Genomic DNA, 122,372 nt, shown 5'->3' with positions numbered 1-122,372 from the left:
AGTTTTAAAATCATGCTATAATCTTATAATAATGGAGTGGAGGATATTTAGCAGGGTCTAGACAGGTTCTATTCTGAGATACCAGAAAAGGTAAAAGTTTAATTTAAGCTGATCCGAGTAAATCCAATTGAATCAAAAATAAAGTTGTTAAGTTGAAAAATTCTTTCGAGTGGTTTCAACTCTCAAACTACGAAATTTAAGATTTTCCATAAAAGTAACTTTTCTTATCTCCAGGAAACAGAAGTGGTAGAAGTTGACAATAGTGACAGTGAAATTGCTAAAACAGCAAAGATTCTCACAGAGACAGCACTCTCAAATGCCTCCTCGCCAGTCTAGAAGTTACTTTTCATTTACGGAGAGCAGCCTTTTATTGATGACTAAATCTGAACTGTTGTGAACAGAAGACGATTAAAATCATAATCCAAGCTATAGTTTAGCTTCAGTGAATTATGGTGAATTAAACACCACCCATTAGCGTAGCAGCAACGTAGCTTGAGCAACCCAAGCAATTAAAAACATGTCAGCTTATACACCTAAAATATCTAGAGGATTGTTTTTTTGTGGATATCTTGTTTAAAAGTGTTGAACTGATATCTAATGGAAAAGGTGTTTCTCCTTTTAAGAATAATAAAAGTTTGATATTTCTGTTATTCGTGCTGATTGTATGGGACCAGAACCCTTCTCGTAATTATAAGATTGCACAGTGACACCAATGAGAAGTATTTAATTCCGAGACGATATCGAGATTGGATATATTTGGTATAATATGATGATTTTCTTGGCTTTGAAAATCACTACTGTGTGATTGTTAATTTTGGCAATATGTTTATTTGCCAGCAAAACATATTTGATCTGAAACACATATTTGATCAGAAAACAATTAATTACAAATACATACATATTTGTGAATAATGAAACTGTAAAATAAATGATATATCATCGCCCATTTTAACTTATGCAAAACTAACGAGTTTGAAAAAAAAAATGTATTATTTTATGAACTGACGAAGACTTCACTCTTTAAGCGATGTAAGGGGCTAAGCCCTAAGGCTCTTACTGTAAGGCTCTTAAACTTCACTCACTCAAATTAAGTGTCATATCACTCATATTTGAGAAATCAAAACGTCCTCATTTCATATCTTGGTAAAATTCTGTTAATATGCCTTGTGGTGCTTTGGTGAGAACTCTTCCCAATAAAACCACAATCTCTCCAATAGAAAGCGTCACCCGTGCGTCAATCTAAAGCAGACAAACTTGTGACGTCACAAACATTCCAGACAATAAGAGTCACCACTTGAGCTACACGTTAGTGAGCTTACAAAACCGCCTAACCATCCCTCTCTTGGTAAATAATTATGAAATAAGGCAGAGTTATCTGTTTCAAAATGACGCACGCGATATAACCCCTCGGCAGGATAGAGTATTTGAGCGAGGAAGAAGCTGAAGTGTCACTTAAGACCAGTGACGAAGGTGCAATAAGTTAAATATGCATTCATTTTGATTTAGATTGCAGTATAATTATGGAGAGTGAGACTTTGGGATGAGTATCGTTTAATATATCCTTTAAAAGATTTACAGTTTACTTTCCCAAAATATGTCAGCGGAAGATTTAAAAAGATCACTATACTTAAGGGGGGGGGGGGGTTCACCCTGATTTTTTTGTGAAACTTGGTTTCGAGATAGCAGTTGACCAACAAACTAGGACCAGTGACCAAACTTTTGAGGGGGTCCCGGACCCTAACCGCCAAACGGTGCCCGCGGGGCAGCCACGCCCATATTTGGTCCAAATTAGGCCCAATTTAGCCAAATACCCTGAACATGCCCAAAATCCAGATTTTAGGTGCTCTACTTGTAGCTAGTGGTTTCCTGAACTCGTATATGAATTTTCATCAAGATTGGACAAAAAATGAATGAGTTATGAGCAAAAAACCATATGACCATATTTGGGCATACGCACCAAATTTGATCGATTTTGGCCCATAAATTGGTCAAATATCAATATTTTTGAATAAAACCAACTTTATATGAAAGGTAAGCCTATACTACACATTATCTATGATTATCAGCTCTGTATCTACCTAACTGTGGATTCTGTGTTCAAATAATCGCAAAAAATGAACAAAATTGCCCATATCTCAGTTCGCGATATTTGCAAAACTGACTTCGCTCAAAACAATAGAACTCAATAGGGTTTCAATATTTTTTCATGAAATTTTCAGTATCAACGTAGAATTGTCTCATGACCTTAAGTTTTGGGACAGAATTTTGAGTTAGGCCTTTAAAAAAATTTGGCGGCCAAATTCTAAATTTAGCAGTGCAAATTTTGGAATTTGGCCGCCAAATTTTTTTAAAGGCCTAACTCAAAATTCTGTCCCAAAACTTAAGGTCATGAGACAATTCTACGTTGATTCTGAAAATTTCATGAAAAAATATTGAAACCCTATTGAGTTCTATTGTTTTGAGCGAAGTCAGTTTTGCAAATATCGCGAACTGAGATATGGGCAATTTTGTTCATTTTTTGCGATTATTTGAATACAGAATCCACTGTTAGGTAGATACAGAGCTGATAATCATAGATAATGTGTAGTATAGGCTTACCTTCCATATAAAGTTGGTTTTATTCAAAAATATTGATATTTGACCAATTTATGGGCCAAAATCGATCAAATTTGGTGCGTATGCCCAAATATGGTCATATGGTTTTTTGCTCATAACTCATTCATTTTTTGTCCAATCAAAAAATGAATGAGTCGCCGCTTATATCACCACCCTTCCACTTGACTGCTCCAGAAGTCATGGCTAACTTCATACTGGCACTGACATCCGACAGGCTGCAAGTAAGGGTTGCAGCAATGCCGTCGCTTGCTATAGTCGGTCCAGATGCAGTGACACCTGAAAAGAATTAAAGTTAGACTGGCGGTCATTACAGCGGTCATTACAACGGTCATTATATTTATACGGGTCCGGGACTTTACGGCGTAAGACTCTACGGCGTGACCCCCCAGTTCCATAGCGGATATTATGCCAAATTATTAGACGGAGATCGTCTACTGATTTTTCTCCGGATATTTCCCCGGTTTGCAGTTCCATAACCTTATCCGGAGACCATCTACCTTACAAGACTTTTTTGTGGCGGACCAATTTGCGACGACCGAAATTTTGGCGGTCCGAAAATATGGCGAAATTGAACAAAAACCGTCAAATTTCGGACGTCACAGAAAATAAGGGTATTTTTTATCATTTTTGTGACAGTAAGCAGTAAGGAAATTTCTGAAATTCGGTAAAATCATGTTCAAACTTAGTCTGTATTAAGACTGTAAGACTTTCATGTTAGCACATACATGTATTTTAATGCAAATTTAAACTGTATTGCTTGACATTCAATTCGTCATTGGTGTGGTAATAATTTGTCCCAAGATGCCAGAATTTATTTATTTATTTTACTTGATATTACTTTTTAGAAACAAAATAAAGCAGTGAAGGCACAGTCATTGAAATAAGCTAAAAGATAATGCGACGGATTCTATTACGACGACCGAAATTTTGGCGGTCCGAAAATATGGCGAAATTTTCGGAAAACCGCCACATTTCGTACGTTATAAATATGTCTTGTAAGGTACTAGGGGGTGCACGATATAAATAAACTTGCTCGGATTTTAAAATTTTTTGTACCATTGTTTTCTAGAGACTGTGAGAATTTTCACAGTACTAAATTTGTTATACCTTTTCGGAAAGACAGCTAATTTGGCCCAATTTATGGGCCAAAATCGATCAAATTTGGTGCGTATGCCCAAATATGGTCATATGGTTTTTTGCTCATAACTCATTCATTTTTTGTCCAATCTTGATGAAAATTCATATACGAGTTCAGGGAACCACTAGCTACAAGTAGAGCACCTAAAATCTGGATTTTGGGCATGTTCAGGGTATTTGGCTAAATTGGGCCTAATTTGGACCAAATATGGGCGTGGCTGCCCCGCGGGCACCGTTTCGCGGTTAGGGTCCGGGACCCCCTCAAAAGTTCGGTCACTGGTCCTAGTTTGTTGGTCAACTGCTATCTCGAAACCAAGTTTCACAAAAAAATCAGGGTGAACCCCCCCCCCCCCCCCTTAATGGTTCAAGTTCTAATTTCAAAGCTTTAGGCATCAGACGAATTAAGACCAGGAACTAAATTTAATAATAATCATTCTAATCTGGAATTTTAGCTCGAAATTCATTGAGAGTCAAGTACGACTGCAGTTTTTAATAATTATAATAGTTTAATATCCAGCTATAATAATCAAAAATATGTATAGTTTCGAAATTACCTTAAAAGTGTATCATGATTTACCCGAAAAACCACAAAAAACATAATATGATCATTTAACACAACTGAAACAAAACACTCATTAAAATCCTAGTTTGGTTGTATATTATAGTTGCAAACTAGACAGTATGCGGTGGCATCGGACTTGTTTTGTTGTCCGGCTGCAAAACTTTGCACAATTTCTCAGACAGTTTCCGCCCGGAGTTGGTCTTTAGTTCGAGGTCTGTGGTTGAAGTGGGAGCGGTTGACACCTCTGTTACCGAGAATTCTACTCTACCATCTCGTTCCGCCTGAGTTGAGTGGTAGTGATTAGGGGTGATCACTGCACTGTGACTGTGCACATTCTGCTTTTTTTTCTACGAGCCAGTGCTATTTTTAGAAATTCTGAGCGGTTTCGGTTTAGAGAGAACGGAGCTATTCAGTAAGGGACGTTTGTTTGAAAAATATTGATGTGTCGACTGCAGTCCAATTTTATATATTTAACTTACCTCGTATTTCCAATAGGAATGCTGTTCCCGCTCAGCTTTGGGTCTAACATAATAATCCCACGTTGTCCAGCCGTGCCAAATAAGATAAAGATGAAGTCTGCAGAGATTTGAGACCAGATGAAGGCAATAACAGCTAGCACTAAAAAGATGACTAGAAGCGATATTATTGTAGCACTGGAGACTTTGTAACCAAATATCGTAGGATGGTCACGACCTGAGAATTTCTGAGTTTATTGTAGATCTTAGCTGATCATTATTTCTACGTTGTCAGATAATATTATGTCGGATCTGAACTAAAGACAAAGTTTTAGTTTTACAAATTTTAGTTTGCACATGTGTTACACAGTATGTGACCGGCTAACCATTAAATTCATAAATTGTAGGTTCGCGCGCGCGCGTCTTGTTACACTGCGAAGCGATAGTGAAAACTTTAATATTAATAATTATTTTCGCGTGTTCCAAAAAGTATCCAATTCTTGTTGCTACGGTTCGTTGCCACTCAAAACATTACTATAATGATCTCTGCAGCTGCAGCAGTGTAAGGGTTCTTCAAAGGTTTCGTTTTATTTGTTAATTTCGTTACTTGATTTAACCTGGTAATACGATAATGAAGATGCCTTCATGAGGATTTTTGGCTGTGTGAACAAGTTAGGCAATGGTCTACATACTCAATATATCGTGTGCAGGAGATCGAATTAGAATTGTATTTGTAAATGACTTTTAATTCTTTTTTAATGAATTTGATCCATTTGTGCATAGTTTATATCATTTTTAATAAATATTAAAATATTCATTGTTTACAGTCTATATCATGATCGCTATTAGCTTCTTTGACATTAGTTTCAATATCAACTGTAATCGAAAATCGATTAAATTCAAATTTTAAATTGAATTGCTTTGGCATCAGCAATTTTAATTTGTAATATATATTTTCGACATAAACGGAAGATAAATACCCCTATTTAATTCTTGAGTCCTAAAATAGTTGAAGCAAAATGCTTCAGAGGGCGAAAAAGAAATCTGATTTTTATGTCAAAGGTGACTAACGAGTCGGTGGGAATCTCAAATTTGATGATTGAACGCAATATTCATACATATTAATAACTTTATAGCTTAATAACTTTATAGCTTTAATGTGACTATAACTTCAAAATCAACCATTGCACTGACATTAAAGAATTAGACATCTTGTCAAGTTGTTTGAGAAAACCCTAAATCAATTTGTCACAATCAGCTCCCTGAACGTTAAAATATTCAATATTTATTTTACCTAGAATTTTGAAGAACTGCGTCTCCATGAAGCAGAAGTGGTAAATGATGTAGAGAATATTGGTGAAAACTATGAGACTGTAGATTGAGGCAGACATCAGTAAGGTTATGTAGTACCTGAGAGAAGTGTTTGTTACGGTTGGGAAACTTTTGCCTGATCCAGCAACAGATGCTCCGACTGTAATTCTTAATATTATAATATCATAATGGTTAGTTGGCATCCTGTACCGGTTGCAATCAATTATCAAATCAGACGAGGTCGTATTACACCAAACTAATCTTATAGGCGGAAGAATGTCTAGGCTGGTAGGTTAAACCCTCTAACAATGATCACTGTCTGGTTTGACACCCATTCTATTGAAGAGCTAACACCTATGAGGTTGCTATAATGCAAGGATTGAGCACAGAACAATACCACGTCTTGCGCTACTTTGAGAAAAAGTACTCTTTATCAACACCCCTCCATGGCGACCCTAAAACTAAAACAGATGCTCGGATTGGACTCGCGCCAGGATATACTCCCGGTCTGGCTAAGTTACAGCGGTAACGGCTGGCACAGCAAATCAGAAAATTACAGTACAGTAATAATCATGGCACCCAGAGGAGGCGTATCGTGTTGGTGCTATCATTTATTTGAGAATTTCTAGCCAAGTAAGCGTCCCACGCAGACATTCATCACAGCATATTGCTCATCACGTGTACCAGATGGAGATGTTAAAAATAATGAAATGAATGAAACACGTGCCGCGCAGGATATACCGGAGAGCACCAGGTAGTGAGCACCAGTTAAGGTTATTGAGCTGGTCTATTTGATTTATAAGAGACCCTCTGGAGGGAGCATCTGTATTCTTTACCCAGTCTCTAATCAAAAAGTAAGATCTCGCTTGTAACAGACAAGAACCAACACAAATTGAGGTACAGTTCTAGTTGGCTAGGACATTTATTATTACATGGTGCATTATTGAACACTAATAAATCTGGGCATATATTTAAAACTCTATTTTTTCCGTTGAAACATCAGGTAATTTATAAAAAGTATATCCGGGACTGATTTCAACTGATCACCCTTAATCGTTAATCTAATAAATCTAACACGGACGAGATGATGAAGTTTACCGGAAGATAACCTTTCCTAGCAACGCAGGCAACGATTTTCTAAATCAAATTATCTTCTTATCTCTTTATGAAATCATCAAAAAATTAACTCGGTTTGAGTTTAGGAATTTAACCAGCTTCAATTCCTTTGGTTGGGTTAACATTCCTCTGTTGCTTCTTCAAGTTTCCTTTGATACATCTAAATTGTTTATCATTTTCTAAAACTTTTATATTTACCACGTTTTAAACTCCTACTTTTACCATCATTGTATATTGTATATTCTATTTTTAATGTGTAAATTATGCTATGCTATGATAACATCACGGTTTATACAGATTTTTTATCTAGTCAAATTAAACACTACATAATATATTCTATGTTTGTACAGATTTGAAGTTGTCAGTTTACCACTAACAATTTATCACTACTAGGATGAAGCTAGTGATACTGTTAGCGTGTTTACTCCAGTTAGGAGCTACCTGCTCCTGCTACATGGGAAGTAACCCGTATGACCGTGATCCAAAAGAGAGCATCATCGAAGTGCGGATACAAAAAGTCTTGCACTCAAAACCCGCTAAGAAGAAACCTCTGGGACGAAATAGAGTATGGGAAAACCCAGGAGCTCTGTACTCACAAAAAGCGGCAGCTGTTGCTGTAGTTACGAAAGTACACCGGGACGCTGGAAGGGACTACGTCATTGGTGACGAGGTGAATGTGAAAAGTAGTATGAGTGATGCTATGTGTGGGGTCGGAGGCTGGCTGACACCAGGCAGAGTCATCGTCTTTGGAACCCACAACAAGAAGACGAAGAAACTGATGCTTTGTGAATTTCTGGATTTCAATTATGAGCGTATGTCTGCTGGTGAATAAGGTGATATCAAAAAGGGGAAAAGAGATGGAGACAACTGAAGGAACAAAGTCAGCGACAATTAAACACTAAAACAGAAGCTATGATCAGAGGCTTATTCAATGGGAAGAATAGTTTGCTATCTTAATCTACATATCCATCATATTGATATAAACGTTATTGGTTTTACTTATTTACAAGCTCGTAAAGATATGAGACTTTTTTAATTATTTGAAATATTATAGAGGCAAGTGGTCAAGTAAGAGCCATATGATGGTAATATTGTAACTATAAACTTATAACCTTTAGTTTCTCTTGTCGCTAATATGTCCATCGTGTTGGTTCAGGGATAACATATCGTAGTTATCAGTATTGCTATTTTCATTAATAATGTAGATGTTTCATTCCAGAGGTACTCGATCGGTATAGGAAGGCTCTTCAACAATTCATTTCTATCACCGCAAAATAATAGATCGCATGCAACTGATGATATAGTCATACATAATTCCACATTACTCTCAACGCTCTACCCTAACATACTATTATTAATTAATTAATTAATCACGTTGACATGTTGGCTAACTTACTTGTAGTTCCGACGACCCACACAGTTGTTAATGTAATCACAGTGGTGGTCAAACCTCAGAATACACTTCTGGCACTGTGAACAGTGTCTGCTGGACACGTCTCTGAAAGATGAGTTAGTGGTCACCTCTCATATCCTCATATCTTACTTGAATTACTGTGAAGTACAATCTTCTTCAATTTTCAACAATCTTCTACAATTTTTCAGAATATACTGACAAAATATGTTGCTCTCAATCAACACTTATATCAACACTCATATCATGAATATTATATTATATAATAATATAATAATACGGTCGATAACGATAAAGGTTACATCATAATTTTCAATTCTCATATTCAGTATTCGTGCGTATATTAAATAAAATTATATTGTTATGTATCATATGATTTTGTGAACATTGGCCGGTGTACCAAAAACCGGTCCCCAAACAAACGGTCGTCACACAATTAAATGTTGACTAACACTGTTGTGGTACAAATCTGACAGTAGTTGTCCGTGTTAATCACGTGACCTTGCTTTGCTCTGTCAAACAGCGGCTTCTCTTTACCTGCACAATAATTGTTAAATAATTCAAAAATCATGATTTTACTCCCTTTCCACTTAAAAATGAACACTTCACTTAATATGATCTTGACACATGTAAAGTGTGACCAACATTGTCAGAATATTGAAATGTTATTTTGTAATAATATGTTGGTACGAGCTGTGACAGCAATTGTTTTTGATGCTGTTACCAGTATCACAGGTTGAAGAACAAAGTACATATGACATCCATGTACATCGTAGCTGTGTGCATGCTGTTCATAGATTGATACAGCGCAGCTTGTGCCCATTAATATCGAACTTTATGATTCGGACGCTAAAAATGTGGCCAGATCACGTACAAGCTTATGGGAAAAAAGGTCTATTTTATGAAAAAATCACTCAGAACATCACTTATATTTAACAAAATATCATTCGTTACTGCACTTTTAATTATTGTAATCTCCGACCTACCGTAAGTTGATTTGGGATCTTTAATGAGACTTCTGTCAGCTGGATTGGACAGAGTGCAGACCGTTTTACTGATGACAGTGGCTGCACAGAATATTGTCGATGTCTGATTTTGTTGGTTAAGGAAAGTAATAATAATCAAGTTAAGTGATATCCTAACTAAAAGTTCTCGATTAATCTGGTATGTCGCCGCCCGCGTGCATTGTGCAAGCATTAAACTTGCATTAAAACTGGTTTATAATATAAAACTCTCAGATGCCTGGTGAATGAAGGGATATTGCATACAAGTAACAGGTATAATACAGAGTCATGTCCACATGACGGCCATGTGCATAATGTAATATACACCATATTAATAATATGTAATATATCTCAAGATTGAGAGCGTCCATCTCTAGAAAGTTGTATATCGAAAATAAAGTGGTACCACACTAAGGTGGAGAGTTCCAGCTGTGAGCTGATAGATTGGTTGAAGGTAGCTGGAGTATGATGGCACGTTCCAGCTGTGAGCTGATAGATTGGTTGAAGGTAGCTGGAGTATGATGGCACGTTCCAGCTGTGAGCTGATAGATTGGTTGAAGGTAGCTGGAGTATGATGGCACGTTCCAGCTGTGAGCTGATAGATTGGTTGAAGGTAGCTGTAGTATAGTATGATGGCACGTTCCAGCTGTGAGCTGATAGATTGGTTGAAGGTAGCTGGAGTACGATGGCACGTTCCAGCTGTGAGCTGATAGATTGGTTGAAGGTAGCTGGAGTATGATGGCACGTTCCAGCTGTGAGCTGATATATTGGTTGAAGGTAGCTGAAGTATGATGGCACGTTCCAGCTGTGAGCTGATAGATTGGTTGAAGGTAGCTGAAGTATGATGGCACGTTCCAGCTGTGAGCTGATAGATTGGTTGAAGGTAGCTGGAGTATGATGGCACGTTCCAGCGGTGAGCTGATAGATTGGTCGAAGGTAGCTGGCGTATGATGGCACGTTCCAGCTGTGAGCTGATAGATTGGTTGAAGGTAGCTGGAGTACGATGGCACGTTCCAGCTGTGAGCTGATAGATTGGTTGAAGGTAGCTGGAGTATGATGGCACGTTCCAGCTGTGAGCTGATAGATTGGTTGAAGGTAGCTGAAGTATGATGGCACGTTCCAGCTGTGAGCTGATAGATTGGTTGAAGGTAGCTGGAGTACGATGGCACGTTCCAGCTGTGAGCTGATAGATTGGTTGAAGGTAGCTGGAGTATGATGGCACGTTCCAGCTGTGAGCTGATAGATTGGTTGAAGGTAGCTGGAGTATTTAATGGCACGTTCCAGCTGTGAGCTGATATATTGGTTGAAGGTAGCTGAAGTATGATGGCACGTTCCAGCTGTGAGCTGATAGATTGGTTGAAGGTAGCTGGAGTATGATGGCATGTTCCAGCTGTGAGCTGATAGATTGGTTGAAGGTAGCTGGAGTATGATGGCACGTTCCAGCTGTGAGCTGATAGATTGGTTGAAGGTAGCTGTCATTCTGACCGCGAATATTAACTTGACCTGGTGGTTTGGGATTGGTGGCTCTCGAGCTGCTTGACATGTCATTTAACAGGTCAAAAAGGTGAAAATATTAAATTAAGTTGTGATTTATTGAATATTGCATATTGCATAATTGAATTCTAGACAACTGAAAGATTTGACCTTTCATTCTGTGGACAAAACAGAAATCAAATCAATTCTCATTCGAGAAGCTCTGATATTTGAGGAGTATATTCGAACTGCATCGCAGGGTAAGTTTACATTCTCCTTTGGCAGGGAAATCAGGAGGTTTAAGCGTTGATTAAGGTTGGGCGTATACTAATTATGATCTTTATATCGACCACGATGCCCTACGCTACAACATAACTCCTTGAGGACTTGTAGCCAACAGCTTAATTCACCAAAGACAGATTAATTTTAGAAAAACGGTCGCTGGTAGGTATCAGACCCCCCGGAAATTTAAGAGAACTTTATAAAAACTTTCTTGCAGTTCACTGATTTGTTCTTGGTGTAGGTTAATAAAATATATCAGAATGGAGGACTAAGGTACATATATATAATACTAATAATTCAGGAATTTGATCATCTTTGACTTTTAAGCCAAGGTTATGCAAGACATAACATATCCTTCAGGTCCTGTCAGTTCCTGTCAGTTCTTGTCAGTTCCTGTCAGGTCCTGTCAGTTCCTGTCAGTTCCTGTCAGCTCATCTCTTCCTTTAGCAAGAAAAGTATCCCGGGGAGGTTTATTACATTTTATTCGGACATAATAAATCAATTATGATCTTAATACGAAACATAATGTTCTGCCATAATATACCAACAGTTTATATTCCGATTGTCGGCATGAAGGTCCTCCGACATAATCCGACATGATCCGACATAATCCGACATAATCCGACATAATCCTTACAGAGTTATGGCAGATACCGGTATAACTACAAATTAGAAAGAGTTATAATGTCACATTTGTCACATTTGTCACATTTGTCAAATTTGCCTTCTAGTTCTGGCAGACTAACTATTATAACAAATTGCAAGTTTTAAATTTAAATAGTTCCCACAAAGAATATTTTAACAGAACCTTGCCGAGACGGTTAGAAAAAAACGGTTTAGTGATTTTGTAATAAAAGTGTCGATTCACTCGATAGATACTGCTTTATCAACGTAAAGGAATGTTTATAAGTCTGGCGGAAATAACCTAAAATGTAACGCGACAAACAGTTTGACTTAAGCTAAACTCTACAAAATATTATTCTTATTTTTAACCCCTTTTTAAATTTCCAGCTTTTAGGTACGTTCGGGTTGGAATATTGAACAGCGTAGTACATAATGTTGCCTTACACGAGTGTTTAGTTTAACATAACAAATAACTTACAACGTTAATACTTAATATCTTGCATCGAGTTTCTTGACAATTCAAGATGTTTTAAACTATACACCTAGAACTGGGGCTAGATAAGCTGGTTGTGGGCATAATTGAGGTATAGTATTGAATATTGCAACTTTACAACATTAGATTCCAACATTAACACATTGTGTGTATAAGCTTAAATTCCTGCAAACTGTAATATTATATAACTTTAACTATAATATATAATTACATTATCTAATCGTGACCAAACTGAAGTGACTAAATTTCAATCTGTTGAGGGCCATGGATTTCGTTCCAGCTTGACGGGTTATTCATTTGCCAATATTCGCCCACTTTTATTAAAAAAAATCAAATATCGATAATATTGAACGTCGCTGCATTATCAAGTATCAACGTGTCATCTGATAATAAGAATAATAAACTTTCTGGGAATATTTTTGGGAAGAAAATTGGTCTCTATTATGTAATGTGTTTTTCCTTCCTGATTTTAATTCTTCTTTCCGATGTTACGTCATGAAAAACATTTGATCCTAACTATTGTTGTGGGCGTGTCGATCCTATCTCATTGTCTCATTGTACACCAAGTACACAAATCTTATAGAACGAATAGCGGCCGATGGTGCGAGAAAGTGCGGTATTAGGTCAATAGTGCGATTCCGCACCCACCGCACTTATGCTGATATAAGAATGCGTGGAGGACTAGTACACGGAGGGGAGTGCGGTGTATGTATATTGTATATTGTATAATGTATATTGTATAATGTATTTAATCTATGGTACACTTCAGTCTTAAATGGACAATGGTCACACTCATCACCTGATGAATTAACATGATTCACAGTCAACTCGTGCTCATCATCATCTTTACATTAATCGATGAAATTCACAGTCGCATTTCTGATTTCGCAACACGCTTGCTTAAAATTCCAAGGACCATCACGCAAAGCCATCTTATCATTCGCAAGTACTCATTACATTTAGCGATAAGCATTACAATCAATATTAGTCTAGAGCACAATTAAATCACGTGGTACCCGGAGTTAGCTAGAATATTATGATAATCTATCGAGTTTATCATATATAAATTTGCTCATGCATGCGAGATTAGGAGCGTGTGATTTGTATGGAGAGCGTGTAGCATTATATCGATCCAACACTGCTCACTAGTTTTATAACACTTTAAAACTTTAATACATCAAATTTCGTGCCAATTATCGATCAAATTTTTGTCTCAGCATGTTATTTCTTGAAGGATGGATATGATTTATGATAGACGAAGTAAGCAACGTAAATGACTGATGAGTTAGTAGGTACGTTGTATGAGTATAAACTAAAATCCCAGCGTTTATGTGGTTTGAAACTTTGTCAAAAATAATCAGGAATGTATCTGATCAAGAGGATAATAATCTCCTAATAATATGGAGAACCTAGTTGCCATTTCCAGAACCTACGGTTGCTACGGTTTCTACGGTTACTACGGTTACTACGGTTACTACGGTTGGGTAACGGATAAGCTTGACGGTTGAATGGTATGAAAAGGTCTTAAAGCCAGATAATTTACATGATGCAACTTGATACTTTTATCAGCTATCCCGGCTCAATTACAGGATACCAGGAAATAGAAATGCCACATATTTTAGCGGATCAATTTATCATATTTTATGATATCCACATAAGGTTTAAAGATATGCAGACAAACTATGTCTGATATTATCATATTATTCAAAGGATACTATCATCATAAGATAGAAGAATACTCCGTAGGTGTATTGTAGTACCAAGACAAAGTGAACCACAGTGAACGTAACCAGGATAAACACTGCCAACACCTGTAATGGACCGTGTCAAAGGGCTCGTAATACCCAAAAATCGATAGAAAGAAATCGAAGGATGATATTTGCGAGTCATTACTTTTTAAGTATTTGAAAAATGTGCAAAGTCAACAAATTATCAAGATTTAAGATATCAAAGATAGTTAACTTTGAAGCTGGCTCTACACATAGCCCTAACTAACCTGCCCTAACCTGCTAACTAACCTGCAAGATGTTGGTGGGCCAGGTTAACCCGTTCTCTCGATCAGGCCTGGTGATGCACATCTCCTTGCTAACAAATATAACGAGGAGTTAGAACTAATAAAATAACATATAGAACTGGAAGTTATATATAGACTGTACTACAATTGCATAATTTTATTTACAAGGCAAAGGTTAGTTGACAAAATATGTCAAATAAAACGCTTGAAACTACAAGCGGGATGATGGGAGTCTCTTTAGACGCAAATCTGCTTTGACTGGATTTAGCGTCAAGATCGAGTTAACAACCGCCGCGTCCACGAAGTCAGAAATTATAGTGAAATTGTCGTGATTTGCCGTGAACCGTGTTCTGTTATTGGAGTTGTTCAAACTAGACTGGAAAACCCTGACGGTCTTTGGGGTTAAAAGTTATGAATTTCCCTACAAAGTTTAACTGGATTCGTAGAATCAACTGTGACGTCGATGTTAAAGTATGGTGTGGAACTGTGGAAGTTTAACTTTTAGGAAGACCAGCTATAATTAGTAGCAACATCTTCAGTTTATCACAAATCACGACAATTTGAGGTCAATTGGTAACCATTTTCGATACCATACTCTCCATACGATATTCATATTATATTGCTTTTAAATATTAAAACTATGTTCGATGATCATAGTATATTTACATGGTTCTACATAAAATTTGTCAGAAAAATCCCCCAAACGTTTAAATCGGGAGCGTTCTCAACTGACGTTAGAATCAAATTAAGAGCTGTCAATACTGCTGGTTTAATTTATAGCATGCAGTTCAGGTTCTGTGTGTGGAATATATCGAATGGTCAGAGATGTGTGGTCGTGTTTCGAGAAATTTGACATTGATTTAAGGATTACCCGATAATGACGCAGATACCCAGGAAAATATCGAGTAGTCAGAAATGTGTGGGGTACAGTAAAACCCACCGATTTACCGCAGAATTTGAAGGAAAGGAAACAGCCGCGTTAAATTGGGATTTCCGGTAATTCGGGGTTTTGGTTGTTCGCATTAAATATATAATGTTAAGCTCCATTCAGGTCTTCGGGAGAAAGAAATGGCCGCGGTTAATCGGGGTTTGCGATACTGGGGCGCGGTAAATCGGGGTTTTAATGTATGACAATAAGCTGTATACAGTTCATATTATACAGGTATACATACCTGGATACTAACTTCACTTCCGAGCAACCTTTCAAATAAATGTCAACGGAAGTGACGCAAATAAAACATTTGACTTCGTCTATTCTAATCTGTCCAGCCTGCCCAGTTTGACGGGTCTGCCTTCAGTTTGCCCAGTCTGGCTGCTCTCTGAGTCTGCTAAGTCTGCCAGGTCTGACTCAAGTAACCAAGTCAATACACTTGTCTACACAGGCAAATAACAAGCACTAGTATTCGCGCTTTGTCCGGTAACTCTCGCAAGCAAGTCCAGCACATTTATTGTGTGATGAGTTTAGTTAAGTGGGAGTTTAATTTTAGATTTCGTGAGATTTTGAACGTAAACTATAAACTGTGATACTTGTGAAATTTGAGTCACAATGAAAAGGCTTTAATGTTTGGAAATTAATATGATTATAAAACTAAAAGAAATTTAAGGCTTTACAAAATACTTTTATACATCTGTACATGATAAAATTTATTTTGGGAAAAATTCACAATATTTTTTACACGATTTAAATTCATTAGGTAAATTATTATAGCGGAATCGTCATAAGAAGATAAATTGTATTATATGTAATTGATAATAAACATATTATTTGAAATTATTAGGCAAATTTCCCCCTTCAAAAAGCACAGAGGTATTAGTATTCTCAGGAGGTATAAGTATTATCAGGACACTTCTAGTAAACAGAAGAGAGGGGGAGATGACTTTACAGCTGCAGGGTGATCGAACTGCCATAAAATACACCAACCAATCAATGGGCTCAAGTATTAAATGAGAGGAACCACCACAAAGTCTAATAAAAACCACCATTTACCCTAGTGACCTTACCGAACAGCGACGCTAGTTAAGCAATCATAACAGCGGACGTTACCTCATTAAACTTAAAGAGCGCGAGCGGGCGCACTAAAACCAATCAACCAAAAAACCAACCATGTAACAGTGATTAAATACAAAACATGCATAACAAAACACTGACATATTGGGTCAATTTGCACTGAAAAGCGGCACCATATGTGCAGGACGCAGGTATGTACCACGTGTTCAAAACATCTGAAACAGCTATGAGGTGACGATCATCAGTCAGTGATTGTTATTACGCTTCGCCTAAACGAGGACAATTAAAACCAAACAGACTTCTTTCAAAAATTCGAACGTAAGCACAGCAAAATGTGTATTTGAACGTATATAATAACGAAATTATTATATACGACTAGCAACTAAGTAAAATAACTAATAAAAGTTGGCGGTGGCGGACAAGGTACTGGGTAACCCGGTGGCGGACAAGGTACTGGGTAACCCGGTGGCGTACCACGGATAAGAGCCTTGAAAGGACGGAGTAGGTTAAACAACAAGAACGGGATACACGAATAATGACAGATCAAACAGCAGGACGTAAGCTGGCCTCAGCATCATGTGGTCACCATAACAACGGACTACGACCCAGGTGCCAGCTACACAATAGCCAGCTCATTTAGCTTGAAATTCTATATCGGTAATGTTACAATGAGTTGGTTCGGAGTCAGGATGTTGTGAGGTATTATAATAGCACTGCCTCCTCTCTCTTTCTCCTCACAACGACCTGTCAATCTTATTCGGTTCCTAATTATCGTCCATTATAATATGTTGTGAGACTGAAAAAATGAGATGAATAGTCCGTTAGTCTGAAGCATTTGTTCCTCAGAATTACTTTGACGCATGATAAGACACGCGAGATAGAAGAAATCTCCAGTTATAGAGAGAGAGAGAGATAATGGAGCTGTAATCAAAGAAATAAGAGAAAGTAATGGCGATACCACCTGTGGAGCAGTGACTGACGACAAAAGGGGGGGGGGGGGGGGGCAAAATAGGGCATTAGGTTACATCACAAAATACACAGCCCCCCCCCCCCCCCCCCCCCCATGCTAACACACTCAGAATACCATGAAAATCAATGACGAGACCTTACTCAATTTTCAGACCTGTTCTCAAATTTCTTTCGTCAGAGGTTAAATCATCACATTGATAGGTTGAATTTTTACGTCTTCACCAGACGGCACGGGCATAATTTACCGTATATTTTTAAGTGTAATTTTAAAATTCAGAAACGTGCGGGATCGCATAAATTACGACAATTTATCTCACAGACGGCATAATAGCAACGTAAATAATAAATATGGTGAGTGCAGTATGTTTCCCACTGTAAGACTATTATAGTTTAACCTACCTTACTCGGGATTATTATGACCGGGATAAAGTGGCGGGTTTAGGGTAATTTCGCCATATTTTTCCCGAACCACATTTTCACCGGTCGTTAATAAACCCGCCGACTCAGCTTTTAGGGTTCCCAAGGGGTATGGGTGCTCATATTTTAATCGTTGTCTTATATTCACTAAAGAAGACTATTGGGACACTTGTTGTAGGTTTTTCGACTTCTTTTGGCTAAAATTACAAAAAATTCACCTTTTTGCCCAATTCTTGTCATATAACCTTATTGTCAAAGTTGATTTAAATAGCCAATTTTTAATTTCTTAGGTATTGACTATCTCTACATAAAAATAGGACTCAAAGTAAAAGTAACAGTTAAATTAAAACTTGAATTAATTAAAACTATCAATAACATGAATCAGTATCATCAGTCATTTATTCATAATTCTAAACAATGTGAACGATGCATTCTTTCGAAGAAAATTATTTTCCGTATAGTTTGATTAACCACTGCACGAGTCATTATTTCTGTCTACTTTCAACAATTATTGATAATTCGACTTGTTTCACAAGTTTTAGCAATGCGAAAATTTCTAAACTTGCTTATCTCTAATAAGGAAATTTACATCTGAGACAAAATTTTTGAATCTAAAATTGAAAGGTTGGACACCGGTAAAATGGCGACCGGGAAAATGTAGTGGGTTTTGAGCAATTTCGCCATATTTTTCCCGAACCATATTTTAACCGGTCGTTAATAAACCCGTCGTAATAATCCCGAGTAAGGTATATATAGGGACTGCATTATGTGCTAAATGTTTATCTCTTTATCTCAACTCAGTCACTTATCTGGGGCACACCCTCTGGCAGGCAGATAAGTAGTTATCATTATGCATTGTTAAGGGGGCCGGGGGGGGGGGGGGTCTTCATCAAAATTCTCTCGAAATCGAGTTTATAGTTGTTTCTGATAGAGGGGAGTGATATCTATCAGCTGCTTTTAATCCCATGGAAAAATATTGTTCCTAGCCGAAATTATCACCGGTCAAAGGTCAGCGCTTATGTGTAATTGTATTGCGCGAGCGATTTTCAATCGCGCATTCTGAAAATTGAGTCTAAAAATCTATCTTCTCCTATATTTTTTGAGCGATCACCCTAAAACTTTCAGGATATGTTCTTAGGATCAGTTTGAAGAGAACTCTAGAGCCAGAATTTTGAGATAGGCCTTTAAATATTTTTAATTCGATTTTGAAAATCTTGGACCTTGATTTTTAGAGGTCCAAGATTTTCAAAATCGAATTAAAAATCTTTAAAGGCCTATCTCCAAATTCTGGCTCTAGAGTTCTCTTCTAACTGATCCTAAGAACATATCCTGAAAGTTTGAGGGTGATTGCTCAAAAAATGTAGGAGAAGATAGATTTTTAGACTCGATTTTCAGAACGCGCGATTGAAAATTGCTCGCGCAATACAATTACTGAATTACACATTTATAAGCGCTGACCTTTGACCGGCGATAATTTCGGCTAGGAACAATACTTTTCCATGGGACCAAAAGCAGCTGATAGATATCACTCCCCTCTATCAGAAACAACTATAAACTCAATTTCGAGAGAATTTTGATGAAGACCCCCCCCCCCCGGCCCCCTTAACAATTAGGCTATTAGGGATGATAAAGTCCCTCACAACTGCTGGTTTTGCGCCGGGGCAACCATCGTAAACTATAGCGTGTGTAAGTGACATGCCAAACTATAGCGTGTACTTAATTTGTGACAAACAATCTATAAACGATATCATATGTTTGTGACAAATAATTTATAAACGGTAGCGTATATTAGTGACCAACAATCTCAACTTGATCGCTACTTCAATTACAACTGCACACTCTCAACTCTCGAGATCCACCCGGCCCGTTTAATCATTAATAGCTGTCAAGATGTCATGCCGCTCCGTTAGCGCCTACATGTACTGACATATTGCTGCCGGCTGCGGTACACAAACCTGACATATTGCTGCCGGCTGCGGTACACAAACCTTACATATTGCTGCCGGCTGCGGTACACAAACCTGACATATTGCTGCCGGCTGCGGTACACAAACCTTACATATTGCTGCCGGCTGCGGTACACAAACCTGACATATTGCTGCCGGCTGCGGTACACAAACCTGACATATTGCTGCCGGCTGCGGTACACAAACCTTACATATTGCTGCCGGCTGCGGTACACAAACCTTACATATTGCTGCCGGCTGCGGTACACAAACCTGACATATTGCTGCCGGCTGCGGTACACAAACCTTACATATTGCTGCCGGCTGCGGTACACAAACCTTACATATTGCTGCCGGCTGCGGTACACAAACCTGACATATTGCTGCCGGCTGTACACAAACCTGACATATTGCTGCCGGCTGCGGTACACAAACCTGACATATTGCTGCCGGCTGAGGTACACAAACCTGACATGTCAAGACACGCTCATACTTCATAGCATATATAAATATTGGTACTTGGACACTGTAACTTGGACACTGTAACTTGGACACTGTAACTTGGACACTGTAACTTGGATTCTGTAAAGTGTAACTAGGACACTGTAACTAGGACACTGTAACTTGGACACTGTAACTATGACACTGTAACTAGGATACTGTAACTTGGACACTGTAACTTGGACACTGTAACTATGACACTGTAACTAGGATACTGTTACAAGGACACTGTAACTTGAACACTGTAACTATGACACTGTAACTAGGACCCTGTAACTTGGACACTGTAAATTGGACACTGTAACTTGGACACTGTAACTATGACACTGTAACTAGGATACTGTAACTATGACACTGTAACTTGAACACTGTAACTATGACACTGTAACTAGGACCCTGTAACTTGGACACTGTAACTTGGACACTGTAACTAGGACACTGTAACTAGGACACTGTAACTAGGACACTGTAACTAGGATACTGTAACTTGGACACTGTAACTATGACACTGTAACTAGGATACTGTTACAAGGACACTGTAACTTGAACACTGTAACTTGGATACTGTAACTTGGAAACTGTAACTTGGACACTGTAACTAGGACACTGTAACTAGGACACTGTAACTAGGACACTGTAACTAGGACACTGTAACTAGGACACTGTAACTAGGATACTGTTACTAGGACACTGTAACTAGGACACTGTAACTCGGACACTATAACTTGATTCGGAGACACAAATTTGAAAGGTCTTCTCAAATAGAAAAATGAAATTTTTGAAATATATTTCATTATGCAACAAGCCATAGAAAATGACAATTTATTCGATCCGCAACCGCCACAACTAAATGGTTTCCATATAAAACAAGCACTGGAATCGGGCTTAACAATCTGTTTTAGCAAAACTACTAAACTAGGAAAACCTTTAAACTACATAATATCAAACAGGTCGGAACATGTTAACTTTTAACTTTAGCTCAAATAAACCTTCTAGCCAACTATCTTATTGGGAACTGAGCAGTTCAACGTAGAATATTAATCATTGCTCATTCAGACTACTTAAGAAACTTCAACAAAGCTACGGAAAATAATTATAAATATCTTAACAAATGAAAGTTGAAACGTCGTTAGGTCTTAGGATAATTAATAATTTTATTGTATATATGATACTCCTATTCGTTGTCGAGTGCTTTGCACTGTATGGTACTCTAAACGAATATTTAATCATTTTAACAACATATTCTCTGTAACAAATCAATGAATGTGATAAAATATTTTCAGTTCCACAACATAGAAGTGTAATAGCCAAGTTACTGTCGGTTGACAATGCCAAATAGCAGCGATGGAGAGAGTGGTGGAGAATGACACTTACCGAACTTGTATCATTGTTTTCCTCGCAACCCTTATACATTCCTAGCATATCACTATCCAGTTGAAGTTAACAAACTTAACACCAATGTTTGAGTTGATGGGCAATTGCCACCAGGAGGATTGTGGCGGTTTTGACGATCGTGGGATACTTAAGTTAAGTTAATATAATAATATAAGGCCAGAGAGGTGGCAGGGAGTCAGGGAGTGTTTTCTTGGTATTTGCACTGTAGTTGTATGGTTATTTCTAGTCGCCTATCACTAGATTGCGTTGACCTGAGAATCAAGATAATGATGTCTTAACTAGGGACAGTTTACCGTTAACCAAATCGAGAGCAATGATAGTTGGAACTGTTACCGACATTACAAGAACTACAGACTATTTAGAGGCTCAGATGTATTTTTGAAATAAAGATTTAAGAGGCCATTTAGTGATTGCCGACAACATATCATTATAATAGTGGCTTGTGGTTTGTGCAAGAGCTAAGAGAAGTAGCTCACACAAAAAACAACAAGAGACAAGCAAGGGAGCGTCCGCTGGGTTTATTAATATATTCTGCGTCAGCAGCAGCAAATTATGTCTGATCCTTGGGGAAACAATAAATCAGGGAGACGCATTATAAATCGTTTATAATTCCTTTGAGCTGAGCGAACTCCCAGTGCAAATATCCTAGCCCCTGGGGCCATTTTAATGAGAATGGCATCAAATCATTCCTTTTGCCTGTCCTAATAAAGGGATAGAATAATGGGATCGTTTCGAGTTATCCTATGAAGACGGACTAACGTCACAGCCTCGGCTATAATATTAAAAATAAATCAAATTTTGACTTTCCTTGACCACTTAGGCATCGCTTTTGCATTACAACAAAGCGATAAGATTTGAATTATAAATCATATTTCAGAAGTGGGTGACAACTACATTGGGTACATGCGGAAATCCAGGTCAATTGCTTTAATTATTGCAAGAAACACCGGTGACTGTGCTAAAGAATTACATACTTTGAAGATATAACAGAATCTACAGATACACTGATTAGCCGAGCCAGACGAACAACAAACTCGGCATCAACTTAATAAATACCACAACCTGTAGTAAAGTAAAGTAAGTATACAGTGTTAATACCTCAGGAATTAACCAAATATATGTAAATTCAGATGCTTTGTTGTGCTGGTACTATTGTACTAAGGTACTGTGAGGAATGATTCGGGACGATTCAAATCTTCAAAGGCACAGTGTATCTTTTAAACCTATTGACATAGTCTAAATACTAAATTTAAACTATGTAAATAGACTGTATACATTATCTATACTAAATAGTCTGATACTTTTGAACAATGCTTGATCAAAAATTACAATTCGCGTTAGTAAAAGAAAAACTGTTGTAAATGTCAGAAAAACTGTTTGAGTCACAGGACGGTTATCAAAGGGTCGCGTAGGTCCTCGCGGAATTTCTTTAATTCTCTCTTCACCAGAGAATAAGCATTCCGCGAAAATTTTCGGGCCTACACACATCCTATCTGAAGAATTCATTCGGAGCTCTAGTGATTAAACCCATGCAGTAAATGCGTCTAACACGAAGCATTTACGTGAGATACCGCTTCTCATTATAACTCACTTTCATGCTGCCTCTCTAGTGCAGTCTTCAAAAACTCATTAGTCTTTCTCAACTCTTCTATCTTCTTCTCGGTCGCTAACATCCAGGCTTGGTACTTCTCTCCCCAACTTTTCTGGATCTGTATCTTCAGTTTTTCCTCAAGTTCGCACCATGCTGCTTCCTTTTCTGAGAGTTCCGTTAGAGATTCCTTGACCCTCATCTCCAGGTTTACCATCTGAACTCCCTGCATTTGATTATCTTCTCTCAGGGCTGTGTTTTCTTCCCGTAGTTTTGCTATGATGTCTTTAAACTGATCCATGCTCGCATTAGAGTCTGATATAACGCTTTGCTTAAAACTTTGGATGACATTCTGTTTTTTGTCCAAATCCATGTTGTATTCCTCCGCTAGTTTCTGTAGCTCAGCTATGTGTTCGTCTCTGAGCGTCCGTAGGTCGTTTAGCATGGAAGCTTTAGCACCAGACATTTCATTTTTGTGCTGTTCTTTCAGCTCCTCTATCTTCCTTTCAAGATCGGATACCTTCAGCTTGGACTTTTCAAGCTCCTCCTCCAACTTCGGATCTGCAAAAATTAAAACTATATCCCGATAGAACTGTTAAGGTCGAGGAACGAAATATAATAAAGCCACTCTCTGTGAATTTAATCATCAACCACAGCTATTATCTAAAAGGATCTAGTGGTCGCTCTGTTTAAAAGGTCGACTGCTCGTTCGCGTTCAACACACGTGAAAGCCAACTTATAAAGGTTCAACTCTCTGGACAAGCTGTCACACACAAAACAGAACAGTGAACTTGACAAAATAATAATTAGGGGCATGCGAAAAAGTCAAATTTTATCGGAAATCTGAGTGCTCTTCTGATTAAACACCTTTTCTATGACAAGGCAGCTGATTAATTATGTGTCGTCATTATTTCAAACGATACCACTGATTCTGTTGAACATATCCTACTAAGAGTAAAATTTAAAAGTCTAGACCCTAGCAAACAGTCACACTAAAAGCGCTGACCGTTAAAATTCTGACACAAATCACAAGATCACCTGTTCTGTAAACCACATCTCCGGTATCCTCAGGAGAGGGACTATCCTCAGACTCGATGATAGGACCACTGGTGCTAGCTTTACGGCCAAGGTTAGGACCTTTTGCAACTGTCTTCCCTTCTTTCTTGATGATCATCTGCAGCTTGGCTCTTCTCAGCTCATCAAGCCTGGGGAAGGTGGATTCGTGAGCCGGGGGGGGGGGGGGGGGGGGGGGGTCAATAAATCATCACACCATAATATAATTCAGAGGAGTGAATGATAATAATACATTTATATGAATGATTTGTGAGCGATCTTATCAGTCCATAATTAATTTCTGATTATTAGCACTCGCTAAATTGTCATGGTGATACCGGTATACAGTTGGAACAGTGTGATATACAGGGACTGTATAAACTTCATTTACACTAACAAAGAGGAATGCGGTAAAATCTTCTAGAAGCTTCTTAGAAATTATACTATTTAAAAAGCTATCGTGCTAATCTTTTTTAACGTACCTGCTTTTCAAGACATTATTTTCCTTCTCTAGCTCTTTTACGCGTAATTTAGCGCTCAACTCCTCACTTTTAGATCCACACTTCTTGGACATCGTCACGGATCTTTTTAAATCACGTCATAGCATCTAAGAAATTTTCTAGACAATAAATTAATGATGTTTGGAGATGTTGCTGAATTGTTTATTATGATAATTCGGACATAACAATTGGAAAATTATTGAAGTGTATAGTTTACCGATGGCTGGATAATAATTGGAATTTTTGATATCGTTGAAGCAATGAGAAACATATCATTGAATATATGATTTATAAAATTTTTAATAAAAATCGAAATACAATTAATAAGAGTACAGTTTTCACTTGAATTATACAAATAGCTTTTTAAAGCAATATTTACAAATTGACAAATTATATGATCATGATCACTTAGATACTCTGATAAATTGCATCCGTTGAATGAATGAATAAATAAACACTATTGAACCTAAAAATTATCTTGAATCCTCAATAAAATGAAATTGGGATGATAAGATAGAAATAAAAAATAAATTCATCTTCGAATGCAAAATACTACAAGAAAACTGCAGCTCGATAATGACCACTATTAGGCTTACACTTAGAGATCACACTTCTCAAATACATCAACAGCTTCAAAATCTTAACTCTGTGACTCTCATTCGTAACATTCTTGGGAAGATTCTCATTAAGAGATTTAACAATATCGTAGGCAGATCCAAAGAATCTTCTTCTAACCAGAGCAAGCAAGTAATTGTACACATCCTGAAAATAAGTTATCTCGGAGAGGTTTGAAAATTTAATCTCCTTTCCGATAATAGTTCTATAGAGCTCCAGAGCTTTAGCTGCGTCATCTACTTGAAGATATGCTAAAGCCAGCATTCTCAGTGTTTTTGTACGATAAGGTTCTACAAGAATTCGGGGGGCGTTCTTGAGATACTCCAGCAGAGGGATTGCGCAGCTGAGTTTCCCTTGTGAGACGTGAAAGGAAGCGTAGGACATCAGAACCATACACACAATGTGGTAGGACGTCTGGTTACCAAGCTTGGAGACCAGGTTTTGGAAGACAGAGTCAATAATTTTAGACTTTTTGAGGATGTTCAGCAAAGTACAATAACCAAATACTTGCTCAATTTCGGACAGTTCAGTTTTGTGCTGGAAGATGCCGCAAGCTCGATCAAAACACTTTTTAGACGCTTTGGTGCTGTCCAAACTTTTGAGAACCCCAGAATGTAGGAGAAGGATCTGAACTGCTTCGTTCATCTGCTTACTTCGTAAAGAATAGCAGTAGGTTTCGTGGAGAAGTAACTCAGCTTTACACAATTTAAGATTCTCTGCACAAAGCTTTGCCTGGACGCTGTAGCTTGCAAAGCACCGATCAATGTCCAAGTAAACTTCAAGATCCTCCGCCATCTTCGCAAACAAACGACACTCAAAGTGGGCTCTCTCAGAGTAGAACAACTGTGAAACGATCCGATAGATCAGGACCTGTTCAGAGGACGGGAAGTTGCCGTACAAGCAGATAAATTCTTCTGTCAAGTAAGCATTATCAAGCTGAGCGCTATTCTTCAAACTTTGCATCAAAATTGCGGGACTGTTGTGATAAAGATGAAATGCGAGGGCCTCCGGATTACTGGTGATAGCATGAGCAACTTCAAGACTTTGAGATATCTCCAACAGGTTTGGTAAGTCTCTGAGATGAAGATGACTACAAGGACACTGTGTTATGTGTTGTAAACTTTGTGTTACAAGTTTCTTGAGGGTTAGGTTACCCTCTTGAGATGTCATCTCCGGCGTCAACTTTATCAGTCCAATATCTTCACAAATGATGTTCAGACTCAAAAGTGTCCTCTTCAATGTGAAGTATGTTGTTACTGAATGTTGAGGAGGTTAAGCAAGCAGCTGTCACTGACTCCTGATCTGAAAATTGTTAGCAAGCGAGAAAAAGTGTTAGCAAAACCTGCCAATTCTGAGTCAACAAGGCTGACAAGTGATCTCAGAGTTCGCATTTTTGACTTCAATTTGAGAGCTGGTATGTGACTTTCTGACAAATAAACAGATTCACACAGCTTGATGACTTGACCAAATACCGCAGTCCCAAAGACAACACAAACAGACTGAGATCTCTTTTGTGGCAGTAGAAACCTCTCCAAGCACCGAGTTACAACATTTGATCTGATCGACACGGCAATAATGACTTTAAAATACAGGGACAGGTAGTCAATCACATCAAAAAGTGATTCAATGCTGACAGTAACAAACTTGTGATCTAACCCGACTTGGTAAAACAAGGAGGCCAGTATTGCTTGGGTCAGGTCCTCAAACGTGGTGTCGGCAAACACCTCACAAGTTACAATCAGCTCCCCTCTAAACAGTTTCATCAAGTGTGCCATAAAAACATACGAGTCTGTCTTAGAACATGACACATAAAGGGATTTCTTGATATGCTTTACATAGAAATCAAATTCGCTGAATGACCGATTTCCTGTTTGGGAGGACACTGCCGACAGTTTTTTGGCGATAAATCCTTGATTACAGTATAAAAAGAATGACGCGTAATCGAATACGAGGGGAGCAAAGCTGTTAACATCACACTCCCAGAAAGTTAGAACAAAAAGCTGGACGTCGACCGAGAGAGTTCGTTCATTAATGTTGTATTTTGTGAGCAATGGGCCTATCTCTTCGATTGGCGGGCACATTCTTTTCGTTCTTGAGAATTGGAGATGGTGAACAGGTATTCCTGTGACAACCTCTGTTCCAAGTGAACAGATACAGTTCAACTCGTCGACAATGATAATGGCATCACAGTTGACACAGCATTCTTTTAGTTCCGTGAGAGAGTTTGTGACAAGGTAAATATTGCTGAGCATGAAATGTGATATCAGCGAAGAAAATAGTCTGAGGATTTCGCTGACAATACTAGTTGCAACAGTTTCGTTCAGTGTTTCACACACATATATTATGATCTTCCGTTTAAAAATAGAAACAGACGAAAAGGAGTTCAGTTTATAGTTTTGTTGCTGAGAGAAGGATATCATAAACTCAAGAAATGTTGAAACTATCTGACTGCTGATGACAACTGAGTATGGGGAATAACTTGACGATGATGCAGGTCTCTTCAGATCTTTACCCCGAACAGAAATAACATTTTTGAGTACACTTACTTTGTGCTGATAGAGTTGGACATTTTCCTTCATAGCAAGTTGATCGTCCAATGCGCACACAAGCTCTTTATGAATCTTTTTTCGAGAAGATTTTATGTTATTGATTTCAGATTTAAGCTTGACATTTTGATCTTTAAGAGCCACATTTGATGAAAGTAATGTCTGAATTTGTGAACTCATTTTGCTTTTCATGTCGTTCAGTTCATGTTTCAGTTTCTCATTCTGTTTCTTGTATTCTGATTTATTGATAGAAACAAAGGAAACAAAGCTCCCATTTGCATTCTTGTTGGAGCTCACATTAGAGAAGAATGAGGACGATTTGTTCACAGAGTCCCCACGCAATGATACTCGTCGCTGGCCGCCATTAAGCCTCCTCTTAGGCTTGATTTCTATTGGAACTGCAGTATTTGGTAGCTGATTGTTTATTTTACCGAAAACGTCTTCATCTAAGCAAACAGACACTTCCCTTGAGTGGAAACTTGATGAACCTGTTCCCATTCACCTACTATTCCTAAAAATTGTTGATTGTTAGTGTGAAGAATATGGGTAGAATAATAAAATATTTACTTAAGTTTGATAATGTACTCACTTAAATATGTTTTTATACAGTGGATATGTTTAAAATTGGTTTAAAGACATACTTATTCAATTTGTCACAATATGATTTGGAGAAGCTCTATTCTTATATTATATTAATTACTAAACTAGATTATGTTTTATTTCAGTTTTGAGAGCTAAAGCTGGTAGTTTGTTTTTCTCAGTGTTAAATTTTAATATTTTCTCTTCTAAATGATCCCTAGAACATATCCTTCATTTCCATGAAGACCCCCCCTGCCCCCTTAAAAGGGAATTGTTCAATTGAAGTACTGTTTTCTGGACATGAATAGTTCCTGCTATGAAGCAGCATTCCGGAAGCTCCGGAATCCTTAGCTATTAATATCACATTAATTCTGAATTCTAACGAGGATTGAATAACGAATAAATAAATAAAGTCAAATTTTATGCAGCAATATACTGATCCACACCATAATTATATGATGAACATTTTAAAGGTGCTGTAAACGAGAGACAAATCTAATCTGGGCACTATCTGTAGTATATTCTATGGAATATGGATGGATAATCACAGGGTGTCCAAAAAAGGTAACCAAGTTTATATCAGCCTCCAACTCAATCCCACAGTGAAGATCATGTGAAAATTTGTTTCTCTAAGCTTGAATTAATACCTTATTTTATTGAATATCTCGTGAATAGTGTAATGAGTAATTCATTGGTGATTGGGGTGATATGACAGAGTGATTGAGCACTCGACTCTGTCAGTGCACTCGCTTAGTCTGTTATTTAATCAAATCCAGCAGAGGTGCAGGCATGAAAAACATGATCCCAAATTAAACTCATGATTCAGTCAAGGTTTCAACAATAAGAGTTATATCGGAGTTACTGATCAACTTTCAAGATTTAAAGAAAAGCTTAGTGATAATTATTATATTCAATATTGAATGAACAAAATCATGCATTTCGCAAAGATCAACTTCGAAAAAAATTAAAAATATGAACTTTAGTTCATATTTTAAATTTTTTTCGATTATAATCCAATATTATATTTATATTATATTTCAAAATGACCACAACCCACTTCACACTTCGTTAATTTTGTTTCTCTTACTCCATCCAATCTAAAATATCTATGTTAGATAAAAACCAAAAAAATTCAGTATCAATTGTGAAAATGTGGCAGTATTTGATTCAGCGCTCGATTTTCATACAACGGTGTAAATTGGCGAAAATATGCGCGGCGCTCCGAAATTTTAGTTTTAATTTTTAAATGACAGTTGTATAAACACATTTAATTTGGACTTTGTTGCAAAGAAATTGCTCATGAAAAGTCATCCAAAATAGAGTGCGCGCAAAATTCCAAATTTGAAAACTTTTTTGATTTTGACCCGAAGAAATATTGTATCACGTCGTGACCCCCACGCGCGGTCGTTTCACTATGGTGTGGAGTTTCTACGATACGGGGGAGCCGCGCACTCGTGCGCGGCGGGTCATACAACGTATGAAAAAAGACATATAAAATAATTTGCTTAATTTTAAACCATATTATGCGGCCGCTTTTTAAGCCGACTGTTTTTTGTTTATCATATAACTATTATATAACTATCTTTACGCAAAAAATTTCCTGCTAACATGAAATTTTATTATAAAATATTCAAAAAAATTAAAATCATGTTTTTTTGAATTTTGGCATAATTCAATTTGTGGACCAACATCAGGCCTGCCTAATGTTGTTTTATTTTCAAACTGTCAAATTTTAACCGGGGTATCTCAGTTCAATCATTTCATGACCACTTTTAACCATGCAAATTCTTCATTTGTAGCGCGCGATACAATGCATTACTGGGCTGCGCCGCGCATTTAATAATACTTTTCGCAACCACAGCATGATTGATGATCGGCGAAATGCGAAAGATTGACATCCCAGAAACCCTGACCGGATGGGGCTTAACTTTGAAAGTAAAAGAGTTAGAGACTTCCGGTTTTTTGTAACATGTTCCCCTTTTAAAAGTAACGTTACCTCTCCAGGAGGAAAATTCAAGACAACGTAATTGCTGAGTTATCTCAAAATCTCAAGAAAAGTCCCATTTCGGGCCACTCAAAAGTTTGCAACTTTAACTTTGCGGATTCCTGTACTCTGGTTGGCTGAATTGTGTCACGTGGTAGCTACTTGAACATTGGAATGCGCCACGCGTGCAAATCATGCTTGTTGTTGCGCGCGAGGTCGAGCCGTCTGTTTAAATTAAACCAACTCTAGTACCACCACCAACCGGTAACTTTTCCTGGGTGCGAAGTAACCAATTAGGGCTAATAAATGCCGAACACAAGGATATTTCGTATTCGGATCATATGCCTGCAGGCTGTCTGTGTGACGTTAAGTGAGACCGTGAGCACCACTTCTTGCCAAATTTGCTTTTGAATTACGGCCCCAATCATGAAGTAAAACAGTACAAGTTGTGTTTTAACTTTTTAACGGCAAAATACAGCGGATTCTAGCCCTTGAAAGTTGTAGGTTTGGAAGATCAATACGGCTGCTTTAATTCTTAAAAGTCTTAAGTTAGAACGGCCAAAACACCCTAATCGGCGTCAGTCAACTGCACCCAGAAACCCTGACCGGATGGGGCTTAACTTTGAAAGTAAAAGAGTTAGAGACTTTCGGTTTTTTGTAACATGTTCCCCTTTTAAAAGTAACGTTACCTCTCCAGGAGGAAAATTCAAGACAACGTAATTGCTGAGTTATCTCAAAATCTCAAGAAAAGTCCCATTTCGGGCCACTCAAAAGTTTGCAACTTTAACTTTGCGGATTCCTGTACTCTGGTTGGCTGAATTGTGTCACGTGGTAGCTACTTGAACATTGGAATGCGCCACGCGTGCAAATCATGCTTGTTGTTGCGCGCGAGGTCGAGCCGTCTGTTTAAATTAAACCAACTCTAGTACCACCACCAACCGGTAACTTTTCCTGGGATCCGCATCTTGAATCAAATTCTTCATGTACAGTCAAAATTAAAATACATTTGCACTTACCTGGGGATCTCAGGCTATTATATTGACCATTGTTAATGATCTGGCCCGGCGCGCGCTACTTCGTAGCACTTGCTGCATCGGGCCACATTTCGAGAAAAAAGCGGCGCTACTTCGAAGAAATTTAGACGAGTAACCTGTAACATCCGTCAAGCTATTATATTTATGCTATGTTCATAATCATAATAGAGATTCGGCGCAATGACCGGCTGAGCGCGGCCCAGTAAGTTTGCACGCGCACGTAAATTATACCGTTGCGCACTTAGATTTAGAAAAGTGCAGTGTTATATTTACAATTCATAAAGCAAAGGCCAAATTCCGGCCCAGCGTATTGAGTAAAAAATTCTTGTAAGGCCCTTTATTATATATTAGTTTTTATTTATAATTATATTTAGTTTTACATGCAACATGGTGTATTGATGAGCTAGGATGTAATGTCAATGATAGTGGGTACGCGTACGTACTATATTCGTTATTTAAATTTCATGATCGCGTTTTCGAAATTTTACTTTTCAAACAATTTCGACTTCGTTGTGTTTAATTGAGTCAGTGCAGCTAGTAAATTGCCTTTCCCTGAGAAAAGGCAGTAAGTCACATCATGCATACATGCATACATCAATATTGAATATGTTGGATAGTCATTTTGAGAAAATGGGACAAACGTGTTCGTAGTTTTTTATTAGGTAATTTTACTTGCATTTAAACCGAAACGGGGTTAATTTTGACATTTATGCGTAAATAAGTTTTTTGTCATATGTGCCAAACATGTTTATAAAATGCTATATAACATATAAAAGCATAAATCTAACACTGATCTATAAAAACCACTTGTTTCAGCTCCATAGCTCCAGAATAATTTTTGAACCAGGGCCGGGGCGGCGGTGTTGTAGGTTTATATTTATAACCTACCAGGACGCGCGCCGAGTTGGACTCGTCGCTCGACGGTCCTGATATATGGAACAAATATTTTACGGATATCACCATTTAAGGGCGGTGGTAACAAATAAGAACTTCAAGACTCTCGGAGTCTGTTGTCGATATCTATGTATGATATTGATATAATTATGGTATATAACTTGGGAGTCTCTCTCTCTAGCAGCAGGAGTTGGAGAATGGCCATGGGGATTGGGTTTTTTTTTAAATTTTTTTAAGAGAGGCTGGGCCAAGATAGCCCACGAGAGGATAGCATTGAGATGCTCTGCCTACCTCTGGGGTGTGGCAACCTTGGGGAAGGTTGCCGGTGAAATCTTGACATACGTTGCATGCCACTTTTCGCGCGCGAAGCGCGCGCCGCCGATATTGGGATACGAAACATGTATCAAGTGAAATCAGAGGGATTGGTGGAGGATGGTGTAAGATGATATATGAGTCAAAATGATACGCTTAAATGCCAGCTGGGTTTGGAAAAGTAAAACGAGACGAGACAGCATATGAAATAATACTTTAAGTCACCCCGGTCTGATCCAGCTCTTCCGGCACAATTAAGCGTTTGGTGCGGTTTGCGAAATTGACAATTGTGGTGATGTGTTGGTTGTCGAATATGTCATTGACAGAGAGGTAGTAGTCCTGGAAATATTAACCTCTAATTTGGGCAATAGCTGGACACTGTCCAAGGAAGTGTGAGACAGTTTCCTCTCCGTCGCCGCACATAGGACAAGCACTGGTGTTTGATTTGCAAATGGTGTGAAGGTGTTTGTTTAAGCCGCAGTGACCCGTGATGAGGTGAACTGCAGTTCTGTAATCTTGTCTGTTTTTGCTGAGTGTAGTGTTGAGGTTTTTGATGATTTTGACATGCTTGTGGCCGAGTGTCAGTTTGGTGTGTCTGGGACCGTCAGTTAACCAAGTTTCCTGATTCAGTCTGTTGACTTTGTTGTCGATTTGACGCTTGATGTAGGATTGTGGAATTGGACACTTTAAAGTGGATTCACTGGTTGTACCAAGCTTGGCCAGCTCATCTGCTTTTTCGTTCCCCCACAATCCGATGTGTGCTGCAATCCATCGTATCTCTAGCGTGTTGTTGGATCCGAGTGCATTAAGAGAGTCGTAACAGTCTCTTGTAGTTCTACTCCGCGTTGAAAGCGCAGAGATAGCTTGTATAGATGAGAGACTGTCAGACCATATGATGATATGTGTGTTGGTATAGGTAGAGAGATATTTGCAAGCTTCAATGATGGCGGTGAGCTCTGTTTGGTAAACAGTGCAATAATCAGGGAGCTTGAATGATCTTTCTTCAAGGGTGGTGTTATTGTTGTCAGTTGTGATGATATAGCCAGCCCCGCATCCTGAGTCTGTGAGTGACCCGTCAGTGTAGCAGGTGATTGTTTCACTGGTAATGTTGTCAATGGTGTTTTGAAGTGAATTTCTATATTCAGTGGTATCGGCTCCAGGAGTTGTGACGGTGAAGTGCCGTCCTAGCATCATGGTTGGTGTTGTCAGGTCTCTTGTTGCTCTAGGTGGGATAATGAGGTCTGCCATGAATTGTTTGTTGAAAGTGGTATGATTTTTGATAGTTCCCTTCCTGAAGGCGATAGTTTCAAGAGTGAGGCTGCCATAAGCTTGTAGCCTGGCCGCACCCTTTGCTGCTTCACCTTGCAGGAACAGTATGATGTCAGAAGTGTCGGTGAGGTGATTCAATGCGATAAAAGGTGTGCTTGGCATGGCACCAGACATCATTCTGAGTGCCAATGCCTGAACACGTTTGAGTTTCTTCGCGTTATAGTCCGTTTGAGTGGCCCTGATCCATATACTACAGCAGTAGGATAGGATTGGACGGATGACAGCCGTGTACATCCATTTGCATGTTTTGGGGCTCATACCCCATGTGGGGCCGACAGCTCTTCGACATTGCATGAGGGATGCCGTGGCTTTTTTGGTGGTGTTGATGATATGTTCATTGAAGTTGAGTTTGCTGTCCAAGGTCACTCCTAGAAATTTAGCAGACTTGGAAAGACCTATAATGTTGTTGCCAACTGTTATAGGTCTTAGAGTCCACTTACTATTCCAGGTAAACATGACTATCTGAGTTTTAAGGGCGCTAATAGATAGCTCTTTGGTTCTGCACCAATTTTCTATCGTTTTAATAGTTTTGCATGTTCGGTCCCAGATGATGTCTAAATCATCCCCTTCCGCTAGAGACAACAGATCATCTGCAAAGGCTTGCAGGTAACCCGGGATGTCTTTTGCGGTAAAGGAAAGGAGATCGTCGACTACCAGGTTCCAGAGAAAAGGAGAGAGAATGCCTCCTTAGGGGCAACCTCGCCTGATCCGTACCCTTCTCGACTTATCCTTATGATTTAGTGTGATGAATCGATTGGTTACCATGTTGATGATCCACTGTGCTGTAGCCAAGTCCACTTTCGTAGCCTTGACTGCTTCAGAGATAGCCTTGAACGAGACATTGTCGAAGGCGCCCTCTATATCTAGAAAGACACCTAGGACATATCCTTTCTTGGCTATTCTGCGCTCAATGGTGTGAGTAACTTTATGAAGTGCCGCTTCTGTGGAGCAGCCCTTCTTAAAGCCGAATTGTCGTTTGTTGATATCATTAGCTATGTTGAGGTCATGTTGCATATGCCATAAGATCACTTTCTCCTGCAACTTTAACATCACAGGCGAAAGAGTGATCGTTCGAAATGACTTAGCTTTGTTGTAGTCGGTTTTTCCAGGCTTAGGGAGAAAGATTCCAAGAGAGTCCCTCCACAAAGTTGGGATGTGTTGCGTTTCATGGTTTTTTGTCATAATGTTTTTTGTTATGTCTTTGATATGAGTCCAGGCTTTCTGGAATATGATAGGTTTTAGAGTGTCAGGTCCTGCAGCCTTCAAGGGATCGGGGATTGGGGTTGTAGGTTTACAACCTACCAGGACGCGCGCCGAGTTGGACTCGTCGACGGTCCTAATATATGTGATATGGAACAGATATTATACGAGTATCACCCGTTAACCATGGGGACGCGTTGTGAAAGCCACTGCAAGGAAGGCTTACTGTCGACGCCGACCAATCAAAAGAAGAAGCTCCAGAATAACTAAACTATTTTCCCATCCGCATTGGACTTACAGTAACATCCTTATCTCTGACGTGTGACAAATTGAAATAAAGTCATAGTCAGGACTTGCTGCCTTTTCTCACATCTCGGGGAACAGAAAAAATTCCTCAGAGAAGGTCAGGATGTACAATTATAATGTCAATGAACTTACTGCCTTTTCTCAGGGAAGATTTTGGAATAATACGTGATAAATTCTCATCTTTAAAATGACTTACCTACTGCCTTTTGTGACAGCTAAAATATCATTTTATAACGTGATTAAGTTGATCTAACCAGAGCCCTCTCGCTTGCAGTAGCGCGCGAAACAAGCGCGTCACGCAGTACGACTACCCGTATACACATGGCTATGTGAAGTGATTAAGCATTAAGTTGTCATGTATGATGTAGAGAATCTTCTCCTATCCTGAAAATTTTGGTACCAATATCTCAAAATTTCGAAAAATGGACTTACTGCCTTTTTTTTTATATAGTTTATTCACTTTCAGCATGCAAAGTATTTAAAGATTTCAAGTAGGACTTAAATCAAAACAGAACTCTAAAGTTGGGCTTTTACTAATATATAATTCCGCCGTCTTAAAATCATGACGTGACTTTAGTTTTTATTTTTTTGTGCAGCCGAACAAAACGGTTTTACATAAACCCTAACCAATAAACACGGAACCCCGAAGCTAAAACTCTAACATTAACCCAAGCCCTATAAGTAAACAATTGAATTCGTGTTCAAAACGTGACCAAAACGTGACCAAAATGTGACCAAAATAGTTTTTTGCCCATAACTTTCCAGCCCCAGGAAATCATTTCTACCCTACGTTATTTCTACCCTAAGAACCTTTTTTAATTGAGGTGAGTGATTTAGTGGAAGCGCAAAAGTTGATAAAAATTGTGAAAATAACAATTTTCAATTTAATTTTTAAGTGATTTTATAATTGTAGCAACTCTTCATTGATTTGAGCGTGTCTTCACGTAGTTGTAAGCAACTTTCCAAGCAATTTTCAAATTTGAAACTACTCTAATGCACAATATAGACATCTACTTCTAGGAGCAGAACTGAGCTCCACAACCTAACTCTAACTCTAAGCACTATACTAAAGAATCCGGCCCAACATTAGAGAATACTATTACTAAATCACGAAATTGGGTTTTTATAAAATTATTTTTCAAAAATACAAACTTTTTACAAATTTGAATTTGGTCAACATCTAGATGCTAGACGCGACGCCCTGCAAAATCTCAGATTAAGTCTTACTTAATTTTGACATGGTTACTTAGGCACCTGACCGTGCCGATTTTTTGGTTTTTCAAACCAAATTTCGTATTTATACGAAATTTTGGTTAAAACTGTTTTAAGTTTAACAGTGTTATGTTTAGTTGGACTGCTGGCACAAATTTTGTAAAAATTTCGTAAAAATCTCCATATACCTTACGAGACGTATTAAAATGATACGAAAGTCGGTGGTTTTTTGTGGAAAAAAAAACACCATATCGGACTACCATAATTTTTATTTAGGCCACCATCATTATTTTCATCAAATTGTTTTCACGTATATTCCTTAATTATGACTTTATCGATTTACTCTCAACTTATCAATGTAGAAAGTCATAAATATGGTTCATCAAACAATTAATGTAAACAGCAATTATACCATCTTAATATCACAGAGCCTACTGATGAAAACATAGCTGCATACGATAAAATGAAACTATTTTGCAGTAAACACGTTAACATTGCCAAGGAGCGGTATTACAAAAAACAATTTGAAAAATATCAGGACTGTTCCAAAAAACAATGAGAGATAATCAACGGCCTGCTAAACAGAAAAAGACGGGGATCTGATCAAATCAGATTGAGGGATACTGACGGGACGATCTTGAGTACTAACTCGGCAGTCGCTGAAAAGTTCAATGGCTACTTTTCCAGCATCGCAGCCAACATCAAGTCTCACATCAGTTCCCGACAGACCTTCGATCCTGGGGGGTTCCAGGAGTATCTGACCGGGTCATGTCCAACGTCTATCTACCTAGAACCTACTGGGCCCACCGAGATTCATAGAATTATTATTGGCCTAAAAAATAAGGCAACTCTCGATTCAAAGATTGAGCCCTTGAAAATAGCCAGCACATGCCAAAATTTTTTAGGCGCCTTAGCAAAAGTAGTTAACACATCTTTTGTAGAGGGAGCTTTCCCTAAAGCTTTGAAAACGGCAAAAGTTACACATATACACAAAGGAGGTTGTAAACTCGACGTAGCGAATTATAGACCTATTTCGCTCCTGGGCTCGTTCTCAAAAATTTATGAAAAACTAATGCACAGACGCGTTTTAGAATTTCTCGACAAGAATAACTCTCTATTCGAGAATCAGTAAGGATTCCGACTAGGAAGATCATGTGAGCACGCACTTCTCAATGCTCAGAGCTCTATTCTGCATTCTCTAAATAAGAACCAAATAGCACTTTTATTACTTTTAGACTATAGCAAGGCATTTGACGTCCTAGATCACGCGACATTACTCAGGAAACTTGAGCATTACGGTATTTGTGGCATTGCGTTGAAATGGTTCGAGTCTTGATTCACGATGTCAATCCTTCGCATCTCGCCGATTTGTGGTTGCGAGAAGCATTATTGGATGCGCGCGCGCGACCCAGTAGTGCATCGCGCTACAAGTTCGAGTCATACCTTAGTGGTCGCAGTCAATTTGTTTCCCTAAACGGCTCCAATTCATCATTAGAATCTATGATATACGGTGTTCCACAAGGGAGCATATTAGGCCCCTGCTCGTTGTCATATATATCATTACCTGAGGACCCCAGGCTATTATGTTCATTAACATAAAGATTTGGCGGAATGACAGGCTGAGCGCGGCCCAGTAAATATATCAATGACTTACCAGGAATCAGTAACCTAGCTAAATTTATATTATACGCAGACGACGCCAACATTATTATCACCGGATCAAATGTACAAGACATTATATCCAAAGTAAACCACCTCACTGACGTGTTGATAAAATGGGTTAACTCGAACGGCCTAGCTCTTAATCTGAAGAAGACTTGCTATTAATATGGTATTTTCAAAAAGACGGGTAGATCTATCGTCTCTACAAGTAAGTATCGACAACTCTCCTATAGAACGCAAAACGGAGGCCAGGTTTTTAGGAGTTATCGTCGACGACAAACTAAAATGGGCCAGCCACATCCGAGCCGTCAAAACAAAAATGTCACGGTTTATAGGTATTATGTTCAAAATAAAACGCAAATTACCAATCAAAGCACGCTTACAGATCTTCCAAAGTTTTGTACAATCTCACTTAAATTTCTGTTCACTAGTTTGGGGCTTTGCTGCAAAAACCCATATTGAATCACTGTTCACTAAACAAAAGCAGGGAATACGAGCAGTTATGCCGGGTTACGTGAATTACTATTACAAGGACGGTAAGCTTCCGGATCATACTAAAACTACGTTTAAAGAGTACGAAATATTATCTGTACACGGGGTCATCATAAAAAATGCTCTGACTCTGATGCACAAGATAACTTACATGCCTGGCCTTCTGCCGTCGTCGATAAAAGACTTATTTCCTCCCGATATACCAAAGTTGAAAGTATGGCACGTCTTATGACGACAATATCGACTGGCCAACAACAAACAACGTACTCTCAACCAGATCTACGCGCTAGTGTTCTGTATAAAGGTCCTATATTAGCTATTACCGAGCACAACATTAGTCGCATAACTTGCCCATCTAGCATTTTCTCAATAAGCATATATAAGAAATCAGCGAAGCGTGTAATGATAGAACTACAAAGCTCAGGAAACGATGAAGAATGGCCACCTTTTCTGTTATACATAATTTACCCGGGCTACGTAAATCGACAAGATCAGGCACACAACAAATCAACTACCGAGAATAAACTAAGGAATAAATAAAACCAGACGGTTAGCACACTAGTCACTATCAACCATATGCCACTTTTTTCACTGCCCATTCACTGTCATATTAATAGCATCATATAGATAGCGCTAGCAGGTGCTGATAAGACATGGGCTCAGTTATTCTTTTTTGTTTTAACCTCAATCAAGAGCACTATACTGATACAGAGTACTATACCATCGACTCTGCACTGCCCACTAATCAGTAATCTGACACAAGTAGCTTATAAAACAGTGCGTGTGATCATCTGTCGTATCAAATCAAATCATTTGTCACTATGTTAATAAATCATGATATACAAGTTTTAATTTTTAAAGTTTCTGTTTTTGTTTTTAATGAAATTGAATAGACGTAATCAACATTTTCAATTTTCATATTCACGCATATTAAATAAAATTATATTGTTATGTATTATTTTATTTTGTAAACATTGGCCGGGTACCAAAAACCGGTCCCCAAACAAACAATGAACACTAGTATTCGATCATGAATTGCTTTAAAAATGATTTTGGACACGTTCCATTAAAAATAAGCAAGCTCTGTCACTACTATATTGGCCACGGTGGTGAAATTTCGGGAGTAGTGAAAGATAACAATCACTCTCGGTATATCCTATACCCTCTGGAGGATTATAAGTTAAATTGAATTAAAAAGATTAAAAAATTAAAAAGGCACCGGATAAATTGTTTACAAGATGAAACAGCTGATCAGAAAAGATTTTTGTATTTAATTTTTTCAAATATTATTTATTTATAGACTTCATTTTTGTAAAAAATAAAGATATGAAAAAAAAACCCCAAATACCATGATTTAATTTGGGGAAGGAGATTGGCGGTTTTTGGAAAAAATTCCCATATCTTCGTTCCTAAATCATTTAGGTCACCGGAATTATGTCGAACATAAATATGTCTCATAAGGTAGCTACTATTTAAGACGACAGTTATAAATACAAATTAGCGGTTCTTGGGCTATCAGTATCACGCCATATTTTAACATTTAAACATTCGGTATTTTTAACGGTCATAATATTAACCAGTAACCGCCATTATATTAACAAGTAAGGTTTAGGACTAGTCTGTATTAGCCAAAGTGATGTTAAAATGTGGCAGTTTTTTAGGCATCCCGCCATATTTTTAAGGATCAATAATTTTATGGTCATAATTTATCCCGTCATTATATTAGTATTAATGAGTAAGGTAATCAGGTTGGAATCAACTGCCGGGGGGGGGGGGGGGGGGGTCCTAGTGTAAAGTGGTTAAGTTCATATAAAATCTACTGCCTGGGGTGAATTACGCAGAAAATAAGATAGCAAGTCGTACTACTATAACGGGTGACCACTACAGCAAATCACTATACCTGCTAGCTAATGGACCATGTGAAAAATAAAAAAAATAAATTAACTGCGGTAACTGGATTTATATATGATATAGTTGATATTGTATAGTCGGAAAGGGTCAATTTCAACGTTGGAATTTGTTGTATTTGTGCTCAAGCCTCAAATTAATATGCTTCACTAACAGCAACACCGATTTAAGAATCAATTCAAGAATCGCACCCATCAGCCATCTCAATCTGTTAATTTAATCGATATTTTATGGCACTGTCACAGTCAAGATAAGACTGTTCCTGGCTACAGTCGAGTCCATCCTTCTATATGGCTCTGAAACATGGACTGTCAGCCAGACCCTCGCAAAACGTATTGATGGATGTTATACGAGAATGCTGAGGATGGCACTTAACATTGACTGGAAAGAGCGGCAGACTAACGCCAAGGTGTATGGACACCTCATCAGAGCATCTGATAAGATAGCTGCACGGAGGATGAGACTCGCAGGTCATTTAGCCAGACATGAAGAACGATTGAGTCATCAACTTCTCTTCTGGGAACCCCTTCAAGGACATCGTCGAAGGGGAAGACCACACCTCACATACATTGACATCCTTCGGAAGGACACAGGGCTTGACGACAGCAAGGAGAGTAACAAACTCATGCTGGATAGGCAGATTTGAAAAAAAAAACTATCTTTGTTCGGACGTTGAAGCCGCCCTAATCGAAGTTTATGGCACTTTTGTTTATTCATTGAAAATTAGTTGTAAAATTGTGTGAAACAGATATAAACGGTGTAGTGTTGATGATTCAATGTTCAAATGGTACCACCACAGATGGTACTACAAATCGTGTCAAATGAATGCCACTGATAACAATTTGGTGATGACTCTGATTCAGAGGGATGAACCAGTTTGGATTTTTATAGGACCATTTTTCCAGAATTCTAAATTTGACAAATGCTTACTGCTTGTCAGCTCTTCTTCGGATCGTGGGAATAGTCCAAGGGTTGTGATCACTATCAGGGACAAACAAAGAAGAGCTGATGACAGTTATTATTGGTCCAGCTGCAGTAGAACAAGTCGTTCTGAACAATCACGATTTCAATTGTAGTAATTATTATCATGTGCTGTAATCAGGTGCTATTATTTGAGTAACATGTTGATGTATCAAGCTTGCTTGTTGAGAGATACCCAATCAATACAGCTCGGGAATAACATACACAGTTACTAATTAGATACATTCCAAGTACCGATATTTTTCATTTCAAATAGACAAAAAAAGATAAAAGAGATAAAAACGAACCAATTTTTCCGTTACAAATAAAACAAATATTTTAATAAAACAAATATTTATTTTTACGGCACAATCAAACAATATCAATAATAAATAAATCAGGGGAGGTTTGAAGAGGTTTCAAGTGCCGAAGGCCACTGCTTATCTTTAGGATTTGAGAGTGACCTGTGCTTGAAACCCCCTCAACCATCCACTACGTCAATAAACTTATTATACAAATATAGAAAAATATAATTATCTGAGCTAAAATTGCTTATTGGTCTAGTTTGGTGACATAGGAGAGCCCAGTTGAGTTTTAGTTTAGGTTTATGTTTTAAATCATAGTTTGAAAGGTTAGCCATGTTTCATGGCAGAGAGAGATATCATGTGTGCAGAGCCGTACCGGATGTAGAATTTGAGATATAATATAGATTAGTTACCATATATTAGGGTCACCTCGATTTTGGAGGGATAGCAAGTGCTTTTTAAGGTTAGATTTAATAATACCTGACGAGGCTGATAAGTCTGAATTTTTGGAAGAACCCGGGATTATTATCCCATCTTCATTAGCATCACATATTTCGAATACATAGGGGATGAGATCATTCCAAATTTTCGTAGAGGTGTACAAAAAGTTCTGTTGGGAGATATCTAACCTCAGTAATGGGACAATCAGACGAAGTTTTTCATTTCTAGGACAGAACCTGAAAAGATCTTTAATCGACTGGGGGACATCAAATTTAAGAATTTTGAATAGTTCCATAAATGTATGGTACATGTGCAGATTCTCCAGGTATAATTTTCTGCTCAGTGAATAGCGGTTTAGTGTGTTCAAGATAGTAGTTCTTGCTAGCCATATGTTCGTTATAAGTTCTTGAACGTGCACAGGTTAAGTAGTATTCTTTATGATCAAAATTAGTAATGTTACCAAATAGCAGTCTTATACATCGTTTTTGAATTGCAAAGATTTTATTCAGCTTATGTTTAGGGAATTATGGTGTTTTCCGCACACTCCGCCACATTTTGTAATTTTTCTGCCCCATATTTCCGCAATAATCTACGCATTTTCCGACGTAATTTCGCCCATAATTTTGAAATTTTTCGCGTTAAGATTTTTGAGTGTAAAAAACCAAAATAAGTTAAAAGTCGGGCCCTTTTATGACCGTGACTCAGGCCCTTTTAGGACCGTGACTCCAGGCCCTTTCGGGACCGTGACCCAGGCCCTTTTGCGAACTCCATACATACGGCCACGTGACCCAGTTACCACGTGACCCAGAGCCCTTTCGCGGACCCTGACCAGGCCCTTTCGGGGACCGTGACCCAGGCCCTTTCGGGACCCTGACCCAGGCCCATTCGGGACCGTGACCACAGGCCCTTTTGGAACTCATACCTAGGCCACGTGACCCAGTTCACCACGTGACCCAGGCCCTTTCGGCGACCCTGACCCAGGCCCTTCGGGACCGTGACCAGGCCCTTTTGGAACTCATGCCTAGGCCACGTGACCCGGTTACCACGTGACCCAGGCCCTTTCGGGACCATGACCCAGGACATTTCGGGACCGTTACCCAGGCCCTTTCGGGACCGTGACCCAGGCCCTTTCGGGACCGTGACCCAGGCCCTTTCGGGACCGTGACCCAGGCCGTTATGGAACCCTCGTCGTTACCGTACTTCGATCATACCTGCAGCCCTTTTTATCGGGTAATGAGCTCTATTCGTTGTAGCGTTGGCTTCATAGTGGGCTTAATGGATCTTGGATCAAATGGTTTACAAGTACTGACGATTAATGCCAACAAGCGTGTCACATATTTGCGATCACGCATGGGATCTGATCGACTCTATCAAGAGGCGTCTTCAAATAACTGTCTCCTGATCTCTACCAGATCAAGTCACTGTTCTCAGATAACTGAATCTCAATATAGGTTCAATCATGGTCTTAGTAAAGAACTACACCCTCAGTAACACATAAACAGACCTATTTTTGATAAGAGCGGCGGTTATACGTTTAGAATTTCCAAAGTCCTTGAGAAAATGCAAAAGAAAACCGCACAATTCCCGCACAAATTTCGAAAAAATCGTCGCACATTTGCCGCATAATTGGTAAAAATTTATCGCACCTTACCGCATATTTTACCTTTATAGTCGGGTGCGGTACCGCATAATTTCGATTTTTTTACCGCACCTAATATGTGCCTCTGTTAGGGATCCCACCCCAGCAACTTATACAATAGCTAAGATGTGACATAAAAAGAGCATTGTATAGTTTCAAATATTCAGATTTGGGAATGAATTTGCAAATTCTCTTAATCGATACAATACTGGAGTTCAGCTTTAAAGATAAATGATTAAGATGTGGTTCCCAACATAGCTGTGCGTCTATTATCACCCCAAGAAACTTTGTACATTCAACTTTTTCTAGCTTTTTGCCATCTATTGAAATCGTTAGATTCCTGTTGGTGTTAAAGGGCCGTGTTCTGGCACAGGTCTGTGTTGCTCTTGACAAACCTGGCTGAAAATGCATATAACAACTTTTCCCTGCATTTATATGTAACTTATTAGACTCCATATAGTTACTGACTTGTTTCATTACATGATTAGCTTAAGCTATCCATGGCTACTGCATACTGATTGAGTGATGTGTTGGCTGAAGTTTGGCTGAATTCGTCCTGTTTGGCTGAATTCGTCCTGTTTGCTGATGATACAAATATTTTTGTGATAGGTCGTTCAGCACAGGAAGCTTTTGAAAAATTTTTCAAAAGCTTCCTGTGCTGAACGACCTATCACAAAAATATTTGTATCATCAGCAAACAGGACGAATTCAGCCAAACTTCAGCCAACACATCACTCAATCAGTATGCAGTAGCCATGGATACTCGAAAATCAACATTCCGATAAGGACCAGCCATGGTTCATGAACTCATGCCTATATATCCACCAGCGTGCGCTTTTCCGCATAGCGGGCTCTCACCAGCCCGCTGTCAAAGGGCCCGATATCTCTACAGCCCGCAAATGATATAGCCCGCTAACAAGTTACATTTAATTTGACCAGTAGCAATATAGCCCGGAGTTCTCTAAAATATTTTCATAGCACGGAGATATATATATTTTATTTTTGTGTCCGGTAGGGCTGCTCATGCAGCTCGTGAGCAGATGACATGATACATTGATTTATATCAAAGTTATTATAACACACTACATAATACACATCAGCACTATAACAATCCCTCTATTATTGATATTCATCGTCACTGGCATTACATTCATTATTCGCACGGCCCAGGAATGCAGTGCCAGTATGGATCTCTTATCTCCAGCCCCTATATACGACACAGCCCTTTATGATTGGCTTACATTGAACAAGTGACGTGTTACCATGGTTACATATATATATCACCGGAGACTCGCGGGCGGAACAAAATATTGCACGCGCACGCGCGTGCAATATTTCACATGTCCCCGAGGGCGCTAGCCCGAGGATGACATATTTTCGTATAGCACGGAGGGCCCATCGGGCCCGAGTGCTATACGATTTTTCCGCCCGCAGGTCGAGGTGATGTGGATTATATCCACCAGCGGGCGTTTTACAGTTAATATATAATCTTATAAATATAAATAAACAATGGAGCTTGTATAAAAGTCAACTCTAGAAAAGGTCGCCACTAATTGTTGTAACCATGGTAACACGTCACTTGTTCAATTTAAGCCAATCATAAAGGGCTGTGTCGTATATAGGGGCTGGAGATAAGAGATCCATACTGGCACTGCATTCCTGGGCCGTGCGAATAATGAATGTAATGTCAGTGACGATGAATATCAATAATAGAGGGATTATTATAGTGCTGATGTGTATTATGTAGTGTGTTATAATAACTTTGATATAAATCAATGTATCATGTCATCTGCTCACGAGCTGCATGAGCAGCCCTACCGGACACAAAAATAAAATATATATATATATCTCCGTGCTGTGAAAATATTTTAGAGAACTCCGGGCTATATTGCTACTGGTCAAATTAAATGTAACTTGTTAGCGGGCTATATCATTTGCGGGCTGTAGAGATATCGGGCCCTTTGACAGTGGGCTGGTGAGAGCCCGCTATGCGAAAAAGCGCACGCTGGTGGATATAGTAGTGGATGACCTTGCTGTAGGGCAAGTTAAACAAGGATCTGAAACTACTAGGTTCCGTACAGACTCAACTCTGCACCCGTGTCAATATGTTCATTATATGCAAGCCTCTTGATTTATAATCACCGAGTCTAGTAAATGTTTAAGAGAGTTCTCTGGCAGTTACGAAACTCGAGAGACTGTGGGATACTGAAGGGAAAGGAAGCAGTTCTAACGAGCTCTTCTCAAACACAAGGATATAACTTGTGAACTCGGCTAGTATATATGAAACATTTGTCATGGAGTTGTAGAGGGAGTTATGTGCCTCGCCGGGCTAAAGTAGTGGATGACCTTGCTGTACGGCAAGTTAAGCAAGGATCTGAAACTACTAGGTTCCGTACAGACTCAACTCTGCACCCGTGTCAATATGTTCATTATATGCAAGCCTCTTGATTTATATACTTGATACTATAGAAATAATGTATTTCACTACTACAGAGAAAGAGAGAGAGAGAGAGTTAATTACGCCGACATACGGTTTGGAATCTAATATTTGATACTTTAATGATTTGAGTGAACGATACGACCGACACACCCTCAGATTCAATTAAACGCAGTACCACGTACACTTCATCTCTCTCCACATTACAAGAAATGGTCAAGCGCGGCTCTACACCCACACGTGCAAGTTTTTATCCATTTCAGTTATCACGCATATGAGCTGTTCAGTTATCACGCATATAATGTTAATGCTGACTGGCGATGTAATGTCTGCGTACTCCATAACTAGGGAGGGGCACATGTTATTCCATTCTTTGTGGCTCTATCGGTGTGATGTCCAGAGACCCGTACTGACCGATGCATATGAGGGGGTTATACTTAGAGTTGCGGTCGCACTTGTCTAGCGCTTGTCTATTCTTACTTGTTCTTGTACAGGTTGAGTTTTATCTGAGACATCTTGTATGAGCTCAAAGCTTTTTTATCATTTGGCTTTACGATTATGATATCAGATCGATTTTTTAGTTAATTACAGTAGTATTGTTAAAGTATAAACATAACAAGTATTACAATATTATACAGCGATAGAGCAGAAAACCAAAACTTAAGCGTAACAAACTATTCCAGAAGTAAATTATTCGATTTAATTTTGTTTGAAAACTCCTTTGACATTATGTCTCGCCATTCCCTATCATTTAATGTCAGCTAGAGTGCTTCAAACTCTATACGCTTTAATAAAAATGATATCGTCACAATAGATCACTGCTAATAGTAATTCTTGGGCATGCGTGAAGTGCTTTAATCTAAATAATTCGGTAGAGTGTCATTATAATGAATGATGGTGATTTCAAACTCAAAACCGGTTTTTACTTCGTGTCCACTATTTGGGTAGTGTGTTTAATATCATTAACTGCAGATGTCAGTGTAATGGCTGTGTTTTATAATGATAAACAGCACGTTACTCGTAACTCGTTAGATAATGTTGAGTGTTCAGTGTAAGGTACAATGAAAATGAACCCATTATCAATTGCTCCCACACAGCCGTACCTATAACATCAGAATTTATAAATTTGCTTTACTTTTGTTCATTGAGATTAAACGGTCAGCTGCATGGTCAGTTTTGATATTATTAGGACGTGATCAACGTGTAATTAACCTATATAACGGGGGCTTAATTACAGATGTGTACTCTGAAATATCATGTTAGAATAACCATTTTGAGTTCGAAATTCGAGATTTGATCTTGATATCTCAATATACTAATATAAGTTGCCGTGCATAATCATTGACGTTGATGAGTATGATTCTATCTGATTTACTCTTGAAATTCGACTGATAAACGTGAAATCAGGTTTATCACTATCTAATGATGAACGATTACCGTGTTCAATTTTGCAATTCATTTCTGTCGCAACTATACTCAATTAATCATATCTTCACTTCTGCTAATACTAGAAAATTCTCTAAAACAGAACTTACGATTAAATGGTTTGGAGACATTTTGTAGTGCAACAACCTGTCTAAAACATGTCGGTCATGGTTCAGCTACCAACTGTCACTGGGTTGACTCCTTGTTGGCATGATAAGATACAGAATTAATATCAGTACGATAAGCTTACTGCTTATCATTTCTTAAAATGGGCTTTTCGAATTTGGAATAAAGGGATTAGGATTTTTATCTTGTACCCGAGACGATAAAACTTTTAATATCAAGATGATTTCCGGCATGAAATCATTATTTTACCATTTGTTTGGAGTTGGTCATAAAATAGTCTAATGTAAGTCTTATAACACGACCTTTCCTTGCTTGATAGAACTAGAAGATAACAAAGGTTCGCTTGGTGCTTGCTGATAAACGAACCATTTAAGATCAGAACATTTGCTATATCGTCGTATTTTTCATAAATATCCGGAATTCATCAGCGCTATGTGGCTCACAAAACTGAAAGCTCATTTTAACATAATTTTACACCATCCGTGGCTATGAAGTATGAAGTAGAAACCATAAGATTCGGATAAAAATAGCACCAAACTTGCTTTTAAGGTCAAATCCATTATCTGTGGTGGAAATGATAATGGTGGAAATGATAATGTCGATTAATTGGTCTTCTTCTGACCAATTTGCCATATTTAATCAGAATGTTTATATCCTTCTTTCTTGTTTTCTTGCTGCCTTATGTTCGTCTGATTTCGCACTCTCGTTCATTTATCTTCGATTAATTGATTTCTTATAGAAGCTCACCCCAAACCGTGCGATCGCTTTTATTTTCATTTACCTTACTCGGGATTATTACGACGGGTTTATTAACGACCGGTTAAAATATGGTTCGGAAAAAATATGGCGAAATTGCTCAAAACCCACCACATTTTCCCGGTCGCCATTTTACCGGTGTCCAACTTTTCAATTTTAGATTCAAAAATTTTGTCTCAGATGTAAATTTCCTTATTAGAGATAAGCAGGTTCAGAAATTTTCGCATTGCTAAAACTTGTGAAACAAGTCGAATTATCAATAATTGTTGAAAGTAGACTCTAGCAAATTCGTTGTTTTGAATTAGCATTACATGTTTACGTGTATCAAATAACCATTATGACTCAATTTGTAGAAAATCTTCGAAAGAATGCATCGTTCACATTGTTTAGAATTATGAATAAATGACTGATGAAACTGATTCATGTTATTGACCGTTTTAATTAATTCGAGTTTTAATTTAACTGTTACTTTTACTTTGGGTCCTATTTCATTATGTAGAGATAGTCAATACCTAAGAAATTAAAAATTGGCCTATTTAAATCAACTTTGACAATAAGGATAAATGACAAGAATTGGGCAAAAAGGTGAATTTTTTGCAATTTTAGCCAAATGAAGTCGAAAAACCTACAACAAGTGTCCCAATAGTCTTCTTTAGTGAATATAAGACAACCATTAAAATATGAGCACCCATACCCCTTGGGAACCCTAAAAGGTGAGTCGGCGGGTTTATTAACGACCGGTGAAAATGTGGTTCGGGAAAAATATGGCGAAATTACCCTAAACCCGCCACTTTATCCCGGTCATAATAATCCCGAGTAAGGTAACTGATGTTTCAGTCTGTAATCGAATCACTAAAAGACGTTATTTCCATTGCTTACGGCGCCTGCTACGTAACGTAACAAGAAAGTATCAATCTAGTAATGTAACATCTTATAAGCTCCAAAAATTGACGCATTTATAAAGTTTGACATAATCCTTGGAGCCGCGGCTTGCAATATACATATCAAGCTACCACATATTTGAGAAGATGACTGCACTTCGCATCGACCTTCGAGTTTTAGACCCTGGAGCCATGATTTTAGATCAATTGAAGCCTGTTGAGCCTTTAAACGGAATTCTGTAACCTGTGACTTTTGTCACACGATGACTAGCTTGTCAGGCAGTGGAGGATTCTTGTCCACCTTCATGATTTAGATGTGTCCTGTGAAATGTCACAATGGCAGAGCGTATTCGCCGTTACGATGACAAGCAAAGTTTAGTTATCCGGTACTTTGCCTGGATCCGACTTGGAATTGGTCCAATAACCATTCCGAACCCGGGGTCACGTTACTAGAACTATCCAATCCCAGGGCAGTATTCAAGCACCATGGCCCAATTTCACCAATGATAAAGCAGGGCAATGTGCCCTGGGAAGCGTGAGTGTTCTGCACGTTAAGACTGCCTTGTGAGGTACCGAATAATACCGAAGTACAGAATCTCTCACAGGACCTCACGTGACGCAGGTATACTGCACGTGACTTGCGAGGCGCGCTCTCATTGGCGCACCGACTGTCACGTGGTTTAGCGAGGGATCGCAGATTGGCTGCTTGGCATGCAAGGAGCAAGTTTCGGTTAGCACAGCTAGCATGTTTATGTGGTGAAGTCACGTGACACATCATGTGTTTATCTATGTGATGTTCTCAACTGGAGAGGTGTTGGTATCATTTCACGGATCATACGCTTCGTGATCGTTGCTAAATCGCAACTCTTGCTTGAGTTTCGAGATCAAGTCATCATCATGGTCACGGTTATACAAGCTGTTACGCCTTGAATATGTCATGATTTTTTTAAATTGTGTGCCGTTATTTCAACTTTATTTGATAAAATCCGGCAAATATTTTCTGTGTTAAAGTTAAACCCACCATGCACCAAGCCAGTATGGCTGACTGCAAGTGCAGGGCCTTTCTGTTCCACCAGGGCGAGGGACTTGAGCTCCTAATAAATTTGGGCGACGTTGATTAAAGCTGCTTCGTAGACAGTAGTTTCAAAGCAAACCAGCTCGAGCTTGAGAATTGGGTGTGTCTGAAACTCGGTTGAGTAGCTCTACTGAGTTGATGTAATGTTGTGACATAAGACCTTTACTGTTCCACCCCGCTTCATACTTGGCTGTGCTCGCTCAGCCCGCAATTGTGGTTCTTAGTTATTCCAGTTGGTTGTCTCACGTCGTGTCTTTGATCTCGCTCCAGTTCCCTGCCACACTGTCCTTGTTCCTAATTGCTGTGTCAGGAAATTGGGAATATTGGGACTTGTAAATCTGGAATAGTTATAGCCGAGGCTGCAGTGTATCGCTTCAATTATTTTGACCAGTCGTTCACCGCGTCTGTCGACTTTTTAAAGATATGATTACTGTCGTGCGAAACCATTATTATCATGATATTATTCCGCTTATTTGTTGCTGTAATATTCATCGTTTTTGATTATCTGAAATCGTGTTGCCCGTTTGTAATCAGCTGCTTGCGTACTGATTTAATCGTTTATCATTCCAAAACGAACATTTCTTGTAACGAACATTACTAACTGTAATTTTACCGCAAATACGCGAGTCGATTTAACAGAAGCTAACCCAAATTAACTTTCCAAGGATTCAAATGGAAACACTTCAGCCCCTCCAATTGCCCTCTTTCCAGTACACTAAACTCATCAAGTACAAAGATACTCTAGGATGTACCACAGATGCGGAATTTATCGGACTCCTTACCCAAACATTCCTCTGCACTCTGGCTCAACCACTCTCCATTTCTAGCAAAGAGGTTTGTAATCGAATACTTCTTTCGCTTTCTGTTCCAATTTTTCCTGTTTGATTTATACGTTCAATATAATTCCGGTTTTGACTCACGTGGAATTAGAAAATTAAGTTAGAAAAGTTGTTGTCACGTGAAAATTCTAAGTCAAAATAATTCGTACAAGTCTGACTGCAGTCTGGGCATTACAAGACGTGATAATTTATTTTCTTATGAATTACGTATGTTTTCATGATTATTCACGAGCGGCAAAAAAATTATTAACAGCATATGTTTGTCTTGATTGACTCACAGCTTCAGGCGGGATTACTGGCACATGGCATGTCAGAAAATGTTCTAATTTATTTTTAAAACCGTTGAAATCGAATGTTTTCAGACGACAACTTTTCGGAAACTAAGTTAAATTAAAAGTAAAAAGCTTTGTTTGACTCGTAAATATTATCTGTCTTGGTAATATTGGTAAAATTATTGATATATATAATATATGTGATTGCGACGTTTAAAGGGCATGTTTTTATTCTTTTTGAAAATACGTTTTGAGTCATGAGTCTCGAGTTCAAATGAGTCAACAGTTCAGTTTCCGGCCTGCCGTCGGTGGTTCAAATTCTACTCTAATAATCCTGATTTATAAATTACGACCATGATTGTGTTATCATATCAATAATCTTGGCACTGCGCTAAAATCAGTACTTGGTAATTTTGTAATCAGCTCAGCTATCGGCTATCTTATCAGCATTATCTTGAACTTCTCACTATTTCTACTAATCTGCGTCCAATGCCGAATATCTCGATGCCACCGTTTATAATATCACAGGGAGGTTGTAGGCAATACATCTTCGTGGGGGTCCATTTGTTGGGTTTTGTCGGTACACCTCCATCCAGGTTATAAGATAGGTCCCTCTCGTTGGTTCTTTTCCGACACGTTACCTATGTGCTGCACTCTGATTGGTTAAAACCCTCGTACTTGAGAAAGTCTCATTAATCCCAAGATCCGATTCTACCTCCTGGGCGGATGGGTATGTGATAGAAGTCTCTACTCAAATCACGCCACCTAGCCCTTGCTAAAACGGCGTAAATGAAAGGCTTATTGTAATAAATTCTGTCGAATTTGTCGAATATAATTTATAACTAAACCAGCTCGACATGATCGATTAATTCAGATCTTGCTACTTGCTAGTACTCGGTAATCTGAATACAAAGTAAAAGTTACGTCCAGTGCTGTTTCAAAGAGTACATCAATTATCAGACTCGATATTTAGCACGACATGTAAGTGACCGCAGTGCAAGTCTGGGACTAACCAATCCCCTCCCTGAGTCCCAGATCATTGTTCCAATCTAATCAGATACCTCCAGAACCCCATATTTCCTCTCAAACCTTTGAAGATTACTCGTATGAACTGCTTGTTTGAAGTACCGACGCGTCAATACACTCAAAGAGCCTGGGTTCGTGGAAAGTTGACGTTGAGTTGCCGAGCTGAGCTTTTGCTCCCACACCCATGACACGCCGGAGTGGCCCACAACTTGAGGGATCTCCAGCTTGCTAACCAATCCCTGCCCTTCCCTGGCTCGCTCCACCACTCACAGGGCTGACAAGAAGTCACGTGGACGTGAAAACAGCTGAAGGGAGTGGGAGTGAACCGTTTAGATTTATGGGGACCAAGGTAAATAGGGGTTTTGTCTCTTCACATTGTAAACACGTCACGGACCCTACATTTAGTTCCAGTTCCTTAGTGTGCAGGGTTCGTCAAGCACGATAAGCATCCGCACCAACGATTTAAATGACATGTATGGCTGCACTCTCCTTGATTGGAATCCGATTATCTGAACCGTTATTCAATGAGATCCGGCCTCAAACTCTCAAACCACGAGAAGTACCTGGAGTTTGGGACATGTACATGATTGGCTTATTATTAGGTACCATATAATGTGCTATCTGAATTAACAAGCAATTTAGAAATTGTTAACCGATCTTTCTAAATTCTTTAAGTTCACGGGTTATGGCCGACATAACATTGTTTATCGATACTGTTCTCACGTTTAAACTCTAAAAGGGTATAGTAAAAACTTAGGCAATAAGATTAACAACAATTACAGTTCCAGCTAGCTAAGAGATACATTTTGATATTATCATAAATTAACATTCAATTATTTCAGGTAGATTTACTACTGAGCCAAGGTCAAAGCGAACCAAAGATACGAAACATCATGATGGCCCTTCTAATCCAGTTTCTTTCCAACAACAGTGTTAAAGACTTGCCACAGAACAAGCAACAGTCCATATTGAGAAGTCAATCCCCTCTGTTGGAAAACAACCAGTTTCCTCAAACCAACCTCCTCAACACCCAGACATCCCTCCTTCACTCGAGGTCTCCGCTGATCCCTAACTCCGCCCCAATCCCAGCTAACATGTTCTCTAAATCAGCTCTACACCGACCATCTCCGCTCATCAGCAGCTCGAAACCTGCTTTCCCTAACTCAGTTCCTGGTCTGAACGCTAACCAGAACGGTTTCCTCTCCACCTCCGGATCACTCCTCTCCAACACAGGATCCCTGGTCAGGAGCCACGAGTCTCTCCTCTCAACTCCTCCCTCAACCCTCACCACCTCAACTCCCTGGCTCTCAAACTCCACACCTCTCTCTAGCTCGCTCCCCTCGGAGTCAGTCCCTGCAGGAACTCCTGTCATTTCCCTGAGCAGTATCCTCAGCACACCCCCCATTAGGTCCCCAGATGGTAAGAGTATCTTCATCCCGGTTGACAGCAGTATGTTACAAGGCTGCGTCTCTCTAGCTTCTCCTTCTACTACTCCTGTAATTTCTCCTGCTTCTACTCCTAAGAAAGATAACCTCGCTAGGAAACTCTATCTGAATGAAATCTCTCCCATCGTAACTCTTTTAGACGATTCCAAGTCACGACTGGATCTGGCAGCCGTTACAAGCTCTCCTATGATGACACCACCTGAAGATTTTAACAAAAGAACAGTTGAGGCAGAAGAAATGGCGAATGATAACCTTGTACAAGGACCGACTACGAATGTCTCATTTGAAGAATTGGAGACTGCCTCCACAGAGAATGGTGTCTCAAGTCCTATTTCCTCCGCTGAACGCGATTCCCCTGTCAACTCTTTACCTGATACGAATGGCGTGGACCTCAACGAAGTCCTGAAGGTAATACTTTTTAGCTCGATTATATGTAGAGAACTTTCTTTTTTAAATTAATGAACAATTTTCTTCTTTTTTATTGTTCTGTATTGATCCTGTAGAAATTGAACAATCTTCTAATTTGCTTTATTCTAGATCAAACTCGATTTAATGCACTTGATGAAACAGATTATATTTGACCAATATTTCACACTGAGCTTTTAACGTTTTACACCACAAGAAAGTAAAAACAAAACACTCTCAGGCGCTGAGCTCAGAAGAAGGATCCACCGGTTCACAGGACGAGGTGGTCAGCAAACTCGTGACGATAATCAACGACCTGGTCGAGAACACGGACATCACCATGGGTGATATAGTGGAAATGATGAAGAGCAGTGTGAACAGCACTCAGGATCAAAACAGCTCCGGCCTGGCTACCTGCCAAAGTGAGGCGCCTCAATTGATGACGTCATCACAGAGTCAGGTGACGTCATCGATCTGTCAAGGAGTCGATCAGAAGATGCCTGGTATTCTGCTGCCAGCCAACTGGGTTCAGTTCAACCTGAATAATGTTGCTGCTCCTCATACTAATGTAAGTATTTGTGCTCGTTCAGTTTTCAAGAAAATTCTATGTTAAAATTCTGTCTGTAGCTGCATGAAAAACATATGTAAACAAGGAAAATTATAATTATAATTTTCGCAAAAATCTTTCTCCAAACATTACATTCCTTAACATGAACATTTCAGCTGAAATTCCCGACCGTGGGCCGCCCATCCTCCTCTCCTTACCACCCTTACAAACGATCCCAACAAAGCCCCCTGAACACCGGACACAGTCCAATGTCGGACGGTCTAACACCGGGTGACAAGAAAAGTAACGTCTGCAGCACCTGTAACACCAGCTTCTCCCAATTCAGTTCCCTTCTCAGACACATCCGACAGGTTAATAGCAAAAAACATCGGCCGAGCTGTTAATCTAGATTCTAGAACCGTGAATATTATTTCCGAAATTAACGATTCTTGCGCACTTTTAAACATAAACCGCATTAGTTTGGAAAAGCTGGCTGGCTATCTTTGAATAGAACCTCTGAGTGCATGCGATCTAACCTCTTCAAAGGACAGTGAGTTTTTAATAAAACCACTTCACAAAACATCAGTTCAATATGCCGATCATTTAAACCTACATTCTCACAGGTACATCAAAAGATCAAAGACAAGCCGTGCAGCATCTGTGGAGAACGCTTTGCCCGTAGCCAGGTGGGTGTTTACGACTTTAATCGTGTTAAACCGGACCTGCACGTGTTGTCCTGCCCACTATTCGTGCTGGTAGTCACCTGTCGACCCCGCCACCATGCAGTGCCCAACCGTGCTGCTGTTTATTCCCATGGTGATAGAGCGTTGACCTAAAGTGTATCAGTAACTGACGAACTTGTACCGAATCACGGGACCGAGTTCTAGGCAAGCATCGCACTCGGACCAGCCCGGTCACGTGCCACAATTCCCGCCATGTGATTGGTAGTGAGACATAATACGGGACGCTGATTGGTCAACCGAGAGTCACTGGGGAGAGTCCAGTTGCTCATGCTTGCTTGTCTGGTACTGGCCCACGAGGGGAGCTTTTTGATTAGACCATGTTTGTCACGTGCACGTTTTTTCGCTGATCTCATTGGACGTCGAAATTTCGTTTGTTGGTACATGACTTAATATTGCGTGCTGTGTATGCCGGCACGTCAATATACTCGAGAACAATGGCATTACGAGAGCTGTAGAGAAAACGCCCTCGTCAACAACCTAAGATCTGTCTGTCAAGCAAAAGTTGCGAACCACAAAACAGAAACCGAACCGCCGACTATAGATTTGAGACAAGCTGACATGCGTTCTAGCATGCGGCCATTTTGAAGTAAAAAGTTGAAAACCATATTAAATTCACGGCAGGTTGCGCACGTCTCATTATTTATTGTGCCAGATGGCACTCTAATTTTATGAGAAAATCAGTGACAATCATTTCGTCGGCTAAATACCGTGAGATGCATCAGTTTAACTTTGATGTTGATCAAGTAAAATTAACTTTCTGAGACCGTCACCGAGTGAGACGGTGAGGGAAAAAATGATTGTGAGAAATTTTTCTGATTTTAGAGGACACCAAATTGAGCTAAAGTTTTCGTGCACTGCATCGTCTTTGGTCTCTGCCGCACCTTGATTACCATCATGTACCATATCTAGCTGACATTTAAAAAATTATTATTTTGCTTTAAAAGTACCAATTTTATAAGTCATCTCGAATCTCGATGCCCACATTTAATAAGTTTAAAAAGTAGGACCAGACATTTATATTTGATATATTTTAAACATTACAGAGCCCTTCTAGTTCTAACCCCTCTTAATTTCAGTATCTTCCGAACCACATTTGGAGAACTCACTACAACCGAGCAGTAACGAACGTGAAGTGTTTCTTCTGTCCGGAGATTCTGAATACTAAGGAGGGAATCCAGCAGCACCTTTGGTTGAACCACGTGAAGGCTCGTCGATGAAGAGTTACTCTGGTAACTGACTGGAAACTGACTGGTCCAGTTTGACGAAATCATGCAGTAAATTTGACGATTAATCGGGTGACAGACTTTGTGAACTGCACACAAATACACTGATACGAGGCAGAGCCTCAGAACCCTAAAATGGAGTATAGAACAGAGTTGCTGAGCATTTGAAGGACGGAAACTGTAAACGAAGACAATTGTTTGGAAGGTTATAGAATTGCTGCTCTTCTTTATTTCTTTTGTCAGATTCATAGTTTTGTACCAATAGTAGCGATATTGTGTGATTTTATATTAATTTATACGTATATGGTGTTGTTTATAATAACTTGTTTGATAATCACAGGATAGTCAGACATGTATTTGTTAAACGAGTATTTCAATGCTTCTTTAAATTACGAATGAAATAATTACCAGCTGAGACATGTAAATCATATCATTGTAAAAGCACCACCACAGTATTATATAGAGAAACAAGTACGGGATGTTCGATAATATAGTGTTCAAACCTCCTAACCCACAAGTGAATTCCCGTGGGTATTTTTGCGCGAAAGAAGGTCCTTGAAAATCCATACATAATTGTGGTAAAATTTCGAATTCTTCACCCAAAACTAGGACTATTTTACATGGCAGTGTTTATCTAACCAATATACTTGTTCGTGGGAGTACTCATACAGTACTTGAGAGTGATACCATCTGATGTTGTTGTTGTAGGATAAATGCAACTACATTACTGCAGTTGCCCTGTCTGGACTGCGCTAGTAGTCGGGGACTAACTAGGTAAGAGTCACAGCATACAGGTCCCGGTATCCATTGCAGGAAAGTGATCATGTCAAGGGTTGGTTGCACCAGCGCTTGTGTGAGACGGGGAGCAGAGCTCACTCCGAAACAGGGACTGACATAGTTGTTATCCTCCACAAGACACTAAACCTCACATTCTTTAATGGAAATGCAGGAATTTATATCGCGTAGGGGTTTCGTTAGCCCTAGGCATCCTCCATCACCATACCACACAGAATTGCGAGCCCAGAGCACACTATTTAAACCCGAGGGTACGCGTGCGATTGTGATCTGATGTTGCGGTCACATTTAAAGCCAAACCTCACAGACTTCAGCATGCAAATAAATCTCCCGACCAGACAAAGATGTGGTTCTTGCAGGATGGAGCGAGATCTCGCTTTGTTTGAATACCAAACCATGTTTCAAAACTCATCAAAGTCATGAACCGACAAAGGGCTGAATTTCTTGGGCTGAATTTTTAGACAAAACTGAAGTTAAATAGCCATTTTAATAGAATTTAAGATTTTCTGTGCATAGTCAACTTTTGCACACCTGATATTATTATGAAATGCTCTGTTGTATTGATCTAGAATCATTCCAAATAAGATAGCATTTTATCTCGATGGATTTTCCATCAAGAATATTAGTTGTAACGTAATGTAGCATGGATGCCAAAACACATTTTCCCAAAAAACCTGCTACTGAAAGATGTCTTATCTGTAAAATTATTCGCAATAGTGTTTAAAAATCCTAAAGAACGCCTTCAATACAAATAAATTAACTAAAATTTCTATCACTATACAAAGTATACAGTGCTATAGAAACCAAGCTAAATTCAAACTGCAAAATTATAACATAACTAAATCAAAATAGTCAGCAGAAAATACATTAGTAATAAGCAGATCCGCTTTTCCATAAGTTAACAAAAATAAAATTGTCAGCAGAAAATAACCTTAAATCCCAATTAGTCATTTTATCCTTAGACTTGCAGAACAGTCCTATCAAGTTTAGATAATGGTGTGCTGTGAGCACCTACGAACGCTTGTACACCTCTTATTGCATTTGATAAATTGTAGAGAATTGCTATTCTGTTTCTCTTCCAGATGCTTATACCTGGGAATAAAGTGGGTTAGTTTAATGATAATGTAAAATTAATGTTGAAGAATTTTTAGTTTTGTTGGAGAGCCCGCCGAATTTAGCAGATTGATAAGGATAAATTATAAGGGAAAGTAACTAAAACTCACATATTCCAAGAAACACTAGAGAACCAGACCAAACGTATTGGAATGTAAATGGTTTAGTGAAGAAGATAAAGGAAAGAACGACTGTCAGCACTTTCCTCGTCGTAGTAACTGAAAATAAATAAACTTCAAAATGTTCACAAATAACAGTAAGTTGTTTGAAAAACAATTTAAACAATCCATGGTGCAAGTTTTGATCAAAAATTACATACTGATTCATTATCACAAAACCCTTACCGAATGTAGTTATGAGAACACCCGAAGACTTTATCAGAGCCAACACAAACTGAACACCGAGGTATCCAACTGTGGCGTAAATCATGGCTAACGGATAGATGTCGTGGTGTTGAGACGCATACTTTAAACTCGATAAAAACTGCCCCGTTGCTGTAAAATGAAGGTAGATTTAAATCCTATTGTGACTTTGAAATAGAAGCTGTTAGATATTCAAACTGCTGATGTTGCGACAGTTCATGTTTTAACTTAATATGTGAATATGATAATGTGAGATAATGGGATACGAAAGTTAAAAGACTAACCACATAGCCAGGTGAGAATAATGAGACTTCCAAAAGAATAAGTATAGAAAATGATATCTGCGTTCGTAAAGTGGGGGTACTTCTTCAGCAGCTTTTCTTGGTAATTCCCGAATACTGCATCAAAACACAGTGCCATGCAGATAATAACTATACCTGTTGACAAGTGAGTGTTACAGAATATTGTTAGTATTTCAGACGTTCATTTAGAAGTTTAGACCACGATTATTGAATACCGATTAGCTGTCAATGTGGACTATGGGCGCTTCAGTTCTATAAATTCTTAAAACGTTGTGTTGTGCGCGCAACCGATAAAGCTCTTAAACTTAGCGCGCCTTCCAAAATAGTACATTTCAGTTTAATAAAATGCCGTAACGCAGTTACGGTATTCCACGTCACCGAACTATAGTCCAGGTTGGAAATGAATAGCTCTACATAATAGAGAGTAACTCTCAAATATAGCTATTCTCATAGGACTATACATTTTTGAAGTGTTCTAAGGATACCATCCGTAACAAACAAGAATCAAACACTTAACACTAATACACCAAAAACAATTCCCAATTGCACGACATGCCAACTTACAGCTGAACTCAGGTAAAAAAAGGGCGAGAAATTTAACAAAATATGTGAACTAACATGACCCTGATATGTATTGATATGAAAGTTTGAAGCCATTGTAATTGGTGTGCTAGTAGTTTCAAATTATGCCAGATAAGGTGAACTGTTACAAATATCTGAGGTCTTCATTTAAATGCAGTATTTATAAACAGTACGATAAGTGCTAACTGTTAAGATTATCATGTTGTCTCAGCAAGTTACACACAATAAATATCTGAATGTTATATCCCTTGTCACTATTTAAATACGGAGTATTATTAGTTGCAACTTGATCATATAATTGTACTGTTTATCGTCAGAGTTTGTGGATGCATTCCTTGGCTGACAATCTAATAAGCATAGATAAACCCTAACAAATGAATGGATTCCAAACTACAAACATCTCTCTGTTGTCACCCTCGATTCCTTATTAAGCTTTATCAGTATTTGACTTGTGTTGCGCACGAAGAGTTCGTGTTAATATTTTATGAAATCTTTACATGTGCTAGCCGCTAGGTTACACGCTATAAGTGTCCTGACGATTATTATTCACGGCCGAAATAAGTCCAATAATGAGTTCATTATTACTGACCTCATCATCCTATGATGTGTCATGACAAAAAATAAAAGGGGGGACCCAACCTATGTAGCTGAGACCATTGGCGTAACGTTGCCTGTTGGCGCCCATCCCCCCCCCCCCCCGCCGAAAAAGCGCCCCCATGTTGGCGCCCCCTCCCCCCCCCCGCCGAAAAAGCGCCCCCCTGTTGGCGCCCCCTCCCCTTTTGGTGCCCCTATCTAAAATTGAACAAATAAGGTGATTTTAGAGGATACGCCGGTAAAATCTCTAGAAAAGTGTGTACCTAGAGCAAAACGCGCAGTTTTGCTAGTACTTTAGTTAAGTTTTCGAAATTGTCCCACATTCAAACGACGATTTGGCGCCCCCCCTAAGACGGCGCCCCCCCCCCCCCCCCCCCCCCCCCCCCCCCCCCCCCCCCCGCACAGCGGGGCCTTTCGTTACGCCACTGGCTGAGACACCTCACAGCAAGTAGACCAAAGTGGCTCTTGCTTGTGATGGTGCATCAACTACCCGCCGAAGCGGTGGTTTGGGTAATGTGTCATGACACTTTTAAAAAAATTAAAAGTTATAACCCAAATATGTAATAACTAACCTTTAGGTTCAAACTCTGGAGAAACAGTTTGATCAGCGAGGGAGAACCAAATAAGTCCAAAGCACATACTGAACACTGAACAGTAGTCGTATATAGTGTACTTTTTACCTGGCAAATTATCGGGGTTATTCTCCAAACAAAGATTAAGATTAGCGTCATATTCACATAACATAATGAAGGTTGATAGCGTCAAATACAATTTCGAATGATTGTTTATCCAAAGCAAAGTAGATTGCCAAAATTTTATAAGTTCACAATTTGGAGAAGTTCAAGATTTCTGCCCTCGAGCAAAACTAAGACTAATAAGTTACACCAACAACTGACACTAAATTTAATTTATAATCTCCAGAATCTAGTAAAAGATAACTCGATTTCGCCATCTTGATGATTTATTACACATTTCCATTTGCCAGACTGTTGGAAGCACTTCTTACACAAGAAATACCATACTGGGCTTATCTAAAGCTCAAGTGTATTACAAACGTCATCAGCAGGGTTGAGCTCACTATGTAACTGCATTGTGTAGTTATGATGGGCATTAGTTGACATTCGCTATGAAATTAACAAGTCAGTAATGATGGTATTCAGCCACAAAGATTGATGGTAATGATGTAGACATGAAAACGAAATATTATCTCGAAGCGATATGTACAATTTACTTATATACATATAAACATATAAACACTCTGTGTAAGCATTTTGCGTATATACAGGGTGGGCCAAAAGTCAGTACCCATACGCTGACTTAATAGCTCAGGGCACTAAGTGACCAATTGAAATAATTCTTTCTGGTACGACTTACTACCACCACTGGTTCGAGGAATTTGCCAAATCGAAAAATATTCGAGTTCATTTTTTTCAAATGAAGGTTCATTTTTGCATTTATTTGATAGTTGGATAGTCGGATCGAGCTAAATTTTATTGAATTGTGTTCGGCCATTCAAATTACGTTCTTCCTGAAAAAAATAGAGTTGTAGCTTCTCAGATGGCCGAGATACGAAGCATAACGAGTTTATTCATTACGTGTGATCAGGTGATTGGCTTATCTGATCACGTGATAAGGTCACCCCGTTAACCACCCCATTAGAAATTATGGGAACCGTTAAGGCTGCCCAATTAGGGTGTCGTGTCCCGGTGTCACATAAGCACCCAGTCTATTTTGTTAGCGAGATTCACAAAATGCTTGATAACTTCGAGTTTGGTTTCCAGAATCCAGATGCGGTATTTTTCAATTCATGTGAAACTTATGCAACTATAAGGTATGTACCATAATTTTGATCAGTTTTATAGTGGGACAAGATTGATTAATATATAATAACAGAGCTGTTTGATAAGTTCATGCTAATATAAAATTTACAAAAACGATTACCTTACGAGAAATGTATTTATATTTGACATAATTCCGGTGACCTAAATGATTTGGGAACGAAAATATGGGATTTTTTGCCGAAAAACCACCGCATTTCGTACCCCACATTATTTGGGATTTGGGGATTTTTTTCATTTCTTTAATTTACAATTTAATAAAACTTACGTAACCCAATATTTGAGAAAATCAATAATAAAATATGAAATTTGAAAAATTACAAGTCAATTTTTTCTTGATCTTCTGGTTCAGGGACGTTTCTCTCTCCCTGAGGTCTCGTAAGGTCACCAAAATTCTTAGTTTAACTAAACAGAAACCATTTAAAGAACACAGAGTAAGCTATTTATAATTACTTTTTAATAACTTTCCAAACATTATTGAAACATGTTAAGGATCCACCATTTTCTGTCGGCAAGGGAATAACAAATCTCCGTTTTGTAGTTTTGCAATGAACTTTATAGGATCCCTCACAGCAGACAACCTCAGGTTCTCTAGCCGATCAATGTCTCTGATAGCAATGGTCCTTTGGGCCAGCAGTGCAACGTATTTTTGTAAAAGTTCCTGGTATTCAACAGAATTTTTCAGAACCAAAGGGTCTGACTCAAATAAAGGTTTCTCTACTGATCCGCACAAATGATAGTGAAACAACAAATGGTTTGGTGAAACATTCTCTTTGGTAGGTAGAGAGTATGATGTAACTGTTTCTCTGCTCATGTCGAGTGTTGAAGAAGGGGACAGGGAAGTTGACCTGTCCGACTGATTTAAATGTGGGACACCTTTACCGGAAAGCGGAATCGAATTATTTAGGTTTTGGAGAACTTTACCTGAAGTCCAAACCGAATTGTTTTTCTTTGGGATAGTTTTTCCAGAAGTCGCAACTGAATTTTTCAGATTTGGGACAGTTTTAAGTGAAGTCGGAATGGAATTGTTTAGATTTGGGACAGTTTTACCTGAGATAGAAGTCGAAACTGAATTCTTCAGATTTGGGATAGTTTTACCAGAAGTCGGAACTGAATGGTTCAGATTTGGGATAGTTTTACCAGAAGTCACAACTCGGGATGTTGGCACATGTCTGGTCTCTAAGTTTTCCATGTTGTAATCTCGAGACATGACAAAAGAAGTGTCACCACCACTCGAGAGGGGTGTAGAGTTCTTTAGAGTGTTTCTTTGGACCGGAGCCACTTTACAAACAGCAGGAAGGTGATGTTGTTGGTTTAGTGATATGGATTTCTGATAAGGTGTAGCTGAATCAGCGTTATCGGGATTAGAGGGAGTTATATGGGATGCTGTTTTTGAGCGATGGAAATGTTTCTCCTGCGAATAGAATAATCAGATTCAAAATATTTTCAACACTACTATATAACAAATAATTTGAGTGACAGGATGGATTACTAAGGGGCACTGTGTTAAGGTGATTTAAGTGGGTCCCAATCCCCACCGACCATTCTTCTTTATGTCATGCCTATGTTCCTGAATAAGTTTGCTTCATCATCTCCTTTTTATAACAACCACGGTGTCTTTATTGACTAAGCGCATTACACCTTAAAAAGGTGATAGTTTCGAGAATAATAAAACTGCACAGTGAAACCGGAGAATGTCAAGATGCAAAAGCTATTGTGAATTACCTCTCGTGTATCCGTCAAAGATCTCCTAAGACATAGTTTAAAGCCACGTTTAGGGTTAGAACAGCTTTTAACAACTTCATAACTTAACGGTGTATCTTCAATTGAGTCTGCCAGCTTCCTCTTCAAGCTCATCAACGGCTGTCACAAAACCACAAAAAACTGCGCAACTAAATCCTCGAATCGAGAAGAAACAAACAAAATAAAAAGATCGCAATGTGAAATGAAACCAGGAACAAATCCTAATTAGGGTGAGGGTCTTGGTTTGCTTGATGAGGCGTCTAACTGTTAATTCACTGTCTAATTAGGACGAGTAATGACCCAATCAGACCCAATTTAATAACATGGATGCCCGTCTCATTATTTGGTAATTAGGAGAATTATTTGATTAGTTAACTGATGAAGTGATGAGGTCGTGATTACTTTTAAGACAGTGAACTCGATTACTTTGAGCTATGCCACGAACATCTCATGACTCACTACTTAAGAACTTAGTGCCAAATTATATTCTTTGCGGGAATTATTTTGAGATTGTTAAACTGACGGCTCTATGACATCAGCGTATCTTTTATAATATGGAAAACACTGAATAAAACATAAAATAACAGAAAATAACAGAAAATAACAGAAAATAACAGAACATAACAGAACATAACAGAACATAATAGAACATAACAGAACATATATGTATAATTTATATAATATTATACAATGTATTATATATAACGGCATACTATTATAAACCCTTTAAACGTACATGGTTAATTAAATTTTATTACAGAACTACAGAACTGCTAAAATTATTAGATCGACAAAAAGTATGGATTTAATAAATCACTTCAGCATTGTTTCAAAAATGAAGATGCACATTTAAGTCTTACTCATATGAAATTTTTGGATCTTGTACAGTAAGCTCGCTTTTTTCAACCTTTCTTTGCAGCAGGTTCATCTCTCTGAAGGATCTTCGCAAAACTAGACCTAACACAACTATGGAACACACGGAAACAAAAAGAAAGCATCCAACTATAATGAGCCAAATTTCACTTAGGCTGGTCGACTTCTCCTTCCACATCAATTTTCTATCCTTGATCGATATACAGGGCATTGTTGAGATTGCATCTCTTGCACATTGAATCTGTTGAATGTTGGTTAAACCAACTCCTTTAACTACAAATCCCTTGTTGCACTTGATAGTGATTGTTGCCTCAGAGAGGAAAAATGGGAGCCCCTTCTCATTGATTACCTCTCCGTTCTCAACTTGGAATTGAGAAGTTGAACAAGTAAAAGCGTCGTGCTGACTTGGATCTTGAAAGCCTATAGATGAGAGTGACTGTGTATTCCCAATAGACAGAATGGTATTCTGCTGTGCTGCTAACTCAATACTGTACGTGGTTTTGTCTTCAAAACCCACAATCAGCTGTTCAGAGAGGATCATTCTTTGGGATTTAACTTTTAGACATTTCTTTAAATTCACAAACATATCAAAATGCTCATCAATCTCATTTTCAGCTTCAGCTTCAAGACACAACTCTGAGAATCTTCTGCTCGGTGAGATTTGGTAGAGGGATTGATTCCCTTTCAACCCAATCTTCTTGAAAACCCATGATTCAGCAACATGGCAAGGTCTCCATGTTAGTGAATATGTCTCGGCCTCTTTCCCCGTATCTTTGTCTCCATGATAACTCAGACAAGAAGCATATTGTTGTATCATGATTCCCTCGATAGATTCACTTAAAGAGACCACCTTCTCCATCGTCATTGTTGGTCCGGTAGTGGCTGTCGTGATATAGACACATTGTTTTGGTACGTGTATTATCATGGTGCAAATATCACTCAGATCTTCCATTTTCATATCCTGGTGGGAGTCCTCGTAAAGTGTACATTCACCATTCATAATGTTGAAGGTTAGAACCACACATTTACTCATGAACTTGCAATAAATCCAGCAGTCGTATAATCCTCTACTGGTTTTAAAAGTTCCGATCTTGCCAATGTCGGAGCCAAAAGTTGTTTTGACGTGTTTTAGGCACTCCTGAGGAATTTGGGCCACGAGATAATGGTGGGTGGACGTAGAAACAAGGTTGTTATGGGATGAGGCAGTTGGGAATTCGGTGTGCACAGGGGACTCTGTCTCCCCCGTCACTGAGCAAACAAACAGTATCATCTGTAAAATCATCACAAACGCTGCGATATAAGTAAATAAATATTTGAGCTACGAGTAAGAAAGGAGAAAGGGATAATAGAGAATAGTGATGGTGTTTAATACCACCCCATACGGCGATCCAAGTAAATAAATATTTGATTACGAGAGGTCAGAGGGGAAGGCAACAATAGCAATGGTATCTTTAATATATTGTCCATGAGTAATTAAATGGTTTGGTAATAAACAAAAGAATACTTCTCACTCCTAAATGGGTATGATAGGGATGGTTTTGCAGTGCGACTTCTTTTTAGCTTTTTATTTAATTTCCTGCTATTCAGTAGAATGATCGAAATTATTGCGCAAGAAAAGAGAGTCTCCACTCACTGTAAAATAAAATACATCATGAATTGTCGACTTTTCGGCTACATGCGAATGCCTCAGTATAATAGTAATCTACCATGATCGTTCCATCTAAGAGAGCGAAAAACGAAACCTACTATTCAATAGAATGTTTCATATAACTACAATATTAACTCTTTTATTCAAATTTCTGATTGTTTCTGAATAGACTCAGTGAAGACAGATTCTAATGGAAATAAATAGCTGAATAACGTATCGACATTTCTACGTCATACTCATATTCTGAAATAGTATTAATTCAATTATAACGATCAATATGTACATTTAAAATTTTACGACGAAATTTATTTCAAACAAAATATATATAACTGTAAAATAGTTATCCACTGTAAAATAATTTTTAACGAAACCAGAGCAAATATGAACATAAAACTGACAGAATTTATCAAATAGGGCTCATCTGAAAATTAACGAATAGCGTGACGTGTACAGGAGATAAAAGATTAAAAGAGATAAAAGAAATTAATGGACAGCAGAGGAGTGAAATTTAAACGAAAATATTACTATTTACACGTCACTCAACTAAAAACTGTGTTAGATTGTTTAACTCTGTTTTGTCGTTGAGTGTTGGTTTCTTTTCAACTAAAAATCGGGCTTCTTTAATCTTTCTGTTGATGAGTGATGTTCCTCTATCTACGATTTGAAGTCTTAGCTTTGGGGGGCCTGTGTGCTGAGGGTGACTTTCCCTGTAGTGCTTTGCTAGTGGCTTATCTTCGTAAGATTTTGCTGTTGGATTTGCCGCACTACGGTAATGCTCGTCGAACCTGCACTTGAGTGGTCTGTATGTTTACCCACCATAGTTCTCAACGAAAAAACAGAGTTGAACAATCTAACACAGTTATTAGTTGAGTGACGTGTAAATAGTAATATTTTCGTTTAAATTTCACTCCTCTGCTGTCCGTTAATTTCTTTTATCTCTTTTAATCTTTCATCTCCTGTACACGTCACGCTATTCGTTAATTTTCAGATGAGCCCTATTTGATAAATTCTGTCAGTTTTATGTTCATATTTGCTCTGATTTCGTTAAAAACTATTTTACAGTGGATAACTATTTTACAGTTATATATTTTGTTTGAAATAAATTTCGTCGTAAAATTTTTAATGTACATATTGATCGTTATAATTGAATTAATACTATTTCAGAATATGAGTATGACGTAGAAATGTCGATACGTTATTCACTTATTTATTTCCATTAGAATCTGTCTTCACTGAGTCTATTCAGAAACAATCAGAAATTTGAATAAAAGAACTATAAAATCATGAGACTCAATAACACTACACGAATCCACCAGATTACAATATTAACTATAAGTTCAATCGAAGTAAATAGATATTTGAGCTAAGTATAGAAAACCGGGTTTCTGGGGTTTAGTATATATGCTAGTCTGGCTCTAGTCATGTAGCACGAAACGGCAGGGCATACCTAATGTTATAAATTCAGAAACAAGTTTAATGACGGAGTAGAAACTATCAAATGAAACATAAATACAACATGAACTGAAAGATACAACTTCTTTGTTGCGCTAAGCTTTTGACGCGAATATACGAATATAGACAAACTACATGTCTATCAAAAGAAGAAGATTAAATTTAAGGGGCGACGAAAAAGAAGTGAGCTCGTCCCTCTCGTTCGTCAGATATTCTCTCAAAAAACTGCAACTCCATACTGCGTGACAGTACAACGCATCTGCTCGCCCCACGTGACACGCATTCTCGTAAATAAGCTCTCAACTGTAGTCACAGGGACCAATCAGAGGGCTGGCTGTAAGTCAGGTGCACAAGAGCGGACCACTCATATCATGCCATTAGAGCTGCCATCAAAACGGATACACTCAAATGTGTAACCCCCCAATAAGAACAAATAAGATCATTGGTTATTATACACCCGAAAATATATACTAAATTCTACGTCCCTTAAACGTTACGCTAAAACTAAGATATCCTAAAAGATATCTCAAAATACCATATTAAAACATAAGAGAAGAAAATATTGTTGTATCATGATTCCCTCGGCAGATTCACTCAAAGAGAGCACCTTCTCCAAATCTCCATCGTCAAAGTTGGTCCGGTAGTGGTCAATCCAAGTAAATGAATGGTTGAGCAAAGAAAATAAAATTGCTAATCCCAAAACAGGCATAATAGTTCAAGAAAAGACAATATTTTAAGAAAATTTGCAATAACAAATAAAGCTGTTTTCATTCGCACTGCTGATGTTTATTGCTAATTTAATAAACTACAACTACGAGCAATGTTCACTGAGCAATGTTCACTGATATTAAGTCCCTAAAATGGCATAATATTAATAGTTGTTACCTTTTTATAAACCCATAACTCTGGATACTAGGGAGGTAAGACATATTTCTTTCTGACACGTGATAGATAATATACACGTGATATACACGTGAGAGATAATATACACGTGATATACACGTGAGAGATAATATACACGTGATATACACGTGATAGATAATATAGACGTGATATACAAGTGAGAGATAATATACACGTGATAGATAATATAGACGTGATATATCATATACACGTGAGAGATAATATACTATTCAAACCTTTTTTGGTTGGGTCGAATACCTTTATGGCCTTTTGAACCTACCTAATATGAGTATACCGCCAATCATCACGGGTATCAGCTTGCAAGACTTGAATATAACCTGAAACACGTAATTAATTAGTTAACAATATCTCATACATTTCTATTTTAAAGCCACTGTATTTAATCGGTAAGTTTACGAAAACAATTTATGTATCATTAAACCTTTTCAAATTTTGCATCATGTATACTGTATAGTATACAATAACTGGGCAGTATCGAGATAGCCCGACCACTGTCCGCGGACAACTGTCCGCGGACAGTTGTCCGCAGACACCTGTCTACCAGATCATATTACTGTATAATAACAGTATCCCCTGAATCAAGCAACAGGTGTTTGTGAATAATTGATTGGTTACCAGATCATATGAATGGTATGTATGGTATCTCGGATATAATTAGTTACGAATAATATTGATTGCTCAATGAAATAAATGATTACGATTAAAATGTGGTATTTAAGTCGTTCGTTTTTGGTGAAGTATTATCAGTTGCCATCATCAACAACAACAACTATTCCAATTCCTGACATGGTACTCTTCTGTCTAATGGACGAAATTAATGGACCCACCGCCTCCCTAGAGAATGCTCGAGACTTCCTATTCCAGAAAAACCTCCTAAAGAGCTCCATGTCCTGTCCTGGGTGTAATGCATCTATGTCCCTGGTTCCCTGCTCGTCCTCGAAGTCAGGGTCCTCGAAGTCAGGGTCATGTCTATCTGGTAGACAGGTGTTTGTGGACAGTTGTCTGCGGACAACTGTCCGCGGACAGTGGTCGGGCTATCTCGATACTGCCAATAACTGTACTTATAGTAATAATGCGATATACCTGCGTAGGAAAGTTGAGAAAACCAAGTGAGACGGTAGACAGTCCAATAGTTCCTACTGTCATCCAAGACAAGATCATAAACTCATAATAAGGGGGCCTGAAATGGAAAAGGGTGTCAAACTCAATAAGTTGACAAAATGAGTACTGAGTAAATATAAAAGTATATAGCCTGCAAAAGAGTGCAGTAAAATAGATTGACAGCTGAAAATCTATATAAAGTATCAATAAAAACCAGGCTACCAAAGTATCTACTTGACTGGACACCTGCTCACGGCCGAAGATCACGTGGGCGGCCAAGAAAGAATTGGCGAACCTGTGTCCTGGAAGACGCAGTAAAATTTACAGGAGATTCAGACATTGTATTTGATAAGGTCCGTGAGTTGGCAGGAAATCGCAAGCACTGGAGAGAGATGATACGACATAAGCGGCAATTCCTTGGTGCAGGCCACTCGAATGATTGAGGAGACCTTATCAAGTATCAAGTAAGTAATAAAAATGATTCGTTTCGACCTACAGGTTGTGTGGCAGTGCTACTCCTAGTAAAATCAAGAATGTGTTGCTTTTGGTCTTTTGATTTCAGGGGGAATAACCAAGCAGAGTCTTTAAATTTAAAAGGGAAGATTGTTTTATCGAGAAATTATAACAACTTACAATTCCCTCCTCTTCGGAGACCGTGATATAAAAGTTGAATCCATAAAAGATAAAAAGGACACAAAGACAAACTGGATGAATGAGAGATACCAGCCATGGCTCCTGAATCCTGGTATGCGAAATAGTTTCTCCTGAAATAGAATTATAATTTATGCTATCACTGTGCACAATTTCATCAGCAAAATTGTAATTATGATTTTTTAAACATTGGACATTTTTCATAATTAGTTAACGGTTAAAATCTCAAGGCAATAATCTAAATCCAACATAGCATTAATTATGATTGAAAATACAACAGCACAGAAATCTTGTATATACCACAGAGTCTATAACAATTAAAGATGCAATTTAACCCAGCACACAGTTTGAAAATTTTGAAGACATAATAATCGAAAAATACATTCAGATGAAATCATATCAAGGACCGTGTGCTGGACTCAAGATTAAATCTTTACCTGGACATAACCATAGACGATGAAGAGTCCCAAGACACTTGAAGCTAGACTTACAAATTGAAAATGTTTGGAGAATCTGGAAAAGTCAACCCCACAAACAATGTTAACTGATTTGTGTGAGCTGGGCTGCATTGTTACAGTGATCTTTCTATTGTAACTCAGTCAAGCAAATGTACCGGAGAAACTGAGTGTAATATTCTTGGTGAGGATGACCTCATATCCTATGAAATTTGATGGAAGTTAGGTTTGGGAAGAATTGAGGGAACTAATTATAATTATGTTGGTAGAGATCGTTTTAAAAACTTATATACATAGTATTAATGAAAAGCATAATTAGTTACATTTTTACTGGTTCTTTGAACCTAGCATTTTATTCTAATCTATGAATAAGTTTGTAGAGTAACATGTAATTACGAAAGGTGAACTATTTCGGTTTAAAAGCTCAGGTAGAGTTAAATCTATACTTTCAAAGCCAGTGGCGTAATGAAGGGACAAGTTTGCATAAATTTATATCCAGACAAGAATTCAGGAGGCAAAGGTGGGTGTGTAAACTTTATGGTCTGCACTCTCCGATCCTGTATCACCCTGGATTCTTTTCGAGGGTTTTCTTGAATCGTCGTTTGAATGTGGGAACTACCGTACAAGAGCAAAACTGAGCGTTTCGTCTAGAAACACATTTTTTAGAGATTCTCCTGGCTTAGCCTCTAAAATCACCTAATTTGTCTAATCTTAGGGAGGGGTGATAAAAGGGGAGGGGATGCCAACATGGGGCGCTTTTTTTGGTGGGGGCGCCAACATGCAACGTTGTGCCACTGCAAAAGCTCAGGTAGAGTTGAATCTATACTTTCAAAGCCAGTGGCGTAATGAAGGGCCACGCTGACCCCGCTGTGGGGGGGGGGGGGCGCCAAATAATATTACTTCTTTTAACAAAGGGACTTGGAGTATAAACGACCAAGTTTGCATAAATTTCTATTCAGACAAGAATTCAGGAGGCAAAGGTGGGTGTGTAAACTTTATGGTCTGCACTCCTGATCCTGTATCACCCTGGATTCTTTTCGACGTATCTTTGTAAAAGGTATATACCTTCTAGTCTATCTCTTGCTACTCCAAGTCCCCTAGGATATCTGATCTAAAGTTCTTGCTAGTTATATATATGAAATATATTTTTGTCTGCTTTAATTGATACTAAATAAAATTGTTGATTTCTTGAAATTGTTGTTTTCTTGAATCGTCGTTTGAATGTGGGAAAATTTTGAAAAACTTTACTACCGTACTAGAGCAAAACTGAGCGTTTTGCTCTAGAAACACATTTTTAGAGATTCTCCTGGCTTAGCCTCTAAAATCACCTAATTTGTCTAATCTTAGGGAGGGGTGATAAAAGGGGAGGGGATGCCAACATGGGGCGCTTTTTTGGTGGGGGCGCCAACATGCAACGTTGTGCCACTGCAAAAAGCTGAAATTTTGTAATACAATTGTCGAAAGATTGATGTGCACAACTTTGACAGTGGTAGCACATACAAGGCCATTGGAGGGTAACTCTCAATGGAGACAGCACTGATGTCAATGCCATCAGATATTGATGAATAATACTATTGTATAAGTCTACTAATACGAAAAAAATTGTAACTATTTGGAATGATCAAAACCACCATGTTAGAGCATCAAATGTAGCACAGAATTCAAAAGATACACTCATGTCAGAATATTAAAACTTCCTGGTTTCACTTACAACTTACACTCGTCTTACTTTGATTTAAAACTTAACACGAATATTACATTTACAGTACAGTTATTATGATAAAATGAATCGAAAATGTAGAGCCACATTGCATTAGTAATAAAAGTATGGATCAGTGACACTTGATTACAAGGAACAAATCCCTAACCAACTACATGTAATTAGTCAGCCTAGGCCCAAGGCTCACCAACGTCACCAACTATAAACAGAACCCCTAATGTCTGCCAACAATCTTCTTCTGGTCCTAATATGAGCCTTGTCTCTAAAAACTCATCTGAACTAGCATGTCGGTGTGTGTGCAAAAGCTTTCAGGCACGCACATTCCCCGTTAGTTACCCGTCCTTTTTAAGATTAAATTAGAAGGGTTTAAGAAAGATATGATTTCTAAGGATATTTCTAATGATTCACATTTTTGGAATGTTTCAAACGAAGTATTAGGGAGAATTGAAGGACCTAGCTATGTTAGTAATAAAGAGAAGCATAATGATTATCTTTATTTTCACCCTTTTGTGGCAAAAAAGCGATTTGTAAATCTTTATTCCACTGGGAAGTATGAATAGGGTTATTTTTTGGGGATGCTTTTTGAATTTATTTGAAATTTTTTTTAATAAAGTTGTAGTTAATAATTTATTAATTTTGGTGGTAAGATATTTATATTTGTCTATATAGTGATTTGATACTTTGTAGACATGTGTGATGATGTTATGTCATAATTTTTACTTTACTTTACTTTACTTTACTTTTAAAATTAAACTAGCAGTCAAGGACAAAAAGTCGTACACCAAATAGGCAGTATATGTTTATGAATTGTTTTACATCTTTATATTCTGTAAATGTGTTAAAATTAATATGATAAATGTTTTGTTTCATAGATATGATGTATGAGTTCCATGCAAGTGAAACAATTTTGTTTGCATAAAGTTATTATAAGATATAAGATATTTACCTGGGGACCTCAGGCTATTATGTTCATATTACGCCGAATTAGAGATTCGCGTTCGGCGAAATGACAGGCTGAGCGCGGCCCAGTAAATAAAATATAAAATATATGACATTCTGTCATGAACTTAGCGATTGCTTTTATGCAATGTATACCTTTTAACATCACTTTTTGATGGTATTGTTAAACATGTAGTTAACGGCCGGGTGATACTCGTAAAACATTTGTTCCATATATTAGGTGTTAGGACCGTCGACGAGTCCAACTCGGCGCGCGTCCTGGTAGGTTATAAACCTACAAACATGTACAATGTAGCTATATATTTTTGTCGAGTGCGCGGCTCCCCTGTATCGTAGAAAAAACTCCACTATAGTGAAACAGTTGTAGCGCGATGCGTTACTGTGCCGCGCCGCGCACTCAATGAGGCTTCTCACAGCGACATCTCGCTAGATCGGCGAGATGCGCTATACTTAATACTACTGTGCCTTGCCGCGCGCCGAGCTGCGGTGAATTGACATCGTCAATTAAGTGGAACGGCAATGGGGATACAAATATTTTCTATATAAAATTACCTAATATAAAAATAATCCTTTAAAAACTCAATATTTTGAAAATCACCAATGGCCTTGCAGCTCCAAGTTCAAATCTGAACTGTTTATATTATATATAATATATTGACAAAGTTACGTTCTTTCTCGTCCCTCTGTCTCCCGTATAGCTATAAGTACGTATATCATTTTATATTAATAAAACAAAGATAATTTAGTAAAGCAAAGATAGTTTAGTTTTACTAAAACAAGAATATATTTACACAAGTTTGTTTGTATCACGTCTTGACCATTGTTAATGGTTTTGCCCGGCGCGATTGTTAATAGTAAAAACAAAGTGACATCTAACATTTTAATAATGTTATCTTAATAATGCATGTTCAGCTAAGCCAGTGTATTCGTTTGATTTTTTTAAAACTTACACCAACCTTCCCAAAATAAAGTTATTGAGAAGTTATCATTTTTGATTAAATTATGTTTAAATTATGGAAAATAAGCTTGATTCATCAAAATCAATGCCAAGTTTCAGGCGAGATGATGGGGAGTTAACAAAATTAACTTTTACATGTAGTGATACATAACTTACTGGTCTAGTTATACATTACTTTGTAAAGGTACGTTTGACCACTGCATGCAGCTTTTGGTAATACGTGACTTTCTACTTTCCACAAAAGTTACCAATCCCAGCCAGTTCTCAGCTCATTAGGTGTTGAAGAGAAACGAACCTGTCCTTATTTAGCGCGAACACCCCGAGTACTGGGGGAAATACGACGATTATAACCGGACTGATAAGGTTATCATAATGCAGGCAGCAGGGCTGATATTATGATCTCACCGATTCTATGAGATCATGGGACCCTGCCATTTGTCTTAGTATAATAATATGTTCTGGAACGCATATTCAATTTATTTTGTTGAATTTTTACCAAGGTGGATAATGAAGTCATGGTATTGGTGATAAACTCACAAATTCTCGCGTTAATGTTGTATTCTTATCATCATTATTTGTTTTTGTGCTTCTTATTGAATATTCTAACAGTTACATTTTCTAAATACGGATTGAACGGATTAAACAGATTAAACGATTCAAAAGTCAAATTACATGGTAATGTCTGACCCAATATAAAAAGTAAATTTACCCAATAGTAAATATGTAAATTCCCTCGTGTAAAATAATAACTTTAAGTGAAGTGTTAAGATTACCGACGTCTCCAGCTTTACTTTTGACATTTGACTTGTAGTTGTACTGGTTATCAGGTGACTGTGAAAGCACCACCAGTTTCCTTCACTTTCACTCAAAGTGGAGGAAACGGTGGTGTTTTAGTGCTGTGATGTTTTCAGCATTGCCTGTACTATGGTCCCTGTGTCTGTTTAACTTTATTGATACATGTGCGGAATTTTGTCGGGGTGGCTTCTGCTCAATTTTGATATTGTAGGATTTCTTTGATTTTTCAAATAATATTCTCGCATGTTCGTAACCTTGCGGTTACTTTATATGTATCTGAATTATAACCTGAAGTTGTAATAATGGGTTATTAATTAGTCAATTAATCAATTATTTAAATAATCAATTAAGTAATTAATCAATTAAGCAACTAAATAATAAATTGCAATACTCGTGATAAACACATCAGAATCACAGGAGGAATTTCTGTCATCGCTACATTACCTACTTATCGGACTTTCAGTTTATTTGAACGGATATTAATTGGACGCTGGAGGCCCTACGGCCTAAGCCCTTGCGTTATTTTAATGTCCGTTCGAATAAAGTCCGTTCACAAAATGTCCGGTCAAATAACGTCCAATAACAAGGTAAGTAAACAATACAGTTAAGTAGAAGCAGTATTTGTGTCACGAGGTCACCACATTTCACATAATTTGTTTACATGCTCGTGAATTATGTAGTATGCCGTCATCAAATTCTCGAAACCACCAGAAATATCTAAAAGTAAACTAATCCGTGTTTATATTACACACCTATAATTATCCGATTTTCAAATCGAATTTAGTAATTAAAAGTCACGTATACTTGACTTTTAATTACTAAACTCGATTTGAAAATCGGATATTCATTATACAGGGCGGCGTGGTTTCGTAACTACTCAAGCTTGGCTCGAGTGCTTGGCTCGAGTGCTTGGCTCGAGTGCTTGGCTCGAGTGCTTGGCTCGAGTGCTTGGCTCGAGTGCTTGGCTCGAGTGCTTGGCTCGAGTGCTTGGCTCGAGTGCTTGGCTCGAGTGCTTGGCTCGAGTGCTTGGCTCGAGTGCTTGGCTCGAGTGCTTGGCTCAAGTGCTTGGCTATTGGTGGAATATTTTTGAGAGACCGCTTATAATCCTTCTGGTAGCGGTGTATTACATATTCCTTTGTGATTAATTCGTTGCTGTTCTTTCATATGTTGACATGACATTATTAAACACTTTTAAAACTTTACAGAGTACAGCAATTGTAACGTATAAATTATAATCGAATAAATTATTGCCCCCGTGATCTGTCATTATTTGACGTCATCAACATCCCTTGTTACTTTGTTACAACAGCTGATAACAGAACTGTTATCAGCTGTTGTTTAACCAAATGTAAAACGACTTTGTGCGTGAGAAATACTCCTGCATGAACATAACAGACTTTACGTAATTATTTCACCGGAAACCTAAGACCATTATTTCTTGCACAGGTTACTGTTAGTTAAAGGATCACAACGACAGAGATTTCATTTGCATTAACTACCAATTGTTGCAGCCACATACGGAGATCACCGTGTTACTATGAAATGAGTGAAATCCCTCGATATGCGCTTCCTATTAGTATTTGACAAGTTAGAAACTGCCTGTAGTGCGTGCTCTGTTCGCTTATTTCAAGTTTTGCTTTGCTTTAGATTGTATTAAATACAGTACTTCACGGTATTTGGTGCTTGTAATCATTCTATAAAATCAATAGTTGTATAATATATCGAATAAAATTGCAATGCACCTAAAGTAAACGCCTATAATAGTCTATTGTAACATTATTATTGAAATATCTAAACTTGGCAATCCGTGCTTTTATTTTAGATTGTGTGTGTTTCTGACGCAGCCTCCACCCGAAGGGTCAAGGGTGCCAGTGGTGAGTGGACACATTACAAATCTCAGTATTCCAAATTTGCTTGTTTCTCTTATTTTTTTTTCAGCGTGGGAGTATGATCATGATTGATTATAATTATTTAATTACTGTATACGGTAGTGCCTTGCATCCTTTTCCAATAAGATTGAATCTTGGAATTCAGGCGCCTATTTATCTTAACACCTTTCAGACCCATCAAATTGAATAATTAAACTGAAATTGTAAGATTGGCTCTTAAATTTGGATTGGCAAAATATTTTTAAGTGGGTCAAGTCAGCGACTGTAAATAAGCCACTTCTCTTTTCATATTTCTGTGTGTTGTATGTTATTTAAGTCAACGCATATAAACAAAAGCTACCTTAAAAACAACAAATTTAGTCTACCAAGAATCATTTATATAATCAGTTGTGATGTTTTTTCTGTCCATTGTCTTCACTTTGCAAGACACCTTGGCTTTTATATTTTACCGCACCCCATTTCATGTCTTGATCTCTACCTTTCTAGGATCTGTTTCTTTCTTGATTGATTATGTCACTGTACTTACCTTTATTATACTTACATGTATTGTATGGTTTCTGCTTCTATTAAGTTTAGTGTGGTTTACAATAAAAGATGTTTTGATTTTGTCTTTGCCCTACTTATGATGAGTTATACTTTGATCATTTTTACACATTTGCTCACATCACTCACAGCCAGCCGCTCTGACATGGTTAACCACCTTCCTTGAGTTGTTGGTTAATCATATGAGCGGGATATAAATACCTCATTTCATTTCCATAAATTTAGTATGTAAAATCCGGATTGGATTATTGTAATAATATTTATATCGGTGAGACGTGCAGAAGGGCACATGATAGGCTCGGAGAGCACCTAAGATATGCTAAATGTCCTCTTACTCCTTCCAATATTAGTCAAGCTTTAGCGATTCATTACAATACTTTGCATAGGGGGTCAGAACCCAATTTAGAATTTGAGATGTTGAAAACGGAAAGCAACACAGCTAGAAGAAAGATTGCAGAGGCAATGCTTATTTTGAAGCTCAAACCTAGCATTAACAAGAGGGATGAGTTAGAAACCATTAAAAGATTTTTAGTTACAAGTACATAGTAACTGGGTGTAACATAATTTATACTTTGCAGACAGGGGATCGTCTACACATGTATTCAGTGATATTTATAAATAGGTTTGTTTACTTTTACAGTACAAGGGCCGACTCTCATGCACGCACACTTGTCACTTCCGCCTTGCATTTAACACACTACCTCTACTCCTCGATCAAACTACATATTTGGCTCCCACGTTTCACACTTCTCATTGGTCAATGCCATTCCCGCTATTTCGCTTCACATTAGATACATACCTACACACTTCACATCATCTACCTTGTTCACCGTACGTTATTTGCTATAAAAGTTTGTCGTCGTATGAGCTAATTTTTGTTATGACTTTTTGTATCGCATTTTTGGATAAATTTGATTGAATTAAAAGTAAATAATTATACACTAATTTTGCCTCAGATTTATGTTTTTACGTTTTGAATTTTTGATTGATAATTTTTGATCATGAATACGATGTTGTCACATTGAAACGTTGAATAATTCCTTTCCTGATAAGAGCCTTTTCCTTGTCGCATCAAACGGGATCAATTTAGAAATTTACCCAAGAAACATAAATTTAGTAGCAAGTTGAATTAAGCAAGATGCATTAAGCAAGATGCATAATGTATCGACTATTTTTGCGAACTGAGCCTCAAAATAGCAAGCTTCCAGAAGTCTCGATTTACAGTTATTCGAATATCAGCCTAGTATAGGACTATATCTGCAGCATCACATAAGTTCTTTATTTTTTTCAATATTCCAATTATTTGTTAATTACTTTCCAACATGTTTAATGACGAAGACTACCTCAGAATTCAGATAAGAAAGTGAAATGCCCCAAGAGTTCAACTTCGTTAACGATGTGGATGGAGCGACGCACGTATGCACATCACAACCTCGATCGTGCATTTCATCTCTCATCCCACTATTTAATATCCTGCTGACTATAATTATGACTGTGGCAGTGATAGTAATTTTTGTGAGGATGGACCAGCGCGGTAGTCAACAAGCAGAGATTGAGACACGAATAGTAGAATTAAGGGATGAGATTAAGATAATGAGGAAGCAGATAAAATATTTTGAGGCAATACACAGCCGCAGCCTTTCTGGTGCTCAAACTGAAAACGTGACAGGTGAGTTAGAATTTTGAAATTGTCCAAAATCCAAATTTAATAAAACGAGAAGATTGAGAGTTGACAAATTTACCAAATCTCTTCTCAAGCATCAAACTTACAACTTAGAAATAGTCATTATTTTAATGACAAGTTATCTCAATTCTACTAATATTATTTTATTTTGGATTTAGATTATTTCGATGTAATGGGTCCAAGTTACTGCGGACATAGTTCACTATGTGTATACCGTGTTTGGGTGCCCATCATATTTTACAGATGGGGGCGATATTTTGAACGATTCTATTTTATATTCATCTATTGCTGTACTCTGTAAAATTTGAAAAGTAATTAATAAAAAATACTAGTCTAACTTTCTAAATTTCTTTATCCCTAACAGAAAAGATAAAAGAGGTGACTGCGTCTAACTGTTCAACTTTACAACCTCAAAGCAATTTTACAATTGGGGACTGTCCCAAAGTGCCAGTCAACCATACAAGCAATCAAAGCTCAGAAAATTCTGTGACGAGAGGTAAGATTAGCAGTTTTTCAAAAATGTGAGTTTATTGTTATCATTCAAGGAATGTAATAAAAGACCGGATTCCTCAATCAAGTTCAATTATTGCGGTCATGTAACCTCATAAAAATGTGCATGGCAATTCATGGGAACTTTTGAGTGAGAAAATATTTTCAGAACCACCTACCACCATTAATCCAACCACAAGCAAGTCCTCGCACCTCTATCTGAAAACCCATCATAATATATATGTACACTCACTTAACAGTTAACAATGCTAACGTTTTTGTTTTTCAGATACTCCGCCAGATGGTGCAACAAATAATCGAACTGAGAAATTAGTGACAGGTGAGTTAGAAACTGTCCAAAATCCAAATTTAATAAAATAAGAAGATTGAGAGTTGATAAATTTACCAAATCTCTTCTCAAGCATCAAACTTACAACTTAAAAATAGTCATTATTCTAATAATAAATTATCTCAATTCTACTAATATTATTTTATTCTAGTCTAACTTTCTAAATTTCTTTATCCCTAACAGAAAAGATAAAAGAGGGAACTGCGTCTAACTATTCACCTTCACAATCTCGAGTCCAAGAGATGGCAGGTATGATTACCAGTTTTTTTATTTGAGCTTATTGTTATTATTCAACGAATGTAATAAAAGACCGGATTCCTCAATCGATGTCAAATATCGTGGTCAAGTAACCTCATTAAAATGTGTATGGCAAGTCATACTGTAGCTTTTCTGATATAAGTGCCAGCTTAAACTGATTTTGATACATGAGAATTGAGAGTGCAAACTATTTTCAGGACCAACTACGATACATATTCCAAGTCCAACTGTAAGCATATCCCCGGGAAACCCTGCACCTGACATTAAAACCCACCAGAAGAAACCGTCTGAGGTTGATACCGAACAGGAGATACTTTTTGAGGTTGTTGACTGCCAAGATATTCTAGTAAGCTCAAGTCTTTCGACATGCGGTGAAATCAAGAACAAGCACAATCTGATATACCGGGTTATAACCGGGGTACGAGTCAATAAGCAAAAGAAATTGACTCATGTTAGCTGCTGTAATGTGAGTGCTAAATTAGATGTCTATTCGAGTTAACTAAACCGAAGTTGGGAAATTATTTCTCTCACCCGCTGTCAGCTAATACAGCCAAAATGTCGTCGCTTTGGAGGCAAGAAAACTTCAAATTTCACTGCATTTAGGTCTTTACTTGTTAAAACGCCTTAGGATTGCTAGTCTGACTTTAATTTGTTTTATAATTTTAAATAATAGGGGATAGGATTAGGACTGACTTTGTAGTTCAAATTTATCTGAGTTTTTAGAGAACTGACGTATCTCTGTTTCAGGTTACCATATCTTTAAGGCAAACCCCACGGCGCAGCGTATAACAAGCGGGACTTTGTACACTACAAGTACAACTATACCGAGACTGCAGAGTATAATATACTAAGTCATTCTTTGCATGACCTAATGAGTAACCATTGACATGATTGCCCTGTGCGTGTAAGTTGACTCAGTGTAAACTTTAACTTGTTTAAATTTAATTATTTTAATTAATAGGGGATAGGACTGACTTCGTAGTTAAAATTTATTTGAGTTTTTATAGAGGACTGCGTATTTTTGTTTCATCATATTCAATATTGAATGCGAGAATATTAATAAGTGTGCGTCTAAAAGCACTCTATTTGAATTTATATTTATTGTATCAGTTTTTAAGTGATAATCGATTGTTATTGAAAAACTTTGAATAACGTGTAGCAAGAAAAACTGCACGAACTGATTTTGTATTGAAGTGAATATCCAACGTTTAAATTTAGACAATTTTTGTTTGAAATTGATTTATAGTTATACTTATACGTACAATTTCGTTTTTAATTGAAGATATTATTTTATAAACTTTTGCTGGTTATTTTAAAATTAATAATTTATTTACTTAACTTGCTAGTCTATTTCTCGCTACTAGTAGTAGTACTCTCATGTCAACTTAGTGCAGAGTCAAGTTAGTTATAGAACTATTTCATTAGTATCAAATTGGATGTGCTTTCAGTGGAGATATACTTATAGGGCGCTCCGATCATCACACATCATTGTAGTTAGTAGTAGAGGCTCTTACGGGCAAAAATACGTGTTTTCTGCTATAAGTTTGGAGACCTAACCATTAATAGTACTAGCAGGAACCCGTCTAACCCTAAAATGGTGTCAAGACTCAAGAAACTAAAACAATTATTACCTATTTAATTCGCGTTTTTGACACCACTTGGGGTACCAAATTTTGGGCTCTAAAACTCCTATTTCTTGGCCAATTTTTTATTTTTTCATGCTGATTTGGAGGCCATTAAAGCATTTGACCCAGTCAAAAAAGTTTCAGTTGTATATCTTTTACGGTTTTTGCAGAAATTCGCGTTAAAGGTGATGCCGTGGTGTCAGTAAATTGGCATGGATAAATAAATATATATATATATATATATATATCGTCTCGCTTTATATATAGTAAGATGATGTGTAAGGATCTCAATAATATGTACAGAAATATACAATATAGATACCTTATCGGACCTTATTTGGACGGACATTTATTGAACGCTTGAGGCCCTAACATTCATCTTAATGTCCGTTCAAATAAAGTCCGTTCATTTAAGGTCCGTCCAAGTTAAAGTCCGTTGAATTTTTTTCAAAAATGTTTCCACTTCGAACTTTATGTCTAAAATATGACAGCTATCCCTATCCATCCCTGACACCACTCAATCACATGTTTATTGAAAGCTTCTACAAGTTAAATCATCGTATCTCTTATATGTTTCTAACCCAACTCCACTCAGTTTTATTTTGATACGCAACACCACCCCTTTGGATCAGACAGCGAACAGTGCAGAATCCACAGAAACACCTAATCAACACACCAACCTTACAACACAAACACCTAATCAACACATCAACCCTACCACCCAACTTTCATTTAATGATTCACTCATAACACTATTTGGACAGCATGCATCCACATTCCACACTGGCCAAAACCACCTCTCACAGCATAGAACACATGGCCATTAACTCATGTCACATATCATTCCTGAAAGCCTGCCGTGATCACTCACTCATCCCTAAGGGACTCAGACTCACCAACCCACTATCCACCAAACGCTCAACTAAAGTCCTCACTCACGCATCTAACCTCCTCATCACTGAAAGACTCAACCTCTATCGCCTCAAATATGCACAGCACAAACGCACTTATGAGCACAACCTCAGACACATAGAATCACTCATAACCCCTCAATATTTTCAGAAACTAGCACACCTCAACACCAAAAAATCTTCATACACCCACGGAAAACAACTCCTTACTCACCAAAAGAAGTTCGCGGTACTACTCTCAGAATACGACACCCCCTTCCTCTCACCCTACGACACTCTTAAAACCCTCTCCCACGGCCACATTTCATGGTCCTCTCCTCAAGACCTCACCTACCCCCAAGAAAGACACCACAGCCAAAACAGTGATCAACCTCTCTGGACAGACCCTCTCCACAGCTGAAACTGACGTCCTCTCCCTTGGACTGAAATTCGTCCCGACACCCACCTCAGATCCTACCCCCGACCTGGCTCCCCTCATACAGAATATCACTAAACAACTAGGAGAAGGCATGGAAGCCTCAGCCACATATCAGGTCACCTCTGTATTATCTAAATTTGACAATAAACGTGACATGACCACCGACAATTTGACTCCACAACAACGTACCGCTCTTAAATCTTTAAAATCTAAGAAATCTGAATTGAAATTTCTTCCTGTTGATAAGGGCAACACCACTGTTGTACTGACTCACGATCAATACATAACCAAAGTTACCGACCACTTATCCTCAGGTAGTTACACCCTCTTAACGAAAGACCCCACTCAATCCGTTACCACTAAACTACAGAAAGTCCTCAAGAAACTACATACCGACAAGAAGATCACGACCAACCTATACCACAAGATGCGCAACCTACATCCTAGATGGCCTCAACTTTACGGGCAACCTAAGATACACAAACCCGGCGCACCTATCCGTCCCGTAGTCAGCTTCTACAACACCCCCCTCCAAGCCCTCCACAAAGTCCTCGCTTCGTTCCTCAAACCCCTAGCCCAGAACCCCTTACGCCTCAAAGACTCTTCCGACTTCAAACATCGCTTCGACTCCTCTCTCAATCCCTCCTTCCCCTACCACGCCTCCTTAGACGTCCAATCCTTGTACACCTCCTGTGACATGCGCCTAGCCCTCAAATCTGTCATCTCCTCCTTTAAACAGAACCCCTCTCGTCTTCTCTCCAATGTCACCACCACCACCATAGGCTCCCTTATCAACTTTTGCCTTGACAACTCATACCTTGAATTCAACGGCTCCTTCTACTCCCAAGACGAAGGTGGTACAATGGGATCCCCCTCATTGTTGAACTAGCTGAAATCCGCCTAGCTGAAATCGAGACCTTAGCTTTATCGTTATGTCCTGACCCTCCGAACACTTACTCCCATTTCGTCGACGACGGCTTTGGATCTTTCAGAGACAGAAACCACGCAGAATCCTTCCTTACATTCCTTAACTCCCTTACTGAAGACCTCAATTTTACCCAAGAACATCCCTCTACAGACGGAACTATACCCTTCCTTGACGTTCTCATCCACCCTGACAAATCCACATCAGTCTACAGAAAACCCACCCACACCAACCTCTACACCAAGTACTCCTCCTGCACCACCAACTCATCTAAGAACGCAGTCATCCTATCACTGACCAGAAGAGCCCACAACATCTGCTCACCCCAACATCTTGACGACGAACTCCAGACAGTACGACACGTTTGCCTCCAGAACGGCTTCCCTCCCCACCGCATCACCAGTCACCACCATCATGGACGAAGTACAACGGAAATTCACCAACCCCTCTCGCCACCAATCCCTAGCCTCATTCAACCGACAGACCCGTGAACATGCCCTTAGTGTTTCTCTTCCTTTCCATCCCTCCCTATCCAAACCCATCTCCAAGATACTCGGACAACACGACATCAAAGTCACCCACTCCTCTGCTACCTCCCTCCGCAACCTCCTCACCAAAACGAAGACCACACCCCCTATTCACCTCACTCCCAACACCATCTACGAAATTTCCTGCTCACAGTGCCCCTCCAAATACACCGGACAGGCCTACAGACCCTTGATTCACCGCATGAAAGAACACGAACGATGTTACAGACTCAACAACGCCATCGACGAATCCACAGACAGAATCAAATCAGCCCCTGCACATCATGCCCTGACCACCGGCCACACCATCTCCTGGAACAACATCGAAGTCCTCAAATCTCTCACCTCACGCTCCCAACTTGACCTCACAGAACACGCAGCTATACAAATACGACAACCAGCCATGAACAGAACAGACCGCGCACCCAAATGTAGTTCCCTCTGGGACCCCATTCTTCCTAAAATTGCCAAATCCTTAAAGTCCAGACCATCTGGCATTTCCTTCTCAACCCCAACAGAAGACAAAATTTTTATTGACATTGTACTGTAATTTTCATTTTCCCACCCACACCTCCCCCACCCTCCATCCCTGACACCACTCAATCACATATAAGCATTTTCCACCCCATCACATTCAGCTGACGACGATTAACACATGTTTATTGAAAGCTTCTACAAGTTAAATCATCGTATCTCTTATATGTTTTTAACCCAACTCCACTCAGCTATGAGAACTTTATTGTGCCGTAAGTTAACGACGGAAAGGTTCTCCTTGGTCTGCCGGAGGCACAGAAAACTCTACTAGTATATGATTTTTTCAAGGGTCACTTGGCGGAAAAAGTCAACGAAATTATGGCACTCAATACAATACAATACAATACAATACAATACAATACAATACAATACAATACAATACAATACAATACAATACAATACAATACAATACAATACAATACAATACAATACAATACAATACAATACAATACAATACAATACAATACAATACAATACAATACAATACAATACAATACAATACAATACAATACAATACAATACAATACAATACAATACAATACAATACAATACAATACAATACAATACAACATAGTTCATGAGCTAGTCCCCGGCCCCGCCAACATGAAAAACTTGTTCCGATCCAGCCTCTAGAGTCTAGATATTACGGTAAATCGTGTTGCCAAGGACATTGTCCGACGTTGTTATAGTTCATATTACTCAAGGGAAGTAATGAAATAGTGCAAGGAAAGCTTCAGGTGATGTTAAGGTTAACCTAAAGTTGTCTAAGATAGAACCACTTCACGCCGAATGGCTTGTAAAAGTTCACACTAAAATGCAGGACCGGGGTAGTTTGATAAAAAAGGTTTCCATAAAGCTAAAAATTACTGATGCTTTAAGCAATAAGCATGGACTATTTCATGCACGAAAACCCATTTGATGAAGATGATATGTGATATTAGACACTGATCATGTACACATATTTTAACATTTTTACTGCTTAACGACTGATTTTTTTAGTCTTACTCACTGTATAAAAAATGGATTTAAAAATAATTTGTTGAAATAAAAAAACGTCAAAAAAATTACGGATTTTTGATGGTTTTGAATGCCTATTAGCTTTCATATTATATATTAATATAATGTCCGTTCATAATTATGTCCGTTCATTTAATGTCCGTCCAAATAAGGTCCGATAAGATAGGACCTTATTTGTTATTAGTCACGTGCTATACCAATGCGCGTTTTAAACTTTGACATGACAGTATTATATCTTACTATATATAAAGCGAGACGATATATATATATATATATATATATCTGTGCCATTTTACTGACACCACGGCATCGACTTTAACGCAACTTTCTGCAAAAACCGTAAAAGATATACAACTGAAACTTTTTTGGCTGGGTCAAATGCTTTAATATCCTCCAAATCAGCATGAAAAAATAAAAAATTGGCCGAGGAATAATGATTTTAGAGCCGAAAATTTGGACCCCCAAGTGGTGTCAAAAACGCCAATTAAATAGGTAATAATTATTTCAGTATCTTGAGTCTTGACACCGTTTAGGGCTATATTTCACGGGTTCCTGCTAGTTTAAATAACTCGTTAGGCCAATGAAGTAATTACATTCATATTTTGTCAACATTAACAATAAGATCCGATCACATTGTTTTCTATGATGGTCGCTGAATTACTTCCTATGAGAGTATGAGGTCATTTGGGTCATGGGTTGGCCGACACAAACCCCTGTTTTGGTGTATGCCTCCTTAGGACTAATAATAGTATATGTAGCAAGCTTACCTGCAACCTGGGGACCCCAGCACCCAGGCTATAATTATATAATATTAATAATGTTCATAAACATACGTCATATATACAATATAGAGATTCGGCGGAATGCAAATGACATGTGACAGGCTGAGCGCCGTTTAACGGGTGATACTCGTCAAATATTTGTTCCATACCGTCAACGAGTCCAACTCGGCGCGCGTCCTGGTAGGTTGTAAACCTACAAAGCGCCGCCGGCCCAATATTGATTGACGATGTCAACCCATCGAGATCGTTGCTCTGCGAAGCAGAGCAACGATCGACGAAGCTTCGATGCTTCGTTGCTTCGACGATGCTTAGATGCGAAGCAAGAATGCTAGTTCGCGCGGCGCGTCGAAGCGGCGAAATCCTCCAAGCCCAGGCCCAGTAAATAGCAAACTAGCTTGAAGTTACCTTTGTAATTTTATTAGCAATAAAGGTTATACTTATAGAATTTGTGCAGATCAGCAGAATCTTAGAATGCAAATGTACAGATAAAAATAAAATAAATGTTAGGGCCCTGGGTTTCACATAGCCATGACGCCATGTGTCGCGCGCTACTGCAATTCAAGCGAGAGGGCTCTGGTTAGTATAGAGTAAGCCCTGGGTCGCAGAGTTAGTTTATTTGTCAAAGCCACATTGAATTTGTATTATATTAAAGTTATTCTTTGTGACGTCATAACGACTGTAAAGTTAGTACATATTATTATCCATTTTTCCGGGCCATTAAATGTTTGCAGCCGTTAATCATTAATATTCCCGACCAACCATAAATTAACAATTAATAAAAAACGAAGTGGCATGGGTATTACTTATATAGCATATTGTTGTATCACGTGGTGACCCCCACTGTCGCTTCACTATATATATTCCCCCTGTATCGTCTTCGACGATACAGGGGGAGCCGCGCACTTCGTGCGCGGCGGGTCATACAACGTATGACAAGCATATTGGGTGTATTAATATAAGATATCGTCTCCAGTCTCGTAAGACTTATGTATATATTAAGTCTAAGAGGTAACGTCTTAAAAAAATATGTTGATTGTCACGTTACACTTACACAAGCTTGTATTCAGTATTCTGCATCCTGATTTGTGATTACTGATTTCACAATGCACATTTTTCATTTGCAATTTTGAATTTGACATTCCTGCAAATGCCAAAGCGCGCGTGAAACTAAATTATTGCGAGCAGCACACGTGCGCCATGTTCAATTCGATCTGTTATGAAGTTGGTATATGCTATGCTCTATCTTGTATCTGCGTTTTGCGGCAGTGCTAGGTCAAGGTGTTAAAGCTTTTATCGCCTGGTCCCCTCAAGTTCCATTCAACGTCACCCTAATCGTAAATTACATTGACCATGCTATTTTGTAATTGTATTCCGAGTTTTTACTTTTCAGTGCTATGGTGCTGACCCTTTTTGGCTTTCTTTATTCTCGGCAGCGAAAATTGATCCCGAAAGTGTAGTTCTGCTGTTTTTGAAACTCAGATTAGTGTCAGTCCCGCTTCATGCTTCGTGCAAATTTAATTTTCAAGATATGGGCCGTTCATAATTTTGTCGTTGTAAGCGCCTGGAATGTCAATGAGGTTATTGAAATTGAAGTTATCAACTTTACTGTGTTCTTTCTGTGCACTTTCATGAACAAAATCTACCATTTCATCAATTGCCTTTTGTGATTTGATGACATGTAGTGGGCAATATTAAAGCATATGACCATATCCAATATTGTCAGTATTTATTGATAAAACTTGATGCAGATATTGCATTTTTTTATGAGCTTTTCTACCAGTATAAAAGTACTACAAAACTTTAGTATTTGATGACTGATGTCAATGTTTATTGTTTTTGCACTGTATCGTTGACGTTGATCGTAATTCGTATATGTGGTGTTAAAAATGATTCCATTTAAATACATGAATTATTACTGACAATAGCGTGGTTTGTGGCGTATATCAAATTCAATCGAAAAGAATTATGCACACATTTAAAAAAGGCAGATCGAGATAGGTCTAGTTTGCATCGTCACTGTTGACTGTGCATACTGGTCTCAATAACTTCAGAGTTATCACCATTGAGCAACTGATGATCAAAAGTTGCATACGTTGCAAACAAAGCTCTTTTTATTATAGTTCTATGTTGTGCATAATTAAATGCTGAACTAATTCTATTGAATAGCCTCCAGATAATAAGCTGCTATTGGCCGCAATAAAGAGATAACCGACCTGGCCGGCAGCAATATCGATAAGTTGACAAGCTCATCATGCGAAAATTATGTTCGTTAGAACTGGATTTTACATTATAATGCTCTTCATGTGACTCATAACACATTGCAACTCGTACAGTTGTTCATAATTGCTTCAAGCTCCAATTGTTTTTTTTCAAATTTCGTGTTAGTTGTTAGTTACATTTCTTGATTATAAAATATTTATTCTGTTGCTTGTAAGTCTCCCGCTCAGATGCCGAAATACTTAAAACATTTACTATTATTTTATTAAAATTATGTTATTTAAATAGTCCTGCATGTCAGTTGAGCACTCTCTGGGAAACTAAGACAACTCATTAGGTTTGCTTGATGATTCGTTTTCTTCCTCGACTAGACTATAACTAGGACCATGAACTAACAGTAGTTTTCAACCTTAAAGTTTAATGTGTTGAATCCGCAGTATATTACATCTAAAGTATATTACTTACTAAACACCTCTGAATTTCTAAAGTATTACTTTGTCTCTGCCTTAGTGTGTTATAATATGTTTATTCTTAGAGCAAACACAAAATTAAGTTATAACGACTTTGTTTTAGGTTTGAACTTTAATAAGAAAAGCTTGTTAGAGATTAGTGGAATAAAAGTGATAGGCTTTGAAATCTTAACTCCCTTTATCACAAAAAAGTAATTCACATTCAATCAGTAATATATCTGACTAATGTATTTTAGAACTTATCAAAGGTGGTTAGGCCTTGATTCGTGGATATTTTCTCGATTGTTCTTGAAATTGTTATCTCGTAAACACAAATTTTTCCATACATCCAGCAAGCCTTTCTCGCCTGTCTTAGAAAGGGTTATCGATAACACGTACAAGTTGCAGTAGACACTAATTCCAATATAAGAATATAGGGCCTATACACGTCATTTACTGAACCACTGGCTGCAGTCTGTGCCGAGGTGGCATAAGTCGTTACTCATTAGCCATCTGCACCTCTTGATCCGCTCTATAAATAGACTCACAATTTAGTAGCTAACATATTCATTACGTAGTAGAAATTTAAAAGGTTAGTAAAGGCTGCTGTTGTTGAAAATGTGCCACAAATTGCTTTTTAAAAATGAAATTACAGATTACAGAAACACTGCAGTTAAGTAGTGCTTGTGGTCCGACGACCATAACTGTTTCTGAACGAGCCAAAATGGCCCGGTTGTACGTACAGGACCATGGAGCATACATTGCATACGGAACAGTTCATGGTGCAGGTAGCATCTCCCCGGGCGCACTTAGCAACCCTCTTGATGAAACTTGATCTTTTCTTGAAAACAGTCCCTTGCTGCCGTTTTGAATGAGAGTAATATGTGTTGTTATGGTGATCTGATCAGTGAGTTTGCTTGTTGTCTTGGTAACGGAATATGATGTACAAACCCATGTGGATGTCCAAGATTGGTGGTTGCACCGTGATTCAGGTTAGTGTAATTATACAATTGGTTAACTACGGAGATTACTCCCGGTAAAGCAGTAAGTAAGACGGTAACACATAAATATTGGTGCAAATGAAGAAGTGAGTCGTGAACCGGGGGTTTCAATGTCAAGATGATGGGTGCAGTAAGTTCAAGTACAAACTGATCGATGATTCTTTACCTACATTTCATACTTTCACGGTGTCTGTTACTCTAGTCTCTAGCCAATTCAAGTTTGCACTGCAATTATATTATTTCCATCTTGCCATGCGCTGCACCTGCCACTTGTAATGCGCTGCACCTGCCACTTGTTTGGGGAATCAAGTTTATGAGTTCTATTTCCCTCTTTGTATGAACATGAAAAACCGATATATGCTTGGAGCAGTGCCCTCATGTGCTTGTGGATGGTCTATCAGGAGACGGGGAAAGACAGCCAGGAAAAAGACAGGCAAGGTGAGTGATGGATTCAGAGATCGTTTTAAAATCGTTTCTTATTTCAGTCACTGGTTTAGTGCTGAGTTACTACCGAATTAAGATCATAGTGCCTCTACTTCTCTTGTAGTCTCTCGAATTTAGGACCCCTTACGTTACCCGCTGTCACTTTTCTTTGACCACAAGAACTGCAAAGAAAATGTTAGTCTAGATGCCCTTTGTCGAACAAATGTGTAGATCCCTGAACCTGCTCCGTTTCAAAGTGCACTCAGCAGGTATGTGCAGAGAGCTGCTTTCAAGTGCTCACTGTTCCACGGAGCAATACTTTCCGTGTTGCACAATATTAAAATACCTAATATTAACGGAACATGAAGGCTGCTAAACAGCGGCAATCAAATCAAAGATTTGATATTTTACATGCAGTCACAGCAGCAGTGATGGGAAGTTATATTATGCAGCTCATATTAGGGATATTATGTGTCATTAATATCGAAACTAATGTTATCATCCGTAGTAGTATCGTGTTTAGAAGTACATAATATTACAACACTACTGCAGGCTCTCTACAAACTGCACGTGTAATCAAATCTCAGATGTGACGCTGATATCCAGCCTATAAGTGTCAGATACTACCACTACACCTACACTTCACATTGTTATACAGCTCTGCAGGTGTGTCTCTAGATTAAGTAATATCGAGCCAGCCAATTTAGTTCTTCTTTTGACTTTGACACGCATTGTGCTTGTAGTTAGTGAATTGTAGTTAGTTTGCTGTTGTTAGTGTACTGTTGTTAGTGCACTGTTGTTAATGTACTGTTGTTAATGTACTGTGTTAATGGACTGTTGTTAATGTACTGCTGTTAGTGTACTGTTGTTAATGTACTGTTGTTAATGTACTGTTGTTAATGTACTGTTGTTAGTGTACTGTTGTTAGTGTACTGTTGTTAGTGTACTGTTGTTAGTGTGCTGTTGTTAGTGTACTGTTGTTAGTGTACTGTTGTTAATGTACTGTTGTTAATGTACTGTTGTTAATGTACTGCTGTTAGTGTACTGTTGTTAGTGTACTGTTGTTAATGTGCTGTTGTTAATGTACTGTGTTAATGTACTGTTGTTAATGTACCGTTGTTAGTGTACACTGTACTGTTGTTGTTTGAACTGCTCTTAATATCCGTAGGTTAGATCGATAAATTGAGATATTGCGCAATTTCTTGCAAGTTGCCGTCGTGAAGTGGAACCATGGTATCATGATAACTGGGCTTGACCATTAAAAGTGGACCAGGGGGGGGGGGTGTTTGGATCCTCTTTGGCTATCTGTTACATCTCCATTCTTCATAACATATGGTATACATATATGTATTACTTATTTCTTGTTTCTATAAAGCCCGGGATAAACAAAACTTTGTGTAGGAATTATATAAGATAATGTAACTGTAAGCGTGTATTATAGGGCACTTTCTCGTCTTAAACGTCATAACTGATTATGTTCTAATTTTGGTCAGAACGAGTAACCAAGACAACAGTAATTTTAGGGGCTATGCACATGACCATGAGCCGGTTCAGTACATGTCATGCTGAGTATGATTAGGGTTGCATGCCGGTGACGTCACACTTAACCACCACAACCAGGCCGCACTCCGCTTCGTCTGCTGGCAACATAAAGGGTCAGCTTCGCTGTATCTTTTCTAGAAGCAGGGTGAGTTTCTCTGAGGTTGTCACTTGTTAATCTTCACTCTTCAGGTTCTGTGATATTAGTTTTGTTTCCAATTCAGTTTATTTCGAAGGTTGCAAAAGTTTTAGGCGGTTTTTACGATTTCCAATATAGTCAGTTTTCATGTTTCTAACATGGTAAATGTATATTGTCATGTTTAATACCATAACAACATTGCATAATTAGTACTTAGTGACAAAAGAACAAATCATGATATAAATATGTTTATTTTTCAGTTTCCATCTGAGAAAATCCTAATAAGCTTTAGTATGTGGACATTTTTTCAGCCAACAACACCAGTTCTGCGGAATGGAAGGAAATATCGAAACAGCGCCCAGGCACAAGCGCACCAAGTCGAGTACAATAAAGTTCAGAAAGCAAAGAGAAAGAAGAGTACCCAGCTGGGGCACGAAGAGGAGGAGCGAGTCATGAGGATCTTACACAAGTTAGTTTTATCTAGATAATTAGTTGTTTTAATTTGTTTTATTAATTATTTTAATTTTAAATGGAAGTTGACTATTGGACATTGTTGCTTAGTTACATTAAATAAGAGAATATTGATTTTTGGTTTTTGTTTTATAATTTACGTCGCTTCTCCACTTTTCAGAAGTCCATTCATTGAAGAAGTTAAACTTAATTTCTTAACTTTTTAAGTTGAATTTTCCATAATTGTTAAATAGATCTTCTTAAATAGTTATTAAGTAATAAAAATGCTCTTGCTTGTCAGTTGAGCACTCTCTGGGAAACTAAAACAAAACTCGATCGTAGATCTTCTGTTATTCAGTAGAATACGTTTGTTAATATTGATGAAATGAACTAAACAAAACTGGAATAAAACTATCTAGTATCTACGTTACATATCCGTCACTTTAGTTATGGTGGAAGTGCTCAAATCTTAGATGCTATGGAATAAGACGGTAAAGTTAAATATCTGTAAATGTACTGCCATAATATCCTTAAGGCAGCTCGGATTCAGCTGAGGAGAAGTTTCAATCGCCTAAATTAATCTTTGAAACGTTCCCAGAGCTCTGTGATTTTTCACATTTGATGATTGTTCAAACCATTCTAAGTCAAGTTTTACAACAATTTCAACACGCATTGTTGAACACGCCGTGAAAATTGTTAACGGGTTGTAACAGTCACATTAAAAACGATGGCCCTGCTTTACGGTTCTCCAATTAACGCTTAACAAAGTTTGTTACTCATTTGACACAAAGTCTAGAATACCGTTTAGTTCTGTATCGTATCCCTGTCTAAAATACCGTTTAGTTCTGTATCCCTGTCTAGAATACCGTTTAGTTCTGTATCCCTGTCTCTATGCCATCATTTTGACTTCTCCTATTCTAGTATGTTTTGGCACAGTGTTAGGGGTCCTTATTGGAGTCCTTACTGGAGTGATTCTTGTTGGACCTTTATTGGAAGATATTCTGTGAATTTCCAATGCTGCTGAGGGTTGATGGCGCAATCTCATTGCCAATTTACCCCTACCTTTCCAATAATTCCCAGAAAAATACCCACCACCACCACAGCACAATTTATTAACAACAAAGACCCTGAGTTCATGGTTCCTCACGAAGTAAACAATGGGATTAATAGCACAGTTCAGGGGTACACACAGACTGTAAGTGAAGACGTAGGTATCATAGTTGTGTGTAGACCCGTACAGACTGCCAGGGCCCAGGATACACTCCCAGATGTGGACCACACAGAAGGGGATGTTAAACAGACAGAATAACCCCGCTAGAATCAGGACTGTTATTGAAGTGTCTACGTTCCGTCTCTTTTTGACGCTGGCTTTGTGAGCTGGAGCATTTGGGAGGAGTTTCTTGATGGATGTGAGTCCTGATATGACGATAAGAATGGTTAGGAATGTGGGCAAGGTAGCTAGTTCCACCCAGTAGTACTTGTAGTGGATAGTCCCGGTGAATGCGAGGGTGACGATGATGATCTCGTAGCACAAGAACAGTGACAGGAGGACCATAATGCAGGGTGTTTTGACTTTAAAGAAGGGTTTCACCAGATAGAGGGTCCTGGTGACGGTGAGGAGGCAGGTGATAAATACTGTCGTCTTCATCATTATGTCACTTATAGCTATCAGGGCCTGGGAAACGAAGAGTTTTATAAGGCCTGGCAAAGATGAATTAAGATACATAATTCTTGATATTTTAGTAACTTATTTCTGTATAAAGATTGTTCGATCATTTGAAAACATTGGTATAAATTAACAAGGACAATGGAGTGAAATTACCTGAAAAGAGACTGGAGGACTGTGGACATCATCCAGAAACCAGTAAGAATGAATCCAAGTAGACATACTGGAGACACAAACCAGCATGTCCACCAGGTTTAGAGAGATGAGGAGGACGGTGCCTGGAGAGGGTGACCTTCTGTGCAGGAAGAAAGTGAGGGACAGGGAGTTGGTTACGATACCCATAATCACTATTCCTGCTGCTAGGTAGCTGATAACTGTCAGGTATAGGGACATGTTGCTGTCTTATCTGAGAGTTAGGATGTTAGATGAACAGTCCCTGAAGTAAGCGGTTAAGACAATTGGAAATGGAAGTGAACTCTGGTTAAACAAACAACAACAACAGGCCCCATACTTAATTTCCCTTGAAGTTTATCTATTCATCATGTATGAATGGGCCGATAGATTTGACGGATTTACCCGTCCTGTAAAAGTGAGGTAATTAGAATAGTAAATATTGATGGCAAATTACGCTCAGTTTTCGGGAAATATGGAGAATATTGGCGGGATTTTCAGTCAAAATTTGTCATGTGGATAAATCTGGGAGTAACATTGCGATCATTTGTAAGAAATTTAAAACTAAGTTCAAAACTAAGACCTCATACGTCACTCTTACCATACTCTTACGTTTAAGTCAAACTTGTATTGGTGATATCAAACAAATTAATTCCCCGGAGCACCGGTCAGGAGTGTTTTCAGGAGGCATTTGATTATAACACATACCCGCTAATGAACAGCTTGAGGTACTGCAATTTAAATAGAATAAGTGAGCGCTAAGTGGTTTCATTGCCAAGCCACGTTGCGACCACTTACTGTGGTGGGTAAAGCAAAGGTTGGGAGAAAAAATACATATTCGATGACGATAGCTTGGTCACATTTATAAAAAAAAGTTACAAGTACAAAATATATGCTTAAATATTAAACATTATTATATGACGGAAAACAAGGAAAGTAAGTGGGTGCACATATCGCGCTCGTTCGGTACTTAGGATAGTTCTGTTGATGCCAACTACCCTCATTAATTTTATAACATACTTGAATATGTCACTTGGAAGGAGCTAATCGTGTTTCTTGACAGTCAATTTTTACAAATCCAAAAACAAATCATTTACAACTGAAGATGTAGCATACTGAAGGCAAGCTAATCACAACAAAAGAGACAGTAATGTCACCCCAATGATCTTTGCACGTTACCATGTGTCGTAGCTTAGCAACATCCCATTTTCACCCAATTTGCACGTGCGGTCACCGATCACACAAGATCAGGGACAAAAGGATTTCGCGATTATTTTTGCCAAAAATCGCGGTACCGCGAAATTTAACAGGCTATACATTAAACTATACATAAAATTTGTCGCGGAGAATGGGAAATTTCGCGATTTCGTACATGCCGCGAAATCCTTTTGTCCCTGCACAAGATGAAATCACTGAATCATAATGATGACTAGAAAGCCTGTTGTCTGCGTCACAGGGAAGAAGCATTTTGTATAGTCAGTTTTTACAAATACAAAAAATGTCTATCGCAACCGAAGATATAGTCGATTAAAATTTAACGCTCATTTGCACTGAGCACAACGCAATTTGAGGGAAGGAAAAAAACAGCGAAAGTTCGTTTCAGTAATTTTTAGTTCGCACGTGCACCTTTCCATATCACACGAGATTTAATATCTGAATTATAACAGAGATGCGTGACAAATAGTACTGGAAAATATCGAAATGATCGCAATCATTAACTCGCGTTATGACACCACTAAGCACCAGTCGAGACTAAAACTGAAATATATCAAAATTATAACCATCAAGAACGGGGCCCTTCTAATCCTATAATTACTCGCACAGTTGATCATTTGAGCGTGCCATCTTAATTAGATCTGTATATTATCTTTAAGGAAATCATATTCGAATATACTGTAATTGTGGAGAAGTGAAAGATTTCATAAATTATCTGTCTAAACCTCCGGAAGGCGTATATTGTGATGCAAATTAGCAACTGGAACTCTGACGTTCAATAATTCATCTCAACGTCTTGATAAATATATCCCTGTATAATTAAACTGTGGCAAAGAAAGATAATTTGACCATCCCGAGGCAGACCAATGCTATGAGGAATGCTCCCAAGTTCCATTCAGCACAAGCTGGGCTATGCTTTCATCAGTAGGTTGACATTGTGGTGATAATTACTTATTAAAGCTAATTATATCTTTCGTTCAGCATTATAAGTATCTATTACGTGTAGTTATGCTGGAGAACAATGTGGTGCCCGGGGTCACACTTATGACGTACCCCTTTCGACGGATAGAGCCAAGAACGACCATTTTACCGAGTTAAAAATTAAGTTTTATTGATGAAAAAGAGATATTTTACATTATATAGCTGTTCGTGCCCAAACACTGTTTAGGCATTGTTCGGTGAACATTGCCTAAACATTGTCCGAGCAGAAACGCTACAATTGGAACTAAAGTGACTGAACTGTAGCATGCTACACTTGGCAGCCTAGTGTTTGTGGTCATGGTCTTGAGTCTATTGTCAGTCCGCTGACTGCTGACACGAACTGCTCATGGATTAAAGGGGGCAGAATGTACGTATGTTGTCCACTACCCAGCTAATAAAAGAGTTACTGTTTAAATAGCTTATGTAATTGTATCTAATCATGCAAACATAATAAGTGCAATCACAGCAGTAAGCAGTCAATGTTGATCAACCAATGACATATGCTTAGCTATGATTTCAGAAAGATTAAGCATAATTTATTACTTACTTAATTAGTAATCTATAATTTATTACGAATTTTAATTAGGTAATTAGGTAATTAAGTATTTTTGTTTATTTCCAACCATACACAGACCAAATCTAATGCTAAAGTTAAAATTGGACTACTGTCATCAAGTTTGGTCATAACTGGTCCTAAATACTAAATAGGTCATTTCTCCTTGTGCTGTTCGGAATGATTAAGTTATCTGATTACAAATAAACTGTTGCAGACACTTCGCCATTGCTACCAGCTGGACATTAAATCCTGGAAATCTATAAAGAGGAGGAACCCCTAGTTTCAAACATGAGCAAGTGAATGACACAAGTTTTATTAGCTTAATGTCAGACAGGGAGCATTAGTCTGGCATCCGTCCAACAGCTACACAACAACTCTGATTCATCTAATCTTATAGCACAAGGTTTCGGAAAGTAGGCTAGGAAAATTGTATGAAAGAAAGAGTCTGGACATCATAGCTTGCAAACTTTTCCACCAAGTTTTAGAAGTAAACAAAAGTGGGATAGTGCAGCTACCTGCGTCCTGCTGCTTCGTGCAGCTACAGATTACAGAATACTACAAACTATTCGAACCACTTACCTGATTTTATATCACAATACTCCTAGCGTACTCAATATTCAATTTTCTCTATAAACCATAATATAGAGTCAGTAATCGAGACAAAAATTCCATATGTATAGACACTAGACACCGCCTTTTTTCTATTTTACTTGAATTGTAATAAAATTTCCAAAATACCTGATATATAATCGATACCAATTTTCGGAATGAGAAACTGAATAAGTGACCTGTTTCGGAATTCGGATAGTCAACGATATTTCACTTTTCAGTATTTCGACTTCTGGAATCTGGATATAAAGTAGTTAGCTGAGTTATTACTTTTAAGTTTGCAGTTGTCATGTTTACCGGTTAGATTTGTAATATCAAATATTTACACAATATTTAGTTTAAGTTACCTATAGTTGTCTCTGTCATTGCAAAGCCACTTTTTAGTTTTAATTATTATAATAGGGCTTCTAATCAATCTTACGATCCAGTATTTAACCTACCACCCGTTGACCAATCTCAGACTTAAATTTTGTCTCTGCTTTGAAAGATTCGTCGGTACAGCAACCCATGTCCCATACTCTTACAACGGCATCTTCTGGAACCCATCACCAGTTTACAATAGGATTACAACGAAAACTTACTAAATTAACTCTCAAGGTGTACTCAAAACGTGAAAATATAATATAATAAGTTTAGTACTAAATTGTAAATTATATGGTTTATTAAGTATAGCTGTGGTCAGTTTACAACAGCCCTCAACAGATAAATATTGCACGTGTGGCAGTTCAATTGTTTCATATTCTATCTCAAACTTTACAGCTCTCCTTCAATGTTTAATCGTGTTCGTTTTGTACTGGTTTTGTACCGGTAATTATTTAATTAAAAGTTTAATTTTAATATAACTTTATAGTATAAGTTTCACGTCTCTGTGTTTCGGAGTCAGTCGAGACTAGCCCTGGTCGCATCATGACCAATACCAGTAAGTACTGTTAAAGGGTTGCTAGGGTGGAGTTTGTTGACATACCACCACTATTGTGCACCAACTAATTATATCCATTCCATTGGTCTCCATGTGATGAGGGACAGTCTACACTAGCTTCAAAAGTTTGTTCTGGAAGGTTAAACAATTGGGTATGTCGTCAAATTCAACCCTTGGCGCAAATTCACCAAACTTATAGCCATACAAAGTCTCTCCCCCCCCCCCCCCCCCCTCTGCCGGAGGTACTCTGCAATAATCTCTGTAATAATCGCGATTTAATCGAAACAGTCAGATTTATAATACTTAAAAATAAAAACATCTCGAGCACCGCAGAATAGATTTTCCTGGAATTGCCATTGGGCACTTACCGGTTCCTTTATCACGTGCTATTACCATCCACTTTAACTTACTTAGGGTTAGGAGCCATTGTTCTACCGTTCCCAATATAGCACTACTTTCTATAGCCCAGTACCACTTAGTAAGCATGCTCCCAGTTAAGTGTGCACCTCATCCCGTCAACTCAGTCGGTCCAATCAGATTGTATTTTTTCCCGACGATCTCAATAAAGCGATAATTTTGCTTACGGCGAGAAAAAAACACCCTCTGACAACCAATATGATAGACGGAATTCTCGGAAAATGTTTGAGAAATTGGAGGCTTATCGTTTATTTTTGTATTTGTAGTTCTATTTCTAGTTTCAGAATGTCTCGAACTAATAACTACAATCTAGGTAAACTATAGGTAAAAATATAATATTAATCATAAGCTAAAATGAACTAATCTTTGTATTCTAAATGGAGAAAAGAAGAAACATTGTCAGTCAGTCGAGAAAATTGTCAGTCAGGCTATATGGCAGCTTTGTAGATGTTGTGACAATGCTAGTAGTGGTCCCAGGCTTGCGGTGAAAAAAATTACCAATTAATTTTTACAGAATTACGTTAATCTACAAATAGATTACATCCTCCTAACCAGACTTTTGAAAACCCTGTAGATGTACTGATGTATGTTATAACAAGTAGTAATTCACTTTAAAATAAGTTGCATCACCAAATACCGGGAGATACTCAATGTAAATTTCTTGTACGTAAAACTATAAGATAAGGTAAATCAAAGAAATATGGCGTCAGTTACAGGTAATTTACTCAAAGTCAATAAGATCTACTGATAGTTTCAAAGTTATTTACCCTCGAACCTTTCATACCATAGTTTTATGAATAAAATGTTCTTATCAAATGTTCTAATTAAGACTTTGTAAACGTTCAACAACACTAATAAACTGATCACTACAAGGTTTACCAAAGATATGAACTCCTCTCTCCAACACTTCACGGACACTAAACTCTACAATTTCTACAAAGGACTGTTCTACATCTCCAGCCCCGTAACCATCCCTCTCTCCCTCATAATCCTTATCCAGAACAGTTTCATTGTCCAGCAGTACTACAAAGGCAGGTCCAGGTTTATCCCCGCCATGTTTATGGGAATAGCAGCTGGAGACATCCTCCAAGCTCAGGGACAACTCATCCTCTCTTTCATCAGCATCCTAGTCTACTCTGGTGGGGTGAACAGGGTGGTCCTGTACAGGAGCGTGTTTTACTACATGATCACAGCGCTGCCTGGGTACAACTGCTCAAACCTGATGAACTTGGTCCAGATCATTTACGTGACCGTTAAGCTGGTCCGTCCCTACTGGAGCTTTGATGAAGGTTTGCTGAAAAAGGGCACTGGAGCATTATGTTGTCTAATTACGTGTCTCCACGTGTTAGACACTGTTATGGCCGTAGTGTGGAGTTTCCTCTGGAAGACAGAGTCGGAGCATATGATGAACATCCTCCATTCGAACCTGGTGGCGTTTTGTGTGGTACCCGGCCTCATATCTACAACGATAGCCCTGCTGTTAACTGATACCATGACAGCTCCCAATCTGGTGGGTCCTGACTTGATAACTGACCATTCTAAGATTTTATGCCAGATAGCTGCCATCTACATCCTGGTACCCACCCTGGTAGTTTTCATAGCCATGATAGTTGATATAGTGTATCTGAGACGGTGGCTGACCCGGCTAGAGACCGTGTCTCTATTACCTGGCTCTCGGTGCAACTGGAGACATGTCTCCGTCACTGTCTTCCTCACTTCGACACTATTCTTCGTGTGTAGCAGTGTTTTACCCGTGCTCTATAACTGCAATCACGGTATCTTAACTGATGGAGTGACTCTCGGAGTAGGACTGTTCATTATCCCCTTGGTCTACTCTTCTGTTTTCTCAGTTATCGTCATCTTCAGGAAGCCTCAACTCAGGGTTAAATACAGGGAGATGTATGTGATGATATTCACTTGTTCTCCTTGTAGGACGCATATTGAAGACTCGGAGTCTGACCCGTACTTGAGTGACACTACTCAGCACTCCGTGACACCACTCAGTAGTAGCATGTCTCATTTTGGGAATTCTCCCCCATGTTAAGGACTGAAAAGACTTGTAAAATCATGATTATTTCGTTTAGACTATAAAATCAGGTCGTAATATGTCCCTTTCGAATGTAATGACAATTACCCCGATAGAGTTGTAATTTCATAAGAATTCCTTCTTACTTTTCGGATCTCCTGCGTCTCTTAGGTTTTTTTAAATTTCGAAAAGATACTCATACTTTAGAACAGTAGAGACTATACTTTAAGACAATGTTTTGTGAACTAGTATTAGCGTGAGTACTCTGCTTTCTTTTTTTCAATTCTATAGTTTTAATTCCATTCTTTCCATCAGTATAAAAGATTTTTCATGCTCTATGGAAAGAAGTTCGTATGCTGATGAGCATGTTACTTTACAACTCATTTACAAAATCCAGTCATCGTTTTCTTTCTACGTTCGATTTTAAGTTTATCAGTTTTACAATGCGACGTAGGCCCCGGAAGACACGGAAGTTGGTCCGGGTTAGGCCCCGTTCCCCTGTCAACAAGAAACCTCCGTATCGGTACGTTTCTAAGTATAGATAACTGATAAGATACAACAAAATTATTTTTGCACGATGTTTGTTAGTCTCTGACGTAAGTGAAAATTGCAATTTGAGATCACGGAACTAAGATCAAGATTAAGTGTGAACTTTTAATCTACCTCCTTCACGCGCTCTTTAGTATTTAGTTCATGTGTTGTTACCTGAAGTTTAAACTTAGACCTCCTAACGTTAAAGTTACAGTTGTTATTAAAAGGTTTCTCGTATAACTTGCATTTTTGGTTTTAATACATACGTCACTTATATCTCTCCCGGCCATTGGTTCCGAGATTTGGTTGATCTTTGTTTTCTTGGGCGCCCTCCTTGAAGTCTTGTTGTTGTACATACATCTCCTGATTTATCCTGTATTTACCTGTTTATTTCATTTTCTGGCGTGAGCTGTCCGCCATGCTACGGTACGAGAAACAGCGGCAGTGCAAGATCCGGTTCTAAGAGATTTTTATGGTCGCGAAGAATCTCGCCAGGCTACACTGCGTCGGTGGGAGAACTATTTAGGTTCATGACATCTAACGCCCGCCCAATCATGGCAGCCCCATGACAATAGGTTGATGTCCGACCCGTTGTCCTTGGCCTATCTCGAGCAGAGGCACATATTAGGTGCGGTAAAAAAATCGAAATTATGCGGTACCGCACCCGACTATAAAGGTAAAATGTGCGGTAAGGTGCGGTAAATTTTTACCGATTATGCGCCAAATGTGCGGCGATTTTTTCGAAATTTGTGCGGGAATTGTGCGGTTTTCTTTTGCATTTTCTCAAGGACTTTGGAAATTCTAAACGTATAACCGCCGCTCTTATCAAAAATAGGTCTGTTTATGTGTTACTGAGGGTGTAGTTCTTTACTAAGACCATGATTGAACCTATATTGAGATTCAGTTATCTGAGAACAGTGACTTGATCTGGTAGAGATCAGGAGACAGTTATTTGAAGACGCCTCTTGATAGAGTCGATCAGATCCCATGCGTGATCGCAAATATGTTTCTTGTGTGGTGAGCTTGATGATGGGTCATTTCTTTAGGAAACGGTCCATGACGTTGTGATGTGATATAGAGTAATCAGATGATGTGGTGAAGTTACGAATGATAACTGATACACTATAATCGAAGTACGGTAACGACGAGGGTTCCATAACGGCCTGGGTCACGGTCCCGAAAAGGCCTGGGTCACGGTTCCGAAAGGGCCTGGGTAACGGTCCCGAAAGGGCCTGGGTCACGGTCCCGAAAGGGCCTGGGTCAGGGTCCCGAAAGGGCCTGGGTCACGTGGTAACTGGGTCACGTGGCCTAGGTATGAGTTCCAAAAGGGCCTGGGTCACGGTCCCGAAAGGGCCTGGGTAACGGTCCCGAAAGGGCTTGGGTCACGGTCCCGAAAGGGCCTGGGTCAGGGTCCCGAAAGGGCCTGGGTCACGTGGTAACTGGGTCACGTGGCCTAGGTATGAGTTCCAAAAGGGCCTGGGTCACGGTCCCGAAAGGGCCTCGGTCAGGGTCCCGAAAGGGCCTGAGTCACGGTCCTAAAAGGTCCCGATTTTTAACATATTTTGGTTTTTACACTCGAAAATCTTAACGCGAAAATTTCAAAATTATGCGAAATTACGCGGAAAATGCTAGATTATGCGGAAATATGCAGAAAATTACAAAATGTGCGGAAAACAATAAATTATGCGGAAATGTGCGGAAAACGCTAAATTGTGCGATCCCGCACCCATCGCACCTAATATGTGCCTATGATCTCGAGTCGTTGGGTCTAGGCGGAAACGCCGAAAGGGATGATGTTACCTTCTTGACTTAAACGTAATGGTAAATTTTTCTCAAAATCCTTGAATAAATGGGTAACCCCTAGTAATGTCTTTTCTAGCACTTTTAGATGTTGCAATGGTAGAGGTTGTCTCACTTGCAACAGTTTTAATCCTGTTAATACATTTAGGAGCAGTACTTTTAATAATGATTTTATCTTTGGACATACAAATTTTATATTTAATTGTAAAACTAATAATGTTATTTATGTTATTACCTGTTCTACCTGTAAAAAACAATATGTTGGAGAAACAACTCAACCACTTCATAAAAGAGTCAATGGCCACAGAAATTGTGTCAAAGCCAAATCATCCACATTTTTATATGAACATTTTAATATTCCTGGTCACGTCTTCTCAGATGCTTCCATACAGATTGTAGATTATGTTGATTCTGACATGTCCACCGATGTCAAAAATGATTTACTTCTCCTGGAGGATTACTGGATAGAGAAGCTTGGGACAGCATTCCCTCTTGGTCTTAATGACAAGAAGAAAGGAACGGGCAACATCTCCCAAGATCGGGTTATGAATTATTTTAGTGGACAGATTGCTCGATACAAACGTGGCAGAGGAAATGGAAAGAAGAAAGTTCAGCCTAAGAAGTCTCTGGATACCATAGAGTCTGATATTAACAGGCTGAAAGATAACATCTCTTCAGAACATTCCATATACAAAACATTAAAATGTTATAGCTTATCAGATTTAGACACTCTCTACTCTCTGAGTCAAAATAATTCAGGATTGATTTACAACGTATGTTCCTCTTTCTGTTCAACATTTTCCCCCAAATACCATCAGAACAAATCTGAATCCAGTAATAGAGAATTTATAATTGTTCCATTTAATTGCAAATTCATTGATAATCTTAACCTAAAATCTATTTTCTCTGACACTTCAGTCATTGATTTGCTTCCCATTTTGATTCAGTCTTTTACACCATTACAGATTTATTATGAGTATAATGATCCTATAAGTCTTTCTATTTGTAACTATGCTTCATTCTTAAAGAAACTTTCTATTTCTGACATTAAATCTATTTTAGGTAGTCCATGCGATTGTCACTCCTCCCCTTTCAATTATCCTCCTCATGGACATGTAGTTACTGGTAATTTAGATATTGTTGATAATGTTGAACTTAGGGAAGTACTTTCCTACGGTTGTAAATACAGAATTCCCACATTTAAATCTCCAGATGAGATATATATGTCAGTTACCGAAGCTGTCGATAAATTTATAAAATCAAAAAGTAGAAAGTACTGTCAAAAAGAAGTAAAGTTCAGCGATTGGAAGGAAAAAGTGTTATCAATAGTTTCCAATCGTATTGAATATTACAAGAAAAACTTTCCTGAAACATTTGAAATAAAAGAAAACACACTGGAAAAAGATGATGTTAAAAGAAGTCTTAAATTGCTGAAAAGTAAATACATTATTTGTAGTATCGACAAAGCTTCTGGTAATTTTTCATTTATTTGTAAAAAGTTTTATGTAAAAACTCTTGTCAATGAAATGGGTTTTGATCCTAATACTCTAGAATGTATAGGTAATGATACATATAAACCCTGTAGCGAAGACGAGACTCATTATGTCAATAAAATATCTGAGAGTCTAAAGGAGAGATTTAATGTACAAGTTGAAGATAAAAACTTGCGACTAGCACGCATCTTCTGGAACCCTAAGCTTCATAAGAACCCTTACAAGGCGAGGTTCATTGCAGGTGCCCGTTTTTGCGTTACGAAACAACTTAACGTCCAAGTTAACTGTTGTCTGAAACTTTTGAGGAAATACTTCAAGAAATACTGCGAGGCAATCTACAACAACAGCGGTATAAACATGTTTTGGAGCATAGATTCCTCAAGTGAATTCCTTGAAGCTATCAAAAATAGCGATGTTTATAATATACAAGTATATGATTTTACTACTCTTTATACCAGATTAGACTTGATTGAAGTAGAGAATATGATTAATGAAGTTGTTGATTTAATATTTTCAGACCGTAATAGATATATTTGTATTTCTAAAAGAGACAGTAATACATGTTTCTTTTCCAATAAAACCTATGATTGTCATGCCTGCTTTAGTCAAGATGACCTAAAAGAGGCTGTTAAATTTATTATTTATAACACTTATGTCGTCTTCGGTGGGATTGTATTCATACAAACCAAGGGTATTCCTATGGGTGGAAATTCAAGTTCCCCTATAGCTGATCTCACTGTTGGCAAAAAGGAATTTAATTATATGAAACGTTTACTTCAGGAAAAGAAAATGGGATTAGCAAAGATATTATCCAATAATAAACGATATGTTGACGATTTATCTATTATTAACTACCTTTACTTTCATCAATTGATTAAAGATATTTATCCTAATTCATTGGAGATGGAGCGAGCTGGTTCCAATAATAAAATCATTAACTACCTTGATTTAAATATTAATATTTCCACAGAAGGACTAGAAATATCAGTGTATAACAAAACTGATGATTTTAATTTTCATGTTGTATCCCTTACATTTCCTCACAGTAACATCCCAACCGAGGTTGGCTACAACGTTTTTTCAAGTCAAGTTCTTAGATATGGTAATGTTTGCACTAGATTGGATATCTTTACCTCCCATCTTCACAAAATATTCAAAATTCTAATTGATAGAGGATATAGCCGTGATAGACTGATTAAAGGCATTAAACGTTGTCTGAGGAAATATGATAACGTTTTCAGGAAGTTCGGTATTCTAGATGACCGTAACATTATTAAAGAACTCCCCTGATATCTTTTGATTTATTGAAACACGGGTACTAACTCTGCTAAACTGAACAAATTCTGAAACTTAGGTGAATAAGTGTACAACGTGCTAAACCGAAGTTCAGACTGACCAGTGAAAATGGGCGAGCGTACCAAGTGTCATTTTAATTAGAAGTTTTAGTCAGTGATTTATTATTGAAGCTTGTAATTACAATATCTAATGCTCCTATAAATACTTTAATTAATTGTTTGTCCCGTTATTCTTTTTCCTTCCTCTTTTCCTTGTCATCCCCTTTAGTTTTAAGATTCTTGCTATAAATGGCTACAGCTAACACTATTAATGCTAAGTACCAAACAACAAGTGGGAGGTGGATCGTTGGTACCATTAAATCGATTTAACACCGCAATTCCAGTCGCAAGCCTGGGACCACTACTAGCATAGTCACAACATCTACAAAGCTGCCATATAGCCTGACTGACAATTTTCTCGACTGACTGACAATGTTTCTTCTTTTTCCCCATTTAGAATACAAAGATTAGTACATTTTAGCTTATGATTAATATTATATTTGTACCTATAGTTTACTTAGATAGAATACATGTTACATTAATTACATGTTACATAACTCCATATAAGAGTGTAAGAAATCTACAGAATCAATATGTATCCACAGAGTCATTTGAGGGTCGGATACCTCCATTTTGAACATACAGCTCAAACTTAACCAGTAGATAGAGTTGCTAGAGAAGATCGAGTAAGTAACCTCCCTCCCTCCCTCACTCAGGTTAGAGAAAGTAACCTCCCTCCCTCCCTCAGTTTAGAGAAGTTGACCTCCCTCCCTCCCTCAGTTTAGATAAAGTAACCTCCCTCCCTCCCTCAGTTTAGAGAAGTTGACCTCCCTCCCTCCCTCAGTTTAGAGAAAGTAACCTCCCTCCCTCCCTCAGTTTAGAGAAAGTAACCTCCCTCCCTCCCTCAGTTTAGATAAAGTAACCTCCCTCCCTCCCTCAGTTTAGATAAAGTAACCTCCCTCCCTCCCTCAGTTTAGAGAAGTTGACCTCCCTCCCTCCCTCAGTTTAGAGAAAGTAACCTCCCTCCCTCCCTCAGTTTAGAGAAAGTACAGAGAAGGAAAACACCAGCAGGGATCAGAGAGGAGCTAACAGATCTGTACATAAAGCCACTCCCGGAATACATACAGGATAAACTGGTTAGTTGATGAGAGTAGCTACTTTAGTCTTTAACTGGACTAAGTTAGCTGCTCTAAAACAAGCCGCTATTAGGCCTAATTATTCTATTAATTATTTATTTTTCAAATTCTTATTTGACATTGTAAGATTGTAATCGCTAAGATTGTTATGCCATTTCATCAAATTTAGAAACGAATATACTTCTTCGCTATGACATAACAGTTATGACATAATAGTTATTATATATTAAAATTGGAAACTGCTGACCATTGTATCAAGCTCAATAAACGGCCGCAATCGTTACCGCTGATATATTGAAAAACACGATTGTTTATTTACTGACGCACAAACGTGTATTGAAGAAAGCTAACTTTCTCAACCATGACATAATGTCTCAGAAGCAGCACGAGGAGCGGCAAATGTCACGAAGTGCTATACTCTTTGAGGAGCTCTTCGAGAATCACGTAAGATAGTGTTCTATTTTTTAAAATTTCCAATGTTTAAAAGATTAAAGAAAACCACATTGCGTCAAAATAACAAATTTGTCCACCGCGACCGGAAACACAGATTTTGTTCCAAAAATATGGACAGTAATTAGAAATGGTCCTTTAAATAAATTCGGTGTCGCCTCTCATATGGCATATACCACAAGTTTCTAAAACTTTATAAATAGCACCATAATTTGGTATGAAAATTCTGCCATCAAAATATTATGCCTTAACTTAAGCTCTTCCCAGATGGTCTAAGGTTAAAATATGAGTAATTTATTGTCATTCAAAGACTTAACATACATACTTTACTTAAATTGACACGAAATCTGTCGAACACAACGACCGTTATTATATATAACGTTATAGTAGCACAGCTGCAATCCTATTATGAATGCATACAGATGATGTGTTTTCAAAATTACAGCTTATGGGTGCCTCGTGAAGTTTATAAGCTGCGTTTTAAAGGTGTTATGTTGTTGTCCTTATTGCACTTTTTTATTTGTCTAGTAGAGAGAGGGAGAGAGAGATAGAGGGTAGGGAGAACAAAATCAATATATATTAGCGATAATGGATGATATATTTGGTTGTCATGGCAACATCCTCGTTTGGGTATTTATTACAATTTACAATGACCCTATATCGGTGACGAATGTATTTAGTATAATCTACCCTTTGCATTATTAGAGAGCTTATCTGAAATTTCCCAATATGGTATTTGATATCCGTTTTTCCGTTGATATGGTTCGTTCGTGTTAGCGAGGGTAGAAACGTCCCCTTTCCTTAGACTCTGGAATACCGAGGTCTAATGATCATCACCAAAATATCAAGTTGTTGAGAAAATGTCTTGTCGGCCTGATAACATAGATTTCTATCCTTTTCCTGCGAAAGCTAAGTTTGTAATCCTCTACAAAAAGCTACATTTCTAATTTTTTTAAACGCCACTCTTGCAGTTATGACACTCGTTTCTAGAGTCACATATTCTGATGTACAGTTTCTGAAGTGTGGCTTCCTGCTTAACTTTGGTTTCTTATCAACCAAGGTAAAGTTACAATCCTCCCCCTTTCACAGCACTTAAACGTAAGAAGTGAGCGAGGTCACAGCCACTACGTTAATGTTTTTCAGTGTTTTTTATTGGGGAGATAAGATTCAGCCTATCTCGAGGGAGGTAACGTCCCGACCCTGAAGATCCCCAGACTCTGCCTGTAAATTAATGGCTATTCACGCAGCTTGAAACTCAAACTTGAGCAGTGTCGTGTCTGCACTGTAGCCTACTGAGGTATTGTGTTGTTGTTGTGCTACAGCTACAGCTACAGCTACAGCTACAGCTACAGCTACCAGGACCCTGACTAAAGGACCCATATCGATTATCGAGTACGTACTGTAATACGTTTATACCAGATATCGCTACAAACCATATTTTTGAAGATCGTCCTGGAAATTTAGGGAGGGTCGGTCACAAGTTATCGTCCTGGAAATTTAGGGAGGGTCACAAGTTATCGTCCTGGAAATTTAGGGAGGGTCGCAGGTTATCATCCTGGAAATTTAGGGAGGGTCACAAGTTATCGTCCTGGAAAGTTAGGGAGGGTCACAGGTTATCGTTCTGGAAATTTACGTATAAATTTGACTTAACTTCTTAACTTCCGTAACACCACTAAACTTGTTGTAGCTTACAATCTGCTAAGTTTGCTTACCACTCTAACTTTGATTTGCCATTAAACTTGAGCAATGATTGTTTGATCGTGAATCAGTTATAGTATAATTCTTTAATTAAAACCACCAGCGATATTTTGGCATTCCTCACTTAAATCTTCGATCAAACATTAACAAATTTACACCGCATGAAAATTAACTTTCCATGCTGCATTACATTTAATGCTTCAAACCAACCGCCATCAAAGAGCCACAAATACTTAGCTTCAATAATCTAATTATGATGTGCATTAAGATTGCAAATGTTAAATGATTCCTGCTCGCTTCATTCGCTCTAACTCAAACTCTGATGTTCTTGTCCAACGATGATGACGGAATGTTTCGCATCTTGTCTCTGCGGCTTCTCCGTCGTCAAGTTTGTCCACCTGGGAGTTGTCCGGGGTGTGCTGCTGTGGAAGTGCAAGATTTGTGGGACTAGGCTCTACGCCCGGGTAAGTTCTGTAAATGTGGTGATGTTTTAGATCGTCATGATACACTTAGCATGCTTTATCCAAATTCAAACTGTTATATCATTTGCGCGTCAAAATTCAGGTTGTTAAAATGTACAGGCTACTTGCTATCCTACTTAATTTTGTTAGTTTTATAGTTTGCCTAAGCGGGCTACCGTGCAATGTCCATCACATTTGAAAATTTTATTCATATATCGTTTAAGATTTGAACATTTACCGCATTTCCAACTTTTGATATCGAAACTTTTTTTAAAGATGTACAAACTGACAAGTTTTCTATGATTATAAATATCTCCGGGATTTCGACGCGGGATCATATTATCACTCACTAAGATGAGAAGTATGTATGATACCGGGCGAAAAGTACGTACTTGTACTTTCTTTTGAAAAGTACGTATGATACCTCAGTGTACGATTCAAAAAATTTTCAAACTTATTTTCACAGGCGCGATGTAACTTTTTTTAGATCCGACGTTTTATTTATTGGAAACTCCCGACTTCCACGATTGAAATTTCATTGTCATGATGGTTTTGAAAGCCATATTCATGGAGATAATAGAAACACTCAATCGCAGATAACAAAGAAAGTTTAATAAGCTTCATCATTTCATCAAAACAAAAAACAATGAACTTTCTAGCATCATCATTTCAACAGATCAAATTTATTTTCAGCTTTAACCTTAGTTGTAGTGAACGTACCGCGTACGGAACGTTCACTAAAAATAGTTTGTGAACGCGTTCGCTAAAAGATTTTAACGTTCGGAACATAATGAACGTTAATTGCTATTATGAAATTAAAATGCCGGACATAGCCCAATTATCCGGCAAAGTACTAGCGTTTCCATTGCCAGGCCTTCAGGGGAAACTCGGTTTGCCACCCAGTTTATTATGTTGGAGAGACTGAAGGGTTCCAAGGATACTTTGATTTAGACTTATATTGATCCAACCCTTACTGAGTCTGTTAGCAATAAAAGTAATGCATACAAGAATTTGTTTGAGTGCGCTAAAGATTTAGTGTTTGACCCCCATTTCTGGATAGAAGTCGACTATTTATGCTCAATTCTCGAGCCGATAATAGTCTTGCCTTTAACGTTTCAGTTTTGCATTAGAGTAGATGTAGATCAATTTGTTGAATCTCTCAGGCTTAGTGCGTAGTCTTCTACTGCAGTAGATATACTCCATGTCTCTAAAATTTTGTTCACAGACTGAGGAAGAAGTCAGAACACTAAAAACTTTTCTAGCGATCAAATGGAGAACCTCATAACTCTGTGGGCTATAGTATCTCCAATACAACATAGGATTTGGTAGATTCTGCAACGAATCCACTTCGGTGTATAAATTGAGCCCCTCGCTGTCCATATTTAGCCTGTAATGCTCGAGTTCTCTCAGGGCGATACCGCTGTCAAACTTCATCAGTCTAGCTGTAAAACTCTCGCTAAAACTCTTCTTTGATGATCTACAACTTATAAGACTCTGAAATCGCGCGAAATTTTAAAAACCGCGCGAAAGTTTGACACGTGCACTACATTATTGTATCTGCGTACTTTTCCGCAGTATTTTAAAAGTACGTACTTGTGCGATACTTTGAAAAGTACGTATGATACATACTTCTCATCTTAGATCACTCAGCCCGGCCCGCTGTTAGATAAACATCTCAAGGTGATATCATCCCGCCCCGGAAATTTGTATAAACCCGGCCCGCTTTTTAGTCGTAACTGATGTTTATCATGCAATTCTCCGACTTACAATAATCAATGATACTGCTGATTAGAACTCGATAATAGTAGAACAGTTAGACGCGCGATCACGTGGGCGCGTCACGTGCGTACCACGTGCCACCAATAGCATACGCCGAGTCTATACCACGTGACACGAAAGCGCACCACGTGATATGAAACATCGTAACCGTCCACTTCTTTTACACGCAAATTCCTGGGAACGTTGCCAAAGCAGCTAATTCTTGGAATTTCTCCAACGCTCTCCTTCCAGCTCTTGTTCCTGCTAACGTTCAAGCTATTGCTCCACTATGACAGATCGGTTTGACATTCAGATTGATGAACTGCTTTCCAATCGTGTTCCGGACAGTACAGTTAGAGTCAATCCCTTGTATAAATCCCTTGTCGAAATCGCCGGAGATAATTATAATCCATAAACACTTCACGCTCAGGGCTAAATAAATGTAATCCCTCAGCTGGCGCTTCGGGATTACATATTAACACAAAACTCGTGCGCTGCGCGCACTCGTATGTGTTTATCAGATCATCCCGCTAGCGCGGGATGATCTGTTATATAAACCCTTTGCGTGGCGGGTTTATGTTATTAGAATATAACATGACTGTACGTGACCCGTCTGACAATGATTTCAGCAAAAAAAGACAGTTACGCCTTTTCCGGCACCGTGGTGTAATATGCAATATTTGTTTTTGAAACATCCACTATTTTAAAACTGACAAGTGCTACTTGCTATTCTCTGCAGTACATGTATCGGGGGGCTCCGTTTAAACGATTGCAACTAAGTGAATATTTAATATTGCGTGGTTTGTCGTGGTACTCTGTGCCGTGGTTCCCATAATATTTTGATAATATTTTGAGTAGATTGTGGTGAGAAGTGGCGGTGATGTTGTCCGGTTGTGGCTTGGCAGAGACACGGTGAACTACATCACTATTGACAAGGGCCGGGACAACCAGATTCGAAATATTCCGGCCAGGTCTCCGCAGATCTCGCTCTTTGACACCACGACGTGGTTTAACTCTGTTTTGTGACTTTTTCGTGGTTTGTTTGGGTGGGCTCGATCAAAGGCGATTGTTGAAATTCTGGCGACCACCATCTGTAGAGCCTGTTTCTTTAAATATAGCATGATTTTTATTGTTCATTACGAATATGTTATTGATTATTAGTACTAAAGCGTCTCTCTTGGTAGGTATTAAACGCATCTTCTGAACAATGTATTATTTGTTGACTATTTGTAGTATGCTTGATGACTTGTGATTGAAGACCTGTGATGGAGCTATTCACAGAGATGTGATTAATTAGAGTACCATTGTTGCCTTGTGCGCTCTTATTCTGCAGGACCCAGTACGGTCGCTGGGTCGCTTAGAGTTGGGGGCAACCATTAGGGTACGGTCGGCAGTATAGATACCGGATTTTAGGTTCAGCTGTAAAATTCTTGCTAAAATGATTTTAGAATCAATTGGCTTATCATCTAAGTTATTCAGGCATCTTAAAATTACAGAAGTGCATATTGCATGAGGATCATTTCGGATATTTGTGGATCGTTCTTAATACTTCTTGAGTTAACTTTGGTTTAAGACCTTTTATCCAATTGCTTGATAGAAATCAAGAAAAATCCACATTAAAATTATAAAATTTGTATAATTTACTTCCAATTGTAAAATATAAATCTATATTAACATCATAAAGATGTATACAGTTTTCTAAATTTTCGAATTTACTTGCGTCTATGATAAGGGGCAAGGGCCAGCACAATTAGGTGCGGTAGAATAGGGGCCATTAAAGTATGTCAAAAACCGTGATATATTTACTAAAGGCAGAACTCCAAAGGTTGCTTGTGCTTAAACAGCTGTTTCTAAAAATTGCTTGCAACTAATTAATGTTATTGAAGCTGGACTAGGCAGTTAAGACGCGGAGTTTGATTAATTTGTTCTGCTGAGAGTGCTGAGAGATTGAACACTTACTCTCACTTTTGAGTGTTTTAACGCAGCTTACTCGCAGTGACACGATCGTCATGATCATGTTATCATTCACATTATTGTTTTCCTCGCTTACTAATTCTTACTTTCACCCTTGAATTTTCACTGAATCTGATTCGGTGTATAACTATAAAAAGACTTTTCAATCAACTAATTTGCCACCTATACCTCAACTTTCACGATTTTTGTTTACCGCTAGCTTCCTGTAAAAATCACCATGGCAACCGGACTGACCCAGCGACCAGCAACAGCCCACAGTCACGCTGATCGCCTGTTCCCAAACCACCGATCAGTTCTCCCCGAGCGACCCGCCTCATCCTCCGCAGTGTCCCGTCTCCCAGTCAGGCCTGTCTCCTTGTATCGGCCCAAGTCTGCTAAACAAATATCTATCCTCAAGTTGGAGTACAAACCAGCCAGTTTGGTGAAGAAAGGGGTGAAGAAAAGATGCTTTTATTGCAGCTCTGGGAGCAATAACCCTTTTGTGACTTGTACGTCTTTAGCCGTGTTGTGCTCTTTTTCTGTTCCCATTTTTATCCAGTCTGAACTTTTATCATGGCGTTTCGAGTTTTGTATTTAAATCAGTATTGAAATTATTCTGTTCACAATATATAATTGTAAGTCCCTTCCAGTCTACCTGTTTGACAACTACACGACATCCCGGTTTATCAGTTCCCTTCGAGCCAAGTGGAACACCTTCTCTGCAACCCCCAAACCTGGACAGAAGCCTGATCAGCCCGCACCACGACTGGGACAAAAGCAGGAATGCGACCAGTCCTTGTCACAAGCTGTTCATGTTACAAGAACTCCTATTTGTAACAATCATCATTCTGTAAAGCACGAGGTATAAGAAATAGAGCTGAGTTTTATTGTGTGTACTATAACAGGTGTAGGTTAGGTGTATATAAATGTTATTATCAGCATTTACAATTTGAGAGTTAGTCGCATATCCGGTCAGTTTTCATACTTTTTATAGGCCTAGTTTTAAGATCGTTCACATATTATCACACCGGCCACTTTTAACGTCCTAAATGATAGACGATACAAAATAAACAGACCACAAGCGTCAGTTGATAAACACAAAATAATACTCGATGGTTGTTCATAATCTCGCGTTCTCTGAATTTGTTGGTTTAGAGCCATCTTGCATCCAGTTTTAAAAAGAAATTGCACTGATATTAATGGCTCTATTTAATGAATACCACTAACAAATGATCAGAAATAACCATATCAAGTGTATGTTGATAAATAATTTGAATCTGTGGTCGCACATGACTAATCATGAGCAACCACCGAGTATTTTTGTCAATGATTTCAGCTATTTCGGTTTATCTTGGCAATCTTCCCTCAATTGAACATGAGTCTGTGAGTCTGTGGTGGGAGCTCTGATCCGTTATCATATGCTTGTTTACTTACGTGACACATTACTGTTAATCTTACGATCTCTACAATTTCAAATGAGGCGTTTTGTTCTTTTTTAAAGACTTGTGACTACTCATCCGTTCAGTTTCTGTAGAACTAGAGTTCAGGAACTTCGACAAGCACAGCTTTATTTTGTAAACATATGTCGTTTTAGTTAATATATCCTATTCACTATTCAGTCAATTACATTGTCCGCTTTGGTTTCCAGTCTTCTGTAATTACCATGTATCAAATCTTTTGTGTGATTAAGTGTTTACGGCATAGGACGAACAACTACAAACGAAAGGTTTACAGATTTAGATGATAAATTCAATAATTAAGTTAATTAAGTTAATTAAGTTGTCAATAAACTTACAACTGAGATCGAGCTCAATATTATGTATTTTGTTGACCGCTTGGATTTCATAAGTCAATAACCTGCTGCATGTCTAACAGTAATACTCAGTAATTTAATACTCACAGTCAAGATCGAATTATATTCCCTGGACGCTGCTAGATTTTAACCCAAACGAAATCTAAAATAGTCTGTATTGAATAATACATACTTCATTCTGTTATTACTTATAAATATTTTCGTCGTTGTGTCCAGGTCCTTGACTTTAAAATAGCATAAATATCATTAAATAACATTGGGCATTACTATTACCAATATATGATAATTAGATACTGCAGCGGTCACAACTAATAGATAATTGCCATTTAACTTATTATAATATTGACAGTGTAAATTAAGGTAGTCCTGTGGTCGTGAATGAACATCACCATTCCGAAATAATGTTCGTACAATTTCGGCAGTCAAAGAATCCGGAAGGTTTTTACCTAAAGGTTAAAGCTGAATTGAATTTTGCATGATCGTACAATTTTGGCGCAATTTCATCTAATAGTGATTCGTCGAAAATTTTCTAACTCTTATCTACCTCATTGGATTTCAAATGTTTCGATCTTTCTGATTCTGAAATGGATAGAGTAAAGAGTTACGAATAGAGAAAGTACATTTATTCTACTTTAATAGTTTTAACTGATCGTAACTTTCAGTCACTGGAGGACAATGAGAACAGTACGTCAGCGGACAAGATACAGCTTCCGGAACAAAAGGTGAATAACTTGATTGTTGAGACTGAAATTCTCGCACTGGAACTGGATAATTACCCACCATCGTACAATCTGGCGATGGAATTGCTTCGTAAAATATGTCGATGAATTTCCATCATATTGTATGTTTCGGTGGAATTCCACGGATCTGTGTCGGGCTTCTTGGATTCTGCCGAAGTTCCCAATTACCGCAATTCCATTTTAGCTGCAATAATTTAAAAACGTCGAAGCTGTGTGCTCTCCTCAGGCTCAACATCAAGCTTACTATTGACAAAACTACCGTTCTTCCATCCTTGTCGGCCAGCTTTTACAAACAACTTCACTGATTTTAAATAAACTTTAACTAGCGGCAGAACAGTACTATCTCTCACATGCAAGATTTCTTAAGCTGAGAAGCTTGCATTATACTCATTAACAATTGAGGTCCATTATACTCGTTAGAACGTTTCAGCCAATTGTTTGGTAGAGTGTTGTGCGCGAAATGTACTATCAGCTGTTAGGTGCCAAGGTGGAGCATTTTGTCTTTTGTTACTGTTAGCAGCCTTTGATTTTATTTTTGCTCGATATTTTTATCCGCAAGTATGTTATAAAACAATTTTTAAAGAGCTTTTACAAACTTCAACTTCCAACAGTAGTATCAAATATGATTATTTAAAGTCATTATATGAATCAAGATGTAGATACTGGGTGTTTACAATTCATATTTTCAGCCTCAAACGACCTCCAGATGGCAGCAAAAGATGTTGAATAAGCTTGAAAAGATGGAAAATACCTCGTAAGTTGTTTATGTATTGATCTAACGTGCTCAATAGTTTGAACTTCAAAGATTCACTCCTTATTCGCCGCCACACAGTTCAATAATGTTACTTGTAAGTAATGTTACTTGCTATATAAATATTATTTAATTAATGCTTTTCATATAAGTTACAACAAAGTCTTCATGTTATGTTAATGAAGCCTGGGTTTGGACAGGCTATTACCCGCTTAAAATATTTCCATCGCGATATATAATACTCAATAAATGTAATAGATTTGTAGTGGAGACAGCTGGAAGAGTCTGGGTGTCAAATTTGATGAAACTTTAAATATGGAAAGACAGATCAATAATGTCAAAAGGAAATGTAGCTGGACAATGATGAACCTAAGAACTATTGGTCGTTACCTGGATGAAGGCATTAAATTGATGTTGGTGAAACAACTGGTTATATCTAAGTTAGATTACTGTAATTCTCTATACATGAATCTACCCAAGACCAGACTAAACAAACTTAGATCCACCCTTAATGGGGCAGTTCGTTTCATCTATAACATAGAAGACAGAACCACGGACTTGGTTCCCTTCTATAAGAAGGCCCACATACTCCCTATAGACCAACGAATATTCTTTAAAGTTTGTCTATTAACCCACAAATCAGTTCACGGTACTGCACCTGATTACCTCAAAGCACTACTGGATTTGGATGTAGCGGATAAAGAACTCTCAAACACCATGACCATGACCAGGTCGAAGAGACCTGGTGACCATCTCATGCTCAAGGTACCAAAGAATAAAAAGTCCAAAGTTGATGACAGACGTTTCTCAAGCCATGCACCGATTGCATGGAACTCTCTTCCACTGATGTTGAGATGTATTACTGATACCAACTGCTTCAAGCGAATGTTAAAGAACCATTATATAATCAGTTTTGATGTTTTTTCGTTCCATTTGTCTTCATTTCGCAAGACACCTTGGCTTTTATCTCTTACCGCACTCCATTTTATGTCTAAGTTCTCTACCTTTCTTTGTCACTGTACTAACCTTTATTATACCTACATGTATTGTATGGTCTCTGCTTCTTTTTAGTTTAGTGTGGTTTAAAATAAAAGATGTTTTAATTTTGTCTTGGTCTTATATTAATATTACGTTATATTCTTATTCATTTTTACACATTTGCTCACATCACTCACAGTCAGCCGCTCTGACATGGTTAACCACCTTCCTTGTGTTGTTGGTTAATCATATGAGCGGGATATAAATACCTCATTTCATTTCATTTCATTTCAATTAGTTTAAAACTAGCTTTCTAGATCGGCTCATGGTAATCAAAGGATAAAATAAACAATTGGAAGGCAAAGGATAGTATGCAAATTGCCTTTTAAACGAAACTCCTAAAGTTTAACAATCGTTATTTATGGTTGCTGCAGCTGCCCTTTGCTGTCATGCAATAAAAACATTACTTTCTTATTTGATTTAACAGAACCTCTGGCGGCGACGTGAATCCATCACGACAATGACAGCTTGCAGTAACACCGCGTTTAATCAATTTCTTTTACCGTAAACAATAAACATATTATGTCAAAACAAATTTACGTCAATTACCATTAAATTATTGACATGCAAAGTATCAGAAGTTAGCCGGAATACTGTTTCAGGACCCATAACAGCACCCTGAGTAACACTAACTGTAACACCAACAGTACAGTGTTGTCGAAACCACCTTTCCAACCACCTCATCTTAATAGGTAGAGTGGTACTATTTTGTATTTACAAGCTTCATATTGTCTATCCAAATATTACTTTTCCCCGAATCATTTAGCAATTATACTGACACTAGGTTTGTATTCAAAAATTATTATTCGACAAAATTAAATGACTGAATCATATTTCCCATAGTACGCCCCGACATTAAATAAAAACTGTCCGGTTTCAGGAGTTTACAAGTACAAGGACAAAGCTCCTGCTGCTCAAAACTCCAAACCACAAGTCTGAACTCGGCTCCTTCTTCACGATATAAACCACCCGTCCCTACCTCAACCTCCCTGGTGGTACCTACCCCTCCCACCAAACCTAAACCAACAAGCTTCTCCTATACAGACCCGCTACCTTATCCCACCACATATCTTCACAGTAAGGAGGCCCTGTCTCCGTTTGAGGGGAGGATCCTGGAACTGGAGAAGTTAGAGCGTGATTCTATACTTATTGAGAGGACTAGTAAACCGAGAGCCTCGAATCGAGAGGTCACCACCAGGATTCCCGCAACTTTGGTGAAACAACCAAAATATTTGGACAGCACGGCTGCTTTTTCATCGAGAGTTTCTCAGAGGAAGTGTAACTCAGGGACTGGAACAAGCAATGGAGGAAAAAATGGTAGGAGCTTGACACCGACCAATATTAATGGGAAACTTAGCGACAGTAAACGTAAGACTATTCGGGAAAAAGAGACTATTCTTCAGCAGAAACGAAAAAGTGGGAACAGTAAGATGTCTATAGCAGCGAGATCATGATAAAAATGAATTTTATATTTTAATCGCATCGTTTTCACCAAACGAGTTACTATTTGACAGAGGTCTAGTGCAAAGTAAACTTTTTAGTAGCCCTAAATTATCTTTAAACAGTATCCCGTCTAGCACTGTGTATAGCAATTATGAACTTTAAAAACGAGTAAAATTCCTACATTTTAACGACAATTTCAACAGAGCCGAAGATCATGCGGGTCCTTTTACTTCTAGACCAATCTATTTTCAGAATTTATGGCTATTGGCTGGTAGTATGATTTGAAAGATTGTCTTATGAAAGAATATATTACCATGGAGGTTTTCCTAGTTAAGGGGGGGGGGGGGGGGGGGGGGGGGGGGGGTTCACCCTGATTTTTTTGTGAAACTTGGTTTCGAGATAGCAGTTGACCAACAAACTAGGACCGGTGACCAAACTTTTGAGGGGGTCCCAGACCCCAACCGCCAAACGGTGCCTACGGGGCGGCCACGCCCATATTTGGTCCAAATTAGGCCCAATTTAGCCAAATACCCTCAACATGCCCAAAACCCAGATTTTAGGTGCTCTACTTGTAGCTACTGGTCCCTTGAACTCGTATATGAATTTTCATCAAGATTGGACAAAAAATGACTGAGTTATGAGCCAAAAACCATATGCCCATATTTGGGCATACGCACCAAATTTGGTCGATTTTGGCCCATAAATTGGTTAAATATCAATATTTTTGAATGAAACCAACTTTATATGGAAGGTAAGCCTATACTACTGGGTTTTGGGCATGTTGAGGGTATTTGGCTAAATTGGGCCTAGTTTGGACCAAATATGGGCGTGGCTGCCCCGCGGGCACCGTTTGGCGGTTGGGGTCCGGGACCCCTCAAAAGTTCA

The 122,372-nt window shown here is 38.3% G+C and overlaps 6 protein-coding genes across 9 annotated transcripts; 3 read left to right on the top strand and 3 right to left on the bottom strand.

Moving 5' to 3' along the window:
• Window positions 1-4,168: 4,168 nt before the first annotated feature.
• Window positions 4,169-14,565, bottom strand: LOC134813354 (palmitoyltransferase ZDHHC1-like). The gene is made up of 8 exons (XM_063821058.1): window positions 14,503-14,565; window positions 14,200-14,295; window positions 9,595-9,697; window positions 9,061-9,145; window positions 8,594-8,695; window positions 6,065-6,180; window positions 4,795-5,008; window positions 4,169-4,596 (listed from the first exon to the last, which is right to left on the bottom strand). Exons 1-8 carry the CDS (start codon window positions 14,560-14,562, stop codon window positions 4,575-4,577), a joined length of 798 nt encoding a protein of 265 aa, XP_063677128.1. The 5' UTR covers window positions 14,563-14,565; the 3' UTR covers window positions 4,169-4,574.
• A 5,707-nt stretch (window positions 14,566-20,272) lies between these two features.
• On the bottom strand, window positions 20,273-24,978 carry LOC134812768 (uncharacterized). The gene is made up of 3 exons (XM_063820330.1): window positions 24,858-24,978; window positions 24,361-24,527; window positions 20,273-23,883 (listed from the first exon to the last, which is right to left on the bottom strand). Exons 1-3 carry the CDS (start codon window positions 24,947-24,949, stop codon window positions 23,315-23,317), a joined length of 828 nt encoding a protein of 275 aa, XP_063676400.1. The 5' UTR covers window positions 24,950-24,978; the 3' UTR covers window positions 20,273-23,314.
• A 26,626-nt stretch (window positions 24,979-51,604) lies between these two features.
• On the top strand, window positions 51,605-57,856 carry LOC134813579 (uncharacterized). 2 transcript variants are annotated; one of them, XM_063821419.1, is made up of 6 exons: window positions 51,605-51,827; window positions 53,973-54,983; window positions 55,222-55,548; window positions 55,704-55,898; window positions 56,151-56,213; window positions 57,347-57,856. In XM_063821419.1, the coding sequence occupies exons 1-6, from the start codon at window positions 51,666-51,668 to the stop codon at window positions 57,485-57,487; spliced, it is 1,899 nt and encodes a 632-aa protein (XP_063677489.1). In that variant the 5' UTR covers window positions 51,605-51,665; the 3' UTR covers window positions 57,488-57,856. The 2 variants fall into 2 exon arrangements, with proteins under 2 accessions (XP_063677489.1, XP_063677490.1); XM_063821420.1 differs by lacking the exon at window positions 51,605-51,827 and adding an exon at window positions 52,587-53,479 and having other exon boundaries at window positions 57,347-57,855.
• Window positions 57,857-58,776: 920 nt separating this feature from the next.
• LOC134813580 (adenosine 3'-phospho 5'-phosphosulfate transporter 2-like) lies at window positions 58,777-72,146 on the bottom strand. Its single transcript, XM_063821421.1, has 9 exons — window positions 71,909-72,146; window positions 71,454-71,584; window positions 70,803-70,899; window positions 69,979-70,036; window positions 61,814-61,921; window positions 60,048-60,200; window positions 59,746-59,895; window positions 59,512-59,619; window positions 58,777-59,380 (listed from the first exon to the last, which is right to left on the bottom strand). Exons 1-9 carry the CDS (start codon window positions 72,038-72,040, stop codon window positions 59,247-59,249), a joined length of 1,071 nt encoding a protein of 356 aa, XP_063677491.1. The 5' UTR covers window positions 72,041-72,146; the 3' UTR covers window positions 58,777-59,246.
• Window positions 72,147-78,096: 5,950 nt separating this feature from the next.
• LOC134812497 (uncharacterized) lies at window positions 78,097-82,857 on the top strand. The gene is made up of 6 exons (XM_063819961.1): window positions 78,097-80,460; window positions 80,840-80,971; window positions 81,254-81,304; window positions 81,497-81,562; window positions 81,769-82,037; window positions 82,319-82,857. The coding sequence occupies exons 1-6, from the start codon at window positions 80,160-80,162 to the stop codon at window positions 82,358-82,360; spliced, it is 861 nt and encodes a 286-aa protein (XP_063676031.1). The 5' UTR covers window positions 78,097-80,159; the 3' UTR covers window positions 82,361-82,857.
• Window positions 82,858-91,819: 8,962 nt separating this feature from the next.
• Window positions 91,820-121,816, top strand: LOC134812975 (uncharacterized). 3 transcript variants are annotated; one of them, XM_063820611.1, is made up of 8 exons: window positions 91,820-91,968; window positions 94,390-94,547; window positions 109,283-109,382; window positions 109,761-109,826; window positions 118,178-118,237; window positions 118,945-119,009; window positions 120,647-120,736; window positions 120,925-121,816. In XM_063820611.1, exons 1-8 carry the CDS (start codon window positions 91,915-91,917, stop codon window positions 121,496-121,498), a joined length of 1,167 nt encoding a protein of 388 aa, XP_063676681.1. In that variant the 5' UTR covers window positions 91,820-91,914; the 3' UTR covers window positions 121,499-121,816. The 3 variants fall into 3 exon arrangements, with proteins under 3 accessions (XP_063676681.1, XP_063676680.1, XP_063676679.1); XM_063820610.1 differs by lacking the exon at window positions 91,820-91,968 and adding an exon at window positions 92,267-92,415; XM_063820609.1 differs by lacking the exon at window positions 91,820-91,968 and adding an exon at window positions 93,919-94,087.
• The last annotated feature ends 556 nt before the right edge of the window (window positions 121,817-122,372 follow it).

This window comes from Bolinopsis microptera, chromosome 3 (genome assembly GCF_026151205.1).
Source record: "Bolinopsis microptera isolate Bmic1 chromosome 3, MBARI_Bmic_1.0, whole genome shotgun sequence".
NCBI classification, from domain to species: domain Eukaryota; kingdom Metazoa; phylum Ctenophora; class Tentaculata; order Lobata; family Bolinopsidae; genus Bolinopsis; species Bolinopsis microptera.
The sequence above is the reverse complement of the archived record's forward strand: the minus strand, read 5'-3'. Positions and strand labels throughout refer to the sequence as shown.

Excerpts from the sequence above, each read along its gene's own strand:
- LOC134812768 (XM_063820330.1), bottom strand. The coding sequence starts at position 24,949 with ATGTCCAAGAAGTGTGGATCTAAAAGTGAGGAGTTGAGCGCTAAATTA. Across the intron at positions 24,528-24,857 it reads AATAATGTCTTGAAAAGCAG|GCTTGATGAGCTGAGAAGAG; the intron begins GTACGTTAAAAA and ends CACCTTCCCCAG. Across the intron at positions 23,884-24,360 it reads AGATGTGGTTTACAGAACAG|ATCCGAAGTTGGAGGAGGAG; the intron begins GTGATCTTGTGA and ends TAATTTTTGCAG.
- LOC134812497 (XM_063819961.1), top strand. The coding sequence starts at position 80,160 with ATGCCCCAAGAGTTCAACTTCGTTAACGATGTGGATGGAGCGACGCAC. Across the intron at positions 81,563-81,768 it reads TCGAGTCCAAGAGATGGCAG|GACCAACTACGATACATATT; the intron begins GTATGATTACCA and ends AACTATTTTCAG. Across the intron at positions 82,038-82,318 it reads CTCATGTTAGCTGCTGTAAT|GTTACCATATCTTTAAGGCA; the intron begins GTGAGTGCTAAA and ends TCTCTGTTTCAG.
- LOC134813579 (XM_063821419.1), top strand. The coding sequence starts at position 51,666 with ATGGAAACACTTCAGCCCCTCCAATTGCCCTCTTTCCAGTACACTAAA. Across the intron at positions 51,828-53,972 it reads TCTCCATTTCTAGCAAAGAG|GTAGATTTACTACTGAGCCA; the intron begins GTTTGTAATCGA and ends CAATTATTTCAG. Across the intron at positions 55,899-56,150 it reads TTCTCAGACACATCCGACAG|GTACATCAAAAGATCAAAGA; the intron begins GTTAATAGCAAA and ends ACATTCTCACAG.
- LOC134813354 (XM_063821058.1), bottom strand. The coding sequence starts at position 14,562 with ATGTGCATCACCAGGCCTGATCGAGAGAACGGGTTAACCTGGCCCACC. Across the intron at positions 9,146-9,594 it reads AGATCCCAAATCAACTTACG|GTAAAGAGAAGCCGCTGTTT; the intron begins GTAGGTCGGAGA and ends ATTATTGTGCAG. Across the intron at positions 4,597-4,794 it reads ATTCCTATTGGAAATACGAG|GCGGAACGAGATGGTAGAGT; the intron begins GTAAGTTAAATA and ends CACTCAACTCAG.
- LOC134813580 (XM_063821421.1), bottom strand. The coding sequence starts at position 72,040 with ATGCAGCCCAGCTCACACAAATCAGTTAACATTGTTTGTGGGGTTGAC. Across the intron at positions 61,922-69,978 it reads TGGCGGTATACTCATATTAG|GTAAAAAGTACACTATATAC; the intron begins GTAGGTTCAAAA and ends ATAATTTGCCAG. Across the intron at positions 60,201-61,813 it reads TCCAGAGTTTGAACCTAAAG|GTATAGTTATTATCTGCATG; the intron begins GTTAGTTATTAC and ends ACTTGTCAACAG.
- LOC134812975 (XM_063820610.1), top strand. The coding sequence starts at position 92,314 with ATGAACATGAAAAACCGATATATGCTTGGAGCAGTGCCCTCATGTGCT. Across the intron at positions 118,238-118,944 it reads TACAGCTTCCGGAACAAAAG|CCTCAAACGACCTCCAGATG; the intron begins GTGAATAACTTG and ends TCATATTTTCAG. Across the intron at positions 119,010-120,646 it reads GAAAAGATGGAAAATACCTC|GACCCATAACAGCACCCTGA; the intron begins GTAAGTTGTTTA and ends ATACTGTTTCAG.